Source organism: Marmota monax, unplaced genomic scaffold (genome assembly GCF_021218885.2).
Source record: "Marmota monax isolate L192 unplaced genomic scaffold, Marmota_monax_Labrador192_F-V1.1 WCK01_AAM20220418_F8-fsc00021, whole genome shotgun sequence".
NCBI classification, from domain to species: domain Eukaryota; kingdom Metazoa; phylum Chordata; class Mammalia; order Rodentia; family Sciuridae; genus Marmota; species Marmota monax.
The window spans coordinates 20,633,166-20,767,105 of record NW_026695228.1 but is presented as its reverse complement, the minus strand read 5'-3'; the positions used below and the strand labels follow the sequence as shown (position 1 = coordinate 20,767,105).

At 60.5% G+C, this 133,940-nt stretch overlaps 6 protein-coding genes and 1 long non-coding RNA gene across 34 annotated transcripts; 6 read left to right on the top strand and 1 right to left on the bottom strand.

The window, feature by feature from the left end:
* Positions 1-3,981: 3,981 nt before the first annotated feature.
* Positions 3,982-29,850, top strand: Kcnn1 (potassium calcium-activated channel subfamily N member 1). 2 transcript variants are annotated; one of them, XR_009226049.1, is made up of 10 exons: positions 3,982-4,100; positions 13,964-14,461; positions 15,002-15,097; positions 17,992-18,410; positions 20,937-21,078; positions 23,516-23,626; positions 24,276-24,378; positions 26,119-27,225; positions 27,557-27,626; positions 29,286-29,351. XR_009226049.1 is itself a non-coding variant. In XM_046437035.2 (9 exons), exons 2-9 carry the CDS (start codon positions 14,045-14,047, stop codon positions 29,538-29,540), a joined length of 1,638 nt encoding a protein of 545 aa, XP_046292991.1. In that variant the 5' UTR covers positions 9,822-9,930; positions 13,964-14,044; the 3' UTR covers positions 29,541-29,850. The 2 variants fall into 2 exon arrangements, 1 of the variants encoding a protein (XP_046292991.1); XM_046437035.2 differs by lacking the exons at positions 3,982-4,100; positions 26,119-27,225 and adding an exon at positions 9,822-9,930 and having other exon boundaries at positions 24,276-24,403; positions 29,286-29,850.
* A 1,625-nt stretch (positions 29,851-31,475) lies between these two features.
* On the top strand, positions 31,476-38,153 carry Arrdc2 (arrestin domain containing 2). 2 transcript variants are annotated; one of them, XM_046437241.2, is made up of 8 exons: positions 31,476-31,915; positions 34,751-34,817; positions 34,990-35,137; positions 35,621-35,723; positions 35,812-36,068; positions 36,243-36,405; positions 36,770-36,927; positions 37,087-38,153. In XM_046437241.2, the coding sequence occupies exons 1-8, from the start codon at positions 31,657-31,659 to the stop codon at positions 37,138-37,140; spliced, it is 1,209 nt and encodes a 402-aa protein (XP_046293197.1). In that variant the 5' UTR covers positions 31,476-31,656; the 3' UTR covers positions 37,141-38,153. The 2 variants fall into 2 exon arrangements, with proteins under 2 accessions (XP_046293197.1, XP_046293196.1); XM_046437240.2 differs by lacking the exon at positions 31,476-31,915 and adding an exon at positions 31,946-34,657.
* A 19,705-nt stretch (positions 38,154-57,858) lies between these two features.
* Positions 57,859-72,826, bottom strand: Il12rb1 (interleukin 12 receptor subunit beta 1). Of its 5 annotated transcripts, none has more exons than XM_046437090.2 (17): positions 72,692-72,826; positions 72,427-72,507; positions 71,410-71,469; positions 70,218-70,335; positions 69,774-69,943; positions 69,217-69,371; positions 68,474-68,507; positions 67,905-68,033; positions 67,467-67,549; positions 66,682-66,916; positions 65,465-65,632; positions 64,487-64,624; positions 64,087-64,239; positions 62,799-62,933; positions 62,333-62,429; positions 61,993-62,074; positions 57,859-61,277 (listed from the first exon to the last, which is right to left on the bottom strand). In XM_046437090.2, exons 1-17 carry the CDS (start codon positions 72,744-72,746, stop codon positions 60,894-60,896), a joined length of 2,277 nt encoding a protein of 758 aa, XP_046293046.1. In that variant the 5' UTR covers positions 72,747-72,826; the 3' UTR covers positions 57,859-60,893. The 5 variants fall into 5 exon arrangements, 4 of the variants coding, with proteins under 4 accessions (XP_046293046.1, XP_046293047.1, XP_046293045.1 ...); XM_046437091.2 differs by having other exon boundaries at positions 72,416-72,507; positions 72,692-72,735; XM_046437089.2 differs by lacking the exons at positions 71,410-71,469; positions 72,427-72,507; positions 72,692-72,826 and having other exon boundaries at positions 70,218-71,399.
* Positions 60,778-66,688, top strand: LOC124087910 (uncharacterized). Of its 4 annotated transcripts, XR_006850215.2 has the most exons (5): positions 60,794-60,918; positions 62,304-62,412; positions 64,016-64,473; positions 65,963-66,134; positions 66,405-66,688. It is a non-coding gene; the product is annotated as an uncharacterized LOC124087910 (long non-coding RNA). The 4 variants fall into 4 exon arrangements; XR_009226037.1 differs by having other exon boundaries at positions 60,778-60,892; positions 64,016-66,134; XR_006850217.2 differs by lacking the exon at positions 65,963-66,134.
* A 5,831-nt stretch (positions 72,827-78,657) lies between the features above and the next one.
* On the top strand, positions 78,658-112,075 carry Mast3 (microtubule associated serine/threonine kinase 3). Of its 19 annotated transcripts, none has more exons than XM_046437145.1 (29): positions 78,686-78,728; positions 83,790-83,821; positions 86,080-86,169; positions 94,320-94,408; positions 94,491-94,560; positions 94,731-94,751; positions 95,247-95,325; positions 95,705-95,862; positions 96,039-96,114; positions 96,317-96,526; positions 96,617-96,718; positions 96,905-97,037; positions 98,196-98,254; positions 98,541-98,626; positions 100,229-100,437; positions 100,761-100,899; positions 102,236-102,368; positions 102,524-102,689; positions 103,291-103,392; positions 103,855-103,977; positions 104,461-104,570; positions 105,649-105,785; positions 106,259-106,503; positions 106,893-107,114; positions 107,394-107,620; positions 107,873-107,995; positions 108,527-108,663; positions 108,743-108,927; positions 110,013-112,075. In XM_046437145.1, the coding sequence occupies exons 1-29, from the start codon at positions 78,690-78,692 to the stop codon at positions 110,531-110,533; spliced, it is 4,023 nt and encodes a 1,340-aa protein (XP_046293101.1). In that variant the 5' UTR covers positions 78,686-78,689; the 3' UTR covers positions 110,534-112,075. The 19 variants fall into 19 exon arrangements, with proteins under 19 accessions (XP_046293112.1, XP_046293111.1, XP_046293101.1 ...); XM_046437144.1 differs by having other exon boundaries at positions 94,728-94,751; XM_046437143.1 differs by having other exon boundaries at positions 94,488-94,560.
* Positions 112,076-113,230: 1,155 nt separating this feature from the next.
* On the top strand, positions 113,231-124,683 carry Pik3r2 (phosphoinositide-3-kinase regulatory subunit 2). Its single transcript, XM_046437159.1, has 16 exons — positions 113,231-113,355; positions 115,245-115,963; positions 118,604-118,696; positions 118,989-119,039; positions 119,143-119,274; positions 119,374-119,584; positions 119,905-119,990; positions 120,153-120,261; positions 120,355-120,453; positions 120,574-120,754; positions 120,867-120,992; positions 122,100-122,242; positions 122,394-122,570; positions 123,214-123,285; positions 123,443-123,613; positions 123,791-124,683. The coding sequence occupies exons 2-16, from the start codon at positions 115,648-115,650 to the stop codon at positions 123,996-123,998; spliced, it is 2,175 nt and encodes a 724-aa protein (XP_046293115.1). The 5' UTR covers positions 113,231-113,355; positions 115,245-115,647; the 3' UTR covers positions 123,999-124,683.
* Positions 124,684-128,250: 3,567 nt separating this feature from the next.
* Ifi30 (IFI30 lysosomal thiol reductase) lies at positions 128,251-131,826 on the top strand. The gene is made up of 7 exons (XM_046437141.2): positions 128,251-128,385; positions 129,729-129,911; positions 129,989-130,063; positions 130,270-130,362; positions 131,072-131,224; positions 131,396-131,449; positions 131,530-131,826. The coding sequence occupies exons 1-7, from the start codon at positions 128,275-128,277 to the stop codon at positions 131,593-131,595; spliced, it is 735 nt and encodes a 244-aa protein (XP_046293097.1). The 5' UTR covers positions 128,251-128,274; the 3' UTR covers positions 131,596-131,826.
* The last annotated feature ends 2,114 nt before the right edge of the window (positions 131,827-133,940 follow it).

Here is a 133,940-nt window from a genome sequence, read left to right as displayed (position 1 = left end):
GGGGGTACATACCCTCTCTAGGTTTTTGTCCCCTTCAGCAAATCAGTTTTCCTTTTATCCTTCCCTTTGGTTTCAAAAGTGTAAGATAATAAAACATTAGGAGAAGTAGTGAGAGGGGAAGGGGCAGCCCCCAGCACCCCCCCCCCCACACACACACACATTTGTCTTTGCTGTCCCCACTTATTTGCCATTGGAACAGTTTCACTTCCAGGCTGGTTTCCACTCATGAGGTGAAGAACTCACTTCCTGTGGGTCCCTTCCCCAGTGGCATGTTATTTTGGAAATGGCTTAGCAGTCTGGGGTGGGGGACACGTGGCCACCTGACTCTTTAATTTTGCTGCCCAAGGGGACATCCCTGCCACAGCTGGGGGCTGCGGTGGATCTTCTGTGCTTTGACCCCAAGGCACTTTCTAGCACCTCTTTGGATGGCATTTCCTTTTTCAGTGCAGGGTGATCCCTGGGGCCCTGTGGGTCTGGAGCAGGATCCTCTGACCATTGGCCAAGCCCAAGGGGCACTTAGCTCCTTGTTCCCTAGGGGAAGCACAAGATGAATGAGTGTACAGGTCACACCAGGGGCCAAGAGCAGTGAGGACAGTAAGTCAGGGTGATGTGCCCTGAGAAGGGGCGCTTCTAGGCAGGAGGTGACCTTGGACCAGGCTCAGAAAGGGGTAGGAGGTGAGGAGAGCAGGGGAAGGGGATCCTGGTGGAGGGACAGCCAACCCCAAAGGTTCAGGCTGGACTGGTTCAGAAAGATGCTGGGCGTGGCCAGAGTGCACTGGGTGGTCTGGGGAGACAGCTCAGGGACTGGGGCAAGAGGTGCAGCAGGAGGAGAAACCAGACTCTGGGCCTGGGAGAAGTCAGGGTCCTCTAGGTTCAGGAAAGAGGGAGGGGGAGGGAAAGGCACTTTGCAGGACAGGGATGTGACCTGTCACATGGGTGAGAACAAATCTGTGTCAGGGAGAAGAGGCTGTAGGGGGATGGCAGAGACTGGACCAGCTTTGGGACTGGGGAGGGATCAGGGGCTCCCTAAGGTGATGGTGGGGTCTTGCGATCTGCAGAGGACCCCTCAGTGATGGGAGCCCTTGTTATGCTGCCTCTAACTTTCTTCCTCATTGTATTTGACCCGAGCACAAGTCACAGGGAGCATGAAGCAGCCCCCAGGGAGGTATTGGGTATGCCCCCATCCACGGCTCTGCGGACCACAAGCTCTCTGCCTGCAGACGCACACCCGAGAGGCCCCCTCCCCTTTGTTCTCACTCCCTGCACGCACGGTCCGGGTCGCGCTGTCGGCTCCCACCGAGCGCCTCTCACTCACACAATGGGAGAGGGGTTCGCTCCCAGCCTCCTCCCGTCTTGCTGTCCGAGTCCCCCAGCCCCGCCCGCGCCGCGGAATCCCGGGTCCCTGCGGGGGGAGCACAGTACCTTTCACGACGTGCTCCCGGCTGGGGGACTGAGGAGGGGGAGGACTATTTTTAGAATATATGGAAGGAAAGGGGTGGGGGGAAGGATGGAGGTCTGTAGAAGCCTCTCAGCTCCCAAGAGGAATGCCCCCTGCCCCAGACCGCGGCAGAAGGTGGGTGGGGTTCAAAAATGGGGAGGGGCACTGCAAGGGGTGGCTTGGGAGGGCGCCAGGCTTTCTTGGGGGTGGGGGTGGCATCTGAAGGAGGAAAACAGCAAGATGAAGCCGGCGGCCCCACAGATCAGCTGGAGAGACCCTGGAGGTGGGCGCTGTCCTTTGACCAGAGGGAAACTGAGGTTCAGAAAGGGGTTCGGACAGGACCAAGGTCACCGAAGGGGTTTCCTCTGGGTTCCCCCTGGCCGTCCCCCAGGGATCCAGACCCCGGGAGCCGCATTGATCTAATTTGGAGGAGTGACCTTCACAAATTCTGTCGCCTGGGGCCTCTGCCATTCAGGCGCAGAGGGGTCCGTGATCCGGCAGGTGAATTGGGGGAGGGGACACATCACCGATCCAAACACGAGACATTGAAGTTTCCTGTTGTTTGTTTTCTGGTCACCTAGACTCCCCCTTTCTCACTGGGACCTTCCAGCCAGGGCAACGTCACCGGCTGCCCCGAGCCTCTAGTCTCGCCCTGGACCCTCCCCAGTCCCCAGAGCCAGCGCCCCCTGCCCGGCCTTGTGCCCCCTCGCTGGCTGGGCGCCTTCCCGGGATTCTGGAGATCCGGCCCCGGAGTCCGGGGGGCAGCCGTGTCCAGCGCTGCCGGGGCGCCGGCCCGGCAACGGGCTTCCCTTCTCCCGGCCTCAGTTTCCCCGGTTGGACAACGTGCGGCCTCCAGCCGGCAGCCGCAGAGGAGCCTCCCAGCTCGGAGCGTCCCCCGAGATTGCTGTCACGCCCCTGAGGGGGGTGGGCTCGGCGAGACGCGGAGGGGGATTCCCTCTTGTCCCCTTTCTGGAGAAGAGCGGCGGCGCTCGGCGGCGGCTCCCTCCCTGGATCCCCGGGGTCGGCCCCCTCCCGGGCGGCGGGGCGGGGCCGGGGCGGCGGGCGGGGGTCAGCTCTGCGGCGGCGCGCGCACACCTCCCGCTCTCCGCCCTTGCCCGGCCGTGCACTTGTCTTCGCGCTCGGGCCAGGCGCCGGCTCCGGCTGCTGCGGCCGCCTCTGGCCGGTGAGTGGGCAGTCGGGGGATCCCAGGGCGGGGGTCCCAGCGGCGTCCCCCATCTCCTTGGTGGGCGAGTAGGTCAGGGACTTGTCCGCCTGGGGCAATCCAAAGGGGAGCTGCGGAAGGGAGCGAGCGTCCCTTCTTGTGTCCCCCTGACACAGAGCCCTGTGTCTGCTCCGGACCCCACCCCCGTATCTCCGGGAGGAGGGGGCTCCTGCTCCAGGGTCTGGGGATGCAGAGACAGACCCCTGTGGGATGAGAGTGGGGACCTGGGGACTTACCAGGCCAGGGGCATCTTCCGTTGCCGGGTGCTGGCCCCCATGACCCTTCGCTCCCTCCCTTCCCTCCCATAGTCCCGTTCCTTCCCCGGTGCTTGGTGGGGATTCCCTCCGCTGCTGAGTGGGAGGGAACCCCCAACCTTAGAGCTCGGCAGCTGGTCTTTCCTCTAAGCTCCCCCTACCCTCATTTACAGAAGGAAGGAGGACTGAGGCCCAGAGAGGGTTACCACTTGCCCAAGGTCACCCAGCTGGGCAGGGGCAGAGCAGGTTTGGGGGTTAGATTCACTAACCCTAGAACCGGCTGGGGGGCTATCTCTGGATCCTCTGCTCTCTGGGTTCAACCCTGAGGGTGGGTGGGAGGGCCCTCCTGGGGGCCCTGGATCTGGGCGTATTCCTTACAATCTCATTTTCCTCGTCTCCCCATCAGCTTGAGACCCAGTCTGAGCTGAGGAGCCCCGACCTGGCTCTTTCCCTAGGTTCTCTGATCTCTTCCTCCTTTGTCCTCCCTGGCCCCCTCTCCCTTAGCCTCTTCAGGATGCCCAAGACCTTGTCAGAGGGAATCCTTGAGGTGACGGGGTTTTGCACATGAACAAACCAAAGCTCTTTGAGTCAAGCAGGACAGAATCTCAGACCTGAGGGGCGACCTTGGACCACCCTGCTGCCCTCCTGGGCCAGCAACAACTCCAAGGCCCCCTTAGCTGGAAGACGAGGGCTCTGTGCCATCCAGGTGGCCCTTGCCCCCCATCCCAGATCCTGGTGAAAGAAAGGACCTCTGTGACATTCAAGTTCTTGGCTGGGTTTCCCCTCCATCTCCCTCAAACCAGCCCCTCCCAGCACACCGAAAGTGGAAAGGAACCGTGGAGGGACATGGGGGAGGGCAGAGAGAGCAGTCAGTGTCCAGCACCCAGTGGAAACGGGAGCGTCCTCCAGGGCTCCCCAAGGCCCCGCTGGACAGGCAAAGCCACCGATTTTAAGTTTCTTTAAAACTCCCAAAGTGACCTAACTTTCAACGTGGAGTTACGGCAACATCTGCTCTGGGAGCCACTCCCCTGGGTCCCTGTCTTACCCCACACCCCTTCCCCTTCTCAGCTCCTTCCAGGTCCTGAGAGGACGCGCACAGCAGCTACAGCACCCCGCGGCTGGGCGGTCACCCGGCAGGACTGAAGACCCCTGGACAGCAGCTCAGTAACAGAACCCTGCACCCAGGGTGAGTGAGTCGAGCCTCAGGTCACCTTTGGGGTTGGGGGTGGCCCAGGGTTGGACAGATGATAACTTCAGGAAAAATTGCCAGCCTTTGAGATGATGACAATATAATATTAAAAGTAATAGCAACAATTGCTTTCTAGAGCCCCTCTCAAAAGTCACTTCCTGTTTACTCTGATCATGGGTAGCAGAGAACTTGCTCAGAGGGTCTGGTGGTCCACCTAGGGTCACACAGCTAGAAAAAGATGGAGTTGAACCAGGTCCAAAGGCCCCCACAGCCTCCACTTGCTTTCCCCTGCAGACACTGCCTGACGTTTGGGGTCATCAATGAGCTTCCCCTGGGGATGTTATGGTCACTCAGTGAATCAACAAATACCGGGCAATTGGCTACTGTGTGCCAGGCTCTGGGCTGGGTACTGGGGACACAGCAAGGACCGAGACAGGTCCAGGTCAGTCCTTGTGGAATTTCATGGGGGCATCAGTTAAGAAAGTGACATGTATTGGCAGGAAAATGGAACATGATGGTGTATGAGAATGACCAAGGGGGGCTGGGGATGTGGCTCAAGTGGTAGCGCGCTCGCCTGGCATGCGTGCGGCCCGGGTTCGATCCTCAGCACCACATACCAACAAAAATGTTGTGTCCGCCGAGAACTAAAAATAAATAAATAAATAAATAAATAAAAAGAGATTGACCAAGGGAGTCTCCTGTAGACACACAGAAGAGCTTCTTCAAGGGGAAGGGCAAGGTTCCCTGTAGGTGGACAGAGGGGCCTCTCTGGGGAGATGACCATGAGGAAGAGGATGAACAAACCAAGTGAGAGGTAGGGGAGAGAGGTAGGCAGACCCAGCAGAGAGAACAGCATGTGCCAAGGTCCTGAGGTGGGAACAAGCTTGGCATGTCTGAGGAACACTGAGAAAGTAACTGCGGCTAGAACAGAATGATCAAAGGGGAGAGTGGAGGGAGGCGAAGGCAGAGAAGTTGGCAGGCAAGGAACGCAGGGGCTGAGGTAAGGGAACTGATTGCAGAGCATTGGGCAGCCATGGAGGGGCTGTGAGCAGGGGAGGGGCCTGATGTGATTTAGGATTTTCAGAAGCTGTCATGACTGCTGTGGAAGGTGGGGACCATCAGGGCCAGAGTGGAAGTGGCAGAAGGTCGGAGCCATGGCTGGAGGCATCTGGTGCTGTTAGCTGGGCAGGACCAGAATAGGCTTCTCGAGTGGGCTGGGGACGAGGAAACTGGGACCAGGCTTCTGCCTTGGGTCAAGGACCACAGGGAGGGAAAAGCAGGGGTCTGTTGTGCCTGGGGAACACCGGGAGCACATCCTGGGGGAGGTGTCCCTGAGCCAGCAGGGGAGTGAGTGGAGGAGTTAGCCAGCCGGCAGCAGAGGCTGGATCTGTGTGGAGGCCACAGGGGGGGGGGGGGAGGGTGCCACTGAGTGCACAGAATTAGAGGAACACGGTGCAATTTGCAACCAAGAAAGATCCTTCTGGGGTCTGGAGGAGTCGGCCAGGAGTCCCTATTGAGATTGTCCACGTAGTAATTAGGCCAGTGCCAGCTGCAAGCATCCATTGAGCATTTGCTGTGTGCCTGGGACATTTAATGGGGATTAACTGCTTACCCCTCTGCTCTCCAAGGGGCCTCACTGCCTTGCTGAGGAAATTGAGACTCAGAGAGGTACCGGCACATCGCGCGGCACCACTGTATGAGTGTCCTGTGGCTGCTAGAACAAATGACCACAAATCGTGGCTTAAAACAACTCAAATTGATTCTCTCACAGTTCTGGAGGCCCAAAGTCGGAAATCGAGGTGTCACAGGGTCACATTCCATTCTGAGGCTCCAAGGGAGGATCCTTCCTGCCTCTTCCTGCATCTTGGGACAGGACTGCATCTGTGCCTCAGGTTGTCACCTGGCCTTCTTCCTGTGTCTGTGTCTACACACAGCCTTCTTATGCAGATGCCAATCATTAGATTAGGGGCCACCTGAATCCAGTATGACCTCATCTTAATTTAAGGACATCTATGAAGACCCTGTTTCCAAATAAGGTCACAGTCTGAGGTTCTTCTCCAATGAGGACTTGAATTTTTCAAACCAGTGCAGCCATAGAGGAATACGCAGGGCAGGTGGCCAGGTAGGGGCCACCAGGAGGGGGAGGGGGGGTAACTGCTGCATCCAAGCCTGAGTGTGAAGGAGGGGACCTTGATATCTGGGGCAGGGACAGGGCCTCTCAGCTCTTTGACAGCCCCAGATGCTCTGTGGGGACTCCTCGCTTCTGCTGGCGTGGCCTCCCACCTGTCTGTCATCCCTAGGCATCCCCCCCCCCCCCCCCCCGCAACAAGCAAAGCCCCTATCCTCTAGGCTCCTTAGCAGAGTCTTATGTATTTATTTAGAGACTCTTTGTGTGTCTTTGTCACCATGGTGTCCCCACCTGAGTACAGGCCCTATTTCTGCATACAGAAAGTGCTTCATAAATGCTGACAGAAGGAACCCCAGGTTCCTAAATCCCAGGAGACCCAGGAACGAGGCCTCTGGGCCCCCTGCCTGCCCCAGCCAGTACCAGCTGCAAGCTTTGTTTGTTCTAGCAGCCAAAGTCTGAAATCAAGGTGTCACAGGGTCACATTCTTGTCCCCTTCCTGCCCTGCAGTCCTCCGGTGCCCAAGGGGGCTAAGCCCTGCAGGTGATTCTGCTCGGTCACCCCACCCAGGCTCCTGCCCATCCTGGGACTCTCTGCCTGGCTTGCCCCTGCAATCCATCCCAATGGTCTCCTGCTTCTCTCTCCAGTACACCCTCCTGGGTCCCCCAGGGCCTCACTGTCTCCAGCTCTTTGAAGTCTGGTGGTCTCAGCCCCTGTCCTGTTTCTCTTGACTTGACTGGATCTCTGCCCAGTGCCTTGGTGTATCTGAGTATATTAATTTTTTGGAGGAGGGTACCCGGGATTGAACCCAGGGCTCTGAGCCACATCCCCAGCCTTTTTAAAATATTGTATTTAGAGCCAGGCTCTCTCTGAGCGGCCTCGCTTAGTTGCTGAGGCTGGCTTTGAGCTTGCAGTCCTCCTGCCTGAGCCCTGAAGTTCTATTCGTTTGTTCTGGTGGTGCTGGGGAGGGGGCCCCGGGCCACACCAGGCAAGCATTCCACCATGGAGTTGCGCCGCCAGCCCTCCGGATTCTTAGTTTTCTATCCTTATTTGAAGAGGATTGTCCCCCTCCTCAGGGAAGCCAGCTCCAGGGGTCTCTAGGAGGAGCGTGGTTTGTACAGTCTGGTCTCTGTCCCCAGCATGAGGCTCTGTGATGGAGCTGGGTGGATACATGAATGAAGGAAGAAGGGACAACCAACCAGAGGGAGGTGAATGAATGGTGAATGCGAGAAGGGAGGGGACGCTGGCCCTGCCCTGCCCTCTGGGCCATACTGGGCACAGCCTCCCCACAGGCTGCTCTGGAAGGCTCCAGGATTTCAGTGGAGGCACAGCTGGTGGGGCCCAGGTCCCCTCCTGCTCAGCTGCTGCCTCTGGGTCCCTGAGGTCCTGTGAGGGTCTCCCAGCCTCCTGCACCCACACCCTCGGCCACTGCCCAGGGATTGCTGGCCCCGAGGAAGGACTTCCTGTTTTGCTGCCTCCAGCAGCCCCTGCCTGTGAGCAGAGGACACTCAGCCAGTGTGCACAGCCATTTCCCCGGGTGTGAGTCCCAGGGGTGCCTTGGCTGGCTACCAAGCTCATTTGCAGGCTCCTTGGGTGCAACCACAGGCTGATGTGAGGCTCTGCCTGGAATACAGCCCCGAGAGGCCCCGCAGGCCCCACCCGAGTCCACTCCCAATGCCCATCACCCACTGCCGGCCTGTCTCCAAGGGGCCGGAGTCCAGTCGGCAGCATTGCCATCTCAGTAGACCACCAGCTCAACTGTCCCAAGTTTGTTCCCTCGAGGGGCCCAAAGGGGAATAAAGGACTTTTTCCAAAGGGAGAAGGTGGGCACAGAGGGTGAGGGGCCTGGGCAGGGCCAGAGGGATGGGGAGTGTGACTGATGCTTTTGTGAACTTTGGCATGTTTACATGTCAGACTTGAATCTGGAAGACAGTGCCACAGCCTACGCAGGCAGGTTGGGCAGGGTCAGCCCGTGGGCACAGTAAATGCTGCCCGTGGAGCAGGACCTGTACAGGGGCTGGATCAGGCAGTCAGTGACCAGGGGCCTGGAGTGCAGGGCAGGGTGTGTTCCTGATCCCTGGAGAGCTGTGGGCGGCTCTCTCAATAGTGTGCTTTAGAAGGACCCTCCCACCCTCTAGGCAGGGACTTCGAGTGCAGAGGGCTGGAGGTGGAAGGAGAAAGAGGGGTGGGGGAGACTGGGGCGACAGGGGGCCTGGCTAGGGAGCAGCTATTCAGGAGGGAGGAGGGACTTTCCTCAACACAGCTGAGATCTGTCCCTCTGAGGTCCCCAAGGCAGTATCGGGGGTTTTGTTTGTTTTTGTACCTACCCTGGTGGCACTCAACCAGCCCCATCTAGGTGGACATGGCAAGGACCACCAGGGCCTCCATTTCCTGTCACATCCCTGAACACTGTCACCACCTCAGGGTGGCCAGAACAGGCTTGGGAGAGGAGAGAACAGGGCCCATCTGCCACCCTGGGCCCTGAGGCATCACCTGGTCCTGCTCAGTCTGGGTCCCATCAGCTGCCCCCCTGCCACCTCCTGCCCAGCGGCCACCCGCCCTCCTTCCTTCCTTCCTTCAGTCCAGCTCTTTTCTGAGAGGAAACTCCACTGTCCCCAGGCAGTGACAACTACAGTCAGGTGTTCCCAACTAGAGCTCCAGGAGGAAAACAGATGGGGGTGTGTGGGGAGAGGGGAGGAGCCAGCTGCTGCCCCAGGGACCCCCAGGCTAGGTACAGATCCAGACACTGCCATCCCTACAGCCAGGGACCAGGGGGACCAGGGCAGTGAGGCCGAGCGTTCCCCACCTCCGTCCCCCGAGCCCCGTTAAGGTTGAATGAACACTGACCTAAATGCCTGGGGAAGGGACACTGTTTGGGGGACCCCCACCTTGGTGATCCCAGCTCGGTGGGGCTCCTGCGCCTGCCATCTGGGCATGGGTGTTGGGGTCTAGGGGTGGAGAGCCCGAGGTGAGCAGGCATCTCCCCTCTCACAGAAGGTGTCCTCCAGCCGGTTACCCGCTCCCCACCGCAGACACCCCGGAGCCCCCCGCTGCAGCAGGCTTCTCGGCACCCCCTACTTGCCCACATCCTGCCCCCGCCTCTGCTCCTCTACGCAGAGCCGACCACTGTGGAGGTCGTTTGGGGAGAGGGCGTCCCTGCAAACTTGTCCACCCAGTGGTGCAGCCGTGCGGAGGGCCCCCAGGCACGCCAAGGTTGGAGGGGCCACTGAAGTCAGGGGACCCATTTTGGGGAACGGGTGGCTAGGAGGTTCCAAGGCTGTGGCAAGCGGGGCTTGTGGTTCTGCCAAGGCCCCTTCCGTGACGCGGGGCAAGAGTGCGAACTTGACCACGAGCTGAGAGGAGAACCGGCGCCTCGAAATGTGGGATCTTTAAATATGGGCGGGGCTAGCGGGGTCGTCGGGGGCGGGGCCAGCCGGGATCGGCCAATCGGCGGCGCCGCTCGCGTCGCACCGCCCCCTCCTCTCCGGGCTGGGGCGGGCCTTCGCCCCCCGGCCGGGCCCGTAGACTGGGCGGCGGGGGATGCGCCGGCCGCTGCCGCCCCCGGCCCCGCCGCCCCGGGGCCCAGCGCCCGCTCGCTGCTGCCCGTCTCGGCCGCGACCCCGGCCCCGGCCTCTGCCGGGGGGTCCACGGCCGCGCGGGACCCTCTCCCCGCCAGCCTCCTCCACCCACCGTCGTCCTCAGGTACACGGTGGGACCGTAGGGGCGGCGGGAGGGTCCACGATGCGCAGCCCCGGGTACCCAGCGAGGGAGCCAGGTCCCAGAGGGGACAGAGTTGGGGGTAGAGGCCAGGAGGGAGGGTCTCGCGGGGTCTGGAGGCCAGGGGGCGCGCGGAGGAGGGGACGAGCGTGCTCCGCCGAGGGAGTGGGAGCTGGACCCGGTCCTGGGGAGCCCGGCGGGGCGCGGGGCGCAGGGCAGCGAGTCTCCGAACTCGCCCGGTACACGTTGGAGGTGGGGAGCTTGCAGGGCTGGCAGGGAGCCGGGATGATTTGGGGACTGGAAGGAGGATCCCCTCACCACGGCTGAGCCCTTGGGCCAAGGGTTGGGATGCTTCGCAGAGGGTCCTCGAGCCCCAGACTCCCAGTTCTCCCTGGACGCACAGGTCCCCGTACCCAGCCCAGGGCACTGCCCCTGCTGTCCTGGAAGGTGTGGCAGCAGATGTGAATGTCAGAGCTGGGGGCCCAGCGAAGACGCTGATGGAGAGGATCAGAGAGGAGGGCAGTGAGTGAGGGTGGCCGCCTCGAGGAGGTCAGGGCAGACCGAGTGGCCCCTGCGGGCTGGCAGGCAGGTTCCTGGTGGTGGTGATGGGGACCAGGCTGGCAGCCAGCATCCAGCTCAGCTCCGAGCTGCCTGTGCCCCAGGGCAGGAGGACAAGTGGAGCCTGCCCACCTTGCAGAGTTAGGGTCCTGAGAGGGCTGAGGGGGTCCCCAGGGTCCTTCCTCACCCTCCACAGGGACACGCAGCCTTGGGGCTGCCCTGGCTGGGACTCAAAACAGGCCTGCGCGTCCTGGAAGTTTCTGCCGTGTGTGGCTCTGGCTCTTTGGAAACACTGGGGTGGGGGTGGGGGCCCAGCTCTAAGGACTGGCGCATGAGCAGGGGACACCTCCTGATCCAGTTCTTAAGAATGAGAAGAGGTGTCTCTTACTCCCTTGCAAGACCAGGGTGTCAGGATGAGTACTATTGGGGTGCCTTAAAGAAGAGGTGTTCCAGAGAGGCAGTGACTTTGCCCCTTAGTAGGGACACCTGAGGGTTCTCCTGGGCAGCTGCTTCAACCAGCCCATCATTTGTAAAAAGGCCTCTGGGGGCTGCTGGCTTTGTCTTTCTTCCCTCATGACTTTAGGTGGGCCAGCTCCTCTGCTCCCTGCTTTTCTCAAGAGCCCTCCTGGGCCCTCCCCCCCGCCGCCCCCCAGCTTCCCAAAAGTCTGTGTGTCTCTTGGGCCCGAGCCTTCAGGGAGCAGGGGTCTTGTGACCAGACACATTCAACAATTCTTAAATGCCCAGGGTGCTCAAATCCAAGTGCAGTCCACAGGGTGCTCCTCCTACCTTATGGGGATCCTCAGTGGTGAAACTGGGGCCTTGAACTTGAAACACACCCTCCTGCTGGGTGCAGCAGCCATGCCTCTGATCCCAGAGACTTTGGAGGCTGAAGCAGGAGGATCACAGGTTTGAGACCAGCCTGCGCAACTTAGCAAAACCCTGTCTCAAAAACTTAAAAAAAGGGGGCTAGGGTTGTGGCTCAGTGGTAGCACCCTCGCCTAGCACATTCGAGGCCCTGGGTTCAATCTTCAGCACCACATAAAAATAAATAGAAAATAAAATAAAGGAATGGTGTAGAAAGATAATAATTAAAAATAAAGCAGGGTTGGGGCTGTACCCAGTGCTAGAGCGCCCCTGGCTCAACCCCCAGCACCACAGAAATAAAAACAAAGGGATGAAACACCTTTCATAGTTCCAAGCCTTGGTTGGTGCTTTGAGGAGTTTCTAGGACTGTGGTGTCCAGGCACCCCCGGGGGAGGGGGAAGAGTACCTGCAAGAGTGAGGCCTCGTCCCCAGCGCCTCTGGTCCTTCCCAGCCTTTAGAAATGGGCTGCCCCTTTTCCAGGGGGATTCTCAGAAAAGACACTCTGTCCTTCTCTTCATCTGAGGCCGGGGGAGGGATCCGGAACTCACCACCCGTTGTCTCCCAGCTTGTGGCCTCTCTGGGGCAAGGCCAGGCTGATTCCCTCTTCCCGTGACAGATCCTGACACCTCTGGATGGCACCAACCTGGTGCCTGCCCTTCCTGGCTGTGTGACCTTGGGCAGTGTGCTCAACCTCTCTGAGCTTTTTACCTCATCTGTAGAATGGGAACAGGCATGTCACCTGCCCTGTTGGGGTGGCAGTAGGGATGAAATGTGATCTTTCTGATCAAGGGCTTGAAACACAGTAAGAGCCCTGGCACTTGTCCACAGAAGGGGCCCAGGGAAAGCCCTCTACCCTCTGCCTTCTCAGAAGCCACCTGTCATATTTTCCCTCCTCCCCGCCCCCCGCTGCCCCCTCCCTGCCCAGGGCACCTTAGGACGCGGCTGCCAGGCGAGGAGGAACATGGCAGATACACCGCTGAACTTGGCCCAGGCGTCGGGTGGCTGAGTCACATCTCAAATTGCCTCTTCATCGGTGCGTTTGGAAGGTCGTTTGCAGCGGCCCTCTGCAGGCCCCCGCCCCCTCTGGGTCCTGTCTGCCAGGCCACCCGCCTCTCCTGCCTGCCTGTGCTCCCCAGCCCAGGTGGAGACCTTCTGCACCTTCAGGGGACGTGGAAGGGCACCTGGGGTCTCTTTGCCCCCTGCCCTCGGGTGAAGGCAGGACGTAGGGTCAGGATGAGCTCCTGCCCACCTGGAAGGTGGTGGCCTCAGCGTAGAGAGCGGGGGTCCCAGAGTTTGTGTTGACAGAGAAACCAGGGCCGGGAGGGGCCGCTGAGCTGAGCCTGCCCGGCCGAGTGTGGGCGGAGGCAGGGATGGGGACAGGCTTTACGAGGTTGGCTGGCCACGAGGGGATGGCACCAGCATCTGGAGATACCTGGTGGAGGGGACAGACCCCTGTGGGGGCTGCTGGACGAGGGCACACGTGGAATGTGGTGGGTGGTGGGCAAGGCCGCCCTGTCTCCCCCTACAGTCGGGCTCATCTTGGTGTGTCCTGAGTTGATGGTCTCCATATCGGCCACCCCAGTGGGAGTGGGGACTGTGCCTATAGGCACAGCTGCTGCCCACCTCCCTGACCCAGGCCTGGCATCTAGAGGAGCTCCAGCCTGTGTCCCCTGAATCCCACCAGGCAGCCGAGGCAGAATCTGTCCCTTCATAGTGCTGTGCCTCGGGGTCTCCATCCCTAAGACTGGCCAAGCCCAGGATCCCCTTCTGGGGTATATGTGAGGGTGAGGGCAGACGTCTGCATGAAGATTGAGGCACGGCACATAGTAGATGCTCAATAAACCCTGGCCAGGTGGCCGCAGGGTGTGCCGGTGAGGGTGTGAGACAGCGGGCTGGCAGGGAGGGTTGGTCCTGGAACCTGCCGAGGCAGAGGGAGCTTCGGGGTCTCTGTGGCCACAGCCTTGGTCTCTGATGTGGCCCAGGCCTCACCTGAGCTGCGTAAACACACGCAGGCCTTTGGAAAGTCTGGGGCGAGGAGCCAAAGTCTCCATCTAGAAGTCTGGGGGGCTGACCTGGATCAGAACCACGTCCTCCCCATATGCTGCGTCTCTGCTCCCAGGCACCCCTGATGGCAGCGCCAGCTCGCAGCGTCCAGCGGGTGTTCACTGGGTGCCAGCTGCGTCCTTGGGGATGGAGACAGTCAGCAGGCAAGGGTCTGCTGTTTGGTGTCCCGGGCAGAGGGCACAGCCCCTGCAAAGGCTCAGAGCAGGACTTGCTGGGGTCATGCGGAGGCCGGCGTGGCTGGGAGGGAGTGAGCCTGGGGTGGGGTGGGCAGAAGGCTGAGCACAGAGGGCCTCTTGGCCGCAGTAAGGAGTTTGGTTTAGCAAATGACGGCGCTGGGCGGGGTGGGGGTGTCCAAGCCGAGAGGCCACAGGCTGACTTGATGTTTCTGGATGGTGACCCACATGTTGGCATTCTGAGCCTCCCGAGGTGGCCTGTGCCTTCCTTCGAATGTTCTGGAACGGTGGTGCTGATCCCTGCTCTTCTGGTCAGTCACCAAGGCCTTCCTGTGACTAAGTCCCTCTGCTCTCCGCAGGTCAGCGCAGGAGCCCAGCCACTGAGCCATGCCGGGCTCCGGGTGGCCTGCAGGGAGTCCAGCCCCGGCAGCCAGGTGGTCATGAACGGCCACAGCCACAATGGTAGTGTGGGGCGGCCGCTGGGCAGCGGGCCAGGTGTTCTGGGCCGAGACCCTCTGGACCCTGAAGCAGGCCGCCCCCTGCACCCCCCGCCCAGCCCCGGCCTCCAGGTGGTGGTGGCCAAGAGCGAGCCGTCCAGGCTCTCACCAGGCAGCCCCCGGGGGCAGCCCCAGGACCAGGAGGAGGAGGAGGAGGAGGAGGGGGAGGAGGAGGAGGAGGACAAAGCAGGCAGGCGGAGGGGCCCTGGGAAGACCCCGACTGTGGGCCACCGCCTGGGCCACCGCAGGGCCCTCTTTGAGAAGAGGAAACGGCTCAGTGACTACGCCCTCATCTTCGGCATGTTTGGCATCGTCGTCATGGTGACGGAGACCGAGCTGTCCTGGGGGGTGTACACCAAGGTAGGCACAGCCCCCGCCCAGGCACCTCAGGGCCCCCAGGGAGGCGGGCGGGGAATGCAGGGGACCCTGGGGCTCCCTGTGCCGCTCCAGCCCCTCCCTCTGCTGCTCCCCGGGTGAGCTGGCGAGGGGGACCCCAGGGAAGGCTGGGCTAGGCTCAGGCCACGCTCCCTCCCCGTCTAGAGTGGTCGCTGTGTCACCAGCCTGGCTCTGTGAGTCCTCTGTGTCACCAAGCGGGTGTGAGAACAGAGAGAAACCAGGGCTTGTCTGCCCAGTGACGGGGGCTGGAGGGAGCCAGGCCTGCAGACGGAGGTGCCAGTCCATGGCCCAGCAGGCCTCGCGACATCCCGGGGCCATAAGGGACCAGGCCTTATAAACACAGGACCCAAGTGAGACCAGGCCGGGACAGGCAGCTCAGGAGATGGAGGCTCAGCGGGCACCGGGGCGGCCATGGGGAGGAGCCCCCTCTGGCCAGCTGCTGTCCCCAGGGGCCTGGTGGGGTGGTGCCTGGGAGCCCCCCCAGCGCCCTCTCCCTCTCCCCAGGACTCGCTCTATTCGTTCGCCCTGAAATGCCTCATCAGCCTGTCCACCGCCATCCTGCTGGGCCTCGTGGTCCTCTACCACGCCCGGGAGATCCAGGTCAGTGCCTCCTCACCCTGGGCCCCAGAGTCCCCCGGTCAGCCCAGCTGGGGCCCCCGCTCCCCAGGACACACAGGACAAATAGTCTCCTTGGCAAAAACCAAAGTTCTCAATGGAGAGTCACCGCGTCGTCACCCCCTCCCTGCAACGCGTCTGCCTGCCTGTTGACTTTCATGGTGGAGAGGTGAAGGAGGGCGGAGCCAGGGGGCTGGGACACAGTGAGCTTCATGGCCCTGGTGGCCTCCTGGTGGCTTTCGCAGCCCTGGAAGCAGGCTCTGTTTCTATTGGGAGGCACCCGATGTCCTTCCCAATAGGAAGAGTCGCTGGGCCTGGCGCTGGCCTCCTGCTGTGGAGCCAGCTCAGGCCCCTCGGCGCCCGGTGGGCAGCACCGGCCTGGGCTCCTGCCCTCGCCTCAGACCCCTGAGCTCCAGGGCAGACTGGCAGAACGCGTGAGTGGGAAATCTCCATCTGTGCCATGTGCACGTGTCTCTGGGGGCTGGCTGTTGGGGACAGGTGTCTGTCAGTTCCTCCAATACAGCCAGCCCTGGGGATCCCTGCGGGATTGGTGCCAGGACCCCCACAGATACCCAAACCCCAGGACGCTCAAGTTCCTGCAGATGACCTCATTTGGACTCTAAATCATCTCTAGATGGCCGAGAACACTTAACACAACATAAACGTGCATGCGCTGTGTTGTTTAGGGAATCGTGACAAGAAAAAGAGTACAGATGGGATTTTTTTTTTCAAAATATTTTCAGTCCGTGGGTGGCTGACTGTGCGATATGGAACTCAGGTGTGGAGGGCGGATTCTAGCTAACCAGGAGGTTACCCTGGCCCCTAACAATCCCCCTCCTAGGTTCACCCCCCAAGAGAAACAAAAATCAACATCCACACAAATGTTTATAAGACCATCTTTCACAACAGACAGAAAGTAGAAACCATGTATGAATTTCCCTTAATGAAATCTCAGCGGCTCAGGAGGCCGAGGCAGGAGGATCAGGAGTTCAAAGCCAGCCTCAGCAACCTAGCAAGACCCTAAGCAACTCAGTGAGACCCTGTCTCTAAATAAATAAAATACAAAATAGGGCTGGAGATGGGACTCAGTGGTCAAGTGCCCCTGAGTTCAATCCCTAGTACCACTCCCCACACGCACCCCCCCACACACACACCAAGGTCCCTCAGTGAATGGATGGATAACCAAAATGAAACATAGAGCCTTTGTACAATAGAAAGGGTGCACCTCTGTATTGATGAGCCAGGGAGCCGGTGCAGAGACCCACACGGAGTGCCCTCAACACAGATGCACCCTCTGCCTGTCCTGGAGGCTGAAGGTTCAAGACCAAGGCCTCAGCAGGGCTGGCTCCTCCTTAGGTCTGTGGGGGCCACTCCAGGCCTCCTTCCTGGTTTCTGGTGCCCCTGCAGTCTCGGTACTCTTGGCTTGTGGATGCGTCACTGGTCTGGAAGCTCACATGCCATTTTCTCTGTGCGCATCTGTCTAACTGCCCCCTCCCTCTGGGCAGTACTGGGGAATCAAACCCAGGGCCTAGCGCCCTACCACTGAGCCACACCCCCAGTCTCCAATTTCCTCTCTTTCTAAGGTCATCAGTCTGTCTATCTTTCTGACTGTCTTTCTTGTGTTGTGGATGGAACCCAGGGCTTCACGTGTGCCAGGGAAGTACTCTTCCACTGAGCCACACCCCTGACTTGCTCCTGTTTGATTTTATTTATTTAATTTTATTATTATTATTTTTGGCACTGTTGGGAATTGAATCCAGTGTCCTGTGTATGCTAGGCATGTAGTGTACCACTGAGCCACATCCCCAGCCCTGTTTATATTTTTATTTTGAGACAGGGTCTCACTAAGTTGCTTAAGGCCTCGCTAAGTTGCTGAGGCTGGTCTCAAACTTGTGATCCTCCTGCCTCAGCCTCCCCAGTAGCTAGGATTGTAGGTGGGAACCACTGCATCCCACTAGATATTTTTTACTAAGGTAAAATTCATATAATATGACTGTAACCATTCTAAAGAGGAACAGTTCAGGGGCATTTGCAATGTTATGTAAACGTTACTTCTATCTAGTTCTAGAACATTTCCAAAATCCCAGAAGGAGACCCCATCCCCATCAGCAGTCACTCCCCACCCCCTCCCTGGCCCCTGGCAGCCATGCTCTCTGTCTCTGGATCCGCCCCCTCTGGACGTTTCATATAAATCAAACCTCACAATATTAATAAGTTAATCAAAATCTGTGTGAGTTCGGTGCGGCTGCTATAAGTAAAATACCACAAGTGGAATGGCCTAAACTACACAGATGGGTCTTCTCGCAGTTCTGGAGGCCACAAGTTCAAGATCAAGGGACCAGCAGGGGGTGGGTCCCTGGGCCCGCTCTTCTTGCCTTATAAATGGCCGTTCTGTCGCCATGTCCTCGTGTGGTTTCTCATGTGTTCACTGTCATCCCTGGTCTCCTCCTCTCCTGTCCACACACCGGTCTTGTTAGCGTAGGTCTTTGTGTGTTTTTGATCTTGTTCTGTTTTGGAACCAGGGATTGAACCAGGGCGCTTAACCACTGAGCCGCCTCCCCAGCCCTTTTTATTTTGTATTTAGAGACAGGGTCTCGCTGAGTTGCTTAGTGCCTCACTTTTGCTGAGGTTGGCTTTGAACTTGCGATCCTCCTTTCTCAGCCTCCCGAGCCTCTGAGGTGGCAGACGTGCCCGGCCCATGTGAAGTTCAGTTTGAATCTGGCCAGAGCTGAGAACTAGGGAGCGTCCTCTGAGGCCACGCTTCTGACTTTTCTTGGGAACCTGAGGCTGGGTTGGGTTTCCTAGCAAGGGCGTTCTTGGGGGTGGGACCTGGGTGCGAGTCCGGGACCCACCGTCCTCCTTGCGTCCGCTCTCGGCAGCTGTTCATGGTGGACAACGGCGCGGATGACTGGCGCATCGCCATGACCTGCGAGCGCGTCTTCCTCATCTCGCTGGAGCTCGCCGTGTGCGCCATCCACCCGGTGCCCGGCCACTACCGCTTCACGTGGACGGCGCGGCTGGCCTTCACGTACGCGCCGTCGGTGGCCGAGGCCGACGTGGACGTGCTGCTGTCCATCCCGATGTTCCTCCGCCTCTACCTGCTGGGCCGCGTGATGCTGCTGCACAGCAAGATCTTCACGGACGCCTCGAGCCGCAGCATCGGGGCGCTCAACAAGATCACCTTCAACACGCGCTTCGTCATGAAGACGCTCATGACCATCTGCCCGGGCACCGTGCTGCTCGTCTTCAGCATCTCCTCCTGGATCATCGCGGCCTGGACCGTGCGCGTGTGTGAGAGGTGCGCCCCAGGCCGCCAGGCCGAGCGGGAGGGCTGGGGACCCGGGCCTCGGTCCCCCCCCATCCACGGCTCCCGTGACCTTGGCTTCCACTCATCACCCTTCCCCAGAGCCCTGTGGTGCCCCCTGGCCCCATTTGTGGTCTCAATGCTCATTCCTGAGGACCTTCATCCCAGCTGTGGGGAGGGGGTGTCCTGGGCCACCCTTGGCTCCTCCCCCAACGTGGGCGGGGCTCCCGCTCTCCCCACCTCCCCTCCGCAGGCCTCCCGTGCTCCTCCGGGACCTCTGGCCAGGGTGGCAGAGGCAGCAGGACGCAGCGGGACAGGGACACCCCGCGCCCCTGTTCCCCTGCCCCCACGGTAACCAGCTTTCCTTCTCCCTCTGCCCGCCCTGCCGGACTGTAGGGAGAACATGTGAGTCCCGCCCTTGGCCGAGCTCAGCGCGCTCAGAGCTGCAGCCCCCGCGCGGCCCCGCTGCTGGGAATTTAAGATTAGCTGCCGACAACCGAGTGAGGGTCAGCGGGGCTGCCAGCGCTGCCCAGGGGAGCTGGGGGCACCCCCCGCTGGCTGGAGGCCATCTTCTCTGAGCCTGGGTCCTTGTCTCGCCTGAGGAAGGCGCTTGGAGAAGCGTCCTGTTTGGACGGCTCTGAAGCCCCCTCCTGAGTGCTTAGTGGGTTGGGGTCACCCGGCCTTCAGGGCTTCTGTGGGGTCTGGACAGCCCTGGATGGCGGCAGACCATCAGCCCAACTTACAGATGAAGAAACTGAGTCTCTGAGGGCAACAGGACTTGTCCTGGGCTTCCTTGTCCAAGAGGGGCTCGCCCTACCCCTCCTGCAGCCCCTCTCAGACCCGATGGCTAGTTCACAGTGGCCGGGGCCAGCTCCTCTGGGGATCGTCTGCCATCTGGGAGTCATTGCAGGGGTCTTCTTGGACCCCTGATGTGCCGGTGCCAGTCCCGGAGCCCATCCCCACCCATCAGGACAGGAGTGAGTCAGGAGTAGGTCTGGGGTGGCCCATGGTCAGGTGTCCCTGAGGTCCAAGTTGACTCCCTGCAGGCCTCTCCCCCAGGTGAGGTGGGGACGGGGCAGGGCCAAGGGCAGCCAATCCTAAATTCTGAGCCCAGCAATGATGCTTGCCCCCGCTGCTGGCCCCACCCCGCCTCCTGCATGCTCCTCGCCTCTGCCCCTGGGGTTCTCGGCAGCAGCCCCCCATGCTCCAGTGGGCGTGGCCTCATGCTCCAGTGGGCGTGGCCTCACCTGCCTCCGCCCCCACCCTCCTGGCTCCTGGGGCCGCGGTGCTGGTGGTCCCCCCTCACCCCCATTGAGGCTGGGGCAGTTTGGGACTCATGCCTCTGTGTAAGACGGGGTTCTGTCTCTGATCCCCCACCTCGTGAGCAGCCTAAGCCCAGACTGGAGGGGCCCTGAAAAGCATCCAAGCCTCGGCGGTTGGAGACCCCCAAACAGCTGATCAGGGGGCTCCATCCGCCCAGCTTCCCTTCGGGAGGCCTCCACCTCCTTCCCTCCCCCAGACCCCTGTCCCCAGGCTGTGTCCAGCACAACTGCTCCTTCCAAACCTCCCTGTGCCCCGCCGGCCTAGGGGTCCCCACCTCCCGTCTCCCCAGCCGGCTGCTGACTTTAATTGGGGGCAATTAATTCTGGAGGCTGGGAAGGCCGAGGTCAGCGCGGAAGGGCCCCTGACTCCCTGACAGCAGTCTTGTCGGTTGGAACTGGACATCCAGAGTTGTCCGGGAGGTGAAGGGTAGCAGACAGGCCTCCACGCTGCTCCAGACCCAGAGAACCAACCTCCAGCCCCTACCCTGAGTCGGCCACAGATGTGCCTCTGAACCCCTGTGGCTGGGGCCCCAGTCCTGGCTGAGACTGGGACAAAGTTGTGTCCTTTCTAAGTTCTTGGGGATTGTTCTCCTGGATACCGGACTATAGCCCCAGGCCTGTCCCCTGTGCCAAGTGACCTGCCCCCTTCTTCTCAAACCCAAGACCCCGGGTTTAGGCCTTGGTGCCTCCCCTGCGTATTGGCTTTCCTTCTCCTAAGTCCTGGGCTCCATCCGCTGGCCTGTCCAATAGTTCTCCTTCTCCGGGGCCTCGCCGGCTGAGGAAGTTCTTCCTGGTGTCTCACCTAAATCCTTGCCTTCACTCCTTGCTGCTTCTGGCACCCTCAGCCACCTGTGTCCCCGTGTGTGTGTCTGTTGGGAAAGGGATTGTGTGCACGTGTGTAGGTGCACCCTCACCTGGGCCCTTCTTTGTCCTGTCACCAGGGCTGGGGAGCAGCAGCTTGGGTGTCCGGCAAGGGGGAGGGTTGGGAGAGAGGGAGGGAAGGAGGCTGTGGGCGCCCTTGCCTCCTGCCCCCAGCAGAACCACGCCCCGGAGTGACCCACTCCCTGTGGCCGAGGTCAGGGCCTGGTGCAGCCGGTGGGCAAGGTGGGCAGGTGCCCTCAGTCCCGGCCCTGCCCCAGGGGTGTGACGGGCCGAGACATCACCGTGAACTGATGGCAGCCCCACCCCTGCTCCCCAGGTACCACGACAAGCAAGAAGTGACCAGCAACTTCCTGGGGGCCATGTGGCTCATCTCCATCACCTTCCTCTCCATTGGCTATGGTGACATGGTGCCCCACACCTACTGCGGGAAGGGCGTGTGCCTGCTCACCGGCATCATGGTGAGGGCCAGAGACACCCCACTTCAGCCCCGCCCTTGCCTCTGCCCTGCCCAGAGCCCCCCCTCCAGAGCCCTGAGGTCCTGCCAGCCCATTCCCTCTCCTGTCGTGTGACATCTGCACCCTCAGGCCTTGGGGTCTCTCAGTGGGCTCTTCCGGCTCTGGCTGAGTAGCTCCCTCCAGGAGCTGAGGTCCACTCTGAGCGGAGTATCATCTTTGCCCCCTTATTCTCTGTAGCCCAGTTTATTCATAGCCCTGGTTCGGGGCACGGAACCGGAGCCTTCGGGGCCTTGGTTTCCCAGCTTGTTCTGTGCCACTTTGTCCTCTTGCTACAAAAACTAGGCTCATTTATGCTTTGGAAGCCTGAATGCCCTGGGCAGCCCGTCAGTGTCTGGAGGTCACAGCCCCGCCCTGTCCCCATCCTTGGCGGGCTTCCAGAAGCCCAGGACCCTGTGTGGCTTCCCCACTGCGGCACGTCTGTGGACTCGGGCCAGCAGCCTCCCGCTCTCCTGGGCTTCTCAATCCGCCTTCGTGGGCGTGGGCGTCCTCTTTTCCCTGATTCCATCATCCGTTTCCTTTCTATCATCTCCTCCTTCTGGAACCTTCTTTTCCGCCAAGTGTCTTTCATCTCCTCCACAAGTGCTCTTCCTTCCTCCCGCCCCCGCCGCCGCCCCCTCCCTCTGTTCCCTTCCCTCCCGCTCTCCCCAGCCTCTCACCCCCTGCTGGCCGCCCGCCGGGAGCCCAGGCCTCGCTTCTGCTGCGAGCGGACTCGCCCCCCCCCCCAAACTGGCTGTACGCGCTTCTGGGGAGGGAGGGACGCGGTGTGGACGCTGCACTTCATCCTGGAGTCCAGGGGGAAAGCGGGAGACCGTGCCCCCTCCCCTCCCCAGGCAGCTGCAGCAGGAGGACTTCGAACCCAGGGGGGCCAGGATGAAGTGGAGAAGCCACGTTCCCTTAATGGGCGTGGCCGTCAGCGTAGCTCCTTCCAGAAAGTTCTGTGTCTACCCTGCAGCCTGCTCCCTGCCCTTGCCCCAATGCACATGGAACTGGTCACTCAGGTCTATATGGTGGACTTTTTGGATTTCGGTGGTGGGCACAGAACCCAGGGCCCTCCGCCCTTTCCATTCAGCCTTAGGGGTCACATGAAGCCACACCTGGACGTTTCAGCCAGGTCTTTTTCTCCCTCTTCTATCAACCCTCTCCCCCTTCCATCTTTACCCAAGCGCATCTCCTTGTGCTCGCTGCCTCACAGACTCCAATTTCCAGCACCATCTATGAGATTCTTGTTCTTAAACTTCAGGGCACCCCAGCCTGGCCTTCTGGAAGCTGACACTGATTGGCCAACATCATGTCTAGACTGTATCTGTGAAGCGCCCATGTGCTTCTACATGGATCCCTCAGTTGTCCTTTTTCCTGGCTGCATAGTGTTCCAGAGTTTCCCAGCAAATTGCTTTTTCCCTGTTGACAGAGATTTTCCTGAGAAGAGGCCTCTGCATCCTCTCTAGACCCTCATTCTGGCCCAGGTGGGAAGCCCCTGCTTCCCCTTTTGCCCACCCACCCAGGCTTGGCATGTTGGTATTCAAACCCATCCAGGACTTTTTTGATAATGTCCTGGCCCTTCCCCGCTCCTTCCCATAAATGTTTTTCCTTCTATCCCCAGAGAAACGTTCAGCCGTCCTGGCCCCCACCCTCAGGGTCCTTTCCCTGCTCCCAGCCTGTGACTGGGCAGTGGCAGAAGGAAGCAGCTGGTGGCTCAGTCATGGGTGCCTTCTGCCGCCTCAGCCCCCCACCACCACCTGCCTCCCTGCGCCTGCGACACCCCTGGGTGTCTGAGGTTCCCTGTCCCCTGCTTCTCGGTGGCAGAACTTGCCCCCCCATTCCTCTACTCCTGTGTCACTCTCCTCTGTCTCCCTCCCACCTTGGCCTTGCCCTTCCCCGTCTCCCTGGCTGCCCTGAGCAAGTAGGGGGGCCACAAGCAAGTCCCCAACCGCCACAGGGGAGCTCCCATTCTTCCTGGGCCCCCTCTGCCTTTCCCCTCCCGCAAATGCCCTGAGCCCCAGCCTGACCTTCTGACCCTGTTTGGTGGCTCTGTGTATGTCGGCTCGTCTCCTGTCCAAGACCCCGAAGCCTTGAACAAAATCTTCCAAATCCTCCTGCTGCTGTGGGCGTGGCTGTGGGCGTGGCCTGCAGGTCTGTTTCTTGCTCCTTTCTCCTCTGAGTCTCAGTCCCCCTCTGCCTGGAGGGGAGAAGAATGCGTGGCTGGGGACTGAACGAGCTCTTCGAGCTCTTCGTGGGCTCCGGAGGCCGCCTGGGCTCCCAGAGGGGAATCTACCACCCTCTCGGGTTTGGCGCCGCCCAGCAGGGGTGGAACAGGGCAGGCCTCCTGAGGAGGAGGCGACCTTGGGGCTGGAGGCTGATGTGCCCCTCGCTCTGCCTGCAGGGGGCTGGCTGCACGGCGCTCGTGGTGGCGGTGGTGGCCCGGAAGCTGGAGCTCACTAAGGCTGAAAAGCACGTGCATAATTTCATGATGGACACTCAGCTCACCAAGCGGGTGAGGACCCCAGCCCTGGACACGGCCTCCTTTCCTGCTCGCCTTTCCCCGCACCAGCGGGCGCGCCTAGGCACCCTTGAGTCACCGCCCTGCCTGGGTCAGACTGCGAGCCCTGCCCGCAGTGCGCACGATTACACGCTGTGCACAGACCCAGCCGGCGGCCTGGGGAGCCACCCTCGTGCCCAGCCAGGCCAGACAGGGAAGCACGGATCCTGGGACCCCGCCTCTGGTGCCATGTGCGTGCTCTCTGACCTGGCCAGGTTGCAGATTGACCTTCTGTGCCTCAGTGTCCCCCTACAGAGAATGAGGGCGGCCTCAGCCAGGCATGGTGGCGCATGCCCGAAATTCCAGCTACTCGAGAGGCTGAGGCAGGAGGATTGCTGGTCACTGTAGTGAGACCCTGTTTCAAAATATAAATGAAAAAGAGCTGGGGACATGTCTCCCTGGTAGAGGGCCCTGGGTTCAACCCCTCGTATGAAAAATGTCAAGGCGATATCAAAACGGGCGGATGCACTGTGCTGAGGTTCCCACTCGCACAGCCCCGCCTGACATTCCAGGGACTCCAGTCCTGGGGGGGGGGTTCCTGGGGGTTTCTAGAACCTTCCCTGGTTTTCTACCTACTCTGAAAAACTTCTTTTTCTGACCCCAGGTAAAAAATGCCGCTGCTAATGTTCTCAGGGAGACGTGGCTCATCTACAAACACACCAGGCTGGTGAAGAAGCCAGACCAAGCCCGGGTTCGGAAACACCAGCGTAAGTTCCTCCAAGCCATCCATCAGTAAGTCCAGCAACTTTCCCGCTCATGTTTCCCAGGCTGCCGGGCCTAGAGGCAGCTGTGGCCCCCAGGAGGGGGCCAAGGGCCAGGCCAGGCAGCTCACCGTGGCCTCATCATGGGTCCCCTCCACGCCAAGTGGTCAGTTGGTTGGGACCTGCCATTCCTGTGCTGGGGAGGATAAGAAGATGGGGGGGGGTGGCAAGCGACCGGCCAGGCACCAGCCACCACAGTTGCCTCAGATGAGTCACAGAAGCCACCCAAAATAAGTGGAGGAAGCAGACTTTATTCTCTGGGATAACAAGAATGGTTGAATGTTTTGGCTTTGAAACTATTTTCCCTTTTTGCTTTGCCTCCCAGGAAGCTTGGAATGAAATGTGTGATCCGATCTGTGAGGTTGTGTGGCGTAATTAGAAACTACTTGATTACTTCTGTTGTCCCTTGGCCTCAGGAATTATTTAATCAAGTGGGTTTCATCCTTGGCCACTCATTAGAGTCACTTAGGGAGCTTAAAAAAAAGCTCACAGACCACTTCCAATAGCAGTTACTGGATGTCCTGGGTGCAGCATGAACTTCAGTTCCTCAGGTGGATCTGAAATGTCGCCAGGAAGGGTGTTTTTCCAAGTAAAGGGACAAGTAGTAAATATTTCAGGCCATGGGGCCAGATGGTCTCTGTCCTGATGTTCAGTTCTGCTGAACAGGGAAGCTGAGTGTTTCGGAGAAAGCTTTACTTTCTGGGACAGAAGAACACGTGAACAACAGTGCGATTTCCACTTCCAAAGAAAGTAAAAGAAACGATGAAGTCAATGTTGTTTGTTTGTTTATTTTTACTTTTTGGTTCTGGGGATTGGACCCAAGGGCACTGAGCCACATCCCCAGGCCTTTTTTTTTTTATTGAGAGACAGTCTCACTAAGTTGTTGAGGCTGGCCTCAAGCTGGCGATCCTTTTGCCTCAGCCTCCCAAGTTGCTGGGATCATAGGTGTGTACCACCACGCCTGGCTTTTTCATATTTTCAAAATCTTGACAGAAATAATTGTTCAGACTTACGGGGTACAGTGTGATGTTTCCATGCCTGTGTGTATGTGTGAAGACCAGGTCAAGGTAATTGTTATATCCATCTCTTCGAGTGGTTTTCATTTCCTCGTGAGCCTGGTGGTCCACATCTGTGGTCCCAAGCTGCTCGGGAGGATCACTCGAGCCCAGGAGTTCAAGGCCAGCCTGGGTGACATGGCAAGACCCTGTCTCAAAGTATATGTTATTTACTTGTGTTGTGACTAGCTATGTTGACACATCACAATTAGAGGTTGTCAGCCAGTTGCCCTCCAGTGCCCCTGAATATTAGAAGTCATTCCTCCTATACCCTCCCGTGCTGGGGATCAAACCCATTAAGTATCCTCTATCCCTCCCCTCCCCCCCCCCAGTTTTGTTGGTTTTAAAATATGTATACTATCGCCATGACACTATCACCACAGCCAAGATATGAACATATCTGTCACCCTAAAGACTTCCTCATGCCTTTTACATCCCTGTCTTTTTTTTGGGGGGGAGGGGTGAGGTCAGGGGGGTGCCCAAACCCAGGATGTCCTTGTTTTTTAACTAGACAGTTTAGTCCGTTTACATTTATTGTGTTTACTGTTATCATTGGACTGATTTCTGATGGCAGCAGCCCCTTATCACATGACTGTGGTAAGACTCTTGTTTTTGTTTCTGTTTGAGACAGGGTCTTGCTATGTTGTCCAGCTGGCCTTGAACTCCTAGACTCAAGGAATCCTCCTTCCTCAGTCTTCTGAGTAGATGGGACGACAGGCTCGGGGCACAGCACTTGGCTACCATGGGAGGGGTTTTTGTTTGTTTATTTTGCTTTGTTTTTCCGTGGTGCTGGGGATGGAACCCAGGGCCTCGTGCATGCTAGACAAGTGCTCCTCAACTGAGCTCCCCCAGCCCCTCCCCTTTCTGTAAGGACACTGGTCACAATGGATTAGGGCCACCCTAATGACCTTATCTTTGCTGAGGACACGTGCAAAGACCCTATTTCCTATTTGGTCACATTTTAAGGTACTGGGAGTGGGGGTAATTTGGGGGAGAACATGGTTCACCCTAAACAGGGCAGTTCAGAGAAGCCAAGGATACTATTCCCAGTGCAAGGCTGTCTGGGTTTCCTGGCGGCCTCCTGCTGTTCCTGGGGCTCCCCAGCACCCAGCCCTGAACTCTGGGGCTGGGGGTGACTTTCCATCTCTGCTTCTCTGGACTGGGGCTCCCTGGGCGTCTCCTGCCGGGGGCCCTACGAAGGCTGAGCTTGGAGTGCTGGGTCTGGGGTGTGGGGAGGTGAGTGCTCCCTGACGTGGTGCCCTGGGCTGACCAGCACAGAAGGGACCGTGGGGACAGGAGAGCACACACATCGGCTGCCCCCACAGGCAGGTGTCCAGGGGCCGAGGGCATAGAGAACAAGGGGCAGTTATGGGTTCAAATCCTGCTGGGGTGCCTGCCGCTGGGCAGTGGCTGTGCCCCTCATACCTCAGCTTTTCTGGGTGAAACGCCATCTGCAGGGTCCGGGCCGATGTGCCCAGCGAGGCCGCTTGGCCAGGACCGTGTGGACACTGCTGAGGGGAGGGACCGAGGACAGGCACCTGCCTGGGGGCTGGCCCTGAGCCTTCAAGGCTGGGCCCCTCCTGCAGAGCAACAGCAGCCCCTCTGCCACGGGACCCCCAGCTTGGCCCTGGGTGGGGTGCGGGGCCGGGCGGGGTCGGGCGCGGGCGGCTCAGCTGGGCTGACAGTAAAATTGCCTCGTGGTTTCCTCCTGCTCTGCCGGTCCTGCCAGGGCTCAAAAGTAAGTCACCCATGGGGCTCGGGGTGGCAGGAGCCTGGGGTGTGTGGTGGCGATGGGCACCCGCGGGGCATGCCAACCCCCACCTCAGAGGCAGGCAGGGTGCATGTCTGTCCCATGGGTTGGTGTGAAGATTCACCTGGGTCTCGGGACTGTTCTGATTGGGGCCAGTCCTGCAGACACCTCAGCCAGTGGCCACAGCATGGGAACTGAGCTGCCCTCCGCCCTGCAGACCCGATGCATGTCCCAAACGCCACTGCGGGTGGGCGCATGAAGGATCCCATTCCCACGGCAGCTGCCACCTGTCCCCACTCACCCTCCTGTGTCTCCCCAGGCTCCGCAGTGTGAAGATTGAACAAGGGAAGCTGAATGACCAGGCCAACACGCTGGCCGAGCTGGCCAAGGTGAGCGGGCGGGGCAGGATGCGGGCAGAGGAGGACTGGAGGGACAGGTGCTGGCCGGGGACCAGGGTCCTCTGTAGCCCTGATGTAAGAGAGACACTAGGCATCTACCTCTGCGTGTGGCATCTTTACCTGTTGACACTGGCATCTGGATTTATTTTAAAAGACTGATGTGTCTGGCGGGGGGGGTGGGGGGTGACTGGAGTCCCTGCCCCTCGGAGGCTGAGGCAGGAGGATCACTTGAGCTCAGGAGTTTGAGGCCAGCCTGGGCAACAAAGCAGGAAACCTGTCTCAAATACTAATATGATTACTTTAAAAATTATTTTTAATTGGAACTCATGGCCTTGCGCCAGGTGAGCGGGGGCTCTGCCCGTGAGCCTCACCGCAGCCTTGAAATTTGGATTTTTAAAAAATATTTATTTTTTAGCTGTAGATGGACACAACACAATGCCTTTATTTTTATGTGGTGCCGAGGATCACACCCGGGTCCCGCCCGTGCTAGGCGAGCGCTCTACCACTGAGCCACAATCCCAGCCCCTGAAATTTGGATTTTAAAAGATTGACCCACCCTTTCATCATACGCTCCTCACAAAAATACATTTAACAAAACCTTCTTTGAAATAAGTCTTTCACCAGATTGGATTATATGAGTTTCTAATTTTAAAAATAATAATAAAAGTTAAAATATTCTTCAATTTTTGGTCAGTACGTTTTGGTTTGGTTTGGTCTTGGAACGGGGCTCTCACCTGTTGACCAGGCAGGTCTTGAACACCTGAGCTCAGGTGATCCTCCTGCTTCAGGGGGAGCTGGGGCCACAGGCGCCGGCTCGATATTAAATTTGAATGGTCTCCAAGATTTCTGGCTAATGGAAAAATAAAATGTAAATTCTAAATTTAAGGGGGTTGACTCTGAGGTTTACTGTCCTCAGAGAGCCCAAAAGATCCGTCCATGGCTGGATGCCGCTTCAGGCGCCAGCAGATGTCACCCTCTCACCCAGGGGTGGTGGCAGTGGAGGGGGACCCATGGGGGACAAGCTTCCTAGGGATCAGGTCCCGACCTCCTCTGTGTGCTGCCTGGGGAGTCCTCAGATCTCTACTGTGACCTGGCCCCGTCAGTCAGAGTCACAGAGCGAGGTTCTGGCGCCACCTGTCGGCCAGAGCGGCATCTGCGCCAGGGACTGTCCCTGGGGTCGTCTCCTGCCCATGTGAACAGGAGCGCCTTTCTGGGTTGTGGGGAAGCTTCAGGGGTGACGGGGACACCCCACCAGCTGCTGAAACAGTGATTGTTCCAGTGACACGTCCCTGATCTGTGATCCTTAGACTAGTCCCCCATCTCATCAGGCCCCGCCCCCTCCCCAGCTCAGTGTGGAGCAGGAACCCTCAGACCCTGGCCCTGAGCCTCCCCTGTCCCCAGCCCAGCGCCTCCTCCAGGTCTGGGAGCCCCCGCTGAAGTCCCCTGTGGCTACATATGTCCAGGTCACCCCCAGGGCACCTCCGGCTGCGGCCACCCTTCCTGGGCCCTCCAGGTCCCCTGGCCCTGAGCCTGGCATTCGTGCCCATCCCCCACCGCCCCCTCAGCTGCAGCCCCAGGTCGCCCATGCTGGGTCCCCGCTGCCCTGTGCCCGTCCCTCCTCCACCCGCTCAGCTCCCCTCTCTCCGGCAGACCCAGAGCGTCATGTATGACCTGGTGTCCGAGCTGCACGCCCAGCAGGAGGAACTCGAGGTCCGCCTGGCCGCCCTGGAGAGCCGCCTGGACGCGCTGGGCACCTCCCTGCAGGCCCTGCCCGGCCTCGTCGCCCAAGCCATACGCCCGCCGCCCCCGCCGCCGCCGCCCCGGCCCGGCCCCGGCCCCCCGGACCAGGCAGCCCAGAGCCCGCCGCGCCGGTGGCCGCCCGTGGCCCCCTCAGACTGCGGGTGACGGCTCTGCCCGCCACCGGACCCCTAAATCTTGGCCATCGTGTGGCCGCCGTCCCCACGCCGTCCAGGAAGCCCTGTACAGTGTCGCCTCTTGGGGTTCAAGAAGCCGAAGCTGAGTTGGGCTCGAGGACCGGGCGTCCCCACTGCCGGAGGAGGGCGGGGCGGGCGCCCAGCAGACAGGGGAGCCCGGAGCGTCCCCTGGTCACTGGCCCCTCGACTCGCCCGCGCCCCCGGAGGGTGTGGAGCAGCCGGGGAGGGTCCTTGCCGACTCTGAATAAAGCAGGACTCACCACATCGCGGCCTGTCGTGGTGGCTGGGGCCCCTGGTCGCACACCACCGGAGCAGTGCTCAGGCTGGAGGCCCCCAGGCAGGCAGGGGTGAGGACAGCCATTCCCTGACTGTCCTGTCCTAGTGTCTTCTGAGCTCCACTGGGGACAGCTCCTTGGTGACATCCATGCCTACCCCACCTTGGATGCATAGAACCACGGGTCACCATCCAGGGAGGCAGGTGACATGGGTGAAGCGGGTATTCAGTTTTCATAGGACACACATTGAGCACCCGCTATATACATTGAATACCATGTAAATGACCACAGTGACGTCACCAGAACTTGACCAGGACGGGAGGGGAAGCTGAGGCTCAGAGAGGCCATGGGGCCAGGATTGCAGCTGGGAGCCTGTGGGACAGGGGGCAAGCACCGGGGGTGGCGGGTACTCTGGGGAAGCCACAGGAGGGAGGTCTGAGTGGGGGCAGGAGTGTGGGTGGACTGATGGGCAGGGTTCCAGACGCAATCAGAACCAAAGGCCCCTCCAGGCTTTGGGTTTTGGGTGCTGTCTCTGGCGAGGCCACGGACGTGGCAGATGCTAGCCCAGGGGGTGGGGCGGGTGGGGGAACCAAGGCCCCTGGCAGCTTCTGATAAGGCCATCAGCGCCTGGCCCCAGGAGATAGGCCAGCCCTGATAGGTTCGAAGAGGGCAGCTCAGACCCAAGAACAAGATGGGTCTGGGGAGGTGCCAGGGACACTATTTTTTTTTAATTTTTTTTTGGTACTGGGGATTGAACTCAGGGGCACTTGACCACTGAGCCACACCCCAGCCCTATTTTGTATTTTATTTAGAGTCGGGGTCTCACCCAGTTGCTTAGGGCCTCACTACTGCTTGAGGCTGGCTTTGAACTCACAATCCTCCTGTGTCAGCCTCCCAAACTGCTGGGATTCTAGGCGTCTGCCACCACACCAGGCCAGAGGACACTATTGAGACCTGGGTTCCAGTTGCCGTAGGGGTGCCTCTGAGCAATGGCTGTCCCTCTGGGGTCTTCTGTAAGATGGAGGTAGCAGTAGATTTAACCAGAACTTGCTAAAGGCTGAGGCCTTGCTTAAGGCCTCCACTTTGTCTCCTGAAGGCCTCATGGGAACCAGAGGGGCTGCAAAGCATCCACCGCCGGTCCTAGGCTTCATAGCAGCCCTGTTAGCTGGTTTGGGAAACAGTCCTGGAGGGAAGCGGTTGTCCCCTCTTGTGCCCAGTCTTAGCTCCTGGGCCTCTGGGGAGAGCAGGGCGGGTGCCCACCCTTGGGGAGCACCGGGTCTGGTGGAAGAGGAGAGGTAAACACCAGCCAAACCCGCGGCCAGAGGTGTAAACAGGTCAGAGGTGCTGGGGACTGCGGAGATGACATCTGGGTGTGGGAGGGGTGGGTGGGAGAGGGGATCTGGCGTTGAACCAGCCGGTGCAAAGGCCACGGGGCAAGATTTGAGCTTGGAGTGTTTGGGGGACAGCCAAGAGGTGACAGGGAGAGGGCGTGTGGGGGGAGCAGGCGGGGCGGCGGTTCTGACTCATCGTTGCCGACCCTGCAAAAACACGGCCCGCCACACTCTGGGGGGTGGCAAAGTCCACAGGCAGACACTGGGCGGCACGTCCTCGGCAGCTGCCGGGGCGCGTCACTGGGGCGGAGGCGGGGGACCAGGAAGTTCGCTGACGACGAGCCCTCCCACGGCCCGCGGCGCCGGTAGAAGTTAACAGACGCAAAAGAAGGCGCCCGGGACGCCCGCGGACCCCGGAGACCCGCCGCGTGTCCCCGCCGGGCGCCCGGGCACCGTCCGGCCGCACGCCCCGGCCCGCACCATGCGCCTGGGCGGCGTGCGCAGCTTCGCCCTGGAGCTGGCGCGAGGCCCGGGCTGTGCGTACCGCGGCGGGGAGCGGCTGTGCGGCCGGGTGCTGCTGGAGGTGGCCGCGCCGCTGCGTGTGCGGGCGCTCGTGGTGGCGGCGCGAGGCGGGGCGGCCACGCACTGGCTGGAAGGGCGCAGCGTGGGCGTCAACGCCGTGTCCAGCGACTACGCGGCCGCCGAGACGTATCTGCGGCGGCGGCAGCTGCTACTCAGAGGTGAGACACCGTCTGCACCCCACGCCGGCAGGATCCCCCGGCAGGGACCTGTCCCCAGGCCTGGCGCCCCTCTCCAGGGTCCAGAGCCTTCTGACTTAGGCGATCTGGACGGGGTGATACTTCTCAAAGAGTAGGGACCCCTCCCCAGGAGCCGAACCTTCCCTCTGGGACACCCACGCTCCTTGGACCAGACAGAACCTCTTCTCCTGGGACCTCCTGCCAGGTTCTGGGTGTCCCTTATTCCAGGCCTGGGTGCCCTTGACTTACAGGTTATGCGGTGAGGAGACTTCCCTCTCAAAGCAAGGGGACCTCAACCCTGACTAGGGTCTGGGGAACCCCTGCACTTAGGGTCCTCGATTCTCAAAAGAAGTCCCCCTCTCACGTGCCCCCTGCCTCAGTTTACCCTGCGGTGTCTGCTGCTGTGGGCTGTTCCCGAGGGTGGGGGTATCTGGTGGTGTTTGTGGGCACCAGGGTGTAGATGCCTCTGGGGTGAAGGGAGTCGGGGTGGGGTCACATCAACTGAGAGTCTTGGGTCTCTGGCGTGTCCTTACTGCGTTCTGAATCTCAGTCCACCCCCACGGCCACACACCTGTAAGGAGCGGGCCAGGGCTACAGAAGGAGGGAGTTTGCCCCCAGCGTCATGCGGTGTGACTGCAGGAGAAATGTTGGCCTCTCTGGGCTGCTCCTGGCAAAGCCAGATCTCACTTATACCAGTCTGCGAAATTGGCGAGGCCAGGTGCAAGTGCGACAGCCCCCAACAGTACTGCGTAAAACAGATGCTTTGCCAATAGCTCCCAGGCGCCAGGGTCCCCGGCCACCGCACTCCCCACCCCCACCCCGCTCAACTACCGTGGAAACCGAGACGGGTAGCGCGGTGGGGCGGGGCAGGAAGGGGCCCACGAGGCACTTCCCTTCCCCAGGGGCTCATGTCGGAGCCACTTTTACCCCTCAGTGCCCACCTGGCCCCAGACATTCGTTGAGGCTTCCTTAAAACACTGGAGGGTGACGCTGGCGGAACTACTGTGACCTCAAGCGAGGGTCCCCCTGCCTCTGAGCCTCTGGGGGCTCCTCTGTGAAACGGGCTGAGTAGGAGCCTCCGGTTGCCTCAGAGTAACCTCATCTCCTGCCTCGCCCTGAGCTCGTGGCCTCCAAGCTTCACCCTGTGAAGGGGCCGCTCCTCCACTCAGCCGGCGTCGCTTCCTCCAGGCAGCCCCCGGGGCACGCTGATCCTGCGCCTCCTGCCCCTTACCGGCTCCGACCCGCAGGACCGATAGCGAGGGGCGGGGCCTTGTTTATGGCCGCCCCCTACTGGTGGGCTGAAGACTCTGTCGCCCCAGCGACAAAAATGGGAAGGCTGAGTAAGAGGTGGGTCCGAACAGCGGCGGGTCCTGCTGCCACCAGAGGGCGCCAGCGCGCCGCAGGCTGCACGGAAACGATTCCCGCGGGCGAATGCCCCGTGAGGCTCTTCTCTGGGGAAACTGAGGCCTAGAAGGGTCACGCCGGCCCGGGAGCACCCTGCAGTCCTGCACCCGAGGGTGCCTGAGTGTGCCCCGTACTTGGCTCTTTCCTTTGGGGTGTGGGGGCTGGGGACGCTTGGATCAGGCCTAGGGACTCGGGGCGAGTAGTTTGCCAGAAGCCGGAAGTCGGGAAGGGAAGCTTAGGCAGAAGCACCGAGGCGCGGCCGGGAGTCTCGGGAGCCTGTTGGTGAGCTGGGCGCGAGGCGCTCGGAGGAATCGAGCTGGGGCTGCGCGACCCTCCAAGGCCTCCCGGCTCTACAGAAGTGGAAACTGAGGCACCAAGAGGCTGACCCTTGACATGTGGTCACGTGGCTGAGCGGGGCTCCTGAGGAGGGAGGCCCCTCCTCTTCCTTCCCCCTCCCGCTTTGCGCTGCAGGACTGAGACCGGCCCCCTGCCCAGCTCGAACTGGGGTCGGGCCCGCTTCCCAGCTCTGACTAGACGTGTCTCCAGTCACGTCTGCAAGTGGCAGCCAGGTGATGATTAAGCCGAGAGGGAGACTGCTTTGCTAGTTGATCTCGGGCCTGGGTCTCCGCCTCTGAGCCTCGGTTTCCCTTCCTTATTCTCGGGACCCTCTAGAGACTGGCTTCGGAGGCTTCGTGCTTCATTGTCCCCGCCCCGCCACCGCCGGTCCGCGAGCTTAGAGCGCGACGGCGCTGAACAGGGGCGTTTGTTATTTTGCTCCACGCCTGGGCGAAGCCACGCCCCTCTCGCCACGCTATTGGTGGATCCCTTTTCGGGGGGAGAGGCTTACATCTCAGGCTCCACCTCCGTCCTGCCGTATAAAAGCGGCGCCGCCGGCTGACGGCGCGGGGTTTCTGGCCCGCTCGGCGACTGCGCGTGCGTGCGCGGTGAGAGTTTGCGTCTGGAGACTGCAGCGTCTTTAGCTCGCGTTCCGCGTCGCGGGTTCGAGGCCAGGGTCCGCGCGTGGTGGGTTCGCGCCCCGGGGCGTGATGCTGTTTGACAAGGTGAAGGCGTTCGCGGTGCAGCTGGACGGCGCGACCGCGGGCGCTGAGCCGGTGTTCAGCGGCGGCCAGGTCGTAGCGGGCCGGGTGCTGCTGGAGCTGGCGGGCGCGGCGCGCGTGGGCACCCTGAAACTGCGCGCGCGAGGCCGCGCACACGTGCACTGGACCGAGTCCCGCAGCGCGGGCTCCAGCACCGCGTACACGCAGAGCTACAGCGAGCGCGTGGAGGTCGTGAGCCACCGCGCCACGCTGCTCACCCCAGGTACCCGCTGGGACCCCACGCCCACCCCGGCCGGCGGCAGGACATCCGGGATCCCGCGTAGCCGCTGAGCCACCCTCTTGCTTGTACCTACAGACACCGGAGAGACCACGACCCTGCCTGCTGGGTGTCACGAGTTCCCGTTCAGCTTCCAGCTGCCTCTGTAAGCCCCCTGCCTGGGGCCGCCCCTGCCCCGGTGTGACTCCGCTGGGTGGCCGGGGACCCAGGAGCACCAAGATTGCCCTTGCCTCCAGGGGACCCCCAGGATATCTCTCTGCCCCTAAGCCTTTGTGTCTGCGTACTCCTCCCCTGAATCCCCTTCCCTCTACCCCCAGGACCCTGGTGACATCCTTTGAGGGAAAACATGGCAGTGTCCGATACTGCATCAAGGCCACCCTGCACCGCCCCTGGGTCCCAGCACGCAGGACCAGGAAGGTGTTCACTGTCATTGAGCCCGTGGACATCAATACACCTGCCCTGCTGGTGAGCCACTACCCTGTGGGAGGAAAGCAGGGAGCATGGTAGGCAGGGGCTGGGGGACCCTGGCTGGCTGCTTTCACCCTTCACCAAGCAGGGCTCTCGGTGGACCCTGGAAGGGAGTGGAGTGAGCTAGAGTCCACTGGAGCTGAGGACAAATCCCGCTGTGCCAGTTTGCTCTGTGGCTCTGGGAGAGTGTCTTGCCCTCTCTGAACCTCAGATGCCAGGTCTTTGAAATGCCCGGCAGCCAGGGCTGGTGATTGCAGGGCTCACTAGGCACTAACCACACGCCTGTGCTGGCCTGTTCCTTTCATTTTTCGTTTTATGAGCCCTGTTCCTTGTTCCATGTTAAAAGATGGTTCCTGGGTTATTATAAAGGAACCAGACCCTGCCCCAGGTTCTGTCCCTCGGCTGAGGGTGCTTGGAGGCTCCCCAGGGGTCTGGTTTATACAGATGACCCATTCATGTCCCTTTTCTCCACCTGGGCAGGCACCTCAAGCAGGAGCTCGGGAAAAGGTGGCCCGATCCTGGTACTATAACCGCGGCCTCGTCTCCCTCTCTGCCAAGATCGACCGCAAGGGCTACACTCCAGGTGGTGGCTGGGGTGGGCGGGCGGGGGGGCCGGAGCCCGGGTCGTGCCTGGCCTGTGATCGGGGACTGAGGCCGTGCTCCCGGCGCAGGAGAGGTGATCCCCGTCTTCGCTGAGATCGACAACGGCTGCACGAGGCCCGTGCTGCCCCGGGCGGCTGTGGTGCAGACGCAGACGTTCATGGCCAGAGGCGCCCAAAAGCAGAAGCGATCGGTGGTGGCCAGTGTGGCGGGCGAGCCCGTGGGCCCCGGGCGGCGGGTGCTGTGGCAGGGCCAGGCGCTGCGCATCCCGCCCGTGGGCCCCTCTATCCTGCACTGCCGTGTGCTGCACGTCGGCTACTCCCTCAAGGTACAGACCCCTGGGCCCCGGGGGCAGGTGGCTCTGCCTCAGTCCCCACCCCCAGGCTGAAGCTGGGGTCTCACTGGCCGGCATGGGGTGCCCGGTGCGGTGGTCGGGACCTGTGTCCTCTGCGGGAGGGAACAGGTGGCCTGGGACCCTCCCTCATGGCTCTGCTCCCTCCAGGTTTGCGTGGACATCCCAGGCACGTCCAAGCTGCTTTTGGAACTGCCGCTGGTCATTGGCACTGTCCCCCTGCACCCCTTTGGTAGCCGCTCATCCAGCGTGGGCAGCCACGCCAGCTTCCTGATGGACTGGGGGCTGGCGGCCCTGCCCGAGCGCCCCGAGGGTGAGTCCCGCCCTGTTAAGAAGGCAGCAGGGCACACGCAGGTCCCCTCCCTCCCGCAGTCGCCCTGTGCCCACACTCAAAGGTCACAGTAATAGTTGCGTTGGTGGCCAGGCACGGTGGCACACACCTGTCATCCCAGAGGCTCTGGAGGACAGGCAGGAGGGTCGCAAGAGCCAGGCCAGCCTGGGCAACCGGGGGGACCTGCTTCCCAACCAGAGGCTGCGGGTGGGGCGCCCGGCGCAGAGGCCCTGGGTTCCATCCCCAGCACCAAAAAGAAAAGCGTCCCATGGTGGCCCCGATCCCAGGAATCCCAGCCTGAGGGCTCCCTGCCGGCCCTGCTCACCCTTCTGTCCCCTGTTCCCAGCCCCTCCCGAATACTCAGCGGTGGTCACCGAAGAAGAGGTGGCAGCCACCTCGCAGAGCCCCTTCCCGCCGCTTCCCGACCCCAGGCTGAGCCTGGAGGGGCCCTACTTCGCCTGCATCCAGGAGTTCCGCTTCCGGCCGCCCCCCCTGTACTCGGAGGTGAGCGGGGTCCCAGGAGCCCCGGGTGCCTTGCCAGCCCTGGGGACCTTGTGGGTGGAGGCAGCAGGCGAGGGCTCCCCCTGGTGGCGGGGCTCCTCACCCCGTCTGCCCAGGGACCTCCCCTGCCTTCCCCTGGCCTCACGGGCACCCTTCTCCCAGGAGGACCCAAACCCCCCTTCGGAGGCCATGAGGCCACGCTGCATGACCTGCTGAGCGGCACGGGGACACCTGGAGGGGCGCGCTTGCCCACAGATCTCCCGCCACCGCGACCACGGGGAACGGCTGGACCAAGAGCTCAGGAGCCCAAAGTTGAGGAAACTGAGTCTTGGGGCAGGGCCAGGCTGTCCCACTGTCCCACAGGACGGAGGAGGAGCCAGGCTGGGACCTGACGTGTGTGGACCAGCCATCCCAAAGCATCGGCACCAGCACCGGACCCAGGGGACTGTTGGGCCCCCATGTGCCTGGCCTATGAGTGGTGCCAGGTCTCCCAGGAGCCTCTAGTCTTAGGGAGCCAGAGCCAGACATGGACACTTCCCATCTCGTGAAGTCAGAGGGGACCCAGGGCTGGGGGCATCCAGAGAGGCAGCGGGGGAGGCGTGGCTGGCCGAGGCTTTGGAGGACAAAGAGGAACTCAGCAGGCGGGCGAGCGGGAAGGGGAAGTTGGAGAAGGTCAGCGCTGAGTGGCATCTGGGGGCCACCACCTTCAGCTTTCGAATGGGGCTGAGAGGGGAGGCGTCTTCATGGGCTGAGGGGCCTGGCAGGCAAGAAAGAGGGCCCAGGAGCAAGGCGTTCAGGAAATCAGGTCACTGGAGCGACGTGGGGCAGCAGAGGTCCCTGGCTCAGGCTGGACAGCCTGGGAGTTCCTCCAAGTGCCCCAGGACATAGGAGCTGCCTGGTGATCTAGGGCCCGGGACTCAGGTTCAGGGAGGGGCGGGCAGGAGCAGCCAGGCTACTTACTAAATGGACATCAGGCCTTGCTCACGGGCGACTTAGGACTTCAAGACAGTGACAACAGCATTAAAGCAGGCCCTGGGGACTCAAGTCAGCCTAGGGTGACATATCAGGGACCATTGTGCTTCAGGAGGCCCCCCCTGGGGGGGTTGAAGGGGGCAGCTGGACAAGCCCCCAGCCGCAGGGCCCATCCCCGGGCTCGGCATGGGTGACAGGCCTTAAAATCACTATTTTATACAATTATTTTTTATAAAATAAAAGTGTGGCAGAAGAGACTGGTTTTACTGGTTACGTCTTCTCAGCCACCAAGACGGCGGGTGTGGCCGTGACCACCATCCTGGGTGACAGTCAGGAGTGCATTTCTGGCCCATAGTGCAGAAGGGGAGGCTGGGGCCGGGGCTGGGAAGAGACTGGCCCAGAGGGAGGCAGCCGAGCAGGGCAGGAGGGCCCTGTGCCCCTCACCTGCACCCTGAACAGGACGGGGGAGCAGGGACGGGGGCTCCTCTGCCCTCAGAACACACAGGTGGCTGGGCACAGGGTGACCCTACCGACCTGACTCTGGGCATTTCTGGATTTAATTGAGCTGAAATTCACGTACCATAAAATTAACCATTGTAAGGTGTAAAGTTCCACAGAATTCACCACACTGCGCTTCAAATGTGCCATCAATGACTTTTATCTTGTTCCAGAAGTTTCCACCACTCCCCAAGGAGACCCTGTCCCCTCAGCAGTCACTCCCTGCTCCTCCTCCCCCAGGCCTTGGTAATGGGCAATCTGCTCTCTGTCCCTGTGAATGTGCCTGTTTTGAACATTCCCTGTCAATGGGGTCACCGGCTCTGTGGCCTTTTCTGTCTGGCTTCTGTCACTCAGCATGTTTTTGAGGTTCACCCACTCGGCAGCACGGATCAGGGCTCTGCTCCTTTTTATGGCCAAATAATATTCCTTTGTCTGGACCACCACCTAGCGCTGAGCCATTCATTCGCCGGAGGACTGTGGGCATGTGCTGGACCGTTGCACACAGCTGCGCTGGGGACACCAAAGGATTTCTTTGACTATCCACTGAGCTCTCTGCGCTGTTGACATGGAGTTGTGTGTGACTCACGGGACAGCCAGCCCAAGAGAAAGAGGCGACTCACCCAGGGTCTCAGGATCTGGAGTAATGCAGCTGCCACTCAAACTGGCTTCCTGGGATCAAAGTCCTCGCCTCCGCCCCTCCCCGCAACCAGGTTCCCCAAGCTTCTGCGCAGGCTCCGCGCCAGATTTTGAGGCCCCGCCCCCGGCATCCTAGCCACGCCCAGATCTGGTAGCCGAGGCTGTGCCCAGAAGAGGCAAGGAAACGGGAGAGGGGACCGAAGGAGGTCAGATAACGGTCCGGAACACAGCTGGGTAGGAGCAGCTGGTGCCGGGGTTGGAACCCAGCGCTCCCCCCCGAGCTCCACCCACAGCTTATGACAACTTCTATTTTATAAAGAGTTAGAAAAGGGGAGTTGGAAGCTCCCAGCACAAAGAAATAAATGGTCAACGTTTAGGGGACAGAAATGGTCATTGCACATGGTACCCAAGTATTGAGTGGCCACACGGCACCCCCAAATATGTATACTTTTTAGGATATAAAATTAATTTTTTTTAGCTTTCGGTGGACACAACATCTGTGTTTGTATGTGGTGCCGAGGATCGAACCAGGGCCGCACAGCATGCCAGGCGAGCACGCTACCACTTGAGCCATACCCCCAGCCCTAAATTTTTGGTACGATAATTATTTTGGTACCGGGGATTGAACTCAGGTGCGCTTAACCACTGAGCCACATCCCCAGCTCTTTTTTGTATTTTTTTCAGAGACAGGGTCTCACTGATGGCTTATGGCCTCACTTTTGCTGAGGCTGGCTTTGAACTCATGAACCTCCTGCCTCAGCCTCCCCAGCCGCTGGGATTAGAGGCGTGAGCCACCATGCTTGGCTAAAAATACTTTAAATTAACTGGCAGCCCATGGTGGCCACTGGCAGGGTCAGGGGCTAGAGATAAGGACTGGTGGCCCAGGTACTGGACCCTGGGAGATGCAGGTGAGGGCTGTGTGTGACTTCAGGTAGGTGACATACCCCCAAGTCTTAGTTTCACCAACGGTGTCCCTGGGCTGTGTCTGCAGAGCCTCTGGCCTGATGTTGGCCCCCAATTTCTGTCTGCTCTTTGTCCTGGGGACCACCCAGCATCTGCCCTGGACAGCTGACCTGGCACCAAGCTCAGAACAGAAGGTACCTGGGGCCTGGCTGAGGGCACATGTTCCCACAGCTCGGTCCCTAAGCATCCACATTGGTAGTTTCAAGAGGAGATGAGCTGGGCGCGGTGGGACACACCTGTCACCCCAGCAGCTTGGGAAGCTGAGGCAGGAGGATCGTGAGTTCAAAGCCAGCCTCAGCAGTTGAGGGAGGCGCTAAGCAACTCAGTGAGACCCTGTCTCTAAGTAAAATACAAAATAGGGCTGGGGATGGGGCTCAGGGGTCAAGTGCCCTAGTTCAATCCCCGGTACCAAAAAGGGGGGACTCCCCGTCACCTGGGGTATACAAGACGCAAGACCTGTTTCCAGATCTATGTTCCCAAACTGAGAGTGGCCTCGGCATTTCTTCTAACATAGGATGTGCGTACAGTTCTACAAGACTCCCCTCTGGCAGGGCTGGGAGGACCAGACACCCGTGTCCTCAGGACTCCTGAGTCTGCAACTGTGGGGAACCCGATCCCTACAGGAGGACTTTCTGGGTCAGATAAATGACACAGGGTGGAGCCGGCTCAAACAGTCCCAATTCACTGACTTCCCTGAACACAGGGAGGGGCTTCTGGGGCCTAGAGGAACACAGTCAACTTAGTGTGAAGTGACCCAAAGACTCCCCTCCCCCCCACTCCTCCTGACTCCCCCACCTCTGCTGCTGAAACACCGGAGCTGATTCCCACCTCAGGGCCTTTGCATATGCTGTTTCCTCTGCTGAAATGCCCTTCCCTTGTGACTGGCTCCTGTTTACCTTTTCAGAGATGTCCAGCCTCCTGACAAGTTACCACCTGTCATCACCCTCTCTCCTCCCTTTGTTCTGATGTCTTCATGGTCCTCACTACACTCTGAAATCCCACTTAGATTTCACTTGTTTGAGACTTTGAGGGCTGAGTCAGGTCATGACTGTGTCCGCAGCCGCAGCCTCCAGCAGACAGGAGGAGGTTGTGGACTGACTAAAGGACTGGAAGACCCCTACTTTATGGAGGACAAGATTCAGATGGGGAGGGGGTGTCACCCCTTCTCACTTGCTCCCAGGATCCTTTGCACCAGGTACTTTGCTTGTGCAGAGACAGACTGCAGGTCCCTCTGCGTCCTTCACCGCCCCTGTGCCTGGGTCTCTGACGCCATCTCTCCCCAGTCTGTCTCTCTGTCTCTGTCTCTGTCTCCTCTGCCCCTTCCTCCACCCTCTCCTTGGCTTGGACTTGCCCAGAATTCTGCCTCTGTGTCCCTCTGTCTCTGTGTCCCTCTGTCTGTCTGTGTCTCTGTGTCACTCACTTTCATTTCTGTCTCTCCCGATCTGTCTCTTTTGGTCTCTGGTCCTCTCACCATCTCTGTCTCTAGCCGTGGCCCGGCCAGCCCTGGGGCATGGGGTGACAGGCAGGCACAGGGTGACAGGCAGGCACAGGGTGACAGGCCGGCACCGCGCCCAGCACTTGTTTTCCCGCCCGCACTGGCAGGGAGCCCGGCCGGGCTGCTGTTCAGGAATCCTGAGCCACCCGCCCGCCCCAGCCACCAGGCACAGCCGGCTGCCTTCCTCCCGGCACATTCTGTCCTGAGCGGGGAGCGCTGGGGGTGGGTGGGAGGGGGACGTGTTCCTGCTGGGCTCTGGTTACAGGACAGCTTGTCCTGGTGCCCCAAACCCCTGACCCGTCCCCTCCCAGCTCTGGGTTTAGACCTTCCTGAATAAGACCACTGCCTCCTGCTCACCTCTACCTCAGGACCTTTGCATTTGCTGCTCCAGCCACCTGCACTCCCTCTCCCTAGATGTGCCCAGAACCACCTCTTCGGGCACATCTCAGACCATGAGTGACCTGCCCAGAATGCCCTTCCTGTCCCTGGCCAGAGCACCCCTGGGTTCCCACTTCTGCCGTGGTGTATTTGCTTCCTGGTCTTTCCCTCTCCCTGGGGCTGTGTGCTTATTGGTTTGGTGTCTGCTGTGCCAGGGTCTCACTTGTCCCCAGTGCCCGACACACACACAGGTGCTTGGTCACTAATTTTACAATTGACATTGTTTCCTCCAGAGCTCAGCCCTGCCCAGGCCCCAGGTCGGCCTGTGGCTCCCAGCCAAGGGCTGAACTGAAAGTCCCCTCCCCTGCACCCCGTGCCCCAGGGGCCTCCGGGCCTCCGGTCCTCGCCTGGAAGGTTCGGGCTGCTACGTGCATCTTTTCCGCAAAGAGTAGGGTCCCTGTCCCAGGGCTGCGTGGGGGGGGGGGCAGCCGTGGTGCTTGGTGGGGGGTGGGCAGGGCACTGGGTCAGACCTGGAGCCACAGCCCTGGGGCCACATGGAGCGCAGGGCAGGTCCCCCAGCGAGGGAGGCACCGGTCCATCTGCCAGAGGCCCCCAGGGGCTGGCCCTTTCCACGCGGCCACTTCCCGGCCCCATCTTGCTTTGGATGTCCAGGAAAGTCCCCAGAAAGCACGAGGCCGGGCGCGGGGCCAGGAGGAAGCAGCCACTCAGTGGTGGCCCTCGGTGCCTGCCACAGGCGGATCTGGGCAGGAGGCGGGTCCATGCAGGGCTGGGAGGCAGCCAGGGAGGGACAGGCAGGGACCCCAGCCCTCAGAACAAGGGTCGGGGTCTCTGCCCTGTGCCTACCTTTTGGTGGCTTGGAGCCAGTCCCCAGTTAGAGCCTTTTGTCACCAACGACGTGGAGACGGGCGCAGGGGTGCTCACCTGACTTTGGGGACCGCCAATCTCTCTGGGTGTTTGGGGGCTCACCTGGAGTGATAAAGGCCATCTACCACAAGGACAGAACAGAGAGAGTCCTGGTGGGGAACAAAGAGGGACACAGACACTCTCAGCCCCCTGTGGAGTCGGGCAGAGCCAGAGAGGACTGGGCGGGGTCCTGGGACGGCAGAGGGGACACTGAGGCTGGGGCTTCCGAGGGGGGAAGAGGAGTCACCAGGAGCCGGGGCTGCAGCCTGGGAGGTGTTTGTCGCAGTGTTCGGTCACCTGCTCCTCCAGACCCCTGGGGACAGCCGGAGTCTGCTTGGTGTGGCCAGCAGTCCTTGAGTGTGACATAGGTGGGTGACCCGCGCAGGGCCTTGACCTCTGGCTGGGAGTCAGGGCTTCATGGGGGACACACATAGGGTGATGAACAGGGGGACAGGAGCCACAGGGCAGAGAGCGGTGGCTGTGGGGGGGGTCCCCGAGCCCGAGAGTCCCGAGGTGCTGGGGCCACAGTCCCTGGGGAGCGGCTGTGCCCCACCCGGGGGCCGGGGAGGAGTCGGTCTCCTCGCCTGGCCTGGGGGGGCCTGGCCTGGGGGCCACGGGTGGGGACCGGCCGTTCCCAGCCGCCTGGAAGCGGGAAGGCACTCTGGAGGAGCCCCGAGCCCCCCAGGGCCGCTGGCTGGAGCCGTGCGCGTGCCCGCGGGGTCGGGTCGCGCGGCCGGGGACCCCGTGGGCAGCAGCCGAGGTCGGGCGGGTCCGCAGCCTGCGCATGCGCGCCGCTGGGCCGGGGCTGCTGGGGACCAGGCCTGGACGCCGTGGGGCCTTGAGGGCTGAAGAGGAGCTCGCGGGCGGGACTCGGGCGTGTGTCACCGGGTGTCGGGCCACGAGGGCGCGTGCAGGAGCCCGGTGCGGGCCAGGGCTCGGACATCCCCGGTGTGCCCCCCCAGCTCTCCTGCTCCCAGCCCGCGGTGGCTTCTCCAGGCCACTGAAGCCCTGTGGCCTCCCGAGCTCCTTCCCTTCCATCTTCCCACCCCTGGAGCCACCAAGCCCAGGTGTCAGTCCCCTGTGCCCCTCAGTCCCCCCATGCGACCACAGACCCGGCTCCCAGGCTGGCCACGCCCCCCGTCCAGGAGGGGCCACCTCCCTCTGGGCCTCGGTCTCCCCTCCTCTCAGCCGGGTCTGATCTCTGTGGCCTCCCGTGCCCGGTGTCACCCAGATGGTAGAAAGGTCTAGACTGGTGAGGCTCGGGATTCAATCCCCGCACCGCCCCAAAAAGAGAGGAAGGAAGGAGGGAGGGGGGATGGAGGGAGGGGGGAGGGGGAGGGGGGAGGGGAAGTGGAGTCAAAGCCAGGCTGGACTGGGTCGCCTGTCGTCTCAGAGCCTTTGCCCTCAGGAGTGGGAGACTTGAGGGCCAAGGCCCCGCCCAGAATCACTGCCTCAGGGCCAGAGGGGGTGGGGCTAGCGCTTCCTAGACGTCTGTCCCTAGGAGGCCTTGATCTTGCTGGCAAACTTCTACTCACCCTTCAAAACCCCGCCTCCAAGCCGGGCACCACGGCGCATGCCTGTAATCCCAGCCACTCAGGAGGCTGAAGCAGGAGGATCGCAAATTCAAGGCCAGCCTCAGCAACAGAGTGAGGTCCTGAGCAATTTGGCAAGACCCTGTCTCAAAACATAAAAGGGACTGGGGATGTGGCTCCGTGGTTCAGTGCCCCGGGTTTGGTCTCCAGGATTGCAAAAAAGCAAAACGAAACAAAAACAAAACCCCGCCTCCAAGCCCCCCTTCTCCAGGCTGAGCCTGGCCCCTCGGCCTCCTGCCTCCATCTCTGTGCAGCTTATTCCTCACCCCCGGGCTGAGGGTGTTTGTGTTCAGCTCTGTCCAAGCCTGAGGACTCTCAGGGCCTGCAGCCACCCAGCAGAAAGACAGGCTGCCTCGCAGCCTCCCCTGGCCAGCCAGCTCCAGCCATGCCCGGCCTCTGTTAGAACAGGCTCAGGCCGGCCTCAGGGCCTTTGCCCCTGCAGCTGCCGTTGCCCAGAGCGCTCTTTCCTTGGCTCTAGCCTTCCCTTGCGCTACTTCAGTGTAAAGGCGGGTTCACAACCTGGCCTACACCTCCCTCCAGTAATGGGAACTGTAGGAGACCCAGGTCAAGCATGCAGTAGGTGCTCAATGAATGTGCTACAGCTTGTGTGTCCCTTATCCAGAGTTCTTGGGCCCAGCAGTATTCCTGCCTTGGGGTGCCCTGAGTGAGGGGATATTGCATAGTGAGGCATCTGGGGGAGGGTCCGGCCCAGCCCCCCTGCACCTGCGCGTGCCCCAGGGTGGTTTATATGATGCCTTTAAAATAACTTGTGCAGAAAACAGTCCCCGTGTGGGGTTCACCTGGGGGAGCGTCGTACTGATGCTCAACAGCTCTCGGATTTTGGAGCATTGTGGATTTTGGACTCGGGGACGGGGATGCTCCATCTGTGTAGCCACAAAGCTCCAGGGAAACCCGGGGACAAGATGCAGAAGGCGGGGCCACCCTAGTACCTGCCCTGTGAACAAAAACCTCATGGATGGATGACACCACTTTGTGACATCCCAGCCACCTGGCCATGGCCTCCTAAGAGCCTCCCAGCCTCATCCCTGGTCCCAGGCCTCGCTGCCTCCATCCCACACCCTTTGTGAGCAGCCTGCAGAGCTGCGTGGTGCCTCTGGGGGAAGCAAAGCCCCTGCTCAGTGACTGCATGCTGGCCTGTCCCGTGGAGCCTGGTTGTCACAACCCCAAGTGCTTCCAGATCTGAACCAGGAAAAGTCCTTGTCGGGCACCTCAGCCCGTTGCACAGGCTGGAAACCCAAGGTCAGGAGAGACCCCTCCCGGTGTCCCAGCTGAGCATGGCGCTGCTCTGCTCACGCACCCTCTGTGGCTCCCCATTACCCCCAAAGAAAGCAGTCCAGCCCCTCAGCGTTTGGGATCCCGCCTGAGTGTGTCGAGAGTGTGACCTGATTCTCAGCCACTCAGTCTTATCTTTGTTGTGTTTGCTGGCAGCAGCTGGTGACACTCCCAGGACACATTAAGTCATCAGAGACCAAATATTCTGTCTGCATGGAACCTGCCTGGATCGCAGCCACAGGAGTGTGACCCAGGAGGGGACTCGCTGTTTGCGTGGTGTGTGGACACTGTGGGTCATCGACTGCTAACAGGGTATCAAGCAGAGGACGGGGACGGCGACTGCCCGGGAGCTCAGGGCACAGTTGGCCGCCTTTCTCCGCCCAGGGCCACACGGTAAATATTTGAGGCTTCGCTGGCCGGAGGCCAGCTCTGCTGCACAGTGGGCCCCGCCCTGTCGCAGGAAAGCAGCCACCGGCGCTGCAGGTGACCGGACACAAGGTTCATGTTGTTTTTCAGGTGCGACAAAAGAGGTTTCTTCATTCAGGCATTTTTTAAAAAGATCATTTGCAAATGTAAAAAACCACTTTCACGTGGCCTCAGGTTTGCTGACCCTTGGAGGAGGCCCCGGGTGGGTCGGAACGCAGCACCAGGAATTGAACTCGGGGACACCCGCCCAGCAAGCCACCTCCCCAGCCCTACTTTGTCGTTATTTAGACACAGGGTCTCCCTGGTTGCCTAGGGCCTCGCCGTTGCGGGGACTGGCTTTGAACTTGAGATCCTCCTGCCTCAGCCTCCCGAGCAGCTGGGATTAGGATTCTTATTTACAGAGTGGGGACCGGGGTAAAGTGGCTTCAGGCTGCCAGCAAAGACATTCCAAACCAGGCTGAGGCCCCGCCTGAGCGGCCGAGGGTACATGAGTGAGGGGCTCCTTCACCAAGTAAGTACCAGAACGAAGGCAGCTGGGGTGGGGGGGTAACCAGGTGTCAGGTCCTGGGTTTCAGTGGGACCCTGCTCCTGGCTGTCACTGAAGCCACCCCCAGCCACACACCGATGGACACTGCTACCTCCCGTCAGGATGCTGTTTACCAAGTATCCAGTGACGGGGCAAGGTGTCAGGTCACAGAGAAGTCACACCGCAAGATGGGCACTGTGACAATGTGCATCTCTGGGTGCCGGCTGTTTACAGTTTGCAAGGGACCAGCCAGAACCACTTCCAGAGGCCCAAGTTCACGTGGCCAGTGGGACGAGCTCCTTGGGGTCTGCAGAGGGTCCTTGCTGAGCCAGGACCCGCTCCTGTGGCCACCTCCAGCCAGGGCTCCTCACCCGGTGGGAATGAGGCGCTAACGGTTCCAGGTTCCAGAGGAGCTTGGATTCTTCCTCTGCCGCCCCTGTCTGTGCTGCCTTGGGGGTACCGTTCAACCTCTCTGGGCCTCTACTCCCTCCTCCATCAACTGGGCGTCATAGTGGATGAGGGTTGCCCAATAAAATACAGGTGGCCCAGTTAAATCTTCATTTCAGATAAATAATAAATCCTTTATTTTTTTTTTTTTATACTGGGGAAAGAACCCAGAGGTACTTTACCACTGAGCCACCTCCCCAGCGCTTTTTTATTTTTTTGAATCAGGGTCTCACTAAGTTGCTGAGGGCCTCGCTAAGTGGTAGAGGCTGGCTTCAAACTTTCGATCCTTCTGCCTTAGCCTCCCGACTCACAGGGTTAGCAGGTGTGCGCCACCGTGTCCAGCCATCGAATCCTTAAGTATAAATATGTCCCACGTGATACTTGGGATATACTTAAGCTCAAGGTTATCTTCCTGTTTAAGATTAACACATATTAATTGGACCAATTCATGGTTTCTCTGTGACATTTTTACGCATGCCTCAGTCACGTCCACCCTCCCTTTGATTCTCCCTCACTAGAGCCACCTGTGGCTTGTTCCCGTGACCCCGCTCACCACCCAGTTGTTGAATGAAGGAACAGTGAAGTCCGAGTGCTCATTGACTATTTGTGACATATTGTTTTTCGAAGCCAGTGATTGATTCCACTTTCATTACTTGTGCTCAGGATGGAACCCAGGGCCTCACGCATGCTAAGCCCGCATCCTACACAGAACCACACCCAGCCCCTCCCTCACTCTTTATTGAGTGCCTACTGTATGCCAGGCTCTAGAGATACAACCATGGATCAGGTGCCCTGGGTCTGCCTGCCGAGGGCTCCCATCAACCAGAGATGGATATTGATCCAGACAGCACCATGAGGAATTAGAACCTGAGCAAGACCCTCCAAAGGGAGAGGCCAGGGCCAGGACCCTCTAGATGGGTGGGGTTCATCCTAGAGGGCTCCCTGGTGCAGATGATCCCTGATCCAGATCTGGAGGAGGAGCTTTATAGGTACAAACAAGGGACCAGAATCCCAGGCAAAAAGGACAGCATGTGCAAAGGTCCTGGGGTGTGGGGAGCATGAGGATTCCACACCCTCCTCAGCTCCGATATTTTTACAGAACCCTGGGGAGGGTTGGTTGATGAAGCTGAGGCTGAGTTTGGGAAGGTCAGGGTCAGCTGGTCAGTTAGGTAGGACCAGGGGAGGGGATTCAAGACTCCAACGCATCCCTGTCCCAACAGGAGGCCACATGATATTGGGGCTGGTGTGCTGTGGCGTTTCTGAGCTGCCCACCAGCCGCGGCCACCAGGGGTGGGGCAGGGGACCTGAAACAGGAGGCAAGGCCACAGGTGGCTGGGTCAAGTCAGGAAGCAGAGGGGAGCTCTCAGGACCAAGAACTACAGCGTCGGCCGCGACAAAGGTCACCACACCTAAGAGCACCGGGCCACCCTCCCAGGAGTGGCCTCGCAGCCACAAAATCCCCACTGCCGGCTGGTCCCATGCACCCCCACTTTACAGATGGGAAATGGGGCTGGGGAGGACGAGGCTGCTGCCCAGGATTTGCAGTGACCCCAGGAACAAGCTCCCTTTATCCTCCCACCGAGGTCCCAGTGTGGGGCCAGCCTCAGGGGCACAAGCGATGACGTGGGCGAGCAATGACATGGGCGGGACCTGGGACACCAGAGTGTGGCTCAGGGGTGGAGCCTCGCCTGGCCCAGGAGGCACCCACGTCACCTCAGCACCGAGAGAAAAGCAGGGGACAGGCTTTGGCCGAATGCAGATGGCCATGGATGGCCCTTCACCAGGGGACTCCTGGGAGTGCCACAGCCCCCTCCGGGCCCTCGCCCCCGGGATCCATAGCTCTTGTCCACCGCTGGCCGAGCTTGGGGTGGGGCGGCCGTGTCCCCGTGTCCCAGGGCAGCTGTGCCCAGCGCCTCCGGCCACATCGTCTGCAGGTCGGGAAACGCGGCTCAGATGGAGAATGGGCACAGCCGTCGGGGGACGGGAGAGGAGCGGACCCCATGTTTCCGACAAGACCTTCTGTTCTGGGAGCGCGACGGTCGTGCAATTGGCCTGGGGCGCGCCACGCGGCCTCTCCTTTTTCTTGCTTCAAAGCACGACACTCCCGGGGGCTGTGGTGGAAATGTGACTTTGCTGGACTCTGCACAAAGCACCCGGGCGGGCGGCATCCGTGAGCCACTCCACAAACAGGGCGGGGCGAAAGCCGTCCACGCCGCTGTGGCCGCCTTAGGGCCTCGGTCTCCTCATCCGCGCGAGGGCTGCGAAGACGCCCCTGCCAGGGACAGGTGGGTTGGCCCTGGAGCAGTTGGTGCCTTCAGGTGGGGTGGCACAGCCCTCCTGTTTATTTACTGAGAGCGACGCTTGCGATGTTGCCCAGGCTGGCCCCAAACTTCTGGCCTCCAGCTCCAGGGATCCTCCTGCCTGGGCCTCCTGACGTCAAGGCGGGATAAACAAATCCGGGGGGAGGGATCGTGTTTCTTTGTCCTGTCGCTGAGTCTGTTTATTTTATGCTGAGGTCACCCAGCCTGGGAAGGACAGATCTGCAGTCTCACCATCACCCAAGGGCCAATGAGTGGCTGATCTTCAAGGAACTTCCCAGGGCCGGGGGTGGTGGCAGCAGAGTCCTACCAGCATGAGCCAGTTCCTGGGCACACCCTACCACAGCTGCCCCTTCACAAAGTCCAATTCCAAGATTGCTTCTGTTCTAGAACAATCTTGGGGTTCCTGTGCACTTATTCCTGAGACCCTATAATCCCAGGGTCAGCTGGAGGCTGGACTCAGTGGGGGGGCTGGTGGTCAGGAAAAGGGAACTGGGGGCAGGGGGCTAGTGGGGCAGGACACAGCAATCGGGCCCAGACTGAGGACCCAGCGTGGGTGACTTTGTCCCTGTGGGGAATTCAGCCTGTCCCCCGGTCTATAAAGGCTGAACAGCAGCCCGTGTCCCCCTGAGGGTGGAGGGCCCTGCAGATGTCTGACTGGGAGGGGGTGGCAGCCAGTGCCATCTACCAGGGACAGAGACACAAGGAGACCGTGGGAAAGGCAGGGAGGGAGACAGTGACACAGACCAAGTCAGCTCTGGAGTCATTGATCCACCCCCAGGTCTGCTCTGTGGACCCCTGTGCAGCCCAGAGCCAGAGCAGGGCTTGCCCCTCCCAGGTACACACGGCAAACAGACACAGGGGCCAACCTGTGGCCCCCAAAGTCGTGACACTACCTGGGGCCCAGGACGGGGAGGTGCAAGCTGCGGTCCGTGTAGGAGTGCACACCTGTCATCCCAGCAGCTGGGAGGCTGAGGCAGGAGGATCGAGAGCTCAAAGCCAGCCTCAGCAACAGTGAGACCCTGTCTCTAAATAAAACACAAAACAGGGCTGGGGATGTGGCTCAGTGGTCGAGTGCCCCTGAATTCAATCCCTGGTACCAAAAGAAAATAAAAGATCTCAGTGGCTGGCGATGGCTCTGGCTGGGGCCCGGCTGGTCCTGAGGCAGAGTGTCAGGTCTCAGATGTGGGCATGTGACCTTGGAATTTGCAAGAGCCTCCCGTGGGAAAGGTCATGGCTTCGGGGTCCACCACCTGGTCACTGTGTTGGGCAGCCCGACTGCTCTCCTGACCCCAGGCCCTGTTTGGAATTTTCCACGGCTCAGGACATTGATAAATGACGCGCAGACTCCTGGAGGCTGGCCCGGCCCCATGTCCACGGTGCAGGGCGACCTCAGCTCCTGGAGGGTGGCCCAGAGGTGCTGCCACTGGACGGGTGACAAGTGCAGCTCCCCGGGCCAGCCAAGGAGGTCAGGCCAGAGATGGCGGCAGGAAGTCTCAAAGGGGCGGCTGGGAACTGGCTCCTGGGGAGCCCTGCATGGTGGACACCGGCACATGCCCCACCTGGTCAGGGAGGCTGAGGGGACCTGAGCAGAGCTTACCTGGCCACCTTGGGGAAGGGACTTGCCACCCACAGGTGGACCTCTCGTGGGCACCTGCCTGGGAGGCCCTGGGGACCCCAGACTTGTGGGGAAGGGAAGTGATGGCCTGAGGTTTTAGGGGACCTAGGGTCTCATCCATTTTCTGTCACATAAGACTTCTGTGGGTCGGGCGCAGTGGCACACGCCTGTAATCCCAGCAGCTCCAGAGGCTGAGGCAGGAGGACCGAAGGTTCAAGGCCAGCCTCAGCCACTCAGCGAGGCCCTAAGCAATTCAGTGAGACCCTGTCTCAAAATAAAAAAATAAAACAGGGCTAGGGATGTGGCTCAGTGGTTAGGCAGCCCTGAGTGCAGGCCCACATTCATGGCAGCACTAGTCACAATCACCAAGAAATGGAAATAACCTAAGGCCATCAGTAAATGGATGAAGGAAATGTAGCTCGTGTTCGCCACGGAACACTATTCAGCCATGAAAAGGAACTGAATCCTGTATTTGTGGCAATGTGGATGAACCCAAAGGACATAATGTTAAGTAAACGGGCACCAGCAGACACATACCATGGGATCTTACAGTGTGGAATCTAAAAAATCTGACCTTAGAAAAGTAGAGAGCAGAATGGTCATTACAGAGGCTGGGAAAATAGGCGGGATCCATCTGTTAACCAGAACATGATTACAGTTAGATAATAGGAATAACTTCCAGTGTCCCATTGCACACAAGGGTGACTGTAGTCAGAAATACTTCAGAATAGCTAGAAGAGAGGGTTTTGGATGTTCTCACCACAAAGTGATACATGATTGAGATGATAAACTGATTTGATCTTTATAACATATACATGAATACAATGTACACGTGGGTAAAGCATCGCACTGAACCTGATAAATATGTACAATTTCATGTGTCGATAAAAACAAAGTGAAACTTTTATTTATAAAAAGAGAGATTAATGAGGGGCGAGGGCGTCTTCTCCGGGAGCTGGAAGGCCAAGGTATGGGTGCTTCTGGGCTCAGGCTGCGTCTTTCGGGTCAGAACTCAGACTGGCACCTGCCACTCAGGACCCATCTGTCGGGGCCACATGGCTGAGGGCTGAGTGCTCATGGCAAACACAGTGGTGCAGCATCAGGAGGAGACCAGACCGTGAAGGAGGACCTGGCCAGCCAGCTCCACAGAGGGCGCCGGCTGGACTGGGATGTCCACTGCCAACCCTCCTGGTCCTGCTCGAGTGTGTCTCATTCCCTGCAGTTAGGGAAGGTGGGTTGGGGGCATCCTTCCCCATAAAGACTTAAAATCTCTTCCAGAGAAAGAGGGAGAAAAGAAAGAGAGAGCGCGTGCAGATGAGAGAGACCAATGAGGCTGCAGACAGTGGGTGTACCATGCTCATGGAGACAGGGAGCGGTGGGTGTACCATGCTCATGGAGACAGGGAGTGGTGGGTGTACCATGCTCATGGACAGGAAAGCTCAAGTTCAGAAAGATATTGGTCATCTCCATCTGTAGTTTCAACACAATCCCAACCAAAACCACAACAGGGTTTTCTCTGGAACTTGATAAAAGGATTCAAAAAATTCCTGGAAGAGCAGAGGGTTGCACGTAGCCAGGACACTTCTCCAGAACAGGGTGGCCCTACTGGTCCTACCACATATTAGAACCAATTAGAAACCCTGTAATTAAGTCACAGAGACAGTGCCAGAGGGAGAGGCACATTGACCAATGGATGGGAATTAAATGCCCACAGACAGCCCTTATGCAAGTCAGGAGCTTTGCTGCAAGGTGGACACAGTCTGTCCCAGCCGGGGACAGGAGAGACTATTCCATAAGGGGATCTGGGAGGTGGGAGTGTTTGTGGGAAACAATGACATTGATTCCCTACTTCGCACCACACACCAAATCCAACTCCATGTGGCTTAAGGGGGTTCCATCCAAAAATATAATAAAATAAAGTTTTAATGTCTTGGTAGAAAATATAAGCAAACTTGAGGTAAGAAAAAAAAATTATAACTTTCCCAAATAAGAGCCATCAGGCATTGTGTGTAAATAAGTAAAGATTAGTCACACAGGCACAGTGGCACACGCCTATAATCCCAGAGACTTAGGAGGCCGAGGCAGGAGGATTGCAAGTTTGAGGCAAGCCTCAGCATCTTAGCAAGACCCTGTCTCAAAATAAAAAATTAAAATGAGTTGAAGATGAGCTAGTGGTAAAGTGACCCTGTGTTCAATCCTAGCATGAAAAAAAATTTGAAATTCAATGTGCATACCTGAGGAGTAGGACTTATTGTTCACCAAAAAGCACTTTGCAGAAAATGAAAAAATAAGCTGCAAACTAGAGAAAGATATTTGCACTATACTTATGGTCCTCAGATTGTACAATGGTGCAAAAAGGAGTCTGCATCCAGTAGCAATTCTACTTTGAATTTTTAAGCTCGATCTTTCTCTGGGCGAGCAACGGAGGGCACAATCCTCTCTTGAGATGTTGGGCACCAGCAGTTACCTACAGCTCCCAGGCAACCTCAAGGTCACGAGGAGAGAAACTGGACACCATGCAGGGCACTGTGGCTGAGCCAGGATGTTTGGCAGGTCAGGTGGACACGATATATTTTCAATTTATGATATTTTTAACTTACAGTGGGTGGACCAGAACCTAGCCCCACAGTAAATCCAAGAGCATCTGAGCTGAACTCGTGAAGGAGTCCAAAACATACATAAAGAATTCCTGCCAGGTGTGGTGATGCTTGCCTGTCAGCCCAGCGGCTCAGGAGGCTGAGGCAGGAGGATCACGAGTTCAAGGCCAGCCTCAGCAAAAGCAAGGTGCTAAGCAACTGTCTCTAAATAAAATACAAAAAAAAAAAAAGCTAGGAATGGGGCTCAATGGTCCAGTGCCCCTGGGTTTAATCCCTGGTACCAAAAATCAATCAATCAATCAATCAGTCAATCTCACAATGCATCAGGAGAACACAAAGGAACCAGAGGGTCCTGGAGAAGGAAAGCCAGGGGTAGGAGGTCCTCAGCCTGAGCTGGGGGTCAGGATGCAGTCAGCACACCCAGATGGCCTAAACCACAGAGCTTTCTTTTCTCCGTGTTCGGGAGCGCAGAAGTCTGAGGTGAGGTCCAGGGGTCAACAGCTGGCCCGCTGGGGGTGGAAATGGCTAGATGAGCACTTACTACATGCTCACCGGGAGGAAAGCAAAATATGTGAACGCAGAACAGCATCACGTAAGCATCGGCTGTCAACTGGATGGGCCACCCAGGGTCAGGGTCCCCGACCCCTGAGCGCCTCCCTCCCTGGAGCCCGCAGGTTTTCCGTCTCCCCGGTGACAGACGCCACTCCAGGTGCTGGCGGAGAAAACCTCCCCAGGGCCGCAGGGGGCAGTAAATCGAAACCCAGCCTGTGGCTCCAGTCACCGACCTGCGGAACTGGCTGCCACTGTTTCCTCCCCGTGGGGCAAGGACTTTGTCCCCGGGGAGCCCTGGGGAGGGACAGTGCTGCTCTATGCCTCGGTCGGTGTCCCTGTCTGTGGCGCATGGGGCAGGGCGGGGCTTGGGGGTCTGGCTTCGGGACAGCAGATGAGCGACTTCACGTCTTCCAGCCTCAGCGTCCACTTCTGTGACGCCGTGAGAAACTGTCACCAGGTTCCTGCGGGAGCACGGACCAGTCCCCTCCCCCCTTCCCCGCTCCTTTTTTCCTTGGTACCAGGGATGGCACCCAGGGGCCACCACGGAGCCACACCCCAGCCCTGTTTTGTGTTTTATTAAGGTACAGAGTCTCGCTGAGTGGCTTAGGGCCTCACTTTTGCTGAGGCCGACTTTGACCTTGGGATCCTCCTGCCTCAGCCTCCCGACTGCTGGGATTCCAGGCCTGACCACTGCGCCCAGCTCCCCGATCCTCTTAGGGTGCGGGCGGGCCCTCCCCCTCCCATGCCACCTGAAGCCCCTCCCATGCCACCTGAAGCCCCTCCCATGCCACCTGAAGCCCCCTGGGGTCCAGCCCACTGCCCCCTCCATCACCCCCCACGCCCCTGCACACATCCCAACCCCTGGCCACCTCGGGGCTGCTCGGGCCTCCCCTGCGGCCCCCCTCAAGTCCCCGCCCCTCCTGCCCCACCAGGCCCCGCCCTCTGGCTGCCAGATGCAGAAAGACCCTTCCTCTGCCGTGGGTCGCCCGGGTCGTCTGTGGCGCTCCTGCTGCCAGCGCCATGTCCCACGTTTATTCCTTCAGATGCTGAAGGTTCCCGGACCACGAGTCCCACAAAGTAGACACTGGTCTCAATGTCAGGAGCTGTGTCCCCCGTCTCTGGACCGGGGCCTGGTGCACCCGAGGCACCTGGCAAAATGACCCTTATTATCAGCATGATTTTTGGCGAACACAATGATTAAGCCCCAACTGTATACAGGAACTGGGCAGCAGCATGAACCAAACAGACTTCTGGTGGCAGGGGACGGAGAAAGGACATGTGGGTGACAATGACATTTGACCTGAAACCTAAAAGAAGTTGGAGAGACAAGTGGTCTCCGGGGGAGGCACAGACCACGCAAAGGTCTGAGGCAGGGGCATGCCTGACTTGGAGAAGCTTCGAGCAGGCTGATGCAGGCTGAGTAGGCTGAGGAGGGGGTGGCAGGAGCCAGGCAAGGGGACAGCAGGGCCAGACAAAGCCTGTGACCTCGGGGAGGACTGGCCGTTACCTGAGGAGCTGGGAGCCACAGAGGGTTATAGACAGAAGGACAGGCCTGGCTCAGGCACCCGCTGGGGATGTACAGAGGGGACGAAGGCAGAGGTGAGGGGACCCAGGAGGTGACAGGGCTGGGCCAGGTGGCGTGGTGTGGTGAGAAGGGATCGGGTCTGGGGACGTTTTCTGCTGGCAGATGGGGGGTAGAGAGTGCAGAAGAGATGGGGCCCCTGATCCCCTCTCACAGGGACACAGGGACCTGGGTAAAGAGCCTGGGAGGGATAGGTGGGACACTCAGAGGAGCCAGCATCCCGTGGAGGCCGAGTCACCAGGGAGGCAGCTCGTCCTCCATCTCCCCAGCTCCCTGGGGCGGGATGGCCTCTGCCGCTGCTGACCACCGGGTGGGGTCCCTTCATCCCCTGCCCGTCCCCTCCGGCCCAGCCTGGGGTGGGCGGTGGCTGTGCCCGTGTGGGAGGCCCCCGCTGGACAGCGACACCCTCCTGCTCCAGGTCAAGGCTGTGCTGGGAGGACGTCCCCAGAGCCGCGCAGGAGGCACAGGGGCCTCCTGAAGGGGAGGTTGCAGGCTGTGGCCCAGGACTTCCCTGCCCCTGTCCCCCATGAAGGGTGACCTGGAGCTCCGCAGTCCCCAGCCCATCCTGGCATCTGGCATGGAATCTGGGTGACTCTGAGCCTGAAGGGCCACCTCAGACGCCCCCTCTGCTCCCCACTCCTGGCGGGCACCAGACAGCACCGAGGCCACTGGGCCACCTGCCAGCCTGCGTCCAGGAAGTGGCTCCTGGAGGGCAGGTGCCGCCCTGCCTGCCCGTCTGGGTAGAGCCACCCGCCGACCATCTAGGGACAGGCCCCGGGGACCGCATGCGGGGCAGCCGATGGCCACAGAGCCGGGCAGCGGGATTGAGGTTCCGGGTTACCCCGGGCCTGGGGCCGGAGCCCGGGTTTCTCCTCTGAAAAGGGGGGGGAGGCCACTTCCCTGCGGGTGGCGCTTCTGAGCGCTGAGGGTTGGCGAGGGACGCCTGGCAGTTGGGGGCTCCGGAGCAGCAAGTGAAAGGGTCCTGAGGTCGTCGCTGGCCGGGCCTAGTCGGACTGTGCTGGGGGGTCCTGAGAGAGTGGAGAGGGACAGGGAGACAGGTGGGGGACAGGCAGAGACGGAGACAGGAGGGACAGAGGAAGCAGGAGGCAGAGAAGCAGGGAGGTAGGTAGCGGAGATCAGCCCCAGCAAACAGGCCCCTCCTGAAGGTGGGCCCCGCCTGTGCTCTATTCCTAAGGACGGTGGTGGCTTCCAGGGTGGCGCTCCCCGGCCTGGCTCCTCTCTCCTCACAGCCCCCAGAGGGTTAGTCCCCCATTTCACCCACGGGGAAACTGAGGCCGCAGCGGCCCAGGCTGCACAGCAAGCCAGAGGCGGGGGACACTCTCCTGGTCGGGGACACCTCCCCTCGGTCCCATTGAAAAGCACCCAGTGGTGGGGGAGGGGCAGGGCGCCCGGGACGTTCTTCCTCCCTCCTCGGGATTGTTGATGGTTTTGGTTTGGGCAGGAAGGACCCCTGGAGGAGCCGTGGGTCAGCCCAGATCGGGACAGCAGCCAGGAGGGCTGGGAGCCTGGTGGCGGGAAGGCCCGGGGCATGACCTGTGGGTGGCCCTGGCGGGAAGGCCTCATCTCCTCCCTGCCCGGGTCTCGGTTTCCTACCTGCAGAGCGGGGGGCCCTGCGCGGTGTGGGCGTCGCGGCCCTGGGGACAGCTCCAGGCTTCCCACACCCCTGGACAGTCCCGGCTCTGTTAGTGAGCACCTGAGGGCGGCAGCTCAGAGGCTGCCCAGGCAGGTGAGGCTGGCCCCTGAGGCCTCCTTGGAGGCCAGGAGATGGGTGCAAGCGCCTCAGCTGGGGGTGGGGGTCTGAGCCCACCAGAGGGGAGGACCTGGGGGCGCGGGGTGGGAGGTGCCTGAAAGGAGCCTCAAAGACAGAAAGATTGTTTGCATGACATGGAGGACACCCACCACCACCAGGGAAAACAGATGGAGTGGACTCCAGGGATCCAAGGCTCTTCTCCCTCAAAGGACATTTATAGTGAGTCAAAAGACAACCCCCAGAAGGGAGTAAAGGTTTGCCATTCCTACCACGGACATGGGTCACACAGCCAGAATATATAAAGAGCTCTCACAACTCAATAATAAAAACAGGAAGAGCCCAGTGGTGAATGGACAAAAAATTTCAATGGACAGTTCCCCCAAGAAGAGCCACAAACAGCCAAGGACAGGGAACAAGAATGATCCATTGGGGAAACATCAGAAAGACCAGGTGAGCCGGGCGTGGTGGTGCAGCCTGCAATTCCAGTGGCTCAGAAGGCCAAGGCAGGAGGATGGCAAGTTCGAGACCAGCCTCAACAACTCAGCGAGACCGTATCTCAAAATAAAAATAAAATTTAAATTTAGAAAAAGAGGCTGGGGATGTGGGGATGTGGCTCCGCGGTTGCAGAGTGCGGAGGAGGCCCTGGGCTGAGTCACCAGCCCTAAAAACCAAACGTCACACAGAACCATCACACCCACCAGGACGGCCGGGATTTAAAAAAAAAAAAAATAGTTGATGCGGACACAGGGAGCAGAAGGCTGGTGGGGATGCGCGGGAGCCCGGCAGGTCCTCAGCGAGGGGGGCGCAGAGGGTCTTGCCACCGTGCACCTGCGCAGAGGAGGCCCGAGGGCAGGCGGCCCCGCGCATGCTCACAGCGGCCCCAGAGTGGCAAGGACCCCAACATCGGAGGATGAGTGGAGAAGCGCACGGGGACCGGCCACACGGTGGGACACTCCCCAGCCTCCCGAGCTGTGGGGAAGGGAGAGAGGGGCCAAGAAAGAGAGGTGGACAGGGGAGCGGAGGGTGGGCACTCTGCTGGCCACCTCCGGGGGTCCACTGTGCAGACCAGAGCACTGAGGCCCGCCGGGGTGAACCAGGAGCTTCTGTGAAGAACTCACAAGTCACACCCCAAGTCTTCGTTCCGACCACCCCACGCTCGGAATAAAGCTCTGGCCTGTTGGGCCCTGGGTGCCAGGGACCCTCTCCCTCCCCGTCCCTGACAGGCAGGAGGCCAGCACTGCCTCAGGGCCTTTGCATAGCTGCTCCAGCCCCTCCTCACTGCTGCGGCCCTGCATGGCCTCCTCCAGGGAAACTCCCTCCTCCCGTTCTTCACATTCCCATTTTTCCCTCTAACTAGCATTTGTCTGTTCCCCATCACGAGTCCCCATGACAAGTCCCCGAGCCCTGCCCCTGCCCACTGGCGTCTTGAGTGAATCAATAGCTGAGCTGCATTCTGAAAGGCGACACAGCTACTGCAAGGAGCTGAGGAGCCACCCCCAGAGGACCCCAGAATGATGGTGGCCCAGCGGTGCTTGATAAATCCTGGTGGAGGTGTGGTTCGGTGGTAGAGTGCTGGCTGGGCCTGTCTGAGGCCCTGGGTTCCATCTCGAATGCCACAAAAATAAATAAATCCTGGGCCAACATTCTTCTAGGGAGTGACTCAGCCCACCGAGGTCAGGACTTCGGCCAGTATGGCGAACCTCTTCCTATTTCATAGACAAGCAGGCAGAGGCCCAGGGAGAAGCTCTTGGTCATTTCTTGGCAGCAGAATTAGTGGCTTGCATTTAAAAGGGGGCGGGGACCTGATTGAAATGTTGGGTTTCAGGCATGGCTGAATCCAGGTGACTGCCTCTCCATCTCTGCACTTTTGTCCTCCCTGCAGACTTCTCCCCCAGGCGGCCTCCCCCAGTCGAGGAAAAGAGGCTCCCAAGCCAGCTCCTGGCCCTCCTCCGCCCAGCCCAGCCTCTCCCACTGGGAGCAGGTGTCCTCTTTCCCTGTCACGCCAACAAGAGTTCTAGCCAGGACAAGTTGCCTGTCCCTTGGACCCAAGGGGCTGTGCCTAGGAGTGGGCTTGTGGACAACTCTAGAGGCCACCAAATGGAATCCTGTGCCACTAGGTGGACCCAGGCCAGGGATCCGCGTTCCCAGAGGGAAGTGACGCCTCCAGATGGGGCGGGGCCTGGGCCTCCGGCCTCCCCGCCCCGTCCCCCCCGCCAGGGCCGGTCCCTCGGTGGCCCTCGGCTTTGCTCCTCCCCCGTCGGAAACCGGAAAAGTCGGTTAACGCCCTGGGAGGGGGCGGGGCGGGGCGGGGAGACGCGCGCCGCCTCTGCCCCCTGGTGGCCAGCGGCGGGGTCGACGCAGCACTTTCCTCCTCGGGAGCTGGGGGGGGTCCGGGGACCCCGCCCTGGCCGCCGCGATCAGGGGGCAGGGGCGGTGGCCGCGGGGCAGTGTGGGCAGGAAGTGGGTGGGTTTAGGGTGACGCTGGGGTCCAGGGGTTTGCTCGGGCGCTGGGCGTGAGGAGGGAGGAGGATGGCCCCTGGGGGCAACCAAGGCCACTCACGGGGGACCCGCCAACTCCCTCCCACCGTCCCTCCCCCTGCCCAGTCCCGATGCACGTCCGGCTAGGCCGCCCCCAAATAGGTGATCCCGGGGCCCCCAGAGGGAGAGGGGCGTCCACGAGGGAGGAGGAGGAAGGAATTCTCAGCTTCCGTTTGGAGATTTGGAGCCGGACATTGAAACTGGCCCCGGGGACAGGTCGGGGACAGAGGAGGCTCATTTATGAAGCCTGCGCCCCTCCAAAAGCCCCGCGAGGTCGCCCTCGTGCTACCCCGTGTGACAGAGAAGACGAGGCCGGGAGGGGACCCGGTTTCCCCAGCGCTGAGCAGCTCCCGGGTCCCTTCTTGGGATCCGTGGACAGTCCCTCCAGTCCCCGCCCAGTGCCGTGGGAAGAGGACATTCTGCGATCCACCCCAGCAGCCCTCGCCGGCCTCCCCACAGCAGAGCAGGCCAAGGGCAGGCCCGTCCCTGGCCCGTGGCTGTCAGGCCTGGCTGGGCTGCAGCCCGTTTCCTGGTGGCTTCCAGGGTTCCCGTCACAGGATGTGTGGCAACAGGTGTGGCCCGAGGTTAGAGAGCAGGGCAGGGCGCAGGAGGCGGGGCGATGGGGAGCAGTTTCCGGGTCACAGAGGCCTGAGTTTGAGTCCTGGCCCATGCTGTGTGGCCTCAGGCAAGGCACTCACCCACTCTGAGCCTCGGTGGTCACACCCCTGACATGGGCATGGTATCTCGAGGGCCAGCTGTGGGAATCACGGGCTCTTCCGGCGTCTGGAAGGGACAGGCTGGTTATGCAATAAGCCCTGGATGCCGGCCTCGGTGACGGCCAGGTCAGTCTCCCTCTCTGGAAGACGAGGTGCGTGTTCCCATTTCTTCCTGGCGTTTCCACGTCCACCAAGGGTCGTCAAACTTGGGGGGCCCCTGCCTCAGGTCCTCCAGGAGCAAGGGCAGTCTAGACGCCTGGGCAGGGCTGCTATCTGGACAGTCCCGCCTGCCGGGCCCTAGAACCTTGGCTTCCCAGTGTCCTTGCACCTGTCCCTTGTCCTCCGGGGACAGCTCTGTGTCCAGACCTGGCTCTGGGACACCCCTCAGCAGCTCCGTCTTCGCCTCCAGAGGTTCAGTCCCCTCGCCTTTGTTCCAGGTCACCTCCACCACCAGGGTCTCTTGAGGAGACACCTCTTCAGGGAAGTCCCCCAGGATGGGCCATGGCCACAGCTAGAAAAGAGGGCGGGGCCAAGGCGCTGGGCGGGGCCGTTCCCACCCCCCCATGGGCGGGGCCCAGCTCTGGGGGCAAATTCTTTAAAACCCTGAGACCCATTTAAAGGTGCGCCCTGCCTGGGCGGCCCTGCTGGCCCCCGCTCCCGCACCCCCACGTCTTTCTGGGAAAAGCCTCCCTCCTCCTCTCCTGGCAGGTGGCCCCGCCCTGGTCTAGCAAGGAGCATGTGGCCCTGGCTCAGCCAATCATAGCATCCTAGCCCCCTGGTTCCAGCCATAGGCCGAGCGGTAAGCACGTGACCTACGCTGGACCAATCGGTGATGACCCTGAGACTTTGGCCGCAGTTAAAGGGCACCACAGGGCCTCTTCTCCCTGGGGAAGACTGAGGCTGCCTGCGAGAGGAGCCTACGGGGACCATGGCCACATAGAGACAGACAGACCCCACAGCCCTGGATCCAGCTGTGTCTGAAGCCCACCACCTTGGCATGCCCCCCCCCCATCAGTTCTGTTTCTCTGCTAGGAAATGATCTCTCTGGATTGTTACTCGCCCATATGTAGATGGCGGAGGGTTTGGGGCAAGGATTTTGGAGCTTCTATCTCAATAGGCTGGGGAAGAATCAAATGAGCCAATACATGGTGGCCATTGCTCAGCCAAGCTTTGCCCAGAGTATGTGACCCATGGCCACGAGCTGGAATTTGAAATGGAACATTTACCTGCTTCCCTTGGCTGCTGGGGAACTCCACAGCGGTGCTGACGCAGGGTGTGGGCAGGGGTGGACACAGGTACCGGGCGGCCCTTAAGTCAAATTAAGTCATATTTGGCTCAATTTTTTCACCAACATGAGGTTATAAAAGGTGTGAGGACGGGATGGGGGGGTCCTATAGATTCAGGTTCAAATCCCACCTCTGCCCCCTGCTGGGCCAATCCCTGGCCCTCTGGACCTCAGTCTCCTCATCTGTAAAGTGGGCACCCTGCCTCCGCTCCTCGAGTTGGGAGGCTATTGTTATCGCTGTGACTCTTACAGGTGGTCCCCGGGGAGAAGACACGAGTTACCTGTTGAGGCCGAGGTACCCAAGGACACCCAGGAGGAGGACGCTCACGAAGCTCCCCAGAGACACGAAGGGGATGGGCAGGTTGGAAACCTGGGCTTCTGGGGGTGGGAGAGCTCGGGTTGGGAGGGATGAGGGAGGACCCTTCATCTACCTGCCGCCGGCCCTCCCCGGCTGCCAGCCCCGGACAGGTTACAGTTTCCCTAAGGTGACGCGAGGGACCCGTACCCCACCTGCCCAGAAGTAGGAATAAACGCCTGGCACAAAATAAGTGCACGGCACTGAAATCCCAAACCCAGGTGCCAACCCAGGACAGAGGGAGGCTGGCAGTGTGGGAAGGCTTCCTGGAGGAGGGAGGTTTAGGGCCGGGCTCTGGGGGGTGAGTAGGAGTTCGGTGGCGGCAGGTGCCCGCAGTGGGCCGGGCTGGGGAGGCCGCGGGCCTGGCCCGCTCTGGGCAGGCGGCTGCTCACCGAGGCCGAAGCTCTGCGGCTGGCTCCAGGCGCCCCGCAGCCACACCGTGTCCGCCCGCACCTGCACCGTGTAGGCCCTGCCCGCGCGGAGGCCCCCGAGGGTGACCTGGGTCTGCGTGGTCTTCACGAGCCTCTCTGCAGGGGGTGGGGGAGGCAGCCGTGGGTCCCGGAACCCCCTTGCTCCCCGGAGGCCGGGTTCAGGCTGCCAGGACACCTGGATGGGGACTGAGCCCTGGTCGGGCTTTTGAGGAAGGGGCTCCCGGCCATGTGTTGAGATGGCGCCCCTCACTCAGTCCCCTGTGCATCTCACCATGACTTGCAGGAACATTTCCCATCAAAACGCACAGCAAGCCATGTTCTTCCTGTCAAATTCCAACCTCCTCCCCTGCCCCTCCCCTTGGTCTCTCTGCTCCGGCCATTTTGACCTCCTCTCTGCTCCCCAAGGGGCCAGGCCCCTCTACCTCAGGGCCTTTGCACTGCTTGTTCCCATGTGGTCTGACTGACCCTTTCCCCAGATACCCACAGGGCTCCTCCCCGCCTCCTTCCTGTCTTTAGGGTGAGGGTGAGGGTGAGGGTTAGCTCTGTCTGCTTTGCCTGCCCCCTAGCATCCCCAGCATCTCCAGAACAATAAATAAATGTTTGTGGAAATGAATGAATCAAATAAAACACTGAATAAAATTTAAAATGAGAATATAATCCCTGGATGTCACTAAGAAGGAAACCGATGTAAGGGGCCGTGGTGCACACCTGTCATCCTAATGACGCAGGAGGCTGAGACAGGAGGATGGCAAGTTTGAGGCCAGCCTTGGCAATTTAGCAAGACTCTGTCTCATAAATAAAATAAAAAGACTGGGAACATAGCGCAGTGGTAGAGCACCCCCAGCTAATCCCCAGGAGAGCAAAAAACCAAGACCAAGCAAATTTTAAAAAATCCATAAACTACAATTTTCTCTCTCTCTCTCTCTCTCTCTCTCTCTCTCTCTCTCTCTCTCTCTCTCTGTACATGGGATTGAACTCAGGGGCACTTGACCACTGAGCCACCACATCCCCAGCCCTATTTTGTATGCTATTTAGGGACAGGGTCTCACTGAGTTGCTTGGTGCCTCACTTTTTGCCGAGGCTGGCTTTGAACTCCTGATCCTCCTGCCTCAGCCTCCCGAGCCCCAGGGGTTAGAGGCACGCACCACTGCACCCGGCTCAATTCTCTCGTTTTAAAGGTGTGAAAACCAAGAACCAGAGAGGGACAGCGTTGTTCCCAGGGTCACACAGCAAGAAGGAGCCCGCGTACCTGACCCCTGGCTGCCCTCCTCTTGGCAGCGCACGACGTACCCCTCCAGGACACCGGGGCAGGTGCTCAGCAGCGAGGGCGACCAGTCTATGGACACGGAGTCCCTGCTGCGGTTCCTCACCGACACGCGCTGCGGGATCCCGGCCACCAAGGCTGTGACCAGCGCATCATCACCGTCAGTGCCGGGGCCGAGCACCGGAAGCCCAGCCTGGCACATGGGGGACACTGGCCTCTGAGGCTCCCGCACCTCGGCCCTCGGTGTGCTTGGCCTTGGTCACCTGTGAGCGGCTGGCACCCGCCGGGCTTCTGCCTGACGAGCGGTGGGACAGGTTCACCTGCCCCCTGAAGCCCGAAGCCGCTGCAGAGCCCCGGGAGATGAGCCTGCAGGTGGGTCACTCACCGCTGCCCCCGAAGTAGTGGGTGGACAGGACCGTGGACCAGGACGTGGGGTTCTTCGGGTGCGCAGAGGCGAAGATGCCCAGGTGGTAGCAACCCTCCGGCAGCAGCGCCCCGGATCCTCGGCCCCAGGTGTGAGCCACTGGGAGGAGGGAGGGCCCCCGGGGCCACCGCGTCACTACCTCTGCCCACTCGTGCTTCAGAGCCCCCTGTGCCAACGTCCCCTCCTCCCAGATCCCTCCCCAACTTGCCCCATCCACTCCCACCTGGCCCCTCCCGCACTGTGGGGTGGTTTTGTCCCACTGTCAGGCTGGGGACACCTCCACAACCAGTCGGCTGCACGCCTGGCATCCCAGCTACTGGGAGGCTGAGGCAGGAGGATCGAACGTGGGAGGCCAGCCTCAGCAACTTAGCGAGGCTCTAAGCAACTCAGTGAGACGCTGTCTCCAAATTCAAACTAGAAAGGGCTGGGGCTGTGGCTCAGGGGTTAAGTGCTCCTGGGGTTAATCCCTGGCACCAAAAGAGGGGGAGCCGGGGGTGTGGGTCATGGTCCAGCGAGTGCCTGGCAGACTCAAGACCCTGGGTTCCTCCCCAGGATCTCAAAAAAGAAGGCCAGGTGGAGGCTGTGGCTTCCTCGTGCTCCAGCAAGACCCAGGCAGGAAGCGGGCGAGCAAGAGGCGCCCGGGCCACAGAGCGCCCTCCCCTCCCCGAGGCCTCATTAGTCTGTCACCAGCACCTGCTAACTGCCACCTTCCCTGGTGACGGCAAATATTGAACAGGCACCCAGGATGTGAGAGAGGCTCCCTGCCGGGTGCAGCCTGCCCGGGCGCCGGGGCCAGCAGAGGAGGAGGGCTGAGGCCATGTTCCGGCCCAAGCTGTGTGACCTGAGTCCACAGCGGTGCCTCTCTGGGCCCTGGACGCCCCTGTGTCCAGTCTCAGGAGGCGTCCCAGAGGCCTGGCAGGGACGCAGCCATTCATGTACCTCGTCCAGCGGGGGCCGGGTCCCGGGGGGTGTGCAGGCTGCAGAGGGCAGGGCCGCCCCCTCCATCCAGCCGCTGCCACTCAATGCAGTAGGTGGTGCCCGGGTCCCCCGCGGGCCAGCTCAGGGTGGTCCCCTCGGCGTCGACGCTGATGTTCAGGAGCCCTGGGTCTGGAAGGGGATGGCAGGGTCACCCAGGGCAGCCGCCTTTGCCGGGCCTGTGCAGTCCCCAGGCCACCTTCCTGCCCAGGGATGTCTGCGCCTAGCCCTGTCCCCTCAGTGGGCAGCTGGGGGCTGGACGTGGGCAGAGGGGAGTGTTTGAAGGGCTTCCCTGCCCCGGACGGGGCCCCCCTGCCGCCCTGTCTCCCTCCCCGGCTTTGAGGGCGTCCCCTGCAGCAGACGCCCAGCCTGGCTAGACCCGCTGGGGACAAAGGCCAAGTTCAGAGGCAGCAGGACGCACCCCCGACCCCTGGCTCCATCTCTCCCACTTCCTAAAACAAGGGCCTCTGCTTCTAATTTGGCGGAAGACAAGCAGCGTTTATCGAACACCAACTGTGTGCGCCAGCTCCCTGGGAGATGGGACGATGATGGCCCTATTTGACGGATGCCAAAACTGAGGCCCAGACGGTGTGGATCAACCCGAGTCTACCAGCAGGGCTGCGACCCAGATCAGGTCAGAGCTGACCACACGCTCCTGTGCCGCTCTAGGGAGTGACAGGACCTCTCTGAGCCTCGGTTGTCGTATCTGTAAAATGAGCCTCGTGGCCTCACCTGCACCTTCCCAGGGTGGCACGGCACTCGGGCACGGAATTTAAGGAGTCACCCGGATTAAGGATGTGGGGATGACATTTTTTTTTCAGTGCTGGGGATCGAACCCAGGGCCTCGCACGCACTGGGCGAGCACCCCACCACTGACCTACGGTCCTTTTGTGTTTTGAAACAGGGTCTCGCTAAGTTGCTGAGGCTGGCCTCGAACTTGTGATCCTCCTGCCTCAGCCTCCCGAGACACTGGGATGACCAGCGGCACCGCCAGGCCCAGCTTGATCATGGGTTTTGGCGCCTGTTACGCTCCCTGGCCTCCCGGCCTCCCGGCCTCCCTGGCCTCCCGGCCTCCCTGGCCTCCTGGCCTCCTGGCCTCCTGCTGGTGGAGTGGGGCTCAGAAGAGCTGCTCAGCTCCAGGTCCTCTGGCGGCCGCCCCACCCCGCCCCACGGAGAGGCACCTGTGCTGGTGTTGGCGGGAATGCGCCAGGTCTTGTTGGAGCTCCGGCCAAAGTGACTCTGGGAGAAGACAGCCACGTCGTAGGCAGCCCCCGAGAGGCTGAGCTTTCTCCGCAGGGGCCGGGTCCTCTCGGCCTTGGCCTTGCAGGAGCAGGACAGCATGTGCAGCTGGACAGAGAGGTTCACCCTGGCTGTAGGTGCTTCGAGGCAGCCTTCCGGAAGCTTGACCTGGGGTAGCTGTCATGGGTACGAGAGATGGCTTGTGGGGACCTGAACACTGTCCTCGGGGCAGACAGCACGACAGCCCAGGAGGACAGGACTGCGGCCAATCACATGCACCGAAATTTCTTAAAAAAAAAAAATAGTCAAACACAATGCTGGCAGAGCTGTTGGGAAATGGGCAATCAGAGATCAGAGCCGGAGCATGCTGATCTGGGGAGCAGGAGGGATTGGCAAAACCCACTGTGATTTCAGGAAAAAAAGAATCAAATCTTTGGAGTCGGTTAGCTCAGGCCCAGAGATTGTTCCTAGGAAAAGGAATTTGAATTGGAAGAAACTGAGCCCGTGAGACACCTGCTGAAGTCTGTCCCCTCCCGCCATCTGGTTTCTGTCTACTCCGTGCGGACCAGAGTGGCCGTGGAGATCCAGGCCCACCCACCGCCGTCCTCCCGGCCCACGTGCTCCGTGGCTCACACTGGAACCCCAGGCTCCCCGCCCACCCCCTCCAGCCTCTTGTCCCCGCCACTGCCCCGGCCACCCACAGCTCCTCGGAGGGAGGGCCCGTTACCTGCCCGAGCACCATGAGCAGCCTCCTCCCGTCAGGGCCCAGGGGTCCCACGGAGAGCCTCAGCTCAGGCCGCGGGAGGGTGGCTGCGGAGGGGGGAGCACATGCTGAGCAGACGCCCCACCACTGACCCCAGCCCTCGCTGCCTGACTTCTAATACACATTGCCTTATGTCTAGCACCCACTGTCTCATGTCTAATACCCGCCGCCCCGTTTCTTCTTTCTTTTGTCTTTTAGTACAGAGATGGACACGGGGACACGGGGCGTGTAGTGTCGTGTATTGTATTTCACGCAGGATCTCACCAAGCGGCTGGGACTGGCCTCAAACTCACAATCCTCCTGCCTCAGCCTCCCAAACCGCTGGGATCACAGGCGTGTGAGCGCCCTGGCCCTGCTGCCTCATTTCTAATGCCCCCACACCGTGGCCCTGGGCGTTCTCACCAGGGGGGACACACACAGAGCTGCCCCAGCTACTCCAGGGACCTCCCGGGGCACCCGATGCCAACCGCCGCCGCCGCCGAAACTGGCATTCCCGGGCTTCGTCCATCTCCAGGGGACACAGGCAGGACTCTGGGGGAGGGGCGCCACACAGGCCAGAGGTCAGTCCCACGGGGTCACCCAGGGCTTGGCACGAGTCGCTTAGCTCTCGTGCACTTAGGAGCTCCAGCTGTGTACACAGCCGGGCACTGGACTCTGGGGACGGCAGGAGCGAGCCAGGCCCCGTCCCCTTGGGTTCCTGGGTATGTCCACGTAGCCCCTGCCCTAGGTGGGAGCTGGCCCCACCTCCCCTGGGGATGGGACCTTGGCCAAGGGCTCCTCAGCGCCCCCCCAATCCTCACTTTGTTTTTTTACTTGCAAAATGGAAATAATCCAACGTCAATTAAGGGAGGGGGCGACGGCACAAAACCCAACGAAGGCCTTTGCAGAAGGCGAGGCCTACAGTAGGTGCTCAATTAACGTCTCCTTGCAGCGGCTGCCTTTGCTGCTGCTGTTATTACTGTCATTCTCACCTAGGCCGGAAGCATCCTGAGGTCCACAGTCGCCCTAGAGAGAGGCCATGTGACACTCTGTTTACACTTCGGTGCTGAAAACTTTAGCTATTAAAAAGGAATTGAGGGGGGTCCCAGGGATTGAACCTGGAGGCCCTCGACCCCGGAGCCGCATCCCAGGCCTGTTTTGTATCTCATCTAGAGACAGGGTCTCACGGAGCTGCTGAAGCTGGCTTTGAACTCGTGATCCTCCTGCCTCAGCCTCCCCAGCTGCTGGGATGCAGGTGTGGGCCACCATGCCCGGCTGGGGCTGGGGCTCCCGCACGCTCAGCTGTGCCCTGCCTGGGTGACAGCGGCCGGTGGGTCGAGCCATGCCTGGCCGGATGCTCAGGGGCCTTCCCGAAAGTGGTGGCCTGAGTGCAGAAAGCTGGAGGCCGCGTTGGCTGTGCCTGGGCTCAGGTGACAATGAGAAGGCCCAGGAGCGGCAGGGGGGGAGCGCGGATCCTGGGCCTGAGGAACCCTGAGCCTGGCCAGAGGGGGGCGTGGAGAGCGGGCGGCACTCCTGAGGGTAATAGGGAGCCATGGCAGGCGTGTGAGCCGGGGAGGTTGCAGCCCGCGGGGGGAGTGTCAGAAAGACCTTGGGGGCTGACCTGGGCAGGGTGGAGGCCAGGGAGGGGCGCGGCTGTGGAGATGGTGAGACCCACGGGAACTTGAGGGTCCCCGAGAGAGGCTGGGTCCACTCTTGACCCGTGGAGGAAACTCACCCATTTCCACGAGCCGCTGGGTGTGCGGTGCCGGAGCTGCACCTCCGCCCTGTCCGGCTGGGCCTCGGCCTTCTCCTGCCGGGTGGCCCACTCCCACCGCGGCTGCCCAGAGGTGCTGGACACCCTGATGTCGCCCGGGGGAGGGTGGTATCGGACTGGAAGCAGAAGTGGAGATCGGGAGGAGATGGCCCCACGTGTGTGACTCCGTGAGTCCCGCCTCTGCCCGTGGCTGGCCCGACCCGGGTCACCAACTGGGTCCCCCGGTGAGAACCAGGGTTGCCCACGCCCCCTCCTCCGTGGGGCCCACAGGCCATGTCCCCTGGGCACACGGCCTCAGGTGCTCTTTGGAGACAGGGGCCAGCGAGAAGCAACCTAAGTGCCCAGCAAGAGGGGACTTTAGCGAAGGCACCATGAAGACGGCCATGTCACGCTCCAGAGTTGGATGTCACTGCTGGCACTATCTATCGTGTGACCCTGGGATCCCCCTCCAGGTGTGGGCATGGAGGCCGGGGGCTTGTGAGGGTGGAGAGGGTATGGGAAGAGAGCAGAGTGCTGACCCCACGTGGAGAGCGTCAGGGAAACGCTGGGCGACTTCTCCGACCGGTTCCCCGCCCGAGACTCCACCCAGAGCGTGACGTCCCGGAGCACAGGCACCCCGTCCTGGTCGGAGAACTGCAGCCTGGTGTCCCGGCCCGCGGGGAAGTAGCAGCAGCACCCCTCCTGCCGGCTGCAGGGAGGAGAGTGCCGGTGCCGAGTCTGGGGTCCTAGTGGACCTGGGCATCGCAGCCGCCGCAGCAGGCCCCGTGCACCAGCTCCTAGCACCCTTCCTGTCCCCCTGTAATTCCACTTCCCTCAGCCCGGGGGTTATTTAGGGATCGACTTAGGACTGAGGGCTTAGGGGGACCCCAGAATCTCCCAGCATCTCACTTCTGAGAGCAGGAACGGGGGCGGGGCAAGGGCTGAACATGGGTCTGGGTTTGGGGACCTTGGTGGAGTCTCACCGGCACCACAGGAAGTGGCTGACGCCGTCTGTGGGACCCTTGTACCGCCAGGAGCACTCATAGACACTTTCGCTGTCCACCCGGTAGCAGCTCAGGTCGGTGGGCCCCGAGGCAGAGCCTGCAAGAGACCCCCGGGGTCTGGGAAGAACCGCAGGAGGCGGAGCTTGCCCACAGGGACCCGCTCCCAGGCAATGAAACTCCGTCACAGTGTCCTGGAGCAGACACTTCTGCCTAAACCTTCTGTGGCTCCTGACATCCTCCCTGAGTCCTTCCCATCTCCCCACCTCAACCTGTCCCACCCCACCAGCCTCCTTTCTGGGCCTCCAACATGCCAGGTTTGCTCCCACCTCAGGGCCTTTGCACATGCTGTGCCCTCTACCTGGAAAGCCCTTCCCCCAGATCTTTTTTTCATTAGCGGGGATGGATGAGACCCAGCCACTCGCACATGCCAAGCAGATGCTCTACCACGGAGCCACACCCTTCTCCTTCCCCAGATCTCAACAGTCCAATTGCTCATTTATGTCACTTCCTGGACCTCCAGCTGGCCCACAGCAGCCTCCTCCTCCCTCAGCCGCCTGTTTTTCCAGTGTGTGCCATCCTATGCAGTACATGCACTGGTTCACCTGTGCTCTGTCCTCCACGAGGCTGTCCTGGGAGGACAAGTTATTCCCTACATCTGGAATTGGGTCTGCACATAGTAGATGCTCAGTAAAAAAAAAAAAAAAAAAAAAAAAATTTGAGATGGAGTCTTGCTCTGTTGCCCAGACTGGCCTCAAACTCCTGGACTCCAACGATCCTCCTGCCTCAGCCTCCTGAAGAACTGGGACTCCACAGTGTGCCACCACTGCCAGATGAGCAGATAATCTTCAACAGTGGAATGGACAGCGTGCCCACCGGGCACCGGAGCCTTTGTGGGTACTTAGTGAGCCTGGGACAGCAACACCTACTCTGGGGACACCGCAGCTTCACCCGGGCACACCTGACCACCACCACCCCCGACACCCAGTAACCAGCCTGGTGACACACACACCAGTCCTGCCACCCTGCCGGGGGCGGGGGGAGGTCAGGCTGAGAGGGTGAGGATGGGCCGGCGGGGGGTGGTCAGGGTCCCCGAGACCTCAGGTGGGGCTGCTCTGGCCGGGAGAGGCGGAGCCCAGCGCCACGCAGTCCTCAAGGACCCACGCCCTCGAACCTGAGTTGGTGTCCGGATCCGGCAGGTCCTGAACTGAGCACTCGACGGCTCTGCAGGCAGCTGGAGGAACAAGAGATGGTGACACCTCTGGCCTTGCACTGTTTAGGGACAGGGGCTTGGCTTGGGGTCTACATCCAAGTGATCATCACTGTCCATCCACCCCCCGTCCACCCACCTGTATCTGTCTAGCTACCCGCCAACCCACCCATCCATCTACCACCGTCTGTTGATGCTGAGTCTGGGGTCCTAGTGGACCCCCTTCATCCGTCAAGCACCGGCCATTCTGTCCACTCACCCCTCCATCCACTCGTCCCTCCGCCCACTCCTCCATCATCCACCACCCCTTAGCCCTTGGTGGCTGGGTGGAAATTTCACAGTGGACACTAAGATACGCAGTTGGGGTCCCTCCAGGGGGTCCCCCCAGCAGGAAAGAGTAGTGAGACCCAGAACCTGGCAGGCGGGACGTGTTGGGGGCGCCTGAGGCAAAGCTGGTCGGAAGGGGGGGGGGGGCAAGCGGGGCTCCTGTCCCACCAGCAGTCAGGGCTGTGGTGAGCCTGGAGGTGACCTCCTTCAGCCACAGCGTCCCCCACGCTGCTCAAGAGCACCACTGTCCGCCAGAGGTAGAACCGGACAAGTCGGGGCGGGGGCCACCGTGGGCGGAGTCGGGGGAGCCTGGCACCCACCACACACCCTGACACAGACCCTCCACCTCCCGCCCTCCCCGGGGCTGACCATCCAGGGCCACCACCAGTGAGCGACTCCCAAGGAATCCCGGGCCTGGGGCCTCCCCTGCCCTGTTCTCTTCCCGCGTCTGGCTCCTGAAGTCCCCGCGGGGCACATTCAGCACCTCAAACTTGAGTGCTGAGTCTGCACCCTGCTGATCCCCAGTTTACAGAGGAGGAAACGAAAGCACAGAGAGGCACAGAATCTGCCCAGAGTCACACAGCAGCAGGAGCAGAGCGGGGCTCAGAGTCCAAACCGAGCCACCCCAGTGACCCCTCCTCACCTGATACGTACATGACTGTGTGCACACTGCCACGCGCCTGCCATGCGCGGGCTCGCTCTCCACCGCTCCCCTGGGTGTCCCCTCAGTGAACTCTGGGAGGTGGGGAGGGTCCAGTCCACAAAAGAGAAAAGCAAGGCCCAGGAGGAGTCTGAGCCCAGAGGCCAGGATCACCAGGTCCCTCCCACTCGGGGCAGGACCCTCGAACCCGGGGGCCGCAGCCTCCACCCACCAGTCCCAACCAGGAGCAGCGGGTGGCGGCTGGGGGCCGCGACTCACCCCAGCTGGACACCAGGAGGAGGAGGACACGCAGCACAGCCACCGGCCGCCCCATCGGGTCCACGAGGAGCCTCCGGTTCCAAGCAGCTTCTCAGCACCAAGGAGGACACCGCACTGTCCCCTCCCGGAACTCATTGAAGCAGAACCTCAAAAAAGAAAAAAAAAAAAAGCGTCACACGGAAAGAGAAACCCAGGAAGTCACAGCGGTGACCTCACCCGGCAGAAACCCACCTTGGGGCACGTTGGGCCCTGAGGCTCGGGGCCCTGCCCTGCTAGCCCCGGGCCCAGCTGGACACCTGGGTGGTGGCCCTGAGAGTCACCTGCAGCTCTGAGCCCCGTCCCCAAGTCCTCTCTGACCCCCACCTCAGACCCCAGGGCTGGCCGGGCCACAGGGTCCTTGGGCAGGTTTTTTGTCTTTTCAAACCCAGGAGCTTCACCAGTGGGCTGCCTTCTCGGCCCTTTTATTTTTTATTTTGAGACAGGGTCTCTAAGTTGCCCAGGCTGGCCTCCCACTTGCCATCCTCCTGCCTCAGCCTCCGGAGTCCTCCAACATCTTGAATTCTTTCATCCAACAAATTGCTGTGAGGCACTCGCTGTGCGCCACGGCCGGCAGAGCACCCGCTCCCCACGTCCAGATTCCTGCCCCGGGTGCCCTGGGTCCCGGCTCCCAAAAGGTCACTGTACGTCCTTCATCTTTGGCTCGGCGTGATGGTGCACCCCTGTCATCCCAGGAGCTCGGGAGGCTGAGGCAGGAGGATGGCAAGTTGGAGGCCAGCCTCAGCAACTCAGTAAGACTCTATCTTACAACAAAAAAATAAATAAAAATTCCTGGGGATGTGGCTCTGCCGCTGCGAAGTGCCCAGAGCAGGCGGTCCCCAGGCCATGGAGCAGGTGCGTTGCTGGGGGCTGAGGGCAGGGAGTGAGGCTCATGTGTGCAGTCTCCTTTGGGGGACGGGAATGTTCTAGAACCAGGTGGAGCTGCTGTTGCGCCCCCCTGAGAGCAAGCTCCACATCAGCTACATCGTCCTTCTTGAAAGGGTGGATTTGGGTCGTGTGACCTCCCCTGAAGGGACATGTTCCCAGGGTCCCAGGGCACCGAGGTGGGGGAGGGCCCTTCCTGGGACGGGGGCATCTGGGGAGACCGAGGCCGGCGACAGGGCGCGGCTCAGCCTTGGCCAGGACGCCCCCCGGAGGAGGAGCCGGGGGCGGCAGGGCCGGCCGGGGTCAGGCGGCCCAGAGACGTCAATGCCTCGGGGACAAAGAAGCAGTGTCCTGGTCCTGGCACCACGGGGACGGAGACCCAGTGACCCCACACACAGCAGCCTTCACTGGCCACAGGACCCGGGGGGGGGAGGGGCAGAGACAGAGACCCAGAGACACGGAGAGATAAGACCGAGAGACACAGATGGAGGGGGCTGCAGCAACCTGGGCCTCGCAGCCCATCTGGCCCCCGGGAGCCCCGCCTGCCCGGGTCACAGGGGTGGGACCTGAGGCACAGGTGAGGCCACCCCAGGCTCTGGGTAAAGGACAGAAGGTTCCAGCAGCTGCCCTCCCAGGCCTGGTGCCCCCACCCTGCAGAGCCAGGCCTGAGGGAGGAGGGGGGAGGGGCTCCTGGGGACGGCGCCCACCGCCAGCCAGGGACACTAGCCCTTGTCACTGGTGCCCCCCAGTGGCCTCTGTCCTGCTAACATGTCTTGCTCATCCCAAAGTCAGAGCGGCCACTGGATAGACAGGGCGGGAGGGAAAGAACTGGACGCAGGTTCCCCAGCCCCTGGGGGAGGACAGCCCAGTGCCGTACCCTGGGGAGAGAGGGCTTCCTGGAGGAGGAGGACTGAGCTCAGGGGCCCCGACCACTGAGCCACGTCCCCAGCCGCATGTGAGGTGGCATTTCTACCCTCATCGGGGTCCCACTGAGCTCACGATCTCACCTTCCCGGTGCCACAGGTGGGCACAACCCCCTCCCTCTCCCCCTCCTCCCCCCCAGGGGCCCTTGCCAGCTGCCAGAGAAGGTCCCAGGGACGCCCCACTTTCAACCGCCCCACAGAGTGGGGGAGGGGAAGCAGGAAAGAATAGGTCACAGGAGCCGGAAATCATGACAAGGGGAACCGCAGAACCTCCCCACCCCGCTCCGTCTTCCTGGGGAAAGTGACCTTAAGCCCAAGAGGGAGGAGTCCCCTCCCTGTGGCCAAGAGACCAAGGTCCCTAAGGGGCATTAAAGAGGGTGTTGAGGGGTGAGTAGGAGTTTGCCAGGAGAAAATCTACTCGCTCACTAGCCACCACATTTATAGGTGTCCTCGTCCATAGGAAGAGCCCCTGCCACCAACAGGGACTTCTCAGCCTCCAGAGCAGGGTTGGAGGAGGTCCTAAAGAGTACACAGAAGGGGCCGGGTGGAGCTCAGTTGGTGGAGCGCATGCCCAAGGCCCTGGGTTCCCTCCCCAGCACCACATAAAAATAAATAAATAAAATAAAGGTATTGACAACTACCACAAAACAATAAATATTAAAAGAAGAAAGTACACAGAAGGTTACCAGAAAAAAATCCATTCAACAAGCACACTTCCTGGGGTTCCATATGGAAATATTTGAACAGAATTTTTGATTTTTCTATTTGAGTTCTGAGGATTAAGCAGAAGGCGCTTAAGCACCGAGGTTTGTGTTTTACTTAGAGACAGGGTCTCACTGAGTTGCTTAGGGCCTCACTGTTCTGAGGCTGGCTTTGAACTCGCGATCCTCCTGCCTCAGCCTCCCGAGCTGCGGGGATGACAGGCGTGGCCACCGCGACCAGCTTTGAGGAGAGTCCTGATGGTGCTCTGGTTGGGCTCTGGGGTGTCCCCAGGGCCCACGTGTTAAAGCCTTGATTCTCAACCGACAGCACAGTTGGGACCTTTAGGAACCAGGACCTCGGGAAGAAAGGTGTTTGGGGGCACACTCTGGAAGGGGATCATGGGACCCCAGGTATTGACACTCTTCTTTGCTTCCTGGCACCAGGAGGAGAAGGGGCCCTGCCATGTGCTCCCACCACCATGGAAATTGCTGCCAAGGCCCAGAGCCACGGGGCCCAGCAACCAAGGACTGAAATCTCTAAATCCATGAGCCAAAGGAGACGTCTCCTCCTTTAGGTTGATTGTCTTAGGCATTCTGCCACAGTAGGGAAGGCCAGGAGATGGATGTGTGAAAGGCCACAAGGAAAATGTATTTGTTCACTCAAGAAATGCCCTCTGAAGGACCTAGAGAATTTGAGTGGGTTTTAAGAACTCATAGGACTTCTTCAAAATGGAAAAATTGGGGCTGGGGTGGTTGGTGGCTCAGTGGTAGAGCGCTTGCCTAGCACTTGGGAGGCACTGGGTTCGATTCTCAGCACCATATAAATATAAAGTAAAGATACTGTGTCCACCTAAACTAAATAAAAAATAAACATTAAAAAAATGGGAAAATCACATTCAATCAATCAGTCAATCAATGAACACTCCCTATCACCTCCTGGGACGTCATTTGGAAGAGAGCCCTGGGTAGGAGTTCCCCAGATAAAGCCGGGGCACCTAGGACCTCTCTGGTGACTCCCTGGGCAGGTCCACATTTACTGCCCACCCCAACAACCTCTGGTTCATGGACACATGCTCTCTCTCTCTCTCCTTTTAGCAGTGTGCTTTTTTAAAATAATATTTTTTTGGATGTTGATGAATCTTTATTTCATTCATTTATTTATATGCGATGCTGAGAATCAAACCCAGGGCCTCCCACAAGCCAGGTGAGCTCTACCCCTGAGCCCCAGGTCCAGCCCCAGGGAACCTCTCTTTTCCCAGGATTCCAAGCAAAGTCTCAAGAAAGGCCGTGATTGGCTGAGCCTGTGGGTCACAAGCCCACCTTGAACCAATCACAGTGACTGATAAAGGATAAAAGGCTGGGGGTCAAGTGGGGGTCCTGCTTGAACTAAAAGTGAACTGGGAGACAGAACCAGCCAGATCAGAGCAGTTGTCCCTTATAGGACGAGAACTTCCAGTCCCTTGGGGTAAGCAAGCTGCAACCTGCGCTTCACTTGTCCAGGGCTGCTCAGTGAGACACAGGACAGCCAGCTGAGCTAGAATTTCAACACACAATGTTTGAGCATAACTATGTCCCAGCTATTACAGGGGACATATTTATACTGAAAAATTATACACTGTTTGTTGAAATTCGAGTTTAACTGGGTGGCCGCTTTGGAAAACAGTCTGGCGGTTTGTCACAAATTTAAAACACAGAATCAACATATGGCCCGGAAAGTCCACCGCGAGGTACGTGCCCAAGAGGATTGAAACAGACATCCTTACAAAACCTTCTAGGCGAACACAGACAGCGGCTCTATTCCAAAATTTAAAACACCCTGATGACTGTCAAGGGATGAGCAGATGAACACAATGTGCTCCGACCACACCACAAAATAGTATTTGATCATAAAAGGGAATGAAGTACTGATTCACCACAATGTGGATGAATTTTGAAAACATGATACCAAGTGGAAGAAACCTTCCATGTGGAGAGGACCACAGGGTCTAGGACTGCACTCAGATGAAGTGTCCAGAAACCGCCAGTTTACAGAACAGAAAGCTGACTGGTGTCCCAGCAGCTCGGGAGGCTGAGGCAGGAGGCTCTCGAGTTCAAAGCCAGCCTCGGCAACTTAGCAGAGATCCTGTCTTTAAATAAAATACAAAAAAAAAAAAAAAAACGGCTGGGGATGTGGCTCAGTGGTTAATGCCCGTGGTTTCAATCCCCAGTACCAAAAAAACAAATAAGGGGGGGGGGGAGGGAGAGGAAGAGGAGCACGGGGAGCCTCAGCTAATGAGGACAGGGCCTCTTCTGTGGATGGGGAAGCCGCCTGGATGAGACGGTGGTGGCGGTTGTGCAACTCTATGAATATGCTAAAAATCCCTGCATTGCACATTCTAAAAGGGTGAACTGTCCCGCTCTAACACTAGGACACACCCCAGCCCAGTTATGTCAATTTTAATGAGAAAACTAAGTATTCCCAGCACCGCGTGTTTTTATATGCTCCATCAGGCCACCATAAATTGGTGCAATCCTATAGCACCCTTGAGACATTGGGTCCAATGACACTTCCTAGGATCCCCTACAGCCAGAAAATATATTCCAGTGTCCAGTTTGAACAGGGGACTTGCGGAGGCAGAGACGGTGGTGGCAGGGAAAGAGACTGCAGGGGTTCTCTTGGGACTTGGGGTTGCTCCCAGGCTCGGTTTCTCCTTCTGCAAAGCGGAGAATTTCCGTGAAATGCCTGTGAGAGCCGATGTTCCTGAGGCAGATAGGCAGGTGCTCCGGCAGCCATGACTAAGGCCGCCAGCCTCAAAGAGAAGCTGGCGACCACAGTGGCCCTCTAGCTGTGTATATAGTTTGTTGGCTAGGGGTGGCAGGGTGGTACCAGAACACCTGTCTTTAAAATGTCGATGTTTTGTTCATCACGAACATTTTCATTTCGATTTTTAAAAAATTATCCCCAAATATTATTTAAAAATTTTTTTAGTTGTAGATGGACACAATATCTTTATTTACTCTTATGTGTGCTGAGGATCGAACTCAGCGCCTCAAGCATGCTAGACGAGCGCTCTCCCACTGAGCCGCATCCCCAGCCCCAATTCCAAATATTATTGATGAGTTTTGGGGGAAGTCTTAACTTTTGCGAGTGCCAGTCTTGCTGTGTGCTCTGGGCACATTGATTAACCTCTCTGAGTCTCAGTTTCCTATCTGCAAAAATGGGAATGAATAATGCTCACTTCCTTCTAGGAGGATTCATTACAAAATATTCACTTGGATGCTTTGTGGCCGGGCTGGGCCTGGAGGGGCGGGGCCGCTCGCCCGCTGGGGGCGGGGCCCTTCCAGATGGGCTGCCCGGGGAGGGGTGGGGTCAGACCACGTCAGCTGACCGGCCTGGCCAATAGCGCCCGGGGGCGGGGTCTGGCAGGCCGGGGCGGGGCCGGGGGCGGGCCCCGCGGCTCGGACTCGCTGGCCATGGACGAGTCGAGCCTCCTGCGGCGCCGCGGGCTCCAGGTGAGGCCTTTGCGCGGGCGGGCGGAGGGCGAGGTGCGGCGGCCGCGGGTGGGTGCCGGGGCGGGGCCTCCGCCGGCCGTGGGGAAACTGAGGCAGAGGGCGGGGCGCTGCCGGGTCGCGCCCTCTGCCCGCCTGCATCTCAAAGTGCGTTTTGCCCGCTGGGAGGGGGCTGTCCCCATTGGATTCATGGGGAAACTGAGGCTCCAGGAGATGGCGTGGGAGGAGGGGACTGAGGGTTGTCCCCTCCCCACCAGATGCTCTAATAATAATAGGCTCCACAGCAGCCCGGGCGCCGAGCTCGCCATATGTTCATCGTTGTGTCAACCCCGTTACTACCGACATGCGACTGTCATTAGTTTATATCAGTACCTGCCTGGGTCGTGGCTGTGCCACTGTACCCCAGACTGAGGTCACGTCTAGAGCCGGTCGGGGTGGGGGGACTGTCCATTTATCAGGTAAGGAAACTGAGACCCTACCTGGCAAAGTCACTAATCAGGGTTTGCCCAGCCGGGATTCATTCCGCGCCCTTAAACAGCTCTCTCTGGGCTCAGTCCAGACATTTGTGTGACCTGGGAGGACCCGATACTCAGGCCTCAGTTTCCCTGTTCACCATAAGAGCCCTGCTTTCCCAGCCTTTGGCACCATGTCTGTGTTGAGTGGCTGTGTGACCCGAGGTAAGAACACTGCTGTTGGGACAGCAGAGCCCTAAGTTCGAACCCACCCTGGGAGTACATGACCCCAGGTGGCAACTCCTGGCAACTCCTTTGACCTTTCTGAGCCTCAGTTTCCCTGTTTATACCATCTGTAAAATGGGGATTCAGATCTGGCTATTTCCCTCCGGGCTCGGACCAAACCCTTAAGAAGCCACCAGGTTGCAGGCCAGGACCTGGCAGTCGTCATTTACCAAGCCAACAGTCATTGAGCACCTACTGTGTGCCCAGCTCTGGCAAGGTGGCAACCTCCAGAGGTGCCCTCCTGGGCCACACAGGCTGCTGGGAAGGTAGATGCCTGAGCAGCTCTGACCCCACAGAGTGGTCAGGTCTGATGGGAGACTTCCAGGCTGCTTCTGGGGTTGTGGGGTGACCTCAGGGCATCAGAGGCAGCTGCGGGTGGCAGGGTGCGGGGGTGGGTATTTGGGGAAATGAAAAAGGCTGAGGAAAGCTGGAACCAAGGGAAGACAGAGAAAGTGGCAGGAGCCTCGAGGGGCCAATGTGGGAGCCGAGGCAGGCAGGTCCCCAGGCTCCAGGCTTCAGGACTGGGAACTTGGCAGAAGGTAATGAGAAGCCTCGTGGGGGGAGGGCCAGGAGGGGTGAAGCAGAGCTGGGGACAGAAACACTGACCTCCCAGGGCATGGCGGGGAGGGTGCCGAAGGGGAAGGGAGGAGGCCAGAGACAGGACCTGGGGACCTGGACAGAAAGGACGGGGCGGGGTGGGACTGGCCGGCAGGGGGGTGTTGTGGGGGTCGGGCAGGCCCTGCCTGGAGCGTCAGTTAGATGCCAGCCCCGCCCTCGGCCTCTTAAAATAGAGAAACCGCCTCCGGGTAAGAGAATGGGGGCGCTGCTGACGTCAGGAAGTGGGACCAGTTCCATGGGGGGCAGACATTCCTGCAGGAGTCCTGCAGTTACCAAAGGAGAAACTGAGGCTTCGGGAAGAGTAGCTGCCATCCCAGTCTCCCCGTGTAGGTGACAGTCAGGACTGGAACCCAGGCAGGTCCTCTCCCCCTGCAGAACAACCCGGCATTGGCCTGCATCCAGGGAGGTGAGGCCGGATCGCCTGGGTGCATGGGCATTTCAGACAGCGGGCACAGCATATGCAAAGGCCCAGAGGTCAGGAGGCAGTGCTGCTGTTGTGCGGGGAAATAAACTAGAGTCATTTCCTAGCACTAGAGCCAGAGGTGCGAGAGGGGGTGACTGACAGCAGCACCGATTCTTAAGAGGTTAGACTTTCCCCCTAGGGTAAGGGGACCATCGGAGGAGCTGGAGCAGGAGAGGACACAAACACATCTGGGATCTGAAAAGACTCCTCTGGAGCCAATGGGGGGCAAAAAGGGGAACAAAAGCCAGGAGTGAGACTGGCCAAAGTGGGAGAAAGTTAAAATAATGATAAAATAATCATAAAATACTAATAACTGTTCAAATTAACAGACTAAGCACTGTTCGTGCCTCTAATTCTCCTGAGAGCTGGAGGGGTTGATGCTATTAGTAGTCGCATCTTTCAAAAGGGGACACTGAGACTCAAAAAGGGAAAATAACCCTTCCGGCGGGTGAGCGTGCAGGAGCTCAGGGGCTTTGCTTCTTGATGCTGTCAATCTCCCTCCTTACCTGGAACCCCTCTTAAGGGCCAGGGTAACGTCTCAGCCAATCAGGCCGCAGGCTGCTGATGCGAGCCAATCAGATTTCTAGGAGGCCAAACATTGCCGAAGGTCAAAGAATCAATTCATAAAATCTACGGGAAGTTCTGAGGACTCAAGTCGGTCGCTGATTGGCCAGATCAGACAATAGCGGTGGACATCCTGTCCAGTTAGATGGTGGCCAGGCGGGGGCACGAATGGTCCTATAAGCAGTTTCTGACCTAGTCCGCGGGAGCAGTGGGACAGGGCAGGAGGGGGGACGGGTTCAGCTCAGCCAATGAAACTCAGCAGTTATTGCTGCTGCTGCTATTAGTATTTCGCCGGCTCCTTTGCGTCACACACGACAGAATTTCAAAACACCAGATGCCCAAACAGAGCATCCCTAGGACAGAAAATGTGGCCGCGACCTGTAACTGGACTTTGTCTCCCTTGCTGCTTGGGAGGCTCCCTAGCAGGTCCGTCCTTCAGGGCGACTCTGCTCCCCCAGGCCCACAACACTGGCTCTCCTCCTCCAGGAAGCCCTCTGGCTGGAGCGACGTGAGCCTTGCCGAGTTTGCATTCCTGCGCTTCATCCCCACAGCCACCCCCTTTTTGGGGGGGGTTGGTACTGGGGGTTGAATTCAGGGGCCCTCGACCACTGAGGCACATCCCCAACCCTATTTTGTATTTTATTTAGAGACAGGGTCTCCCTGAGTTGCTTAGCACCTCGCCATTGCTAAGGCTGGCTTTGAACTCCAGATCCTCCTGCCGCGGCCTCCCCAGCCCCTGGGATTGCAGGCGTGGACCACCACCGCCACCCTTTTCACATGCTGTTAGGACACCCAGCCCAATCCGAGATCACCCTGCTCGGGGAAGCCCCTTGGGTCCCCTCTCTGGATGCCCCCAAACCCTCCTCTCCCTCTGCCCCCCCTAGACCCTCCAGCATGGGATGCCCAAGTCCTGCTCCGTCACCTCCAAATTGGGGGATCCTCAGATGATGAGGCTTGAAGAAGCAGCATCACCCAGCCAAGAGGATACCCCAACTAATATGTTTTAAGGGCAATTCCAGGGTCGCGGTGGGAACCACGTTCGGCAGGAGCCGTTCCGTCGGGGAACAGCCGCTGGGAGGGGGCTGTGGGGAAGCAGATGGTGCGGGAGCGGAGGGCCGGGGGCGGCGCCAGCGGAGCTGTGTGGGTCCAGCTTCCTGCTGAGCCTTCCAGGGGCTCCTTTCTCTCCGCCACTGCGCGTCTTTTTGTACCGGGGATGGCACTGAGATGGTGATTATTATGAACGTCACCGAGTCACCCTCTGGGCGCTGCGGCATCCAGGTCTCTCCCCCCAGCGCAGACCCTGCATTGGCTGCTCCTGGATTCTCCCCAGACTCTACAAAGCGATGCCTCCGTGCTCTTTCTTGAGGACACTGAGGCACAGAGGGGTTAAGTTGCTTGGCGGGGGCCACACAGTGCAGGAGTGAGGCGGCTGGCCTGGGGACCACAACTGTCAGAACTTTGGAAGGAAAAGGCTGAGATGGGGGTGGCAGCAGCTGGGACCCCGGGGTTCAGATCCCTCGGTTTCAAGCCAGGCGGTGGGGGCGAGGTGGGATGAGGTCCCACAGCGACTGGAGGAGACAGGAAGGAGGTCTTGGTGGCACTGGCGGTGGCGATGGCTCCTGGATCTGGGACTGCCTGCCCTAACGGTAGTGAGCTCTGTCCTGAGGTTCGGGGAGACCTCCGAGGGGCAGCTCATTCTCCGGTTCCGAAAGGTTCGGTTTTGTGAGAGCAGCGTAGCTGGGAGCAGCCTGAGGGGGACCGCCGGAACCCCGCACCCCTCCTCCCGTTCCCCCGCGGGAGACCCTGCCCCTCCTCCCAGCCGGGTCGTCCAGCCCCTGGCAATTTCCGGCCCCCTCCAATTGGCTGCGGGGGCCGATGACGTCATTGGTTGCCATGGCGAACACCCCGCATCAGGACGTGGGCAGCCTGGAGCCCACCGAGGTAAAAATAGTCCTGTGTCCCCAAGCAGCCGCCCCATTGTGTGTGTTTGTGTGTGTGGGGGGGTGTCCCGAGACCCAGTTTCCCATCTCCCCCTCTACCGAGAGTCGTGGGCACCTGGCTTCCCTCAGTTTCCCAGCGTGTAAAACGGCCCCTGCACCTGGGGCACAGTAGAGGCTCAGTAAATGGGAGTCCGAATTCCCAGGATTGTGATAGCTTCTGCGTAGGCCCTCGCTGAGCTCAACACACAACAAAAATGATCATGTTACCCCAGAGTCCTGCTGATGTCACCTCCAAATTACAGATGGGAAACTGAGGCACATCATCACAGATCACTCTCACCACCGGAAGGAAACATAAGAGAACGGGAGGCAGGTCTGAATGTCCCTGGATTCTGGGGAAAAAAAAAAAAAAAAAAAAAAAAAGAACTCTTGGGTAGGATCTCTCTGAAGGTGGACCCTGGAGTCACAGCGGACCCCAAACCCAGGGCTTTCTAGCTGCCTGTGGTAGAGGCACCCAGAGTTGGTGCAGGCCAATTTGTCGAGCTCTAAAAGGGAAGGTGCAGCTGGTGCAAAAGCCCTGAGGCAGAAGTCTGAGTCCAGTGTGTGGAGTGACTAGAAAGGAGGCATTGGCTGAAGGGAAAATTGAAGGAATGATTTGGGGTGTCGCTGGATCAAGGGCCAGGGTTCAAAGTGCTTGCTTTCTAAGGATGATTCCCCCCCCCCTTTTTTTTTGTCATTTCAGAAGGAGCTGAGCCTGCCTCGCCGAGGACGGGGGTGAGTTCATCTGGGGCCCGTGGTCCTGGGTACAGAGTGGTGAATTTAGGGAACAGTCACTCAGAGGCTTCTCACCGCCAGCCTGCCCTGGTGTTTGGAGCGCTTCCTGAGCACGTGGGAGGCTGGCCGGCAGCCCGGAGGCCCAGCCTGTATGCAAATGAGGGACCTGAAGCGGGGAGGAGCTTGGTCGCTGGGCCCCGGCGGAGCTCGGAACCGAGACCCTGCTCTGGAGTCCGGAGTCGGATCTGGGGCGCCCCAGCCCCGCACACCCAGAGCAGCCCGCACGCCCCCCGCGGCGGGCAGCTCACCTCCGTTCAGGGGTGCTCGTCGAACATTGTCCTCCTAAGGGTCACACCGGCATTCCTGTAGGTTGGCAGTTTGGGATCCCCAAAGCTCAAGAGCCTCTTGTTCAAGGTCTCCCCCCCACTTAAGGTGGGAGAACCCAGAGCCCCGGGGGGGGGGGGGTCCTTGTGCTCCCGTCTGACCCCGGGTGAGCGCAGGCACGCCCTCTTCGCGGGAGGCCTTCGCCCCAGTCGGGGCTGGGAATCGCTCAACAGACATTTCTGGGGCACCTGCTGCATGGGGCAGGTGCTTGGGGCACAGGGGACCCAGAAACAAGTGAATCGCAGGCCTGCCCACAGAGCTAGTGCTCTTGGGGAGGGAAAAGGGACAGTGACAGTGCAGCCGAGAAAGAGAACGAGGGGCTGGCGGCAGCTGTAGCCTGAGATCTGGGGGCTTCTAGGAGGAGGTGGCCTTGACTCTCGATCTGGAAGGGGAGGAAAAGCGGCCCCTGGGAGGCTGGGGGAAGGGCACCCCGGGTAGAGGTTAGCGGTAGGAGCAAAGGTCCTGAGGTGCGGAGCAGCTGGCGTTGGAAGACCGCAGGGGGCAGGGCGGCTGAGCCGAGAGAGGCTAGGGGAGGTGGAGGGAGAGAAGGGGGAGGTCTGAGGACGGGGTCAGAGTGGCTCCCTAGGCCAGGCCATCTGCTCTTGTTGGAGTGGGGATGGCGCAGCTGGTGGGGAGGGGCCTTAGGGGCCCAGGAGGGGAGGGACTCGGACATTGCCCGGAGGGCGGGCACTGTCCCTGGCCTTTGCCCAAGCTGGGGGCAGGGTAGTGGGCAGTGAATCAACCGCGAAGGGCAAAGTCCGGGGCTCTAGGGCAAGACGGGGCCACAGACCCCCGAGGAGTTGCCCCCTCCCTGCCCCCTGCCTGACAAAGTCCACCCTGGGATCAAGGGGTCGCGGGGCGAGACACCCATCCTCAGATCTGTGCGGTCGAGGCTGAGAGGAAGGGACAGCTTGGGCTGGGAGCGCCGTAGGGGGGCGGTGAGGGGACAGCTCCGCGGAGTGGGGTGAACTCGGACGTGGATGCCGAGAAGGATGTTTCCAGCAGAGGCAGCCGCGCGAAGGAAAGGCCTGGAGGCGCGTCCGGGCCTCTGGTCTGCGTGGCGATGCTGAGAGCCGGGACGCGGGCGGGGGACGCGGTGACGGGGCTGGGCGGAGCGCGGGCATCCTGGGTGCGGGACGCCCGGGGCCAGGCGAGGGCGGAGCCGGCCGGGAGGAGGGGCGGGGTCGGGCGATGGGGCAATCGCGCCGCCCAGGCGGCAGTGACCGCCCTTCCTTTGGGGCCACGCAGCTGGGGACCTGGGGACCTCGCGGCCTCGGAGCCCTCCAGAGAAGGGGGCGGCGCCCACCGCTGCCTTCTCCCGGCCGCGCGACCCCTCCTGCCCGCCGGGCTTGCGCGCAGGTGCCGCGCTCCGAGCCCCGCCCCGGGGCGGAGAGAACCGCCCCCCGCGCCCCCGGCGGCCGAGCCTCCGCGCCGGTCCGCCGCACCCGCCAGGCGCGCCGCCCCTCGGTCCGTGTCTGTCCGTGCGACCGATCGCGCCACGATCGGGGCTTGGGAGCCGCCAGGAGGACGTCGTTACCCGGCCGCGTAGACGCGGCCCCAGCCTCGGCATGAAGTCCCGCAGGGACAAGCTGCACATCCCGGCGCTGACCCTCGAGTGAGTGCCGCGCCGGGCGGGGAGGGGGACCGGCGAGGACAGGATGACAACCACCCTCCCAGCCACCCCGCGTCTCGGTTGGTGTCGCCGCCTCCGGGGAGCCTTCCTGGCCCCTCCCTCGCGGCCTGCGCTGAAACCCAGAATCCCCGGCCTGGGGCCCCTCCTCGCCCGGAGAACCACTGCCCTGGTCTGGTCTCCGGATCCGGCCACACTCAGGGGCAACCGCCAGGTTCACCGTCCCCGGCCTCTTTCTTTGCAGTCTGTCTCCGAGCAGTCAGAGCCCGTCGCTGCTGAGCCCCAGCAGCCCCTGCAGCCCCTGTAGCCCCTCCCTGGGCCTGCACCCCTGGAGGTAAGTGACCGCGCCGCTGCGGGCACCCCAGAGCCTTGGAAGGCTCCAGACCCAGCTCTCTCCCCAGGGTACTGTAAGCTGGTGACATCACCTCTCAGGACCTCAGTTTACCCCTCTTTATAATGGTTGGCCCAGGCACACTGGGGCCAAGATGGGGAAATTCCATTTACAGCCTGGCCAGCAGGTCCTCACCTGACAGGTGGCCCAGGCCGGCCAGAACTTGAGCTGTTGCCCAAGGACTTCCCCCAGACAGGTGCTGGATTCCCAGGCTGCTCTGGGCAGCGACCTCGGGGACCTACGTGGAACTCTCCTCCCTCTGAGCATACACACACGCCCAAGCCCCAGAATCCACCACTAGAGCCCAGGCTTGGAGCCCTGTGCACCAGGCTGAACCAGACAGAGCGGTCAGGAGGAATACCCAGCCTGCCGGAGTGCCAGTGTGGCTCCAGGCCCGCATTCCCTCCCTCACCCTGGCAGGAGGTCCCTGCTTAACCCCATTTCCCAGCTGAGGAGATTGAGGCCCAGGGGAGAATCCTATTCTTCTGATTTAGTGTGTCTGGGGACCAAGGATCAAGGCCAGATATGCCACCAGAGTCTGTCAAGGTTTGAGTCACTCTCTGTGACTGGGCAGGTCTCAGGGTCTTGCCACTGTACGGGGAAGAATGTTATGGACTGGAACCCAGGGGTGCTTAACCAATGGGCCACGTCCCCAGACCTTATTTATTTATTTAGAGAAAGGATCTCGTTAAGCTGCTTAGTGCCTTGCTAAGTAGCTGAGGCTGGCTTTGGACTCATGATCCTCCTTCCTCGGCCTCCTGAGCTGCTGGGATCACAGGCATGCGCCACTACATCCAGCCTTTCCAAAAGCTTTTCTTTTTTAATATTTACTTTTTAGTTGTAGGTGGACACAGTACTATCTTTATTTTTATGTGGTGCTGAGGATCGAACCCAGCGCCTCAAGAGTGCTAGGTGAGCGCTCTACCGCTGAGCCCCAGCCCTGGCCCTCCACATGTTTTAATAAGAGAGAACAACATGGAGCCCACACTGGGTGCCTGGCAGTAGGCAAGTTTCCTGTCATTCAATCAGCAAGTGCTTATTAGACACCTACTGTGTGCCTGGTGCTAAAGGCATAAATGTGAACAAGAGGAACACATTCTTTCCTCCAGGGAGTTCTCAGCCAGCATGAGGAGATGGTGATGAGCAAGCATGTGGATAAACAAGACCCGTTCAAGTAGGGAACTCATGGGGAGTTGCTGTTTGAGCCCGGGCATGGACAGATCTAGGCAGAAATTGGCACAAGGCAGTGGGAACAGGATATGCAAAGGTCCTGAGGCAGGATGAAAAATTTTAAAGCTTCTGTCACTGCCTGGGGACAGGCATGGATGTGGCAGAGACAAAGAGGTAGGTAGTGCAACATTTGGACAGAAGAGAGTAGGGCCTGGAGTAAGTTGAGAAGCAGGGACTGCTGTCATCCCCATAGAGGAGAGGAGAGAACAAGCACACAACCTCAGAATGTATTGCCCAGAGACGCCCTGGGAGAGCATCAGGACAGATCTGACTCTGAGTCCTTGGCCTCCACCCCAGTGAGGACAGGAGGGGAGGGAAGGAGCCCTGGGTTGGGCGTGGCGGAACAGACTTATCAGAGGAAATGGAGGCAGTTTGGGGCCAGAGGGGAGGCCACCAGGATGCCTCACTCACCACCAGGGGGCAGCAGAGCCAAACTACCTCGGGCCATGCGAGCAAATGGGTCTCTGCCTCCAGGTGGCCCAAGCACCCTAGGAGTAAGCCTTCATTTGTCCCCTTAGCCCCCAAGGCTCTAGAGGCCATGGTCCCTGTGTCCCTGCCCCCACTTCCCCCCCATACCTCTCCCCATCGCTCAATCTGCTCTAGTCAAAGAGTTTGGGGGAGCTGGTCATCCTCAATGCAGACTGGTCAGGCCCCAGGACCTTTGGGATCATTTCCCCTCTGCCCAGAGCCCCTTTCCTTCCAGGTCTCCATGAAGCCCTCAAATGGGCAACTGTGCCAACTTCTTTCCAGATCCTGGTCACACTGTTATGCTTGTGTCCCTCCCTCTGTCCCCACCAGGAGTGCGACCTGCACGTCTTCTTGTGTGATCAAGTTGTTTTTCTCCCTTGGAGGTTTGGGAGCCCCAAACCTGAACCTGTTATGATCATTTGTGTCCTCAGGGCAGGGCCTGGGATCCAGCGGGTGCTCGGCTAATGCTTGTGGCATGGGTGAATGGGGACAGCTGGGAGGGTGTCTCCTGTGGTGGTGGGAGTGGAGAGATGGTGTTGAGAAAGATATGAGGCGGACCCTTGTGGACAAAGAGGCTGTTCCAGGCAGGAGCAGCACTGGGAGCCCCTGGGACACCCCTGGGACCTTAAAGGCCAAGGGCAGGAAGAATGTGGCTTTTGTATCTGGGGCACTGGGAGCCCTACAGGATGTGGGGTCAGGAGAGGCACAGGGGGATGGGCCAGTGGGGAGGGCAGAAGGGCTGCGGTGGCCAGTCCAGCAGCCAGTCAGGGGGAGGCCTGAGACCCACTTACCCAGTCCCTAGCACAAGCCGAGAGAGGCAAAGGCCAAGGTCACAGAGTGGATGAGGGACCTGGGTAAGATCTGAATCTTAAGAGGGATCCATTCAGGGATTCTACAGTTCTGCTCCAGAGCAGTGAGGAGCCGTGGGGGTGTGGGCACAGGAGGGGCCTGTCTGATGGGTGGCCAGCGGGGTCAGAGCTCAGCCCTTCTGGTTTGTCTTTTTGTGGGGGGATGGGGAGTACCGGAGATTGAACTCAGGGGTACACAACCACTGAGCCCCCATCCCCAGCCCTGTTTTGTATTTAATTTTATTTTATTTTGATTCAGGATCTCAATAAATTGCTGAAACAGGCCTCAAGCTTGTAATCCTCCTGCCTTGGACTTCTAAGCAGCTGGGATTACAGACATGCACCACAATGCCCAGACCTGCTACCAGGGATTGAATTCAGAGGTGCATAACCACTGAATCACATCCCTAGCCCTTCTTATTTTTTTATTTTGAGTCAGGGTCTAGTGGAGTTGCTGAGGCTGGCTTTGAGTCACCAGGATTACAGGTGTGCACCACCAGGCCTGGCTTAATTATAACTTTTCTTGGTGGGGGTAGTTCTGGGGTTTGAACTTAGGGGCACTTGACCACAGAATCACATCCCCAAGTCTAATTTGTGTTTTATTTAGAGACAAGGTCTCACTGAGTCGCTTAGCACCTCGATGTTGCTGAGGCTGGCTTTGAACCCGCGATCCTCCTGCCTCAGCCTCCCGAGCCCAGCAGCCCTTCTGTTTTTATGGGGCTGGAAACTGGGGTGCTCTACCACTGAGCCACATCCCCAGCCCTTTTGTTTGTTTGTTTTCAAGACAACCTCGCTAAGTTGCTGAGGCTGGCCTTGAACTTGTGATCCTCCTGCTTCAGCCTCCTGAGTGGCTGGGATGACCGGGGCCTGCCGCTGCGTCTGGCCAGAGATCAGCCCTTCAAGGGTGGCCTTCTCCGTTTCCGCGGAAGCAGGCCCTGTGCTGTGGGGGGGAACTGAGGCCAGATGGGCCTGGGAGAGGCCGCTGCTGGGGAGGCCAGGGCAGTGGGCAAGTGTGATGGGGCGTGGGGGTTGCTAAGTGTACCTGTGGCTGGTGACGAGGAGCATCTTGTGTACCCAGCGTATGCAGAGGTGTGTCTGGAACACATGGGTGGGGCGGGTGGCTCAGATGCAGAGACAAAATATGGAGTCTGTGGCTCCATCCCCAGAATCGGGAGGCTCTGTTCCCTGAACCGAGCTCAGACCGGATGCTGGCCTGGGAGCTTAGGTGGCCCCCGCCACCCCCACCCCAGGACTCACCGCTTGCCCTCAAAACAGGTCCCAATGCATGGACTTCTCCTCCTGGCCCCACCATAATCCAGACCCCAGTGGTCCCCTCCCACATGCCGTCCAAGTCTCCTGCTGGCCTCCTGTCCCTTCCCATCCTGTCCCCCCGCAGCCCCTGCGTCCCACGGAGGACATGGTGGATTCACAAACACAACCCAGATGGCGCCCCGTCCCGGCTCCCCGCGGCTCCCCACTGATCCTTCGCCTCCTCCTGCAGCTGGGAGCCAGTGCGGTCAGCCGCCAGCCCCTTCCCTCGCTCCTGCGTGGGACGCCCTTTCTCTGTGGCTGGCTGCTCTTCCTTCTCAGTGTCTCTGCTGGCCGCGGTGTGATCCTCTCTGAGAGATCTCCCAGCTAAAGCCACCATTGGCCAGTGTGGCACCCGCGCGCTCGCTCTTTTCCTTTCTCCACGTTGGTGTTTGACATAATATTGTTCACTTCCTCGTTTCCTGTTTGTTCTCTGCCACCCCAGACTGGGACCTCTGAGGACAAGGAAATTGTATGACCTGGTCCCCGCTGGGTCTTCAGAGTTCAGCACAGGAGTAGGCATAGAGTAGGTGCTCAATAAATGTTTGCTGAGTGAATGAATGACCGGATACCCGGTGTGTGAACTCCAGGTCTGGGGAGCCTGGGGAAACACCCAATAGGGTGGGGCACCTAGGAGTGGCACTGGGGATAGAAGGGCCCTGGCAGAGGATCTAGGAGTGACTTGTGAAGAGGGATGAGTCAGGACTATACACAGGGCATCAGCGCCCACCTCAGCCTCAGTCTCCTGGTCACAGATATGGAGTCTGGCTTCAGCATCAGACCTAAGCTGAGTTCCAAATGGTCCTGGCCCAGGAAGAGACCGCCCTCAGAATGGCTTCCTGGTTTCCAACACCTGGCTTCCTGGGACTGTCCAGAGAGGAGGAAGGAGACATCCCTCCACCTAGAGTGGCAACACATAGAATCCCAGCCTCGTGCCAGGCCTTCCCTGCCTCTCCAGTGCAACCCCGTGTTCACCCCGAGGCCTGTGACAGACGAGGAAACAGGCCAGGAGTTAGTGTGATGCTAACAGTTATGGGACTTGTGTCGCAGGGCAAATGGGAAGCTCTGTGGGCGCCACCTGCCTCTTGGAATCCTGGTGACAGCCCAGCTCTCTCCCGTTGTCCAGTCGAGGAGACTGAGGCTGGAGAAGCTAACTGCTGACCGAGGCCCTCTCCCATTACACACGGGCATAGGAGGCCAGGTGCTCAGGTTCCCTCTGCCCGACACTCCCCCTGGTAGCCCAGTGGTGGGAGACGCGGGGACTCCTAGGGGCCCCCAGCCAGAAGACGACAGGGCTGCCAGGGAAGGGAAGCTGGGTTTGCCACGCTGAATTCCAAGCAGTGGAGCCAGCACGAGCCGGGCCAGGACGCTTGGGTGGGTCTCGAGTGCCACACCCAGAAGGGCTTAGCGCGCCGGGAAAGAGGAAGGGGACAGTGATGGGATTTACGTTGGGGGAAAATAGGCAAGATCCCCGGCTCCCACTTGTGGAAGTGCCGCCAACGCCCCGCCCCCGACGCCTGGGGCCCTAGCAACGCCCCGCCCTCGCCGCCTGGGGCCCCAACGACGCCCCGCCCTCGCCGCCCGCGCCCCTGGAAACGCCCCGCCCCGCCGCCCTCAACCATAGCAACGCCCCGCCCACTCGCCGACACGCGGGTCCGCCGGCTGCGCTTCCGTGTCGCTCGCCCCGCCCCTCCAGGCCAGGCCCCGCCCCCGCACTCGCCTGGGCGGGGTTCCCGCCGCGCTCCCGGGCGCGCGCTTCCTCCTCGCCGGCCCCCCGCCCGCGGCCCCGCGGCGCCCCCTGCCCGGCCCGGCTCCGCGGGGCTCCCGGGGCTCTTCCCGCCGTGGAGGTGCGCGCCCCGCCGTCGCCGGCTGCCCCCGCGCCTGCCCAACCTCGGGCGGCGGCGGCCGCACAAAGGGAAGCAGCATGTCTGACCCCAGCTACTGGACGGCGGTGGCGGCTCCCGGCCATCGGAGCCGCCTGGCCAAGGGCGCGCTGCTGCAGCGCTCCAAAAGGTAGGGGCACCGTGCCGGCCCAGGCGCGGCGGGGACCGAGCAAGTATGAGTTGCCAGACGTGTGACCCGGCGGCATGGCAGGGGCCACGGAGGGCCATCGTGGGAGCGGGGGCACGTTTTGAGATCAACGTATTCTCTAGGGTCCCAGGCAGCTTCCCTTTGCTGTCTGTCCCTCGGTATCTTTCTGCCCGGGTCGCAGCTGGGGTGGTGACAGAGGCAGCGGCAAGTTGGGACCGAGTCAGGATTCGAACCTTGGACTCTAGGTCTGAGCAGAACTGTGGAGCTCCGAAAGACTGAAGCTGCTCTGTCCCAAGGACCCATTCAATGGAAATGTTGGCTCAGAAGCAAATATTTACTGCAGGAGGCTGGCGTGTGGGTGGGAAGTCAGGACCAAATAGCTGGGTCAACCCAGGCAAGGCTGGGTCTCTCTGGAGGGAGCTGTGGACTCTAAGGATCTGGGTTCAAGTTTCAACTTAGCCATCACCTGGCTGTGTGACCTCATGATGATCCTTAACCCCTCTGGGGTTCCTCATTGGTATTTCTGTTTGCCCAGATAGGCAAAGTCTGGGCAGTGGGACCAGCTGCTGAAAGACCTCAGTGCTGAGTCCAGGGCTCAGACTCTCCTCTGAGATCCTGGGGGCACCCTGGAGTGTGTATGGGCCTGGCAGAGACTGGGTACAGGAAAGTGGCCTCAAGGCCCTGTTTCCTGCCTAATCCTTATTCTGTGGTGTGTCCTGGGCTCCATATGGATAGTTACTGGTCCTGAGCCTTCTCCAGGGAGGGTTGTGTAAACAGTTGGCTTTCAATAGGTGCTCAGGAAGTGAATGGATGATGCCTAGTTCTCCTTTGAGACTCGCATTTGGCTGTGGTTTCAAGGCCTTGCCTGGGAGCCAGAGGGAGGCCAACCGAGTGTTTTTTTCCAAATGCCACTGGAAGCAGCAAAGGACCGCAGCAAGCGCTGTGGGCCGCAGCACTGGGGTGTGAGGATGTGGCGACTGGCGGGTGTGTGTGTACATGGGGGGTTGGCAGGAAGTTTGGCAGAAACCTACCGGTTTCACTTTTGTCTCTGTGCCTCTCAGGCTAGAGGACATCCCTGTGGCTGTTGGCGTCTGTGGGCCTCGGTTTCCCAGTCTGGGAAATGGGTGCAGCTTATCTCTCCTCCTCTTGGCCTTGTCAGGATTGGTAGGAGTTGGTGTCGTGCCCCCTAGGAGTCAGGGACCTCAGAGTGTTGTCCAGAGAAAGGCAACATGATAGGCACCCACCCGCCTGGGGTCCAAAGCTGAGTGCCGTGTGTGGGTCTTATGGAATCTCCCCCCATCCTTCGAGGTACACGGATGGGAAACAGGCGCCAGAAGGAGCTACGCGTGGGTCCCTCTTCCCTGTTGTCGCCTGTGTTTACGGATCATGCCGTCACGTCTTGGCCTGCAAGGGCTGTGCCTCCTGCCTGGGACTCCACCGTCCCTCTAGAGGCCCCAACCCTTGCCTGCCTCCCTGCAGTTCTCCTGCTGAGCTGCGTTGGTGGCTGCGTGGGGGCATCGCACATGGGAGCAGAGCAGCGCCCGTTGCTGGGCGACTGCTGGGGGTGGGGGGCAGGGAACTTGTCACTCCTGATTCCCTCTGCCAAGGCGGGGGGGCTGGGCCAGGGCCCAGGTGGGTGGAGGAAGGCCAGGCAAGGTGAAAGAGGTTGTGCCCGGAGTCTGGTGGCCAGAAGGGACCCCGGGTGAAGGGAGGAGAGAGGGGCGGTGGGCCAAGTGAGGCATGCTCACAGGAAACCAGGTCGCCGTCCTCTGATTCTTTGTCATGTGAGATTGGCATTTTAGGCGGATCCTGGGGGAAGGGGCTTGCCCACAGGTGGGGGCAGTGGCCTGGGGCTCCTGCGCAGGCGCAGTGGCTGTCTCAAGCCAGCGGGGGCTCCAGGCGTCCCCTCTGCCTTATCTGTGGGTCCGCCTGGTGGTGGACGCAGCCTGGGCGGAGGGTGGGCAGCAGCTGCAGGCACAGACGCCTGAGGCTTGGCTGGGTCCCCTGGCCATGCGCAGTGTCCACCACGAGGCCGAGTTCCAGGCCCAGTACCTGGGAGAAGCCACCTGGGTGGCGGGTGCAGTGGGAGTGGCCGGGCCCACTTCTGTCCTGCCGCCAAACTGGCCGCACTCGTGCTCCCAGCTGGACATGTGGTGCCCTGCAGAGGCCTGGGCCTGCCATCTGACTCGTCCCTTGCTACCCCGACAGCTGCCGCAGCGGGAACCGCAAAAGCTTGGTCGTGGGAACACCGTCACCGACTCTATCCCGGCCCCTGTCACCACTGTCTGTCCCAACCGGTGAGTGTGGGACGGGGGCCACAGGCAGGTTCCTCTGGCCTGTCTCTGTCCCCTGACTCAGTGTCCCCACCCCCCTCAGCAGGCAGCAGCCCCCTGGACAGTCCCCGGAACTTCTCCGCTGCATCGGCCATTAACTTCCCCTTTGCCCGGAGGTGAGTGGTCGCCGGCCGCAGGGGACAGTGGCCGCAGGGGACAGTGCCCCGCAGGGCCCGGGCTGGGTGGCTGGATTTGCTCCTCATTCGCCTTCTCCCCTCCCCTCCCCTTGCCTGGTGGTGGTGTCTCCCTCTGGCTCCTGCCCCTGGCAAACAATCGGCCCCAGCAGCCACATCCACCGCGCGGACAGGTAATTGCAACGAGCCCGGGGAGGATGAGGGGCACTGACCCCAGAACCAGGGAGGCCCTAAACAAGTCACCAGTTCACTCATCAAGAGCTCACTGAGCACCTGTAACGTGTCAGGGACTTGAATGTCACTTGTTCATTCAACATTTATTGAGCCCCTGCTGTGTGCGGTGAATGGGAGGCTGGACTCTGGCCCTCGAGGAGTCCTTGATCTGCCAGGGGCAGCCAGCGTGTCCCCTAGCAGCTACAACTTAGAGGTCAAGGCTGAGATTGGGGGCACACTGGCAGCTGTAGTCAGGGAAGGCTTCCTGGAGGAGATGCCTGGGGTCAGGAAGAAAGCACACGCTGTGGATTGGCCAGCCCATGCCCCCGGCTCAGCCTTCCCAAGGTCCTTCTTCCAACGGGAGCCATTTTCTGCAAGCCACAGTACCTACTTGGAGTCCCCACTGGCTACCAGGACTGGGCCATGGTGCCATCTACTGCTGTTCCTCTTTCCAGGGCAGACGGCAGGAGATGGTCCCTGGCGTCTCTCCCGTCTTCCGGCTATGGAACCAACACGCCCAGCTCCACCGTTTCGGTACCCAGGGCTCCTCCTTGGGGGGTGGACAGGCGGGTGCCCGGTGGGGAGAACACACCTTTGGTATTTTTTCAAGGTGTCAGTTATCCAGGAAGCAGACCTCCTGGTTGTCCCCGCAGGCCCCATTCTGGTCAGTGGAGGGGGCCTCTGAGCAGACCCAACATTGACCCCAGGTAGCCCCCAGTCTTGGGGACCCCGAGATTGCAGGCCTGTGAGGCCGGGGTCTGACCAGAGGGAGACTTGGGGATATAGGCAGGGAGGGCCTCCTGAAGGAGGGGGCTTGGGGTTTTGAGGGATGCCTAGGAGGCAGGCAGGGTGTGGTCCCTGAGCGGTGGCACCGAGGGCCCTGGCTCTAACCCTGACCTTCCCCTCCCGACAGTCAAGCTCGTCCTCCAGGGAGCGTCTCCACCAGCTTCCCTTCCAGCCCACGCCAGACGAGCTCTGCTTCCTGTCCAAGCACTTCCGCAGCTCAGAGAGTGTGGCTGATGAGGAGGGCCACCGCTCACCGCGCCTGCGCCCCCGCTCCCGCAGCCTCAGGTGGGCCTGGGCCTCGGGCCCCAGGCCCAGCCCTTTCCTGGGCTGCTGTGGGGACCCACACTGTCCCTCCTCCACCTCTGGCCCCCACCTTTGGCCCAGAGCCAGGCCCCCTGCCTCCTCCTCTGGGCTGGGTCTTGTGTCCCATGTCACGAACTGTCCACCCGTCCCCCTTCCAGTCCTGGGCGCACATCAGGGACCTTCGACAATGAGATCGTCATGATGAATCACGTGTACCGCGAGAGGTTTCCCAAGGTGAGCCGCTTGGTGGCTGGGCCGGCCCAGTGCCGTCCTCGTGTTATGTCGTCCTTGCCTGTCCCTCCGTCTCTGACCTGCCGCCTCCTGCGCACACTGCTTCTCTGCCCATCATCCCCACCGTGGCATGGCTGCTCTGTCCTGTACCATGTGCACATGCCATTCCCCAGCTGCCCTCTGACCGGGTCCCCTTGTCATCCAGGCCACGGCACAGATGGAGGGCCGCCTGCAGGAGTTCCTCGTAGCCAATGCGCCCGGCGCGCGGCTGGCCCTGGCGGATGGCGTCCTGGGCTTCATCCACCACCAGATCGTCGAGCTGGCCCGGGACTGCCTGGCCAAGTCTGGCGAGAACCTGGTCACCTCCCGCTACTTCTTGGAGATGCAGGAGAAGCTGGAGCGGCTGCTGCAGGACGTGGGTGGCCCGGGCGGCGGCAGGGGGTCCAAGGGGCAGGACGGGGCGGAGGGGCGTGGCCTGTGACTGATGCCACGCCCACCTCCCCAGGCGCACGAGCGCTCGGACAGCGAGGAGGTCGGCTTCATCGTGCAGCTCGTCCGAAAACTGCTCATCATCATCTCGCGGCCCGCCCGGCTCCTCGAGTGTCTGGTGCGTCCCCTTTTGCGCAGCAAATGCAAGGTCTTGGGCTGTGCCAGGAGGACCGCAGTTCTCCTGTTGTGCAGGACTTGAAGGGGATCCAGGGTGCGACCTTGCTCGGGTGGGCGACCCGGGGAAGGGTCGGGAATTGCAGGAGCCAAGTGTGGGAGCCCCGCTGACCGCCTCTCCGCACCCCAGGAGTTCGATCCCGAGGAGTTTTACCATTTGCTGGAGGCGGCCGAGGGCCAGGCCCGGGAGGGCCAGGGCATCAAGACGGACCTGCCGCAGTACATCATCGGGCAGCTGGGCCTGGCCAAGGACCCGCTGGAGGGTGAGCCCGGCGGGGCGGGGCGAGGAGAGGGAACTGGCCCAGGGAGCGGTCAGAGCGACCTCTAGACCCCACACAGCCCTGCCCTTTTTGTGTGGGCAAGTGCCCCAGATTCTGGGGTCAGCTCATCTCTGTGTCTTTGAACGCAGCATCAGCTGAGCCAAGGGCAGGGGCGAGGCTCAGTGGTAGGCGCCTGCCTGGCACCGGATGCCCGGTTCTGCCCCAGCACTGCAGGCGGAGGGGGGGTTCCATTGAGGCCACTGCGGTGGTGGGCACCTGGAGTCCCAGCTACCTGGGGCGGGGACCGGGATCTAGTGCCACCACAGCATAAGACTTGGGCCTGGGCCAGGCCCGAGTGGCCCAGGAGACTGGGAGGAGGTGGCAGTGTCCAAGCTGAAGGCTGGAGCTAGGGGAGGTGGCCCGCTGCAGGCGTGGGGGGCGCAGCACAGGCAAAGGCCCAGGGGTTGGACTCTGCCCGGGTGAGGAGGGAAGGGGATAGCAGTGAAGGTGCTGGCAGGGGCTGGACATGGTCGTGACGGCGGCCAGCGGTCATCAGCACCGTTGCTATGGTAACCCTGTCATTGTTCCCATTAAAGCTTGGGAGACTGAGGCGCTGGGAAGATGAGGTCAGGCAGGTGTCCACCCAGGTGTGCCTGGGAGCAGACCACCCGTAGACTGGCCATGGCTGCCCCCTGGACCTTGGGTGTGGTGCTGTGGAATGGAGATGCTGCGGGTGGCAGTGAGGGTCTGCCCCCGTGGGGGTGGCAAAGAGTGGCCCAGGCTTGTCTCCTGAGCACCCTGGAGTGAAAGGCACCGAGAATAAAAAGGAGCTCGACCTGAACCCAGGCCTCGTCCTGGAGACTCAGGTGCCCCTGCCAAGCCCAGAGGCTGGAAGTCACGAGGCCTCCTGTGAGCAGTGCCCAAGTGGACGGAGGGGTCTCAGGCTGAAGCTCAGAGTCCTGAGCCATCTGAAGCCTGGGGTACCCATTGACCTTCTAGAAGGTTCCTCAGTCATTGCTTAGTCCAGCCTTTGGGTTTGGCTCAATGGTGGTATCAGGAGCCTGGTCAGGATGTCCCCAGCCCAGCAGCAGCCCCACAGTACTCTGGAGGGAGCAAGGGGCAAGGCGTGAGGCTGTTCAAGCCTCTTCTCTCCATCTGCAGAGATTGAGCCTCTGAGTCATCTCGACGGAGGACAGCCCCCAGCACCCGAGTCCCCAGAGGTGAGTCATGCAGCACCAGGGTCCCTTCCTATCTGCTCTTTCCAGAGTAGGCCAGGCAGACATAGAGGGCTGAACTTGGGGGGTCTTGTGTGTAGTAGGTGCTTAATAAACACCTGTGACTGGGGAGAGGTGGCAGAAGAGGGCCTGTCCCCCATGAAGGCTGGGGCAGGGCAGGCTGGGTGGGAGGGGGCACTATAAGGTGAGCCTGGAAGGAGGTGTAGGAGTTTCCCACGGGAGGGGACCAGCTCTGCGGGGGGGCAGGGTCCTGACCCCTCCTGTCCCCTAGAGCCGTGCCCTGGTTGGCCCATCCCGGAGGAAGCCATGTGAGAGTGACTTTGAGACCATCAAGCTCATCAGCAACGGGGCCTATGGGTGAGTCCTCGGGTCCCTGACCCGTTTGTCCTATGGGCAGAGGGATGGCTGAGGCCCTGGAAGCCCCTGTCCCTTGTCAGCAAGACTCTCACCCTCATACTGGACGGGCAGACAGGGCAGCTGAGGGCCGCAGGGACACAGAGACACAGGCGCCAGGTGACTGTCTTGGATGGGCTCTGAGCAGCCTTTACCTGCCCCAGGGTAGAGGACTCTAGGGGCTTGGGAGGCTGGTTAAGGAAAAAGATGACCCCATGCATACAGCAGGCATGCAGGTCATATAGGTGACCTGGACAGCTCTGCACAGAGCCGGGTCCCTTGCAGCTGAGACCCCTGGACACTGCGGTCTATTTCCTTCCTTCCTGGGTTGAACCCAGGGGCACTCGACCACTGAGCCACATCCCCAGCTGTGAGACAGGGTCTCCCTCAGTTGCCTAGGCTGGCCTCTAACTTGCAGTCCTCCTGCCTCAGCCTCCTGAGTTGCTGGTGACACCACGCCCAGCTGGATGTGACAGTTTAGGGTGTTACCATGGAAAAAGGGCGGGGGTCAAGGGGACTGGCAGGGAGAGGGGTGCTGGAGCAGGGCCTGTGTGTCCACCTGACACTCTGGGTCAGAGGTGCAGAGAGTGGCAACGGCTGCGGCCTCTGTACCTTTATCTGATCTGTGGTTGGGAGCTGGGCTGGCCACGTAGTTCTCAGTGGCCCTCAGTGGCCCTCGCTCTTGCTTGGGCTTGTTTCAGTCCTTCAGATGTGGACAGAGTCTGAGCTGGTGCCAGTGGACCGTGGGGGAACTGGCGAGGCCTGGTGTGAGAGAACAGCCAGCGGGAGGCGTGGAGGCAGGAGGAGGCGTGGGCAGGTCCACAGGTGCCAGTTAGATAGGAGCAGGTAGCCCCAGGGCCTCTGCACTGTGGGCGGGGCAGCTTGCAGCAGTTTATTATATATTTTATATACATCTAAAGACGGAAGAATTTACATTTACGTATTTAATTTTTTTAATATCTCCATTTTATTTTTATGTGGTGCTGAGAATCGAACCCAGTGCCTCACGCATGCTAGGTGAGCGCGCTACCACTTGAGCCACATCCCCCCAGCCCATAATTTTTTTAAGAGAAGAGTTCTAAGGCTCCCAACACAAAGAAATGATCAATGCGCCCAAGTGCAGTAGCTCATGCCTATTATCCCAGCGACTTGGGAGGCTGAGGCAGGAGGATCGAAAGTTCGAGGCCAGTTTCAGCAACTTAGCAAGACCCTGTCTTAAAATAAAAAATAAAAAAGGGCTGGGGATGGAGCTCGGTAGTAAGCAGCCCTGGGTTCAATCCAGAGCACCACACACGTCAAAATAAAAAAGTAAAAAAAAGAAAAATGCTGGCTGTTCAAGGAGGCTGAAGTGCCCCCATTCTTACATGTCCGTGTACGTGCATCCAGTGATCACACTGTGCCCCATAGTATAAGTACAATTATGTGTCCATTAATTATGAAAAATGAAATGAATAATCCGGGGCCAATACACAGGAGCCACCGTTTGCATGACAGCAGCGGAGGGTGGCAGCTTTGGGAGGGGCGGACCCACTGGGGCCTGGGGCTCAGCCAGCGCCCCACCCCCAGGGCTGTCTACCTGGTGCGACACCGTGACACGCGGCAGCGCTTCGCCATCAAGAAGATCAATAAGCAGAACTTGATCCTGCGCAACCAGATCCAGCAGGTGTTCGTGGAGCGCGACATCCTCACCTTCGCCGAGAACCCCTTTGTGGTCAGCATGTTCTGCTCCTTCGAGACGCGGCGCCACCTGTGCATGGTCATGGAGTACGTGGAAGGTGGGGTTCCCATCCTGCCTGCTCCGGCAGGGGCTCCCCCACAGCGCCGCCCTGCCCCCTGCCGGCTCCAGCCTGCCCTGGGGGACTCTCAGGAGCCCCTGCTGGGAGTGCAGTGGGATGTCGGGAGAGGAGTGGAGGGCACGCAGCTACTGCGCATGTCCGTGCGGCCTGCATTGCTCTGGAGCCCCACCTGCCGGAGGGGTACCTGCATTACAGCGCCTCCGACCCAAAGCTAGGGAGTGTGCGCGTGTGGAGTGGCTGGTACAGAGGGGAGAGCAGCACTTAGTAGGCACCTGCAGTATGTATGTGCACCCCTCCCCCAGGCGGTGACTGCGCCACCCTCCTGAAGAACATGGGCCCGCTGCCCGTGGACATGGCCCGCATGTACTTCGCGGAGACGGTGCTGGCGCTCGAGTACCTGCACAACTACGGCATCGTGCACCGCGACCTCAAGCCCGACAAGTGAGCGCCCGGCCCCCAGCCCTTCCCTGTGCGTGTGTGACTTGACATCTGCTCTGCATCTGGCTTGGCTCTGTGCTCTAAGGAACCCAAACCAAAGTAGGAGGGACTCCACACGCTGATGTGGGGGTTATGAAGCAGTTTTTAGGGCTGGGGTGTCATTGGTGGAGCATTTGCCTATCACGTGCAAGCCCTGGGTCCATCCCCAGCACTAGAAAGAAAAGAAAAGGCACCAGGCGAGGTGGCACACGCCTGTCATCCCAGTGGCTCAGGAGGTTGAGGCAGGAGGATCGTGAGTTCAAAGCCAGCCTCAGCAACTCAGTGAGACCCTGTCTCTGAATAAAAAACAAAATAGGGCTGGGGGTGTGGCTCAGTGGTCGAGTGCCCCTGAGTTCGATCGCCAATATTCCCCTAAAAAGAAAGAAAAGAGAGCAACAGTGGTGTTCATAGTAGGTGTACATAATTGCTTTATAGAGCCAGGGTACCCAGTTGGTAACAAATAAATGCTTCACTAAATGATGAACATACAGCATGAACTTTCCAGAAACTAATTTTTTAAGTTTTTTTAAATTATTGATACATCTTTTATTTATTTATTTATATGTGGTACTGAGACTCGAACCCAGTGCCTCACATGCACCAGGCAAGTGCTCCTCCTCTGAGCTGCGTCCCCTGCCCCAGAACTTTTTTTTTTTTGAGAGCAGGTCCCGCTGCATTGCCCAGGCTGGCCTTGAACTTGTGGGCCCAAGAAGTCCTCCCACCTCGGCCTCCTGAGTAGCTGAGCCTACGGTGGGCAGCAGCACGCCCAGCTCTAGGAAACTGTTCTGAACAGCAGGGCGCAGCCAAGCCTGGTGTCCCCGGGGGCTTGAGATCAGGGTCCCTACAGATACCCAAATCGGCAGAGTCTCTTTTATAAAATGCAGCAGTTTCAAAATAACCCACACGCGTCCTCCTGTCTGCCCCAGTCCTCTCAGGGCCTCACCGGGCCTGCAGGACACCTGCCGTTGCTGTCCTGCCTTGTTCAGGGACCGAGGGCCAGAGCGTGTCTGTGCGTGTCCGGTGTAGACACATATTTTTAAAATATTTTTCAGTCCACAGTCCGTTGTCTCTGTGGATGCGGAACCATGGGTACAGAGGGCCAACTGTATACAGTAGGTGTTCAGCAGTGACACCAGACACACCCTGTCGGGCCACAGAGAGCCTTGTGACACAGCCTGGGACCCGTGCTCTTCCAGTGGCCCTGGCGGGGAGGTGCAGGCCTGGGCGCCCTGGGAGCTGCGCCGGGTGACAGGCAGGTGACTTCGCGTCGCCCACCTGAGCGCTCTGCCCATGCCCACAGCCTGCTCATCACCTCCCTCGGCCACATCAAGCTGACCGATTTCGGCCTGTCCAAAATTGGCCTCATGAGCATGGCCACCAACCTCTACGAGGGCCACATTGAGAAGGACGCCCGCGAGTTTGTGGACAAGCAGGTGAGAGCCGGCGCGGGGCGGCCCCTGGGATGCCGGAAAATGGAGACAAACGACCCCTCGAGTTCTGCCCACCCCGTGGCCAGCCTGGCCTCCCCTGCTCCCTCCTGGGACCCTCCTGGGCTGGGCCACCCTCAGCTCCCCGCTGTGCCCGCCAGGTGTGCGGGACCCCCGAGTACATCGCCCCCGAGGTGATCTTCCGCCAGGGCTACGGGAAGCCGGTGGACTGGTGGGCCATGGGGATCGTCCTCTATGAATTCCTCGTGGGCTGCGTGCCCTTCTTCGGAGACACCCCTGAAGAACTCTTCGGCCAGGTGGTCAGCGGTGCGTTCCCTCCCCAGCCCTGGTCTCAGCCCTCCTGGGTCCCCCTCGGGTTGGGAAATAATGGCCCTGCCTGAGGATCGACCCCTGACAGTGTGCCCTGGGGACACGGTCCAGGGTGAGAGGGATGGACGGCTTCACCATCATGGTGCTCCCTGTCCAGCAGGCAGATGGACAATCAGAGAGAGGAGTCAGGGGCGGTGGAGCAGTCCTCCAATCCCTACAGCTTGGGAGGCTGAGGCAGGAGGATTACAAGTTGGAGGCCAGCCTCAGCAATGTAGCAATGTCTCCCAAAAAAAGGCTGGGGTGTGGCCGAGCAGTAGAGCGCCTGCCCAGCTCGTGAGGCCGCTCCACCCAGCACCGCACAAAAGAAAAGGCAACTCTAGAGGCGGAGAGTGCCCAGGAGGGGAACAGGACAGCCCCGGGGCAGGTGGCTGTTGCCGAGGAGCTGGTCGAGCTGCAGGGACAGAAGACAGAAAGGCTCGGGAGGAGGGCACCGCTGCGGGGTGTCCATCAGGCGTTAGGGGCACAAGGGAACCCAGGGCCAGGAGCACAGAGAGGCGGGGAGGTGGTGGAAGGCGCCTCACCCCTCCCCTCGTTTTAGATGAGATCATATGGCCCGAGGGGGACGAGGCCCTCCCTGCCGATGCCCAGGACCTCATCACCAGGCTGCTGCGGCAGAGCCCCCTGGACCGGCTGGGCACCGGTACGCAGGCGGGGAGGGTCGGGAGAGTGTCCGCTCGGGACTCAGGGCCCAGGGACGGGGAGTGGGGATGAGCCCTGGGAGAGAGCTGCCCTGGGGCAGCTGCCTGGAGGGGGAGGCTGGAGCTGGGGTTTTGAGGGTCGCGTAGGAGTGCACCAGGGCACGTGGCCTCCGAGAGCTGTGGGGTCTGGGGCTCACAGGGGACACTGAGGCTGAGGAAGGATTTGGGCCTGTGCTGTCGTCGGGGGCCGTGTCCTGAAGTCCTGGGAGGGGGGCCGCCCAGGGGATCCAGGATCCAGCAGGGACAGGCCCTGGAGCGGGGCCGGCCTGGGCCGAGCCGGCTGTTGGCTCCGCGCGGTGGCGGGTTCCTGGCCCGGGTTTCCAGTCCTGCCTGGGCCGCGGCACGTTCAGGCTGCGGGGCTGCGGGGCGTGGCCGGGACCCGGGCTCAGGCCGCATGTCTGCAGGCGGCACCCACGAGGTGAAGCAGCACCCCTTCTTCCTGGCCCTGGACTGGGCGGGGCTCCTGCGACACAAGGCTGAGTTTGTCCCGCAGCTGGAAGCCGAGGACGACACCAGCTACTTCGACAGTACGTGGTCCAGAGGGTCCCCGGGGTGGGGGACAGTCCCCGGTGCCCGGCTGTCGGCCAGGACGTCCTCCTCAGAGGAGAAGGGGACACCCTGCTGAGTTTTCATGGAGGGGACTCCTCAGGGGACTGCCTGAGGACCCAGACAACCCTTCTCCCCATTTGAGGCTGCTGCCAGGCACAGAGCAAGGGCGCTGTTTCCTGCGCCTTATCCAGAACTTACTGCATGTCAGAGGTCTTCTCTGAGCATCTGTTTCCTCTTTGGTGAAATGGGGAAAATCCTTTGCATTTGAAAGACAGTTTTATCTAATTCTGGACCCGTTTCAAGGGTGAGGAATCCAAGGCTCAGAGACAAGAATTCCTGCCCAGGGTCCCTAGACCCACCGGGCAGGGCCTTTGCCCTGGCGTGCCCTCCCTGCATCGCCTCCCAGCCCTTGGGGACACCTCTGGGCAATCGGTGGCTTCACGTGCCTCTCCCTCCCACAGCGCGTTCAGAACGGTACCGCCACCTGGGCTCCGAGGATGAGGAGACCAACGACGAGGAGTCCTCCACTGAGATCCCCCAGTTCTCCTCCTGCTCCCACCGGTTCAGCAAGGTGGGCCGGGCTGGGGTGTGGCCGTGGCAGGAAGTGTTGCAAGGTGTCTGTCTGTCTGCTAGCTTTTCTGGGTGTAGGGTTTTTTGTTTGTTTGTTTGTTTGAATCAGGGATTGAACTTAGGGACACTCAACCACTGAGCCCATCCCCAGCCCTATTTTGCATTTTATTTAGAGACAGGGTCTCACTGAGTTGCTTAGGGCCTCGCTTTCCGAGGCTGGCTTTGAACTCGTGATCCTCCTGCCTCAGCCTCCCGAGTGCCAGGATGGCAGGCGTGCACCTCCGCGCCCGGTGTGTGTGTTTTTTAAATTGCAATAAAACACATACAACAAAGCTCACGTTTCGGCCACTCTGAAGTGCACAACTTAGTAGCGTTCAGCACAGTCACAGTGTGTCAACCCCAGCCCTGTCCAGCTCCAGAGCATCAGCACCACCCTAAAGGAGACCCCGTCCCTGCCAGCACCCTCAGCCCCCGCCAGCACCTGTAGCCCCTGATCTGCTTCCTGTCCCCATGGACACACCTGTTCTGGACATTCCACGCCACGTGGCCTTTGGCTGGCTTCTGTCACTCAGCGTCATGTTTTCGGGGTCCATTCACCTTGTGTTCCGTATTGGTGCTTCTGCCCTTTACGGCTCAGAGGGTTCTTCTGTGTGGCTGGACCATGTTCTGTTGGTCAGCCATCTGCTGGAGGACACTTGGGGTGCTTCTTCCTTGTGGTGACAGCCCTGGATGCTGTGCTGGGTGCTGTGCTGAGTACTGGGTGCTGTGCTGGGTGTTATTCTTCACTCCAACAAGCTTATGTTAAATGCCTCCCTTTATTTAAAGTTTGGTCAGAAATCTCTCTGCTTTGGGCTGAGCCCTGGATGAGACTCTGACCCTAGTGGCCAGCCACTCTGAGCCTCAGTTTCCTCATCTGTACATCAAGCTAAAGACCATTGTCTTTGGGGAGATGGCGATGGAGGGAGTTAAACGGAGGCACCAGGCGTCGAGGAGGTGCGCTGCCTGGCCGGGCCCTGGTGCGGCTGTGGCTGCGGCGGCCCTCGCCATCATCATCCCTGTGGTCTTTCGCTGCCTGTCAGGTCTACAGCAGCTCTGAGTTCCTGGCCGTCCAGCCCACGCCTACCTTCACTGAAAGGAGCTACAGTGAGGACCGGGAGGAAGGGTGGGAGCGCAGCAGTGAAGGGGAGAATGGCCGTCGGCCGAGCACTGAAGTCCGGTAGGTGGGGCAAGGGTGTAGGCAGATCCAACCTCCCAGCCTGCTGAGGTTGAAGGAGCTTCCCAGTGGCCCAGTAGAAAAGGGTCAGACACATTGGCCAGATTATCAGACCCCTCCTAACCTCACTCCTAATCGCATTCCTAATCGAACCAAAAATTAAAGCAGCTGTGCACCATCACACTGCTGGGCTTTTGCTTACACTGTTCCTTCTGTCCAGAATGTCTTGTTAACAAACTCCTATTCATCCTTCAAAGCCCAGACCCAACAGAAACAATCAGTGTCTGCTGGAGAATGGGCGTTGGAGGCTGGGTTTTAAAGGTCAAATAGGAGTTCTCCAGGCACTACAGAGGCCTCCCCTGTATTTGCACCTGTATTGCCTCAGCCTCCAGGCTGAGTGAGACATGGCCGGGAGGGGCCACGTATGCTGGGGTGCAGGCACCTGGTCAGAGGGACGCGGCTCTCCCTCCCCGCAGGCTAAGGTCCTGGACGTCCTCTGGTTCCTCCTGTCACTCATCTTCGTCGCAGCCTGAGCGGGGCCCCAGCCCATCCCTCCTGAGCACCATTAGCCTAGACACGATGCCCAAGTTTGCCTTCTCTTCAGAGGACGAGGGAGCAGGCGCAGCCTCTGGGGACCCTAAGAAACCCGTCTTCATCCTGGGGGAGCCGGACCCCCCTCCACCAGCCACCCCAGTGATGCCCAAGCCCTCAAGCCTTTCCGGTAAGGGGGCCCGGGGGCAGGAGGTCGTGAACTTTCCCAGAAGGGGGCTGTTTGCAGGGGGCTTTTGCGGTGCACAGGAGTCCCCAGGGCTCCCACCGACACCAGGAGAGGCCGGGCCCCAGGGAGGCCTCAGGCCCCTGGAGCCACGATCTAGAGGGCGACAGCCCCAGCTTCATAGGGTCAAGATGGGGTTGGGGAGCCCCAAGAAGAGACAGAGGTCCCACTGGGAGGGAGAGAAGATGCCTTCAGGAAAGGGAGGGGACTCCGTGGCGTTCTCCTGGGCGCAGTTCGGGAAGGGTGTGCAGGGACAGGGAACGAGGCGGGGGCCCGGCTGTGTGTATGCCAACCGGGAAGGTGGGGCGCCGGGTGACCTCGCCGACCCCCCTCAGCTGACACAGCGGCCCTGAGCCACGCGCGCCTGCGGAGCAACAGCACGGGGGCCCGCCACTCCACGCCCCGGCCCCTGGATGCCGGCCGGGGCCGCCGCCTCGGGGGCCCGAGAGACCCGGGGCCCGAGAAGTCCCGGGCCTCCCCCAGCAGTGGCGGGGGCAGCGGGGGACGTGTGCCCAAGTCAGCGTCCGTCTCTGCCCTGTCGCTCATCATCACAGCAGGTAACAGCTGAGGCTCCATCTTGGCCTGGTGCTACCCAGGTGTGTGTCACCAGCAGGCCCAGGACAGCTGTGGCTAGGGACTCAGGAGCTGGGAGGGGGTCCCGCGGGTCCCCTTGGGCTGAGCCCTAGAGGAGGAAGCACTGGCGCCTGGGGACCAGCTCCAGGCCTGGGGGTGTCTGTGCTAGGTACCCCGCGGCTGCCAGGCGGCCACCGCGCCCACCGTGGGGGAGGAGGCTGCCCCGTGGGGACCCACAGGGAGTGACCTCTCGATGCCCACAGATGATGGCAGCGGCGGCCCCCTCATGAGCCCCCTGTCCCCGCGCTCCCTGTCCTCGAACCCGTCCTCCCGAGACTCCTCGCCCAGCCGGGACCCGTCCCCCGTGTGCGGCAGCCTGCGGCCCCCCATCGTCATCCACAGCTCGGGCAAGAAGTACGGCTTCAGCTTGCGGGCCATCCGCGTCTACATGGGTGACAGTGACGTCTACACCGTGCACCACGTTGTCTGGGTGAGTGGGGGGGCACCCAGGGTGAGTGGGGACAGCAGGGTGTCCTGCGAGTGTGGCTCCCACCAGTGGCAGAGGCAGCTGGAGTCGGTGTCTGTCTCCGCCCTGCCCCTGGTCACCGTGGCAGGGGCGCACGGTGGCAGGGGCACCGATGCCCCCCACTGCCCAGCGCAGGGAAGCCGAGGCCTGTGAGGGCAGCAGCTGGGGCCCTGGGACGTGGGGTGCCAGCCCTGAGCCTTGTCCCCCTGTCCCCAGAGCGTGGAGGACGGGAGCCCCGCCCAGGAGGCGGGCCTGCGCGCCGGCGACCTGCTCACGCACATCAACGGGGAGTCGGTGCTGGGGCTGGTGCACATGGACGTGGTGGAGCTGCTGCTGAAGGTGCCCGCGCAGCGTCCGCTCTGGGCCTCGCGACCCCCTCCCTCTGCCCCCTTGTGACCTGCCAGAAGCCATCCTGCCCCCTGGCCATCCTGTGTGGCTCGCCCCAGCCCCCTGTGGCCACGGGCAGCCAACCTAGGACCATGCGTAGGACACGGATGAGCAACGGGGAGGGGCCGAGGCGGGCGCTGCTGGTAGCTCCCGGGACCACATGGGGCCGTGGATGGCTCCAGGTGGCGGGGCAGAGACCGTGGGCTGTGTCTTTGACCTTGTGGGTGGCAGGCCATGAGGTGAGGGGTGTGTGGACAGGGAAGGGGGGACACTGGGCAAAGAAATGGATGGATGGGGGGGGGGGGCTCGGTGGCCCACGCCTTGTCTGGTGCGCAGGGCCCCGGGCTCCACCCCAGCCCGGACCGCCGGGCCCTGGGAGGCGGAGCTGGAGGGCCTTCAGTGCTGGGGACGGAGCTGGGTCGCCTGGCGGATCCCAGCGCCAGAGCACAGGGGCCCGCAGGCGACCCTGCCATCTATCCACAGAGCGGTAACAAGCTCTCCCTGCGGACCACGGCCCTGGAGAACACGTCCATCAAGGTGGGCCCGGCGCGGAAGAACGTGGCCAAGGGCCGCATGGCTCGCCGGAGCAAGCGGAGCCGTCGGCGGGAGACCCAGGACCGGTGAGCGGCAGGCTGCGGGGGACGCGGGGCGCAGGCACCCACTTCCCGTTGCTCATCGTGTCCTCCGCACGGTCCCCAGGCGAAAGTCGCTCTTCAAGAAGATCTCCAAGCAGCCCGCCTCCGCGCTGCACACCAGCCGCAGCTTCTCCTCCGGCCTCCACCACTCGCTGTCCTCCAGCGAGAGCCTCCCGGGCTCGCCCACGCACAGCCTCTCCCCCAGCCCCACCACGCCCTGCCGCAGCCCCGCCCCCGATGCCCCAGCAGGTGGGTGCGCACCCAGCCTCCCCAGAAGGCTGGTCCCCAGGAAGGAGGCAGCAGGACTGGGGACAGGGGTGACCACCTGGAGCCTTCCCGCCTCCTAGGGCCTAAAAGGCAACCTGAGGTGGCCAGAGACAGATGTGGGGGTCGGGGAAGGGGTGCCCAGCCGAGGAACACCCTGAGCCGTGGAGCAGAAGGGGAAGCAGGAGGCAGCTGCTGGCGCTTTAGGGAACAAGATCCCGCCAAAAATCTGAGTTTAAAATGGGGGGCGACAGGGGGCCATGGAGACTGAACTGGGTGGGGAGGGCTGGTCTGGGTGTTGGGAAGATTGTTGGCTTGACCTGAGAGCCCCTAGTCTTCAAAAGGTAGACAGATCTGGGCTAAGTGGCTCACACCTGTAGTCTCAGCTGCTCAGGGGGCTGAGGCAGGAGCATCACAAGTTCAAGGCCAGCCTGGGCAACTTAGCAAGACCCTGTCTCAAAATAAAATTAAAAAGGGCTGGGGGTATGGCTCAGTGGTCCATCATTTGCCTAGCATGTGAAAGACCCTCGGATCAGTCCTCAGTACCATTTTTTTTTAAAAAGCCTGTGCGGTGGCACCTGCCTATAATCCCAGCAGCTCTGGCGGCTGAGACAGGAGGTTCACAAGTTGGAGGCCAGCCTCAGCAATTTAGTAAATCCCCATAAGCAACTTTGTAAAACCCTGTCTCAAAATATTAAAAGGGCCAGGGATGTGGCTCAGTGGTAGAGCACCACTGGCTCAATCCCCCAACCACCCCATACCCCCCACCCCCCCCCATTCCCCACCAAAAAGACACAGACGCCACTGGGAAAGGGTCAGACCTGAAGGAGGGAGAAACTGAGGCAATTCAGAGGGGAGGCAGGGAAGGCTTCTTGGAGCAAGGAGCGAGAGGGCTGGGCTTTGATGGTTGAGTAGGAGTTCCCCGAATCTAGGCCAAGGGAAGGGCCCTGTGCAGATGGGTGGCAACGGTGAAAGATGTGGGCTTTGGCAGGTTTGGTCGGTCCCAGGGCCCCACCTGCAGGCTGGGGACATTGAGGCTGGTGGCTCTGACCTGTGCCTGTCACCCACAGATACCGCATCCCCACCCAGCGTGTCCCCGAGCTCCAGCAGCCCTGCCTCCCCAGCCGCTGCTGGCCACACCCGCCCCAGCTCCCTGCATGGCCTGGCTGCCAAACTGGGGCCACCACGCCACAAGACTGGCCGCCGCAAGTCCACGAGCAGCATCCCTCCGTCCCCGCTGGCCTGTCCACCCGTGGCTGCAGCCCCACCGCGCTCGCCCTCGCCCCTGCCGGGGCACCCCACCCCCCGGTCCCCGCGGCTGCGTCGGGGCCAGTCAGCCGACAAGCTGGGCACAGGAGAGCGGCTGGATGCGGAGCCCGGGCGCCGCAGCCGCGGGCAGGACTCGGAGCTGGTGGTGATGCGGCGGCTGCACCTGTCCGAGCGCCGAGACTCCTTCAAGAAGCAGGAGGCGGTGCAGGAGGTGAGCTTCGACGAGCCGCCGGAGGAGGGCGCTGTGCTGCTCGCCGCGGTGCCGCAGATCGCCGTGGAAGGCGCCGAGAGCGCGCCCGGAGCCCCGGCCGCGAAGGACTGAGCCCAGCCGCCGCTCCCGGGCCTCGAAGCCACGCGTTCTTCGTGCTGTCTTTTTCCGTCAAGTCACGCCTGGATGGAGACTGACACATCAGCCTGCGACACCTAGAAGGCAGAAGCCATCTCGGTCCTTGCTGGAGGGTGGAGACTGCGCCTCCCTCCCTCGTATTCTGGTGGCCGTGGGGCAGGAGGAGCAGGGATGGGGGCCGCGGGCGACGTTGTAAATAGCAGCGAGTCCTTGCAACTAATTTATTACTTTTTATAAGCAATAGTCAGACTGGCCGTTCCTCGGAAGCGGCTGCCAGGTCTGGCCCCAGGCACCTGAGACCCCGACTACAGACCCTGCCCTCTGGGCTGAGAAGGAAGCACTTTGGACAAGTCGTGTGTGTTTGTGTTTTCTAGTTTGTCTGTACTTTCAAAGTGTGTGTGTGTGTGTGTGTGTGTCCGTCCTGATCCCATTTCCAACCCAAGATTGATTTGAGAGGATGCAACCAAGCTCACCTGTCCAGGCCGGGTTTGGATATGACCTGGAGGGTCCACAAATTGCGCTTCCCCCAAAACAATCTAATCTCAGTGATGGACTGGACTTCTGAGGGTCACTTCCCACTGTCATAGCTGCCGTCCCCAATCCATCCTTGCTAGAGTCCGCCTCCAATCCTGCAGGCTCCAGCCTGGAGGAAGTAGTGGGTGTGGGAGCTGGGGCTTTGATGGATGAGTAGGAGATCACCAGGTCTAGACAGAGGTCTCCTACTCCACTGGCAGGTGTCCCCAATGCCCTGGGAGGCACAGGCCTCAAAGGCTACTGCCAAGGAGGGGGTGTCTACTCTGGACAAAATCCCATGTGTTCAAGGTCCACCAGAGTGAGCCCTTGACCATGATATGTCTGAAACATCCGTCAGCAGGTCCTTCAGTGTCAGAGCCTCCCTGGGAAGAGGTTCCATGAGGAAGGCCAGCTGAGGGCAACAAGACCCAGGTTTGAATTTCAGCTTCACTGTGTGGCTCTGGGAAAATGGCTTTCCCACTCTGTGCCTGAGTTTCCTTGTGTTTACAAGACTAATCCCAATGACTATTTATTAAGCACCTACTGTGTGCCAAGCGCTTTTACTCATGGCTTCTCCCTCTGCCTGCCTCTAGAAGGCTGGAAGTGGTATTGTTATCTCTATTGTACAGTCCAAGCAGCTGAGGCCCAGCAAGGGGCAGAGACTTGGCCCAGGATGGCCCAGGGAGGGTCCTGGTAGAAGAGAGCATCTGCCAGGCCCTGTTGCAGGCAGTATCATCAAGAGAGCTTGAACGGTGTCAGCTACAGCAGATTCTAGCCTCAGTTCTTTCCCAGTGATGCTGCGGGTGACCCGCTGGGCATCTGGGAGGCAGCTGGTGAGACTGCTCCACACCCCCTGGTGAGGGAGATTCCCGCGCTGCAGCCTGCTCTGCATTCCTCCCTGAGCCCTCGCGCTGCCTGGTGTTGAAGGGCAGACCTCGGCTGTGCATGACTCGCCCCTCCGTCCATCCTGGAGCTGGCAGTGAATAAAAGCCACACTTACAAAGAGGAGGTCTCATGTCTATTTGTGAGGGGCTGCAAAGGGGACGAAGGACGGGAATGGGGAGAAAATTTACTCGGTTCAAAGTCATGTGAAATGGGTTATGGAGACTGAAGATGCCCTTGATTCTCTCCCTGGCATCTTCTCTGACCCTGGCCCCCTGCTACCCTTTCCCTAGGAGTGCCCATCATGGGAACTACCCTTAAAACCTTCAGCCTGCCAGGTACGAGTAGCCTCTGCTACTCTAAGGGGCTGGGGCGGAAAAATCCCTTGAACCCGGGAGTTCGAAACCAGCCTGAGCAACACTACGAGACCCGCCGCCTTTTCCCCAAAACAAACAAAACCTTCAGACACTCGTCTGGAGTCCTGAGCTATGTTAATAAAGACAAGCCATCGTCGTGTCCTTTGTATTCTGATCTTTGCTTGGGCTGTGCCATGCACTGTGCCCCACCCCGAACCCAGCCCGAGTGCTATCGGCTATTTCCGGAGCTCTGGACAGTCTGAGAAACATCCTTGGTCACGCCCCCAGTTCCGAGTGTCTTCAGCTGTTTCCGGAAACAATCGTGGATGTGTGCCCAAGTCAGCCACGTTCTTGCTCCGGCCGGGACTCGAGATTTTTCGGCTGTTTCCGGACGCTCCTGGTTGCCATGGAAACGCCTCCAACTCGGCTGTTTTCGGTGGCAAGCCCTTCCCCCGTTCCCGTTGCCCACTTTCCTGAACCTGAGTCCCCCTCACCCGCCGTCTAGAACCGTCCATGCTTCGGAAACTTCCGGAATTTGACGGTAGCCTCTGGGCCTAAATTCCCAGAGTCTCCGTTTGGGACGAAGCACGCTTGGTTCTTTCCAGCAACTCCCGCGGTCTCTCAGCTCAGCCTCTGTTCCACCAAACCAGCTGGAGCGTGTTCGGCTATTTCCGGACCCGCTCGGGGGTCTTTTGCTCCTGCCGAGTCCAGCTTCCACCGACCCGATCTTATTCGGCTACTTCCGTAACTGTTCGGCTGTCTCGCTGTAACCTCCAGCCGGCCAGTCCCGCGGGAGTACGTTCGGCTCTTTCCGGAATCACTCAGGCGTTCTCCCCGCCCCGGCTCCGCCTAGGTCTTGGTGAACTCGCCGGCCCGAATGCGCTCGTCCATTTCCGCCGGGGGCGGGCCCGGCCGCTCGGAACCGCGGCGGCGGCTGACGAGGGGATCCCGCGGCTGCGGCGACGGCGGCCGCGGTGGAGCCACGGGGCGGATTCGGCTCAACGTGACGGCGGCCGCGGCGGCGGCGGCGGTGGCGGTCGCGACCAGGTGAGTCCCTAGTGGCCGTCGTGGCAGGAGGGGCTGGGAGTGCACTGAATGCGGGGCTCCTAGGCAGATTACAGGGCCCCTGTGGAAGCCGGACCAAGGGCGCGGGCTGCATCGGGCCCCGCGGGAATTGGGGGGCCGCAGGGAAGGGGTGGCGTCGGGCTCCCTCCGCAGCCGTGCAACCTGCCCGGGACGGTCGGGACGGAACGGGGGATTTCGCGGCGGAGATCCGGGGCCTGAGCCGCGGTCCCCCATGCAAGAAGGCCCCGTCTGGAGTGTGGCCTCGAGCGGTAACGAGGGGCGCCCAGCACTGGGGCACAATGGGGTGCAGGAGGGTCTGGGGTCGATCCCACTTCCGGTCTCCTGGCTGGGCTGCGGGGTCCACGCAGGCCCGAGTGTGCGTCTGCGTGAGCACGCAGGCAGTGCGTCCACCCGCGGAGCCCCCAGCCCTGCGGGGGCTCCCTCGCCTCTCGAATTCGGGGAGCGCCGGGGAGCGCCGTTTCCCCAGCGTGTGCAAACGCGTGCACACCGGGGCGCGGGGGCGGCCAGGCAGGTGGATCCAGGAGGTTTCCTGGACATTTCATATCCGGGCCTCAGTTTCCCCACCTGTAGAATGTGGGTGACCAGGTTCAGAGAGCTGGTTTATTCGGGCACCTGAGAACGTGGAGCCCCGGCTCTGTGCTCGGACACCTCCTGACAGTCTCTGTGGCCTGGGGCAAAACCCCAGACCCTTGGCACGAGGCCGTTGTTGGATGGCGCCTTTTCTTCTAGCCACCTGAACTCTTGGCAAGCGACTTGCTGCTGCCAGGCCTTCGCATGTACCTTTGCAGAGGCTGGGAGGGGCCTGGTGCGCCCTCTTAGCTCTGAGGCAGATTCTCTAGACTGCACACCCCGCCCCGGCCCCATCCTCACAGGAGAACCAGATCTGCAGGGCTGGGGCTGGGAACATGGCCCCATCTCTGCTCCTCCAGGCCTGAGCTCCTGGGGGACGGTCATCACTCAGCACCTGGCATCTACCTCCCTTGGCGGCCACAGTGCCCTCCTCCTGTCCACCCTCTCCTGGCTCCCTGTCCTACCCTGCAGCCAAGGTCTGGCTGGCTCTTTGCCACACCTCCCCCCCTACTTTTTGCACCTATTGTGGGCCCCAGATAGCCAAGCTAGGGACACCCCCAGCCCCCTGCCTGCTCCCCTGCAGAGACTGGAAGTCCTGTGCTTGGACTTACTCTGCAGGTGCCAAGGGCTTTCCCTGGCCCTCCCGCCCTACGCTGTGCACCCTCTGCTGCCTCCTCCTCTGCTCCACCGGCCCCCAAGTACTTTGAGTGGCTCCCATTTCACCCTGCTTGCTCTGAGCGCCACTGGCCATGTGACTGCCACCGCCTCAGCTCCATCTGGGCCTGGGTGTGAGTCCCTGCTGCTCCCTGGCCCACGGAGTGGCCATACAGAGACCTCCCTGCTCTGAGCCTGGTTCCCATCTCGAACGAGGATGAGGAGCTCGCTCAGCTGAGCATGAAGTTTTTTTTTTTGGTTTTTTTTTTTTTTTTTTATAGAGAGAGAGAAGTTTAATATTTATTTTTTAGTTCTCGGCGGACACAACATCTTTGTTGGTATGTGGTGCTGAGGATCGAACCCGGGCCGCACGCATGCCAGGCGAGCGCGCTACCGCTTGAGCCACATCCCCAGCCCCTGAGCATGAAGTTTGTCCAGCTCCACTCCCCACAGCCCTGAGGGAGGGCTGCTAATGCACCCATTATACAAACGGGGAAACTGAGGACAGGAAGGGCACCCAAGGCCACCCAGCGATTCAGGGGCTTCCGGCCCAGGATTTGGATTTGGGCCCATCTCTGTGTCAAGGGTATGCATCATCTGACTATCACTGCCCTGTCCACCTGCAGGTCAGCGACCCTGGCCAAGCATGGTGGCAACCTGTGCCCTTGGCTCCCCCGGCTCCCTCACCTGGTACAGCTGGAGGAGCTGCCAGCCTCGGGCACTGATGGCCCCTCTCCTGAGGGAGTGATCTGCCTGCTCCAGCGCCCCTCTCCCATGGGGAACGCAGTGGCCAAGTGAACTGCAATCACTGCACCAACCCCCGCCCTGCAGCTGGCGCATGGTGGACACAGCAACAAGTGGCCGTCACGGAGTCATGGAATGATGGTGCGGAGCCAGGCATGAGCGGCCCCCAGGGTCGCCTTTGACTTCTGCTGGAAATCGAGGCCTGAGCACCCCAAGCCCACCCAGTGGATGGGGCCGTCAGGGCCCCGAGCAGCTGCCTGACCATCCCATCACACCGCACCCAGCATGGCCGACGGCTTCCAGTACCGCGCACTGTACCCGTTCCGCCGGGAGCGGCCAGAGGACCTGGAGCTGCTACCCGGCGACGTGCTGGTGGTGAGCCGGGCTGCACTGCAGGCACTGGGCGTGGCGGAGGGCGGTGAGCGCTGCCCACAGAGTGTAGGCTGGATGCCTGGCCTCAATGAGCGCACCCGACAGCGAGGTGACTTCCCTGGCACCTACGTGGAGTTCCTGGGGCCTGTGGCTCTGGCCCGGCCAGGCCCTCGACCACGAGGCCCCCGCCCACTTCCTGCCAGGCCCCGGGATGGGCCCCCCGAACCAGGTGAGCAGCAGGCAGAAACTTTAGGAAGAGGATGTCCACTTGGACCCTCAGTCTTTTCTTCTCTGCAAGGAGGCACTGGAGTCTCTCTCAGGGGCGGAGGAATAAGGATATTGGTCGTTTATTAGCTGTGTGTATGGGGTGCTGCTGTCAGTCAGCACTGGACACAAAGCCTGGCCCTGCCCTCACAGGACTTCTAATTCAAGACATGATGGGAAGGTGATAATTGGTGGCAGAGGCTGTGCGGAAGGCTTGCAGGGAGGAGCTGGGGTTAGAGGAACCCAGGCAGTGGGCACAGCAAGGGTGAGGGTGGTGACATAGCGATGGCAGGTTCAGGGGACGCTGGCAGGCTCAGCACAGTGAGGAGTGCTGAGGAAGGTGGCCCACAGGGGGCATGGACAGTGAGTGTTCATAGGATTCAGAGGCCTGATCTAGCTTCATCCTACAGTTTGCAGATGGGGTTCCTGGTAGAACCCCTTTGATTTTACTTGGTTTTTAAAATCAAGGGAGCCAAAACCCAAGAGGTTGGGGTGCTCGGTAGAAAGGAGCCATCCCCACTTCCCAGGAGGGTGCCCGGAGCAGAGAGGCCGGGGCACTGAGGAATGTGGGGCAGGCAGGGGCTGTGGGTTCCGGCCAGGAAACGGAGGCCCCCGTTGTGGTGAGGAGGTGCTGAGGACCAGCCTGGCCTGATCCAGCCCTCCCGCAGCCAAGGAAGCCCATGGACAGGTTGAGACCAAAGTACTCAGGGTCAGTCCCCAGGGAGGCCAAGGCCCCAGGGGGCGCCAGGCTGCTCTGCACTGTCCCCAGATGCTCAGGACGGAGTCCCACAGCAGGGGGCAGAAGGGGGACGCAGAGGTTTCCAGCTTGGCTTGGGCCTCACAGCATCTGGCGTCTCCAGGGCCCAGGCCTGAAGGAGCAGGAGGCGGCCCCATCCGGGCTCCAGGCCAGACTCTGCCTCTCCCCCTGGTAACAGCCGCCTCCCTCTGCCTGGCCTCACTCCAGCCCCCACACCGTCTCCACTCGGGGCAGCTGCCCAGTCTCACCCTCCAAACGTCCAGGGCCGTGACGTGCCAGGCTGCCCTCCGCAGAGCTGGGCTTCCCCTCAGGAAATGGCAGCTCTGGTCTGTGCGCCCTGTGGCCCTGCTGCTCTGGGCGGCTGGGACCCCCCGGGAGCCAGTGGAGGCAGGTTTCCACCATCAGCCCGATCAGGGCCTCCTGGGCCTACCTGGCCAGCGTCCATGGGAGGCCCGGCCTCTCTGAGCCCCAGTTCCTCATCTGTAAAATGGGGGCAGGGCCTGATCTCCGGGTGCTCGGGCTCCACTTGCACACGGGTCCCTGGTGGTCTCTGGGTTGAATTTGCAGAACCAGGGCCCGGCCAGTGCCCGCCGCCTCTCCTGCTGTTTTTTTGTTTTTTCCTTTTCTTTTTCTTTCTTTCTTTTTTTTTTGGCACATTCCACGCAGCTGGGCCTCTGCCGGCTCCAGGCCCCACCTGGCCTGTCACTCAGCAGCCCCACAGGCCCCAGCTTGCCCCTGCCCTGTGCCAGGGCGTCCTGCCGAGGGCCAGAGCCGCATCAAATGATGGCGCAGCAGCAGGAGCCTGCTGGGGCGGGAGGCCAGCGCACAGAGGACCCCGCGGGAACACAGGGTGGGGGGTGTTGGCCCCAGACCCTGGCGCCCGCCCACTGGGAGGGGTTCCAGCCTTTTCTAAAAGGGAAGAGAATTTAGAAGCACAATGACTTAGGAGGTGAGGAAGGGTCACTGGAATAGCGGGTCAGAGGCATGTTTCCTTCTTTTCTTTCTCAATCACTTTTTTTTTCCCATTTATATCAAAAAAGGAGAGACGGGCTGGGATGCGGCTCAGTGGTAGAGAGCTCCCCTAGCTCGTGTGAGGCCCTGGGTTCCATCCTCAGCACCTTCAAAGAAAGAAGAATCCCCTAAGGGCAGCCACTGAAACTAACAGCAGGTTTGGGGCTCTGCCGCAGTTGCTGTGCGACTCTGGGTGCCCGACCTGCCTTCTCTGGCCCTCGGTTTCTTCGAGGGAAAACAGGCAGATGGGGTAGGCTGCTTTTCTTTCTGTGACTCTGGACAGTAGAAATGCCCTCTGTCATGTTTCTAGAACCCAGGAATCCAAAATCAGGGCCTGCTCCCTCCGCAGGAAGTCGGGTGGTCTCTTCTTGCTCTGCCGCCTCCTGGTGTCTGCAGCCATTCCTGGGCTAGGCCTGGCTCACTCCAGTCTCTGCAGCTGTCTTCACATGGCCTTCTTTAGACACCAGCTGGTGGCTTAGGGCCACCCTAGATCCAGGATGACCTGCTCTGGGCCAGATTTCCCTTTATTCTACCTGTAAAGACCCTACTTCCAAAGAGCTGCAGGTCCTGGGGCCAGGGCTTGGACATATTTTGGCATGGCCACTCTTCAGCCTGGCCTCTGAAGCGGTGTGACCTCTTGATGTCTCTTACTCCAGAAAATGGCCTCCCATCAGTTCAGCCCTCCTGGCGCCTCTTCCCCTCCGGCCTCCCCGGGGTGGTCCAGGTGCTGGGTGCTGGTCTGAGCCGGGTCCTGCCTGGAGCCATTTGAACCGAGCTCCACTGGGCAGAGGGACAGGGTCCTTCCAGGGACCTCACCAACCTGCTGTCCCCTACCAGGCCTCACACTCCCCGACCTGCCTGAGCAGTTCTCCCCACCTGACGCGGCACCCCCCATTCTGGTGAAGCTCGTGGAGACCTTTGAACAGATAGGTGAGCCTCAGCCTGGCCCGGACCCCTGCTTACAAAACCCCACACAGGGCTGCCCGGAGGCTGCGCTGAGGAAGCTGAGCCTGGGAGCACTGGGCTGGGGGGCGCCTGGGTGGCGCTGGACCCGGAGGTGGCGCATAGTGCCCTTGGGAGGTCTCCCTCCTTACCCCCTCTCCTCCTCTTAACCGTATCTCTGGGCTCCAAAGCCAGTCTGCTGGGGTTGAGTGGCCACCCGATCCTTCCGTGGGGTCGGGCAACATTTAAGACCTGACTCACTTGTCCCCTGACCCTCCAGGGCTGGACAGCGAACCCCACTGCCGGCCCGAGCTGCCCGCCCCGCGCACAGGTGAGGGGAGCCTCCGTGGGCAGGGATGGGGGCAGCCGGCGGCGGTATCTCTGCGGGGCCCCCACCCCGGTAACAGCCGCTGGCATGTCCCCTGCACCCGCAGACTGGTCCCTGAGCGACGTGGATCAGTGGGACGCTGCTACCTTGTCGGATGGCATTAAGGGCTTCCTGCTGGCCTTGCCCACGCCCCTCGTGACACCTGAGGCCTCAGCAGAAGCCAGCCGGGCTCTGCGGGGTGAGCCTGCCGGGGAGCCAGGGACAGGGAGGGGACTGGCGGAGGGTGGGTAGGCGGTCGCCCGCCCCGGCTCACCCAGCCCTGGCCGTCTGTTCTCAGAGGCTGCGGGGCCCGTGGGGCCGGTGCTGGAACCCCCGACGCTGCCGCTGCACCACGCTCTCACGCTGCGCTTCCTACTCCAGCACCTGGGCCGGGTGGCCCGTCACGCCCCAGCCCCGGGCCCTGCCATCCGCGCCCTGGGGGCCACCTTTGGGCCGCTGCTGCTGCGCACGCAGCCACCCTCACCGCCGCCAGGGGGCGCGCCCGACGGGTGAGCAGCAGCGCCATAGGGGCGGGGCTGAGTGGAGCAGAAGGGGCGGGGCTGCGCCTGAGCCTGCGGGAGGGATCCAGAAAAGACCTGGGGCGGGGGCGAGGAGACAGGTCTGTGCGGGGTCAGGTGCCCTCTCTTGGTCTTCTCTGTGTCCTTGGGGACTGCACACACTAGGCAGGACTTGGCCTCGCCTACCTGCGGGTGTCACCTACTCCTCTTCCCTGTACATACCTTCGTGTATAATGACCCCCAAGTGTGCCCACCACCATGTGAAGCCAGGACCGACCCTCCCGGCCCTCACCATGCTCCCGTTCCCCCAGGAGTGAGTCCAGCCCCACCTTCCCCCCACTGCTGGTGGAGAAGCTGCTGCAGGAACACCTGGAAGAGCAGGAGGTCACACCTCCAGGTAACACCGCCCCCCCTTTTAAAAAATGATTGTCAGTTGTACTCCTGGGGGACCGTGATTGCGGATCTGGGGCCCTGCCGGTATGAACAGGCCCCATTGCAGTGGGAGACGGCTGCAGTATACAGTTGGTGCTTACTCTGCATTTGTTTTCCTGTCCCCCAGCACTGCCACCTAAACCATCCAAGGCAAAGCCAGCCCCCACAGGCCTGGCCAATGGGGGGAGCCCACCTTCCCTGCAGGACGCAGAGTGGTACTGGGGGGACATCTCCAGGTAGGGTCTCTGGGGTGGGGCTGGGGACCCAGGAGATGCCACTTGGGGTGTAGGGTGTCCAGATCGGCAGCTCTTCCCTGGATGTCCCCACAGGGAGGAGGTGAACGAGAAACTCCGGGACACCCCAGATGGAACCTTTCTGGTTCGAGATGCATCCAGCAAGATCCAAGGGGAGTACACGCTCACCCTCAGGTGGGCCTGTCCCCTCGGGCTCTCTAGGGGTTGCACAGGGGCTGTGCGTGGTGTTGGCTGGAGGGCAGGGGGCTTGGCCAGGTCCTGCTGGGTGCCAACGGCCCACCCTCCCTGCTGTAGGAAAGGCGGTAACAACAAGCTGATCAAGGTGTTCCACCGCGACGGCCACTACGGCTTCTCAGAGCCGCTCACCTTCTGCTCCGTGGTGGACCTCATCACCCACTACCGCCACGAGTCCCTGGCCCAGTACAACGCCAAATTGGACACGCGGCTCCTCTACCCCGTGTCCAAGTACCAGCAGGTCCGTGCCAGGCGGGGCCAGGGTGGGAAGCGCCTGGCTGGTTCCAGGGCCTCTGGCCCCAGGGGTGGCCTCGCCCAATCTTGGGTCTCCCCTGACCCCGTGGTGTCTCCAGGACCAGGTGGTCAAGGAGGACAGCGTGGAGGCGGTGGGCGCCCAGCTCAAGGTCTACCACCAGCAGTACCAGGACAAGAGCCGCGAGTACGACCAGCTCTACGAGGAGTACACGCGCACCTCCCAGGTACTCCTGCGCTCGGGAGCCAGGGCCCCGGCCCAGCGAGGCCAGGAGCCAAAGGGACGACCCGAGGCCATGAGGACAGGTGGCCTGGCGCATGTGGTTAAAAAAAACAGAGTGGCCGTAGCAGGACCTGGAGGTCCCGCCGAGAGCCTCCGTGCCTCTCTGGGACTGGGTTTCTTTCCCCTCTGCGCTGTGGAACCCAGGACCTGGGTTACTTCTCGGTGCTCCTTAGCCAGGGTGTGACTCTGAACGATAACAACCTGATGAAGACCTGGGCCCGAGGGCAGGAGGTCACAGGAATGGGGGGCATTTTTTTAAAAGGAGGTTTTGTCACTCAAGGACTGTATCGGTGGGGGAATACTAGGGGTTGAAACCAGGGGCACCTTGCCACAAAGCCACTCCTCCGCTCTTTTTATTATTATTTTTTGAGACAGGATCTCACTAAGTAGCATAGAGTATTGCTAAGTTGCTTAGGCTGGCCTCGAACTTGCAGTCCTCCTGCCTCAGCCACCCAAGTTGATGGGGTTGCAGGCATGCACACGGTGCCCAGCCCAAGGGCTGAATTAATATGCCTCTTTCTGCAAGTTGAGAGACAACGGAGTCAGAAAGAATGTCCTGTCTCTGCCAATTGAAAGACATGCATAGAAAATGCTTAGTGTCTGGGCTGGGGCTGCGGCTCAGCGGTGGGGCACTCGCCTAACATGCGTGAGGCCCTGGGTTCAACCTTCAGCACCGCATAAAAATAAATAAGTAAAATAAGTAGATTGTGTCCAGCTACAACTAAAAAAGTATTAAAAAAAAAAAAGTCCAGGGGTTTTTAAGGTGCCCAAAGGAAAGGGGAAGTTGGAGAGTGGGGGCTTGGTTTTTGTTTTGTTTGTGGTCTGGGGGTGGAACCCGGTGCCTGTGCATGGGAGGCCAACTGAGCTGTCTCCCCAGCCAGGAGGAAGGTTTTGAAGGCTGAATAGGAGTTCGTTGTCTTCCACTAGACTAAGTGTTCCAGGAAGGTGTCCCGGTAGAGAACAGTTTGAGCAGGGTCTCTGTATCAGAGATGAGGTCGCCCTTCATCCTCCTGAGGAGTCCCTAGGGGTACTCTGCTTTGCCCCTCTCCAGGAGCTGCAGATGAAGCGCACAGCAATCGAGGCCTTCAACGAGACCATCAAGATCTTCGAGGAGCAGGGCCAGACGCAGGAGAAGTGCAGCAAGGAGTACCTGGAGCGCTTCCGGCGCGAGGGCAACGAGAAGGAGATGCAGCGGTGAGGCGCGCTGCCAGGGGGTGGCGGCGGCGGGCTGGTGGGGTCTGCTGTGCGCAGGCTTAGAGGCTCGCAGTGTAGCCTGGCGCACAGAAGGTTCTCGAGAGCCCTGGAGCCACCTGACGCCACTGACCCTTCCCCGGCCCACCCCCAGGATCCTGCTGAACTCGGAGCGGCTCAAGTCCCGCATCGCGGAGATCCACGAAAGTCGCACAAAGCTGGAGCAGGACCTGCGGGCCCAGGCCTCGGACAACCGCGAGATCGACAAGCGCATGAACAGCCTCAAGCCCGACCTCATGCAGCTGCGCAAGATCCGCGACCAGTACCTCGTGTGAGTGCAGTCCCCGGGCCTGGCCTGTGCCCTTGCTCACCACGCGGCCCCGCCTAGCCCCTGAGGACCCCTCGCTGGCCCCGGGGTCCCCTCCCTCTCGGCCAGCAGGGCTGCTGCTCCCTGGGCCTCTGACCCGGGAGCCCTGGTCTCGCAGGCGCTGCGCTCTGCCCCCTGGCGGCAGCCGCAGCCTCTGTCCACCTCTCCAAGTGCGCGGCCAGGCGCCCTGCCCAGCGCGCGTGCATATTAGCGCATTTATTCCTTTCCAAGCTCTTTGCCAAGTTTGCCCTTAGCTGGGGAAGCCGAGGCACAGGGCAGACAGACAGCTTTGCTGGACAAAGGCCAACAGCAGTGCGGCGGCCCCCAGGACTGATCTCTCCGGGCGTGGTGATAAGGCCTTCCCCAGGCTGGGGGGGTTCAGGGCCTCCTAAATGTGAAGGTCAGTGGACAGGAGAGGCGGCTAGCAAGCAGCGCTCGGGGAACCAGCGGCCCTTGACCAGGTCAAGGTCACCTTGTTTTGGGATAGAATTTATCCCGCCTCCTAGCCTAGCTGCCTCCCACGGGGCTGCCCGGGCCTGCTGGGTGCCCTCCCTGTTTCGCCGCGGAGCAGCAGGTGCCCACCGTCCTCTTTCTTCTTGGTCCTCAGGTGGCTTACCCAAAAAGGTGCCCGGCAGAAGAAGATCAATGAGTGGTTGGGGATCAAAAACGAAACAGAGGAGTGAGTGACTACCTGGAGGAGGAGGGGAGGGTGCTCCTTAGACCAGGGACCTGTGGCGCGGGCTGTGAAGGAGGAGCGGGAGCTCGCCAGAGAGGAAGCGCTGCCCGGGCGGGGGCTGCAGATGAGTGACCAGGCCCCGTCCCTGCCCTCCCCCCAGCCAGTACGCTCTGATGGAGGACGAGGAGGACCTCCCCCACCACGAGGAGCGCACGTGGTACGTGGGCAAGATCAACCGCACCCAGGCCGAGGAGATGCTCAGCGGCAAGCGCGACGGCACCTTCCTCATCCGTGAGAGCAGCCAGCGCGGCTGCTACGCCTGCTCCGTGGTGTGAGTGCCTCGCGCGGGCCGGGAGAGCCCTTATTGAGCACCTACTGTGCGCCGGGCCCTTAGAGGACAGCCCCTCAGCTTCCCAGGAGGAGGCTGGCCGGGGGCGTGGGGGGAAGGGGCCCCGAGGCGACAGGGGAAAGGCAACGGCGCTTCTTGACCGGCCCTTGTCCCTCTCAGGGTGGACGGTGACACCAAGCACTGTGTCATCTACCGCACGGCCACCGGCTTCGGCTTCGCAGAGCCCTACAACCTGTACGGGTCGCTGAAGGAGCTGGTGCTGCACTACCAGCAGGCGTCCCTGGTGCAGCACAACGACGCGCTGCCCGTCACCCTGGCCCACCCCGTGCGCGCCCCCGGCCCCGGGCCGCCGCCCGCCGCGCGCTGAGCCCAGGACAGACCAGCCCCCAGGGTCCCCACCCGCTCGCTCTGCCCTCTTCCCAGCCTCCCCTCCGTTCCTGGTCTCTGTCTCTGTTTCCACGTTGGGGGTCCTGCCCCTCCACCCCCTGTCCCTGGACGGCGCCCCTCGCCCCGCCCCCGCAGTCCCTGGAGCCCCTCCCGGCTGCACCTCCATGTTTACAGAGGCCCCCGGGCTGCGCGGCCCCGGCCTGGGCGCCCCGATTTTTAAGCCATAGACCTGGGGTCAGGGCAGGAAGGAACTTCGCTCGGCTGCTCCCAAGAACCTCGGCCGCGACCCTCGGGGCCGGGCGGGACCCGCCCCACGGACCCCAACTTCCCCTCCCGACACTGAAGTGAAACCGTCGCCTGACAGGCCGCGACAAGAGTCAAAAATAAACTGGTGAGCGCCTGCCCCGAGCCCAGGCCTCCAGGGCTGCGCCCCCGGGTGACCGCTGCGACACTGCCCACGGTACCTCCACTGACCAGGTTCAGGCTCCTCCCGATCATGTTGGGTTTCGATTTGTTTTTCCTCGACTGTAAGCTCCCCCTCGGTCTCTTGGGACGAGTGCCCTGTTTTCTACACTGCCCGGGACCCCGCTGCCCGCCCGCCAGGCTGGGCGCAGCTTTTGTACGGTACGTTGTTACGACATGGAGATAAAACATTTGAACATGGAGCCGAGTGTGTCCTTGATGCCTGGGATTCTCTGCAGTCCCCACATGCAGGGGGACCCTGGCATGCGTGGGTCACAGTGGCCAGGACTGTGGGTTTAACCTCAGGCCACCTCCGAGTGCCAAGGCCTTCACTCCCTCACACTGGGCCACATGAGTCCAGAGGACTCCACACCCGCCTAGTGTCCCTCGGGAGAGCCACCGGCTCAGCCCCCAGTTCCTGCTCAGGGGCCCCCGGGGCCCCCTCTGGCTCTGACCAGCTTCCAGGTTTGAGTCCCTGCTGGGCCACCAGCTGTGCCCTCGGAAGAAGTCACCTCCCTTCTCTGATCTGCAGCTTCCTCCTTGTCGAGTGGCATCAATAGTCCCCACACTCCTCTTGCCACCCAGAGGGTGCCCCATGTCCTCAGATGCAGCGTACAGCTACTGTGAGGCCCTCCCTGGTCCCCTCTAGACATTTGTTCAACACTCGGGGACCATGACCCAGGGCAGGTCCCAGGGGTCCTGCGTCTCTTGGACCTGGACTTCTAGTTGCCACTCTCCGGGGACCAGAGAACCCCCCTGGCTGCCCCCAAGACCTCACATGCAACCGGTGGCCCACGCCTATCATCCCAGCGGCTCAGGAGGCTGAGGCAGGAGGATCTGGAGTCCAAAGCCAGCCTCAGCGACAGTGAGGCGCTAAGCCACTCAGTGAGGCCCTGTCTCTAAATCAAAGACAAAATGGGGCTGGGATGTGGCTTCACGGTTGCGTGCCCCTGGGCTCAATCCCCACTACAAAAACGAAAAAGAGAAAGAAAAGCCCACATGCCTGGGCAGCTTGGAGGAAATGAACCAGAAACCCCCGCCCAGGCTACTGCTGCACTCTCAGGACAAGACAGCTTCCTCTGAGTCCCCAAGCCTTCCCAAGCACCTTCCTGTCACATACCCAGCTGGAGATGTTCCATAAGTAACTCCAGCCTGTAGGATGCCTCCTGTTGCTTGTGGTCACAGGACAACAGCCCTCTGCCCACGCCCCAGCCAGACTGGGCCAGGAGTAGGAGGTGCTTGGCAACAGCCTATGTGGTCTTTACACTCAAATCACCATGCAGCTTGCTGTGCATCTTTGGCAAAGTTGCCTAACCTCTCTGATCAACAGCTTTCTCAATACCAGATGGAGTCTGTAGTTGCTATCCCTGGCCACGACTAGATGCCTCTGAGGGTTCAGTGATACATTGAGTTGTGGCCCCAACCTGGGCCTGACACCAAGCATACAAGTTAAATGATGAGGGTACTTAACATGACTTCTTCCAATAGGGAAGACACCAAGGAACCACAGGAAAAATTGTAGCAGAACTTAAGACGTAAATAGCAGGCACAGTGGCCATGCCTGTAATTCTGACGGGGGAGACTGAGGCAGGAGGATCACAAGTGTGATGCAGCCTGTGTAACCTAACAAGACCCTGTCTGAAAATGAAAATGGCTGGGGTGTGTGTGGCTATTTTAGAGCACCCTGGGTTGGATCCCCAGTATCACACACCAAAAAAAAGGAAATGGAGGGGCTCAGGTGAGGGTCAGTGGCTGAGCAGGTGCTCAGCCTGGGCGAGGCCTTGGGGTCCATCCCCAGCACCACAAAAATGAAGAGGAGGAGCTAGGCTTTGTGACTGGCTTGGTCCTCCTGGGGACAGGACACGGGGTCTCTCTCTGGGGCTTCAGGGAAACTCCAGCTCCTGAATCTGCCACTGCTTCATGTAGCACGTGGAGGCTGGGACCTTGGGGCTGAGGACCTGCACGCTGAGCTTTGTCCCCTAGCAGGGTTTGGTGTTTCTTCTTGGGACTGGGCTCCGTGGCTGGCCAGGCCTTGGGAAGCTTGCAGCACCTGAACCTGTTATGCTCGAATTGGGGACCCCCAAAGACCACCAGAGACCAAGACCGATGTAAACAAACAGCAACGAGGTGTTTATTGCGAGCTAGCTCGGGCCTCCGCGCACACACAGAGCAACTGGTGACGCCGATAGGCCCCGAGCCCAGGGTTTGCAGCAGTTTTATACATTCTTTGGAGAAGGCAGGGACTTCACATACATCATAGCATCTCTCAGCAAATCATCACACACCGCGGGAAAATCAAATAACAACTCTAAAACATGATTAGCACATTCACTGGCGGGAACAAGTTGGGGAGGGGTGATTGGTCAGTACAAGAGGGGGATTCGTTTGAACTGACTGGTTTAAGCCAAGAGGGATGTTCCTGCTGAACTGCATGGTTTCCCAACACGTTATCAACCGCCATAAACTACTGGGAGGGTCATCTGGCATCCCAGGTATTTCCCTTGTCTCATGCTGATTGGTGGCTGCTAGGGGCTTGCTATGGGTCCCCACCTAGCCTGACTGAGTCAGGGACACCTGTCGCAGTTGTAGATAAACAACTTAGCAGGGTGGGAATGTGTCTAGGAGCGCTCTGTGGGTCTTTCCAAGGACAAAGGTGATGTCCCTTCCTTGGACAGGCTGTGCTCTGAGGTAGAGGCTGGTTTTTCAAACCTCATGGTTATTCCAAAAAAAAAAAAAACAAACCCTCCAGCCTCCATCCAGGCCTTTTGTGGAGGCCACACTTTGTCTGCATTGCTGGGGCCGCTGGAGTGGCCATCCTGGATGGCCCCTTCCCAGGGTCACAGGACCCAGCTGTACCCTCCTGAGGCCCAGCCTGGGATGTGTTCTTCCTGCCTCTGAGGGCTCTGTGGTGGCTTTATCCCCCAAATCTCTCTCCTTCCCGTCTTACAGATGGGGAAACTGAGGCTCCCTTTCTCTAAGGGATCAGTGGTGTCCCGGGAGCAAAGCGGGTGCCAGACTGACTCCATCTGCTCTGCGGCCCCCCCCAAGTGCAACCTCCTCCACCCACCCACCTTGTACATGGCAAACCGCTTCCCTGCCCCACAGGGCCAGGACATCCCCACCCCAAGCCTTGCTCAGGAAAGAAGGAACCCAACCCTCCTGTCCCTCACCCCAAAGTAGGGGTGGAGATCCCACTGGGTCCCGGCTTCTGCTTTTTGTTGAGCTGTGGCCAAGCCTGGATCAACTGGTGGCGGTGAGTCTGGAGCCCAGGGCCCGAGGCGGGAGGGGGAGGGGCCAGTCCCAAGGGTTAGGCGAGGAGAGGGGGTCATCCTGGGCCTGGCCGGAGGGAGGGGACCCAGGCTGCGCAGCCCCTGCTGGCTTCAGGCACAGAATCTCTTCAGAGCTCAGGAGCGCCCTAGAGTGGGACCCAGAGGCCATGGACAGGCCTTGATTACCCTGGGGATCCCCAGAGTGTCCCTGACTCACCGGGCTCACAGGGCTCCGGACCCCGGGCCCCCGCATGACTGGGTGCAGCCAGCGGCCCAGCAGGAGCTAGGAGGTGACCGACCGCCTTTTCTTGATCTGGGGCGCAGCGTCTGGCAAGGTTGGTGGCGTGGGCAGGTTGGAAAGCAGGCCCAGAGAAAGAAGGAAAGATCCCAGCGACACTTGGCCTGGGCCCCGAGGGGCGTGGGCACCCGAGGGTGGCCTGGCCTGGGGGCGGGGCCACCGCCGGGATAAAGACGCCTCCTTCCCGCGGGCGGCCGCTCCAGCCGCTGCGCCTTTGTCCCTCCGGTATGGCCCTGTCACCACTCCTGCCGTCCCTACCGCTGCTGCTGCTGCTACTGGAAGTCCCCGCTGTGACGCGGGCGTCCACATTGGCCTCCCAGAGGGTGGCCGCCTGCAAGGTAGGGTCGGACGGCGACACGGCAGGCGGGCCAGAGGGGACCGCGCCCTAGCGGGGCAGGCGGCTCCTCTCCTCTGCCCGGACTTTGCTTGGGAAGATCAGGTGGGGACTCCCGAGGGGACGCCGTCCCAGCTGGTGCCCGCTCTCCCGCCCCATTCATTCCCGTCACCGTGGTCACACACTGGCCGAATCGTTTTGCTTCCCCATCGCGTGTCTGAGACCCGCAGCTGTCACCCGCCCGCCCCTCCCGATTGTTCGCTAAGCACCTACGGTATACTTCTCGCCTGGGAACCCGGGCCTCCTCCTGGAGGCAGAGGTGACCCGATGATCTAAGGGCTCGCGCCGCCGCCGCCGCCGTAGGCGCTCGGGCCAGTCGGGCGCTCATTCCAGCCGGGAGGAGGCCTGGCGCGCTTCTGCTAGGGAGCAGCAGATGCCCCGAAGGCTGAGCGACTTGCTCACGGTCCCGGAGACCAGACCCGCCTGCCACCCTTCTGCTGAAGCCGGAAGTCAGCACATATTAGGCGCCGCCTCTGTTTAGTGGGGCATGGGTGAGGTTCACGTGGATCCCCGGAGAGGAAGGATAAATAAGTCCGCATGGGAGTATATCCTTGCTTAGCTCAGGGCCCAGGATCTGGGGAGGGAAGGAGTGATAAGAAATGAGCATGCATTAGGCTCCCATGATATGCACCTCCAAAAAAGTGGAGCTGGTGGCACACGCCTGAAATCCCAGGCTGAGGCAGGAGGATCATAAATCTGAGGTCACCTCAGAAACTTAGTGAGGCCCTAAGCAACTTAGCGAGGCCCTGGCTCAAAATAAAAAGTAAAAGGGGCTGGGGTGAGCTCCGCGGTTAGCGCTCCTGGGTGGAATCCCCAGTACAGTGACCAGGAATACAAGTGCCTGACCCTTCACTGTATCCAGCCCTTATGAGTGAGGGGGCATTACCTCACTTGGAGGGAAGCAAGGCCTGTGCATACACTGAATGCCTACTGTTTGCACGACTGTTCTGCCTGATTTGTAGACAAACTGAGACTGAGGACCGTTTGAGGGTACAGTGAAACTTCTGATGGCTGGAGGAGGGGCTCGGTGGTAGAGCACTTGCCTCGCCTGTGCTTGACCCTGGCGTCACCCCCAGCCCTGCAGAGACAACAGAAAAAGAAAAAGCCTCAGAGGCAGGGTCCCCCACCCCCACCCAACCCCCACCCTGCAAGACCTGGCCCAAGTTCAAGGTGCATCTCTTGCTTGCCCTTTCCCTTCTCCAAGAATCCCAGCGCGGCCCCAATACACGGGGAGCTGCCCCGGGGGCTGCGCCTGCTCACACGCGCCCTGCGCCCTGCTCCTGGCAGGTCCATGACCTGTGTCTGCGGGAGCCCCTCAAGAAGTCCCCGGAGCTGCTGGTCAATGTGAGCCTCTACTACGAGTCCCTGTGCGGAGGCTGCAGGTACTTCCTGGTTAGAGACCTCTTCCCAACGTGGCTGATGGTCATGGAGATCCTCAATGTCACCCTGGTGCCCTACGGAAACGCCCAGGTGGGTAGGCGCGCCAGGGAAGCCGCGGAGGGGTCGCCGGTGTGGCGACCAGGGCTCACTGGGCTCTCTGCTTGCAGGAGCGGAATGTCAGCGGCACGTGGGAGTTCACGTGCCAACACGGGGAGCGGGAGTGCCAGCTGAACAAGGTGGAGGTGAGCGGGGACCGGGGCGCGCAGTGGCTGCGCAGCCTGGGGCGCCCGTAGGGAAAGACGGCTGCCGGCTCCATCCTCGGCGCCGCCCGCCTCGGCGCCATCCCGTCCGCCTTGCCCGCATCCTCCTCTAGGCACCGTGTTTGTCCCCAGAAGCCTTGGGGTGTCGGGACCCCTCCTGACCTTGGCCGCCCCCTCTCTGGTCCCAGGCCTGCCTGTTGGACCAGCTGGAGAACAGCGCTGCCTTCCTCACCATTGTCTGCCTGGAACAGCTGGACGACATGGAAAAACATCTGAAACCGGTGAGCAACACGGACCCTGGCCAGCCCAGGTTCCAGGCCCAGCTCCCTTCTCTGGGTCGGGGGGACACAGGCAGGTCCCTTGGGGGTGCAAGTACATCAGGGAAGACTTCCTGGAGGAGGCATCTCTGAGCTGGGCATGGAAGGAAGCGCAGGAAGGTGCAGGGACTTAGATGCTAGGATATGGGGACAATGGATAGGAGAGGCCCTACCTATTTATTTCCCTGGGGGATTGTAAAACAAAAATAATAATTCCCCAAAGGGTGATCCCCCACCCCAATCATGTATTCATTCATCAAACATCCAGGACACCCAAGAAGCGTCACCCCATCACTCCCCACCTTGCAGGATCAGAGGGGGGCTGGGGAGTGAAGAGGACGAGGGAGCACTGGGGAGGAGGGAGGAGGAGGAGGAAGGGTGTTCATGCATGGGAACAGCATGCACCAAGCTCTGAGTAGAGAGAGCGGCTGGTCTTAGCAGGGAGGGAGAGCACGAGGGGTGGGAGGCAGGAGTAGCCTGAACCCCAGCCTCAAGGGCCTCCATTCAGGCACATAATGAGCACCTACTGTTTATGGGCACTGTTGCTTCGCTGTGGAACCAACTGTCCCCTCTTGCCAGTGAGGAAACAAGCCTGGGGGGGGGGGCAGAGGGGACCGTTGGGGAGATAACAGGGAGGAAGCCGAGCAACACGCTGGCCCACCCCTTTCCCCAGTGCCTGGAGCTCTATGCCCCCGAGGTGTCCCCAGACAGCATCATGGACTGCGCAACCGGGGCGCGCGGCACCCAGCTCATGCACGCCAACGCCCAGCTGACAGACGCGCTGCAGCCGCCCCACCAGTATGTGCCCTGGATCCTCGTCAACGGGGTAAGACTGTGTGTGAGCGGCCGCGGGACCCTGGGAGGGGATCCGGGTGGTGGAAGTGCCCACTGGTCTGAGCCAGTCTTGGGAACCCTGGCAACCCCTTGGGGTCCCAGACCAGCAGAGCAGGATTGCGGGGCTGGTGGTCAGTGGGGCTGTTTGCTTTTCTCTGTGCAGAAGCCCCTGAAAGACCCCAGCCAGCTCCTGAGCCTCGTCTGCCAGCTGTATCAGGTAAGATGCGGGGAGCCGGGGATCCCGCTGGTGGGAGCAGCACCTCCTGCCAGGATTCCCACACCGACCCTCCACTCCAGGGTGAGGAGAAGCCAGATGTCTGCTCCTCCATGGCCACCACCCCCAGGGAGGTCTGCTACAAGTGACCAGGAGTTAGTGTCCCAGGACGGAAAGGACAGGAAGAGCCAGAACCCAGCTGCCACCCTTCTTCGGATCCCCAACCCTGGGCAGATACGACTCACCAACTGGGGGACTTCTAGACATCCCACAAAGCCCAGACCCAAAATTCCACCCCGTGATCCAGGGTTCTGCCTCACTGAGAATGGTGCAAGATTGAAATTCAATTAATACATAATAAATCCATCTGGTTGTGATGATTTATTTTATACCATTTTTTGCAGCACTGGGAATGGAACCCAGGGCTTTGGGCAGCCACTGAGCTACACCCCAGCCCCTTGGATAGTTTTCAAAAGTGGAAAAGTCAAGCTGGGCGCCGTGACGCACACCTGTCATCCCAGTGACTTGGGAGGCTGAGGCAGGAGGATCACAAGTTCAAAGTCAGCCTCAGCAATTTAGCGAGGCCCTGTCTCTAAAAAATAAAAAGGGCTGGGATGTGGCTTAGTGGTTAAGCATCCCTGGGTTCAATCCCCAGTACCAAAAATCAGCAGCAGCTCAGGGCTTGGGCTCGTGGCTCAGGGGCGAACGGTCTTGTTCTAGTCTGTGTGAGGCCGGGGATTCCACCCACAGCTCTGCAGAAAATAAAATAGTAATAATAAATGCAGGCTCTGATTTTTCACTGTGCAGACCTGGGGATGGAGCAATGTGAGGACTAAATGCATCCTAGAGAGACTCTGGCCAAGTTAACATTTTAATCATTAACTGAATTTCTGGCTGCTAATGGACTATTTTCGCCTAACATCGCTTGGAATACTGTAAGGACTCTGAGAAACAGCATGGAACAGAGAGGCTGCTGCAGCCCCGTAGTGGGGCGTCTGCCCGACATGTGCAAGGTCCTGGGCTCCATCCCCAGGGCTGCAAAAGAAAGGTAACAGAGACATGAGGGCACTGGCCCAGCTCCCCTGTGAGAGCTCAGATCAAGCCATTAGACATTTTCACGACATGTAAAATCCCAAACAGGAGCCAGGCACAGTGATGGGTGCCGGGAGTCCCAACTACTCAGGAGGCTGAGGCAGGAGGATCCCTGAAGCCCAGATGTGGTTCCTGGAAAGACCCTTCTAGTTGCAAAACAAAAAGAAAAAATGTGGGCTGGGGTTGTGGCTCAGTGGTAGAGCGCTCGCCTAGCATGCATGAGGCACTGGGTTCGATTCTCGGCACCACATAAAAAAAATTTAAAAATAAAGATATTGTGCCACCTAAAACTAAAGAATAAATAATAAAAAAATGTCGTGAGATATTAGATGTATAAAAGGAGAGAAAATAAAAACTGAAACAAGCTGAAGAAAGTGGCCCTGCACAGGTTCCGTTGGTGGCATGGAGCTCTGTACTGTGAGAGCCATCAGGCTGGGTTGGGGGTGGCAAGGCTGGACTCAGGTGCTCTACCCTGAGCCACACCCCAGTTCCATCATGCACTTCACCAGGATTATTTCTACCAAAACAAAGGAACTGCCAAGCAGCCAACATGACTCACACCTGTCATCCACGCCTGTCATCCCAGCAGTTTGGGAGGCTGAGGCGGGAGGATGGAGAGTTCAAGGCCAGCCTCAGCCATTTAGGAAGGCTTTAAGCAACTCAGCAAGATGCTATCTCTAAAAGAGAAAGAAAGGGCTGGGGAGGTGGCTCAGTGGTGAAGCACCCCTGGGTTCAATCCCTGGTAAAAACAAAAACAAAAAAACCCTGAGTTTAATGATTAGAACCAATGTGGTGGGTTTGCAGAGCTGGATAGAGCCCAGGCCAACACATACTAGGTAGGAAAGCACTTTACCACTGAACTACATCCTTGGCTCTAAACTCACATTTTTAAATCCACAGGGCAGTGAGCAGGGATTTTTAGTCAGTCATAAACATCTTTAGATGGTAGTGAAGATCCAGTGGGGGGTGGGGAAGCAATCCAACAGGCTGCTTGGTTTGCGGCTCCAATGTCTTTATGATGATGACATTTGGTATCCACTGAACTTTTTTTTTTTTTTTGCACTGCTGGGGATTAACTCCAGGGACACTTGACCACTGAGCAACACCCCAACCCCCTCTGTTCCTCTTCCTCTTCCTCTTCCTCCTCCTCCTCCCCTTACACCACCCTCCTCCTCCTCTTTCTTTTTTTTTTTTTTGTGGCGCTGGGGTTTGAACCCAGGGCCTTGTACATGGGAGGCGAGCTCTCTACCAACTGGGCTATGTCCCCAGGCCACTCTTCCTTTTTTTCTTCTCCTGTTTTCAGAAAGGGTCTTGCTAAGTTGCTGAGGCTGGCCTCTAACTTGCAATCCTCCTGCTTCAGTCTCCCTGGTCACGGGGAGTGCAAAGTACTTACATGGGTCAA

Excerpts from the sequence above, each read along its gene's own strand:
- Mast3 (XM_046437142.1), top strand. The coding sequence starts at position 78,690 with ATGGACGAGTCGAGCCTCCTGCGGCGCCGCGGGCTCCAG. Across the intron at positions 103,978-104,460 it reads CGACACCAGCTACTTCGACA|CGCGTTCAGAACGGTACCGC; the intron begins GTACGTGGTCCA and ends TCCCTCCCACAG. Across the intron at positions 107,115-107,393 it reads GTCGCTCATCATCACAGCAG|ATGATGGCAGCGGCGGCCCC; the intron begins GTAACAGCTGAG and ends CGATGCCCACAG.
- Il12rb1 (XM_046437089.2), bottom strand. The coding sequence starts at position 70,582 with ATGTGCAAAGGCCCTGAGGTGGGAGCAAACCTGGCATGTTGGAGGCCC. Across the intron at positions 69,944-70,217 it reads AGCCACTTCCTGTGGTGCCG|CCGGCAGGAGGGGTGCTGCT; the intron begins GTGAGACTCCAC and ends TCCTCCCTGCAG. Across the intron at positions 64,625-65,464 it reads CCCGGCCCCCGCTGGACGAG|TGGCTCACACCTGGGGCCGA; the intron begins GTACATGAATGG and ends CCCTCCTCCCAG.
- Kcnn1 (XM_046437035.2), top strand. The coding sequence starts at position 14,045 with ATGAACGGCCACAGCCACAATGGTAGTGTGGGGCGGCCGCTGGGCAGC. Across the intron at positions 14,462-15,001 it reads CCTGGGGGGTGTACACCAAG|GACTCGCTCTATTCGTTCGC; the intron begins GTAGGCACAGCC and ends CCCTCTCCCCAG. Across the intron at positions 23,627-24,275 it reads ACACTCAGCTCACCAAGCGG|GTAAAAAATGCCGCTGCTAA; the intron begins GTGAGGACCCCA and ends TTCTGACCCCAG.
- Arrdc2 (XM_046437240.2), top strand. The coding sequence starts at position 34,384 with ATGCTGTTTGACAAGGTGAAGGCGTTCGCGGTGCAGCTGGACGGCGCG. Across the intron at positions 35,138-35,620 it reads TCAATACACCTGCCCTGCTG|GCACCTCAAGCAGGAGCTCG; the intron begins GTGAGCCACTAC and ends CCACCTGGGCAG. Across the intron at positions 36,928-37,086 it reads CGCCCCCCCTGTACTCGGAG|GAGGACCCAAACCCCCCTTC; the intron begins GTGAGCGGGGTC and ends CCCTTCTCCCAG.
- Pik3r2 (XM_046437159.1), top strand. The coding sequence starts at position 115,648 with ATGGCCGACGGCTTCCAGTACCGCGCACTGTACCCGTTCCGCCGGGAG. Across the intron at positions 118,697-118,988 it reads GGAGACCTTTGAACAGATAG|GGCTGGACAGCGAACCCCAC; the intron begins GTGAGCCTCAGC and ends CTGACCCTCCAG. Across the intron at positions 122,571-123,213 it reads ATCCGCGACCAGTACCTCGT|GTGGCTTACCCAAAAAGGTG; the intron begins GTGAGTGCAGTC and ends CTTGGTCCTCAG.
- Ifi30 (XM_046437141.2), top strand. The coding sequence starts at position 128,275 with ATGGCCCTGTCACCACTCCTGCCGTCCCTACCGCTGCTGCTGCTGCTA. Across the intron at positions 129,912-129,988 it reads TGCCCTACGGAAACGCCCAG|GAGCGGAATGTCAGCGGCAC; the intron begins GTGGGTAGGCGC and ends CTCTGCTTGCAG. Across the intron at positions 130,363-131,071 it reads TGGAAAAACATCTGAAACCG|TGCCTGGAGCTCTATGCCCC; the intron begins GTGAGCAACACG and ends CCCTTTCCCCAG.